This window comes from Pristiophorus japonicus, chromosome 18 (genome assembly GCF_044704955.1).
Source record: "Pristiophorus japonicus isolate sPriJap1 chromosome 18, sPriJap1.hap1, whole genome shotgun sequence".
Taxonomy (NCBI): Eukaryota; Metazoa; Chordata; class Chondrichthyes; family Pristiophoridae; genus Pristiophorus; species Pristiophorus japonicus.
Window position 1 is genome coordinate 90772471 of NC_091994.1, and position 144179 is coordinate 90916649.

The 144179-nt window shown below is 45.9% G+C and overlaps 1 protein-coding gene and 1 pseudogene across 4 annotated transcripts; both read left to right on the top strand.

Moving 5' to 3' along the window:
* The first annotated feature begins 1317 nt into the window (after nt 1-1317).
* On the top strand, nt 1318-1556 carry LOC139229454 (U2 spliceosomal RNA; annotated as a pseudogene).
* Nucleotides 1557-8563: 7007 nt separating this feature from the next.
* Nucleotides 8564-95845, top strand: c1qtnf12 (C1q and TNF related 12). 4 transcript variants are annotated; one of them, XM_070860330.1, is made up of 10 exons: nt 8564-9531; nt 30768-30905; nt 35757-35873; nt 36678-36789; nt 42215-42396; nt 56900-57008; nt 77507-77597; nt 88327-88405; nt 89710-89837; nt 95304-95380. In XM_070860330.1, the coding sequence occupies exons 1-9, from the start codon at nt 9391-9393 to the stop codon at nt 89800-89802; spliced, it is 1062 nt and encodes a 353-aa protein (XP_070716431.1). In that variant the 5' UTR covers nt 8564-9390; the 3' UTR covers nt 89803-89837; nt 95304-95380. The 4 variants fall into 4 exon arrangements, with proteins under 4 accessions (XP_070716431.1, XP_070716429.1, XP_070716430.1 ...); XM_070860328.1 differs by lacking the exon at nt 89710-89837 and having other exon boundaries at nt 8570-8832; nt 8930-9531; nt 95304-95845; XM_070860329.1 differs by lacking the exon at nt 89710-89837 and having other exon boundaries at nt 8570-9531; nt 35757-35867; nt 95304-95845.
* The last annotated feature ends 48334 nt before the right edge of the window (nt 95846-144179 follow it).

The following is a 144179-nucleotide window of genomic DNA, read 5'->3' on the forward strand; positions in this document are numbered from 1 at the left end:
TTGTACTGTTGCTCTCACTTGTAATGGTCAGCACATTTTCATTGTAAGCATCAGATTACAAATAATTTTCTTCAATACATCACAGGCAGCAAGCAACTCCACACTTTGCTGTGCATCTCTCAGCTACACAGTAACATGGTAATGTTTTGGGCATAAGGTCATTGTCTACCGATCTAGCCTAGCCTTCCAAACCTCCCATCAGATGTCTTGCTGTGATTCTATCACTGATTACACCGAATCCTAATAGCTAACAGGAATTCATCCAGTTCCTTTCAGAACCTGCCGTTTTCTGTTCAACTCTGCTGATGATCTTGTCCACATTTCCACCACCCTCCTACTAAAAAGTAATGTTGCCTAATTTCTTAATTTCTTTTGATACCCTTAACTTTAAATTGTGTTCCTTGATCCTTAAATTCTGTAGCTGACAGAAGTTGTTTCTGGATCTAATTTCTTCGTATTCCTGAAAATGTTAAGGACCTTATCAAGTCCTCGCTCATTCTCCTCTTCGCAAGAGACGAAAGTCCCTGGTAGACAATCTTTCTTCATAAATCAGCTCTCTCAGTTCAGGAATCAGCCTTGTGCCACCCCCACCCACTCTCTGGATTTTCTCTAATAACTCTCTATCTTTTCTGTGATGTGGGGACCAAAGTTGAATAAAGTACTTCCGATGAAATTTCACCAAGGACTGATAAAGCACCCCTGCACTATCCCAGCATTTTATTTGCTTTCTTAACTGCCTACAAACACTGAACTGGCAATTTTAATGAACTAAATGAAAGCATTAACTTGTATTTATATAGCGCCTTTCATGTCCTTGGGACATCCCAAAGTCTTTCTCTGCCGGTGAAGTATTTCGATGTGTAGCAACTGTTAGAATGCAAGCACTAATCCACCAAAACTCCCAGATCTGCTGGTTTCCTGCTCTTATTACCTCAAACACGTTAGCATTAAGTATGTAGTCCACACTCTTGACTTTTCTACATAGTCATGACTTTACACTTGTCTTTGTTGAAATCCATTTGCCACCTCTTCTGTCCATTGATCCAACTTGTCCAGCTCCCGTTTATTATCAAACATTGCTTTGCATCACAGTTCAGTGTTGTTTGCAACCATCGACACCTTGAGCAATGTTGTCTGTTCTAAATCACTTAAATAGAAGTTATAAACAACTGTGACCCCCAACACCGATCCCTCTGAAAATCCAAAGACATACCTCCCTACACACCACCACTTTACTGTCCACCTTCCAGCGAGGCACCAATCCAACCTAATGATTTGCCAGGTAACCCATAGGCTTGCACCTTGTCTGTTATGTGCAACACTGTCCAATACGCCTTTTGGCTAAGATCAAGTGTAGTACCGTTTCTGACCAGCCACCATGACCTCCGGGTGGTTTCTCCCTGGTCAGGAAGGTATATGCTTGCATTTTTGGAAACAGGAGGTGGGTGGGGAGGTTTGACCCATCCACCTCCACGGAGGTATGTGGGGGACCTGACCCATCCACCTCCATGGCACGAACCTGGTATTGCAGTACTTCCAGGAACGGTGCAGTGGCTCTAGGCCTTTTGGCTAAGAGCATTGGCGCAGAGTGATCCTTGGCATGTGCAAGGTGACCTCTGGCGTTTGTGATTTGACAAAGAATTGGAACGATTGGCTACGAATTTAATTTAAAAAAAAAACTGTCCAATAGCTGCTAGTGGGAATGTGAGTTAGAATGGGAATGTGAATGTGAATGTGAATTCACCTGCTGTAGCAATACAACCTTATGTGGTGCGTCTTTCTTTTCTCCTGAACACCACATTTAGCAGAGTGTTCTTTGCTGATTTAAATGCTTGATGGCACCCCTCTGTGTTACCCTTGCAAAGCAAAGTGGAGATATCGCAGGATGTTGAGACAATGCTGCAAATTAGTCTGGTGAAACATTTTAAAATCCCACAGTCCACATTGCCCAACCTGATAAACAATATGGTCTAGAATTATGAATGACTGCCTGACCAACCAGAACCCAGGCTCGATGGTGAAGATGTTGATTTCACGCTGCTCCACTGGACACAGAATGCTACTTCAGACATGTTGGATATTTAGCACTGCTGTCTCATTCTCCAATGCATTTATGTCATCTGTAGTGTTTGTAGCACTGTACTGATTTATGTCTTTAAATAAAATTAATTAAAACTTGTGATCAACTGGATGTAACGATCAAACTGAGGGCTGCCCAAATCAATCATTGCAACTGCATTGTATTAAGCAGTGGTATTACAACAATTAATGGGAGTTAAAGATAATGGCCCAGAAAACATGTGGACCTGTGATCTTGGCCATTATGTTTAGACTGCGCCAAGCAGTGACCTCCGCTGTTGACCCAACACACACGGTCAGGAGATGGTGACCTAATTGAAATGTTCTCAGCAGGCACTCAGGCCATTATGGGCATCTGCCTCCCCCGAGGCTGGAAACTGTGGCATATAGTAAGGGGACTGATAGAAAAAAATCTCAACTATTTATCTGAAGGCCCAGGCCACAGTCCTCTGCTTGGACCGCCAAGGTGGGCCCCAAAAAGGCCATTAGCAAGTTCTTCTCACTGTGAGTACTGCATGCCACAACTGCCCTAATCTCCTTGGCCTGGCATACAGGAAGTCACAGTGCAGGAAATCCCTGCCCTGGGCTCAATCACCTTTGATACCACTGGCCTTGTATAGGTTGGACAGAGGCTTTGCCCTATGGGAACTCTGAAATTAGGCTGGTAGCCAGCTTACCTGGTCATAGTCTAATTTCTGGCCCTCCTGGTGCCGATAGATTAGAAGTCTGGGATGAGCTACACCCCAAAATATTGAGGGAGATTAGTAATGAAATGGCAGAGCAGCTAACCATTGTTAACCATTTTATTTTTTTAGAAATATTAATTGTACCAACTGGAATGTACTGCATGATGACCAGCTATTCACAAAAGGAGAAAGTGGTAAGACCAGTTAGGCTCAAGCTAATTGTCGGAAACCTGCTGGAGACCAAATAAGGAAAATATTAGCGAACACCTTATAAAGACATACAATAATGAGGGTCAGCTTGACTAAGTTAATCGAATTATTTGAGGAACTCACCAGATGTATCAGCAAAGGGAACATAGTGGATGTGGTAACTTTGAATTATCAAAACATATTCGATAAAGTGGCACAGAAGAAATTTCAAAAATGATTAAGGCCCATGGAATTAAAGGTAAAGTGGCAGAAGAGACATGACCTTTTCAGCCTGGAAAGGAGAGACCTTATAGAGGTGTGTAAGAGAGTTAAATTAAATTCCAAGAGTAGAACAAGGGGACACAGGTTCAAACAAGTAAACGGTAATTTTAGGAAAGGTATTGGGAAATCCTTCACATAAAGCGGGGTCAACATGTGAAATAGTATGTCAGATAGAGTAGTGGAAACAAAAAGCCTGAAAGCTTTTGAAACAATTGGATGCTGCAATGGGTGACTTTAGGATCTTCATTTAGTCAAACCAAATTACTTTCCACATCTCTAACTACATTATGATCTTGTGAGCAGAGAGAGATCAAGGCTGTGTCTTGGCTCAGAGGTGGAAGCCCATTGCCGGGGATGGAAGCCGGCAGGCCTGTGTTGGTGCTGGAAAATGAGCTGTAGCTCTGGGACAGCCAGGTGGGTCTTGTTGGAGATGGTGACCAAAAGATAGCTTGTTGGAATGAATCGGTGAGGCCTGGACAGAGTTAACACCCTAACGTTACTACTCCTGTTGCTGGAGGCTCCCTGGATCCCAAGTGGTTCAAACCCTGACCTGCCACATAGGTCACCTGTAGGCCAGGACAGTAACCAAGCAAGAGGGAATCTCCTCAGTACTGCCTTGGTTCCCATTGTCTACATGGCGCCAACAACCTGTGACACTGGAACCATGAGCCAGAAGAGCCCTAGCATCTGGAGCACTGGAACCCAGGGGCAGGAGAGCACATTAACATCTGGAGCACTGGCATCTGGAGCACTGGAACCCAGGGGCAGGAGTGCACTTACGTTCCCTGGATCACTGGAACCCAGGGGCAGGAGTGCACTGACATCTGGAGCACCGGAACCCAGGGGCAGGAGAGCACTGACATCTGGATCACTGGAACCCAGGGGCAGGAGTGCACTGATGTTCCCTGGAGCACTGGATACCAGGGGGAGGAGAGCACTGACATCTGGAGCACTGGATACCATGGGTAGGAGACCACTGACATCTGAAGCACTGGATACCAGGGGGGGGGGGGAGGGGGAGAGCATTAACGTCTGGAGCACTGGATCACTGGGGGGGGGAGGGGAGCACGAACGTTGCCCTCAGAGTTGTAATCAATCTCTGCTAATACATTAATAGTGACTGATTTCACAGACCAACCAGATCTCAGACAATGGCCAGACATGGTGGGACTGTTTTTCACATCGACAGATTAGTCCAACGATTAAAGAAGGATTTTGAACATTCTGATCTGTTACATTCCTGGGTTATGCATAGAATCAGACAGCACAGAAGGGGACCATTCGGCCTATCGTGCCTGTGCGGGCTCTTGAATTAGACGGTTTTTCCCTTTTCAGGTATATATCTAATTCCCTTTTGAAAGTTGCAATTAAATCTGCTTCCACCTTTCAGGCAATGCATTCCAGATCAGAACAATTCAGTCAAAGAAATTCTCATCTTTCCCTGGTTCTTTTGCCAATTTGGTTAGCGAACCTCCTGCTAGTGGGAACAGTTTCTCGTTATTTTCTTGCATTTCGAGATTTGATTAGCATAAATCCAATACAGATTGTAAATACTTTTTCCCTTAATGAATTACTTTCTGGTGTCATAATGTAGATGGCTGCACGCTTACTTGTATGCGCCCTGTGCATTTAGATGTATTTACATTTCAGTCAGTAGATGGCACTGGTTGTTACAAATTCTCTCTTCCCACCTCGTGGTTGCCTGTTGGGTTTTAGTTTCAGTTGCAATGCCTGCACTTTCCTGCACACACAGAATAAAGCCACCTTTCTTCGCAATGATAAAGCGGAGGGTTAAATCGATAAACCACCCTTCAGCACCCAAGCAATGAAAAATGCAGAAACCGTGTTCGTTTCCAAATCTTGCAATATTTAACTGCAGATAATAGTTGTATAAATTGGCAAGTGCCAATGATGGGAAACGTGCTGTCTGCAGCTGTCTGAGGACGGTGGAAATGAACGTAAGGCTGTTCATCGTTACAGAATGGCTTTTATCATCTGTTTTATAAATAGGCTGCAGTAACTCGACCCCTCGAGAATCGCCATCCATACCAAACACACACACACATCAGTGCCGCGAATTTCAGTTCTGCCAACTTTTCACTGCCTGTAAAAGGGAGCGCTGGATTCTGGCGCGATTCATAACACGTCATGTAAAAATTCTTCCAGGATTTAGGAAAAATAAGTATATTCCAAAGTTGTACCCCCGGAACAGTGCCACTGATTTCGATTTCAATGGCGAGAGTGTCAATTGTGAAATAGTTGAGGGGTGTCAAATGCACTGATGCCCATTCAGTGTTTTATATGTTTTGAATCTTGTAAAATGTGCTCATCGCAAACGTTCTCACAGATACAGGCAATTTAATATTTCCATCCTGCAGAGTTAATAGTTTCCTTGTTAGGGGATTTGTATCTTTTAGTGTTCGACAGCACAACAACACGCTGCATTTATATAACGCCTGTGGTGCAGTCAAGCCTCCAAATGGGCTATTATCTGGATTAATGAGGACTTATTTAGAGGACTGGCTGTTCTCAAATAACTTTCAGCCAGAAAACAACACTCTCAGCTCTCTACCTTCTCCACCCACTGCATCAAATCAAGTCAAGGAACAGACACACACAGTCCAACCTAATGCAACCATTCTTGGCCGGATTTTTTTTGTTGCCTAAAATCTATTTATTTGGGCGCCTTCAGGAGCAATGGCTGCGGTTTGGTGTTGGGCACTGTTAAGAATATCGCGACGCATGCATTTTAAGATTTGATTCACACGATTAATACGTCTCCCCTTATGTAATTGCTTTATACTGTGATGAACTAGATGGCTACACGCTTAGCTGTTTGTACCCTATACATTTAGCTGTATTACCCTGTATACTTAGCCGTATGCACCCTATGCACCTAGCTGTATGCACCCTATACATTTAGCTGTATGCACCTTATACACTTAGCTTTTTGTACCCTATACAGTTAGCTGTATGCACCCTATACATTTAGCTGTATTACCCTGTACAGTTACCTGTATGCACCCTATACACTTAGCCGTATGCACCCAATACACTTAGCTGTATGCACCCTATACATTTAGCTGTATTATCTATACACTTAGCTGTATGCACCCTATGCAATTAGCTGTATTACCCTATATACTTAGCGGTATTACCCTATACACTTAGCTGTATGTTCCCTATACAGTTAGCTGTATGCATCCTATACATTTAGCTGTATTATCCTATATACTTCGATGTATGCACCCTATACACTTAGATGTATGCACCTTATACAGTTAGCTGTATGCACCCTATGCACTTAGCTGTATTACCCTATACACAACTGTATTACCCAATACACTTAGTTGTATTTGCCCTATACACAGCTGTATGGACCCTTTCCAGTTAGCTATATGGACCCTATACACAGCTGTATTACCCTATACACTTAGCTGTATTACATAACATAAGAAATAGGAACAGGAGTAGGCCATTTGGCCCCTCAAGCCTGCTCCGCCATTCAATAAGATCATGGCCGATCTGATCTTGGCCTCAACTCCACTTCCCTGCCTGCTCCCCGTAACCCTTTACTCCCTTATCGTTCAAAAATCTGTCTATCTCCACCTTAAATATATTCAATGGCCCATCCTCCACCGCTCTCTGGGGTAAAGAATTCCAAGGATTCACCACCCTCTGAGAAATTCCTCCTCATTTCCGTTTTAAATGGGCGAATCCTTATTCTGAAACTATGCCCCCTAGTTCTAGATTCCCCCACGAGGGGAAACATCCTCTCTGCATCTACTCTGTCAAGCCATCTCAGAATCTTATACGTTTCAATAAGATCACCTCTAAGTCTTCTAAACTTCAATGAGTATAGGCTCAACCTTTCTTCATAAGTCAACCCCTTCATCTCAGGAATCAACCTCGTGAACCTTCTTTGAACTGCCTCCAATGCAAGTATATCCCTCCTTAACTAATGAGACCAAAACTGTACGCAGTACTCCAGGTGTGGTCTTACCCTATACAGTTAGCTTATATGTACCCTATACAGTTAGCTATATGGACTCTATACCCTTTGCTGTATTACCCTATACACTTAGCTGTACGTACCCTATACACTTAGCTATATGTACTCTTATATAGTTAGTTAGAATTACCCTATACACTTAGGTGTATTTACCCCATGCACTTAGCTGTATATACTTTACACATTTGGTTTCAGGTACTCTATACTTTTGGCTGTTGTATCCTACATAATTCGTTTTGCTTACCATGTACACTTGAATTAATTTGCCATACACACTTGGTTGCATGTACTCTATACAGTTACGATACGCACTTGGTTGTGTGTACCCTACATAATTGCCCCCTATAGACTTGATCTCATGTAGCCTACACATTTGGTTGTACGCTCGCTGTCCATGTGGTTTCATTTCCCCTCTACATTCGATTTCCTGTCGGCGAGACTCTGGGTTGTGCTCCCTCAATCTTTGCAGACTAATTCCTGTTGTTTGTGGGATTACCTTTCAGGGTGTCAATTTTTAGTATTGCAGCGTTAAAGCCACGTTACAGTAAATACATCGAGTTCCAGCGCATGTGAAGTCTTTGTGAAAAGATTGTGCCCAATTTCCAACAATTTACACTCGTCGTTTTCACATCTTTTATTTTGAATGTAATATAATCGCGTTCTATTTTTGAATAGGTTACACGGTTTACCATATCTTCACACTCCACCAAGAATCCAAATGAGCCCCGGATTAAATGCGGACTCGGCCTCACAAAATTAGTCGAATCATCGACATAGCAGCACAATCAATACTTACAGAAATGACCAAGAATAACCTGTGATCAGTCATTTTAAAAATCAATTTGGTTCTACATAAATGTTGAGGATTGAAGCACGAAATTGAGTCGCTTGTCACATTTTAAAGCTTTTTTATTGAAATGACGCCGGAAAATATTAAACAGCATTTTATGCAACCGAGGTCTTGCGTTTAAAAAGAATGATTTATAATTTGAAAATCTCGAGCTGATGTTGTAAGAGGATAAATCTGCTCTCAAAGTCGGTTTCGTGATCAACGTTATCGAAAATAGAGAACTTTGCAAAAAGTTTGGGGGGGTTAGGAAATGTGTGTGTTTAAAAAGTTAGAGAACCATCATAATATTTATCGGGCACGGTAAAGGAGAGGGGCGAGGAGTGATTTGCCAATTCGGTGATGGTCAGGAGAGATAGAGGGGAAAAAAAAATCGCACTCCATTTAAAAAAAAAGCAACCCCCTAGAGGATGGCTGAGGGACTGTCACAAGCTCACAGCTCGGGCTTTGCAGAGCAGCGCAGGGAGGGAGGGAGGGGGTTTGCATCTTGTCACCGCGGCGGCCCATTAACACAGAGCGAGACTCCGAGGGGATGGGACTGTTAATGCATTAAACAGGCTGCAGACTCGGTGGGAGTCAGCTCGCTTCGCCCGCCCCCCTCCTCCTCCTCCAAGAAGCGAGCGATCGCGGCATGTGAGAAATTCCTAACCACCCTGTTAGGGGGTTGACGTGTAAAAGTGATTCTCAGCGTCGCTGTCACCCGGACCGTCAGTTTGTGTGGCTCCAATCCGTGACATGTAATGATCAATTTCCTTTGAAAGGAGGATTAATGTTCGGAGGCAGATTATTATTTTAAACATCTCCCTCCCTCCCCCCCCTCTTTTTTCCCCTAAGGTCGTGGACCAGGACTGAAAGGTGCAAGGGAATTAAAGGCAGTCGCTGCTTGCAGCCAGCGGGCCCGGCAGAAGCGCGGAGAGTGAGCGGGTGGAAGCGATGCTCGGAACGGGTTAAGTGGCCGCGGACAGCCAGCAGAAAGAGGGACACTACTCTCTCACTGGCGGGAGCCGGACCATCTCACACAGCAATGCTGCCGCTCACCGTGTGGACACGGCACATCTAACCGGGGCTTAAAGCTGCTCACTTTATTATATATCTATCTTTTAAAACTCCAACATTTTTTTTACAAGTTTTCTCAAAGACGCCTTATTTTATTATTTTTTTTGATCGTTGGTTTGATAAGGTGGTGTTTCCCAGCGAGTCCGTCTGATGCCTTGTCACCCACGTGTAAGGACGGCTCGCCGCTGAAGATTTTCCGTCGCGTTGTTGAAGTGTTTGTTTTCAAAAGCGGACTGACGATGAGAGGCTGGAGAGTGGCGATTGTGACCACCATCCTGTGGCACCAGCTAGCCCTCTACAGGCAGGCGGCGGCCAAGAGGTCCCTGAGGATTAACCAGCACACCGAGCCCTATAACACCACCCTGACCAACAGCGAGGAGGTGAGTGCGAGTGCTCACTCTGACTGCTTGTGATACATATATTGTTTCAGCCTGTCTCTTTCCGAGGTGCACCGCTGCTTTCATCGACCAGTTTCTTTAAACGTTAATATCTAGCCCGGTATTCCGGGCTCTCAATCAGTTCCCGCAAATGGAGAGTGTCCAGATTACTGTTTTCTTTTAAATCGTCTGTATATGTCAAGCGTTAAGTGACAGACGGGCTCAATTTAGGAACACATCCGCCCCCTGAGTCAGAAGGTGGAGGAATCGACTTTGAGAAAGTGCAGTGCACATATCCCAGGGTGATTCCGGAGATGAGGGGTTCTGGTGAACAGTTAGAGCTGTGTCCTCTCCAACTGAGGGGCGATTTGAATCGAGCAGTTCCAATAACATCCGGAATAAATAAGGTGTACCTTGCTTATTTCCGTTGGTAGGTAAGTTGAAGATCTCAAGAGAAGGACTGGATATATAAAAGGGGGCGATTAGAATGAGCAGTTCTCGGAATGTAGATGCCATTGCACAGGAGCTGATGGATGGTAAATTAATGCACAGCATTCCGAAAGGTACTGCAGAATGGCTTCAAGACTATAATAGGGTATGGGAAGATCGCAGGGGAATGGGACGGTGCAAAGCCAGCCTCTGAGAGCGGTGTAACGTCAGTAAAGGCAAGAATGGCGTCCTCCTGGTGAACATCTCTATGTTACATAATTGAATGTAGGCGTGTCCTGATTTGCAGGGCTCCAGAGGATTAACACCGCGCTCAGAATTTAGTTATTGTCAAAGGATTCTAAAATGTGTTGATTTAACAAAAATATACTAATTTTACACATTTGTTTAAGATTTTACTTTAGAAAAAGTCTCAATCTGTAGGGAGCAAGCGTCTGTGTGTGACAGCAGTGATCCCCAGCTACAGCTGTGCTGCAGGAGCACGTTTGTCCATTGGGAATAAAGGGGCTGAATTTCTGCTAGTTATATCAGCGTAATCCGGGCGTAATCCGCCAAACTAGTGCGTAAGATTGGGGAATTTCAAACGTGAGTTATGCCCCAAACCACTTACGTCGTGTTTTCCGTGATCTTTTACGCTGGTTCAAGATTCAATTCGCCGGTACCAGGCCCCGCCCACAAAACTGGTCCCGCCCCCAGGTCAAAATTGCGCTGGTTCAGGAAGGCACTTCAAATTACGCGCATTTTCTCAGGCGCTCAGGCACTCGTCGGCACGGTTTAAACGTTTTTTCATGTCAACAATTATTTAATTTACTGAGAAACTGACTAGTGTACACCAATGGTTCAGTATAGTTCTTTTACGCACAGGTGGTGGACTGGATATCTTTATTAAAAATGCTTATTTGTTGTGATAACCCATTTTCAGCCGCATTAATGAAACGGCACCAAGTTACCATATTTAAATACATCAAGGAATATTTTATAATGAAAAAAATCTATGTTCTATTGGTTCATGAAAAAAATTACATTTGTGACTGCAAATTAATTTTAGCGGAAACTTGAAGTGTAACTTAACCAATGCAATTTCAGATGCATTGCGCATTGGGAAATTGCACCTAAAGCAGAACCCCCAAAGATTCCAAGTTTCTGACACTGGAAATAGTTTGCCAAAGTTATTGGAGAAATACAAATTAAGGGTGTTTTTTTTAATTCCTTCATGGAACGTGGGCGTCGCTGGCAAGGCCAGCATTTAGTGTCCACCCCTAATTGCCCTCGAGAAGGTGGTGGTGAGCCACCTTCTTGAACCACTGCAGTCCGTGAATATATTTCTTTGCAGCAGTTTGTTACAATTGAGTGGCTTGCTGGGCCATTTCAGAGTCAACCACATTGCTGTGGGTCTGGAGTCACATATTGGCCAGACCAGGTAAGGACGGCAAATTTTCTCCCTTAAAAGGACATTAGTGAACCAGAATGGGCTTTTACAACAATCCAGTACTGACATGAGCTATTTTAAATTCCAGATTTATTTAATTAACTGAATTTAAATTCCCCAGCTGCCATGGTGCAAGTTGAACTCACATCTCTGAATCATTCATCCAGGCCTCTGAATTATCAGTCCAATAACATAACCACTATGCCACCAGGGGTTGATTTGAGGGTGACATTGAGGGGCCTGTAGACTTGTCATCAATACATCCAGGTCAGAGATGCCAGTGAGAGGACAAAGCCTTTATCAAACCCAATAAAAGCAGAACATCATGAATTGTCCTCTTGCACTGCCTTCCTTGTCCTCTCAGTTGAAGATCAAGATAAACTGAGAGAGCACACAAATGCATGACTCTCGGAAGAAGACAATCTCCCGTGGAGAGGAGCTACAGGATAGAATGTTTTATTAGTTACTGGATCGTTTTAGTTTCTGGAGGCTTTAGCATTTCCACGGAGATGCAGAGCAACAGGTGCAGAGGTACTGATAATCAAATGTAATTTTAGGTCATGTGCGTCATTGACTGTAAAGGCTTTCGTTTCATCAACATGGAGGTGATCTGTGATACAAAGAAAAATATCCAATACACTATTCCCAGGATCAACAGATGACTCCTTCACCCTCAACAACCCTTGAATGGCTGCAGCCCTGATTGCAAGCCATCTTGTGTCCTGTGTTGCTCCGTTCCTGGGGTAACAAGGTAACAAGGTTTCTATTGCAGCTACCTTCAGTAAAGATGCTCCCCTTATCCTGGCTCCATGCTCATTTAGCATATTATGGATGTCATTCATCTGTTATTCATCTGGGAGGTGGATCTATTTATATCTGTGATAGATGTCTTCATCCTACTCAACATGTCATCCATTTAAAGAAAGAAAAGAAAGACTTGCATTTATGTAATGCCTTTCACGACCACTCGATGTCTCAAAGTGCTTTACAGCCAATGAAGTACATTTGGAGTGTAGTCACTGTTGTAATTGAAGCAAATTCATTTACGTAATCAGGTATAGTTATAGGGACTGATTTTTCTGATCATTGTCCCAAGGAATGTTCATTCCCTGAGTATCAAAGTCAGGAAAAAGGGGGCCATGGACCAGTTCCACTGGGTTGATTCACCCAGGAATCTGTGGAATTTGACCCCTGTGGTGCAGAGCCAATATATTCATGGAAATCAGGCTGTAGGAGGCTTCCTTTTCAGTGTCCTGCTTGTGCAAGCCAGGATCATCCATCCGCAGTAGGGGGGGCTTGTGCTCGGGTCTCCTCAGATCAGAGGGTCCAATGGGCCATGGCAGCAAGCTGAAAACAGAACTAAAAGTAATTTGGCCTTTTTTTCTTAACTTGAAGATCAATTCTTGAGTCTGGAGGCCTTCTGGTTTCGTTTTTCAATAGCAGCCAGCAGGCCTTCTGGGATCTCCTACTCCTCTCTCTCTCTGACTTCAATTCCTGGTGCAAGGGACGCACTAAAGATTGGTGCAGTTTCCGCAAAGGCACGATGGGGAAGAGCCACAGTTTAAGGCCCTTTTGCCACGGTAAACCCAAGGGATGGAATCAGGCCCCCCTCAGGCTGCACTTGTTTAATCTGCTTGTATATATAGAGCACCTTCCAGGCATTGGGCCTTTTTTACTTTTTCTTCTTCCAGGCATTGGGCCTACATGTTGTGAACTGGGCCATGCTGATGGCACTGTCCACCAAAATTGGATGGAGCTTGGCCTAGAGTGCGTGCAGTGCACTTCTGGGTGTGCAGTGCCTCTCCAGTGTCGGGGCAAAGAGTTGTCAAGAAAACTGTCCCCATGAAATAAAGCAAATCAAAGTAATACTGATGGGCAGGACAACTGGGATTGATAACATGCAGTTCATTAGAACTCCCGGCAGCCCTCTCCACAGTCCGACTGGTCTCTTGGAATTAAATCAATCTCTTGGCGGGGAGTGGTGGAGGGATGACAAAGTAGTGTGAACTGGCACTGTGAACGTTAATAGTCCAGTCTTCTCATGTCCTTCAGTTACAGAATGTTGTTTCAAACTGTATCATTAAGCAAGGAGTTCACATGAAATATGAATCACATGCTCCGGAGCTCTTGTGTGAATGACCTTCGCAGTCCAGCAAGGACCGAGGAATCCATGGGTTGATCCTATTTTTATCTACTTACTTTTTTTGATCGAGGGAAGCTGACATTTTAAAGATGTATTGCCAAACAAAAATGCAATCAAATAAAACTCATGACTTTCGGACCATCCAGAGCAACATTCATGCACCCTAGCCATTTTCAACACACAACCACACTTGGAGTCTGGCATTGCATAATGATAATTCATATAAACAATTGCTGATTATGAATTGAGTGGCCATGAGCAATATACACTGGACACCTGTAAATGCAAGACCGAGCTTTTATATCTGGCATTTTAGATTAACTAAACTAGTTTCCTAGGAATGAACGCACTCCATTTGTTTTTAGCTTTGGGTCTAAAATGTCTGACTACTACTTATTAGCCTTTTGGAAATCCTCTGCCACTATTAGAGCTTCTCCATCTCCTCTGTTTAGGGAATGAGTTGGTTCTGCTGTCTCAGTAACTCACCTGTGTGGATCTGTACTGGGCTGGTGCCTGGTGGTAGAGCATCTTTTGGTTTGGCAAGTTATGTTAGTTATGGCTTGACCTCGATTGCTCAATGGGTGGACAAGGCACTTTGGTAAATATCTCTTCCAAGAGAGCCTCCCTTTTGTTTCTAGCTATTTACAAAAATAGTCCAGTAAGATTATTCGTCTGGTTCCTTATTTTCCTCTTGCCCGGTATATTAGTTGAGTGTGGATGCTTCCTTCTCCATCGACTTCATCGACTTTGGACGTCACACTTCTGAATCTGGGAGACCTTGGTGTGAGTCTATGTTGCAGATCTGTCTGGGTATCTGCAGTGCTGCCTCACGATGCCCAGTGTAAATTCAATGATTATCCTGATGGTTGCATGCACTCTGTCGATGTTCTTGGCTGTTGGAGGTGTCATGAGCCACAGCTCAAGGGAGTGGCCTTGGCCTCCTAGGTGCTAACCTTACACTCTTCTTTCCAGCTTGAATAATCCTGGCAGTGTGAACTGTCTTGTAATGAAGGTGTCATGATTGGAAAGCAAGAATTTATGTGGCTTTGATAAGGTAAATCAGGAGAAACTATTTGCACCAATTGATGAGTCAGTATCTACAGGGCATAAATTTAAGATCATCAGCAAAATGTTGGTAACTGGCCAATAGTTGAGCTCTTTACTCTTTGCTGGAAACATCCTCTGATCCCTGAAATACACTTTGTTTGTTTCATGTGTTAATGTCACTTTAAAGGAGGGTCAATCACTTCAGTTTAGGTGGACCACCTAATCTGTGTTCATTGCCAAGTCCGCATGGATGACCAACACACCCAATGACATGGCTGTGAGAACAAGACCGGGATAATCATTTTTGATTGCTAGTCTATTGAGGGCCAATCAAACCTTGTTCTGTGTGAAAGTTGCTTTGACTCGCAGGTGTAAACATTGTTCCAGCAATCCTGTCAGGTGAACTTGTTGCCGTTAAATCCTATTTTGATTGACGACATTTTCTACTGTATCTTTTTTGGTCTTTGTCCCATTTCGGCCTTTAAAGCCCCTGAGCGGGGTCCTTGATACAGGTTTCTTGGTTAATATCTGCTTCACCAGACAGTTTTCGAGCTGTAGTTAGCTTTTCCTCACAGATCTATATTCTATGTTAAGGGAATTATCAGTGCTTAGTGATATTTATTGCTTTTAAAGTCAGTTTAAAGAACTAGTGAGCAATCAAATAATCTTTATTGGAAATTGTGAAACCTGTGTTTTCTGTTCCTTCTGTTTAATTTTACGGAATAAATGGGCGCATCAGTACGGGATGGGTGTGTCAATGCAGGGTGAGTGTGTCAGTGAGATGGGTGTGTCAGTATGAGATGGGTGTGTTAGTGAGATGGGTGTGTCAGTACGGGATGGGTGTGTCAATACAGGGTGAGTGTGTTAGTGAGATGGGTGTGTCAGTATGAGATGGGTGTGTTAGTGAGATGGGTGTGTCAGTACGGGATGGGTGTGTCAGTAGAGGGTGGGTGTGTCAGTACGAGATGAGTGTGTCAATACAGGGTGAGTGTGTCAATGAGATGGGTGTGTCAGTACGAGATAAGTGTGTCAGTACTTGGTTGTGAAATAAGTCGTTTGCATTGGTCAGGAGAAAGTGCCGAGGATGATGATACTCGCCACCCTTACGCTTATTATCAAATCTCTCCGTATTCTCTTGAAGTCTGGAGCTTTAAAGTAACTTTTTTTTTCATAAGCATTTCAGTTTTTATTTAAAAAGAGGCAAAGTTACATCATTTTAAAAAGAGGGAAAACTTATCTTAATATATATTTCAGAAGGATCTTATCAATAATTTGTGAGCATAGTATGAAATTTTCATGAGATCAACAGGAGGATGGGTGTGTCAGTATGTGATGGGTGTGTCAGTACGTGATGGGTGTGTCAGCACGGGATGGGTGTGCCAGTACGTGATGGGCGTGTCAGTATGTGATAGGTGTGTCAGTATGTGATAGGCGTGTCAGTATGTGATAGGCGTGTCAGTATGTGATGGGTGTGTCAGTACGTGATGGGTGTGTCAGTATGTGATAGGTGTGTCAGTATGTGATAGGCGTGTCAGTATGTGATGGGTGTGTCAGTATGTGATGGGCGTGTCAGTATGTGATGGGTGTGTCAGTATGTGATAGGTGCGTCAGTATGTGATAGGCGTGTCAGTATGTGATGGGTGTGTCAGTATGAGATGGGTGTGTCAGTATGTGATAGGCGTGTCAGTACATGATGGGCGTGTCAGTATGTGATGGGTGTGTCAGTACGAAATGGGTGTGTCAGTATGTGATAGGCGTGTCAGTATGTGATAGGCGTGTCAGTATGTGATAGGCGTGTCAGTATGTGATAGGCGTGTCAGTATGTGATGGGTGTGTCAGTACGTGATGGGTGTGTCAGTATGTGATAGGCGTGTCAGTATGTGATGGGTGTGTCAGTATGTGATAGGTGCGTCAGTATGTGATAGGCTTGTCAGTATGTGATGGGTGTGTCAGTACGAGATGGGTGTGTCAGTATGTGATAGGCGTGTCAGTACATGATGGGCGTGTCAGTATGTGATGGGTGTGTCAGTAAGAAATGGGTGTGTCAGTATGTGATAGGCGTGTCAGTATGTGATGGGTGTGTCAGTACGTGATGGGTGTGTCAGTATGTGATAGGTGCGTCAGTATGTGATAGGCGTGTCAGTATGTGATGGGTGTGTCAGTACGAGATGGGTGTGTCAGTATGTGATAGGCGTGTCAGTACGTGATGGGCGTGTCAGTACGTGATGGGTGTGTCAGTACGAGATGGGTGTGTCAGTATGTGATAGGCGTGTCAGTATGTGATGGGTGTGTCAGTATGTGATGGGTGTGTCAGTATGTGATGGGTGTGCCAGTACGTGATGGGCGTGTCAGTATGTGATGGGTGTGTCAGTATGTGATAGGCGTGTCAGTACGTGATGGGCGTGTCAGTATGTGATGGGTGTATCAGCACAGGATGGGTGTGTCAGTATGTGATGGGCGTGTCAGTATGTGATGGGTGTGTCAGTATGTGATGGGCGTGTCAGTATGTGATGGGTGTGTCAGTACGAGATGGGTGTGTCAGTACGAGATGGGTGTGTCAGCACGGGATGGGTGCGTCAGTATGTGATGGGTGTGTCAGCACGGGATGGGTGCATCAATATGGGATGGGTGTGTCAGTACGAGATGGGTGTGTCAGCACGGGATGGGTGTGTCAGTACGAGATGGGTGTGTCAGCACGGGATGGGTGTATCAGCACGTGATGGGTGTATCAGCACATGATGGGTGTATCAGCATGGGATGGGTGCATCAATATGGGATGGGTGTGTCAGTACGAGATGGGTGTGTCAGTACGAGATGGGTGTGTCAGTACATGATGGGTGTGTCAGTACGAGATGGGTGTGTCAGTACGAGATGGGTGTGTCAGTACGGGATGGGTGTGTCAGTACGAGATGGGTGTGTCAGTACGAGATGGGTGTGTCAGTACGGGATGGGTGCAACAATATGGGATGGGTGCGTCACTACGAGATGGGTGTGTCAATACAGGATGACTGTGACAGTGAGATGGGTGTATCAGTACGAGATGGGTGTGTCAATACAATGTGAGTGTGTCAGTGAGATGGGTGTATCACTACGAGATGGGTGTGTCAATACAGAATGACTGTGACAGTGAGATGGGTGTATCAGTACGAGATGGGTGTGTCAATACAATGTGAGTGTGTCAGTGAGATGGGTGTATCACTACGAGATGGGTGTGTCAATACAATGTGAGTGTGTCAGTGAGATGGGTGTATCACTACGAGATGGGTGTGTCAATACAATGTGAGTGTGTCAGTGAGATGGGTGTATCACTACGAGATGGGTGTGTCAATACAATGTGAGTGTGTCAGTGAGATGGGTGTATCAGTACGAGATGGGTGTGTCAATACAGGATGACTGTGACAGTACCTGGTTGTGAAATAAGTCTTTTGATTTGGTCAGAAGAAAGTGCCGAGGATCATGATACTCGCCACCCTTAACCTTTTTATCAAATCTCTTCCGTATTCCCTTGACGTCTGGAACTTTAAAGTAACTTTTTTTTTTCATAAGCATTTCAGTTTTTATTTAAAAGGAGGCAAAGTTACATCATTTTAAAAAGAGGGAAAACATATCTTAATACATGTTCTTATCAATCATTTGTGAGAACTATGAAATTTTCATGAGATTAACAGGAGGATGTAGGATCTTTACTTTTTTGGCACAGTTATCTGTGATGAGATTCATGTCTGCTTGATAGTCAGGTCAGTTTGAGTGTGTTGTCTGGGTTCAGGTGGGCTGGAGGTTGCAAGTCTTGCTTATACCATTGGTGACTATGTTGGCTTGGATGTTGTTCTGGGTTTGGCTTTGGTAAGAGTGAGTTAGGGGACTTGTGTCCTGTAACTGTGTGTCTGTGCTGTTCTAATAAGGTCCAGGAAGCTGCCCCAGACTGCCTGATTTGGCCCCAAATATACCAGAGGCCATACATTAGACATTTGGACTGGCAAGGGGAGCTTCCATCTGCTGAAGTGCCAGGTAATGACCATCTCCAACAGATGGACCGGTTGAGGAGATTCCTCATTCTGATGCCTTTTTTTGGAACCAAACAATTAAGAAGTACAAATATCGACAGATGAACAGCGATAACAAAAACTCAATTGAAATACAGGACATAACCAGCATCTCAGCATGTTGACAACACAAGTGTATTATGAAGCAAACCCCTGCTAAAAGTGGAATCATCGGGCACAGACAATGTAAAGTAATTCAGTAAGATAGGGAATTCTAAGGTGTGACTCTGTGATCCAGCACTCTTAAGTAGAGAACGGTGTTCTTAGGGAGCAAGTCTCAGGAAATTCTGGGCATACAGCCGGTGATTTTCCATGCATTGAAACGAATGGATTGAAATTCCCACGGTACTCTCATTGTGAGCACTGGCAGCGCCAGATCACGGAATCGCCCTTATAATACAGAGCCAAAATGGTACGTCACTCAGTGGCTACTGTCTGTCGCCACAGGTGTTGCCACATCTAGCAGGGAAATACAGCTCATCAATCTGACAGGTAAGTAATTGCAGACTGAAGGAAAACAAGGTGAAAGGGAGGTTATAAAGCCTACAGAAAGGAGAAGATGCCAGAGTACAGCATCCAAGGTGCTGGGAGGGGTTGCTCCAAGCAGAGTGAGAGAAAGAGGGTGTTACTTGTAAAATGAGATTGTGTCACAATGTAAATACAGGAATGGACCTCTTTAAACATTTGAATATCAACTGTCCTGGATCTGCTGCTGTTCAGCTATTTATGACATTTCCAAAAGGAGTGCAATTTCAACAGTGTTCAGTTTGTTGACACTGGCCACAGACAGTACAATATCATTAAAAAATGTATTCTTAGGCTGGGGGCACCACAGGCATAGTCAATGTAGTGTATTTGCTTCATGGGTTCTTTGCTTAAGAATTCACAGCTACACATTTGCTGTAAAGAACCAGCTGGTTTATCAGCAAAGGTTTAACAATCAAACTGAACCCTACCAGTTCATCTACCAGGCTCACAACTGCACGTCTCATCGTGGAGAACCTAAACTCAACTGACTGGGGTTTTATTGAGTCTTGTGAACATCACATGACTGGCTAAGCCACAATGCAACAGCTCCACAACTATTTTAATTCTAACTTTAAATCAAGTGCCCCCTTTTGGCAAGGGCACTAGAACCCTCAAATTTCCAAATAAAACTTTAACGGATACTTAGATCAAATTTAAAATTTGGTTGCTGGGGGTGATGATGCACTACAACTATTTTAAGTTGAAACCTTAAATCAAGTGGCCCCTTATTAAAGGGGCACTAAAACCGACAAATTAAACAAATTAACTTTTTACCGTAAGCTTAAATCAAATTAAAATTTGTTTGCCGGGGGTGATGATGCACTCCAGTCCCTCCAGCGCTTACCTCTCGCGGGAGGCCGTGAGCGTACCGGTGGACACCACGTGCTCCATCTCCAGGGACACCCTGGCTCGAAACCGCGGAAGAGAGGCAGGCAGTCGGGCTGAACGACCCCCTTGACCGCCAGCTGCCAGGACCGGTTAATGACCACCTTGGCCATGTCCAGGAGCAGTCCTACGAGGAGGCCTTCTGACCTGCCTGCTCCCATCCACAGGGTGCCCAAAGCAACAAACCTGTGAGCATGCTCACAGGTGCATACATTACAGTCAGCATTTATTACCCATTCATAGTTGTTCTTCAGATGGGTTTCTTTTTCTTGATTCAGCGACCATGAATAATGGCGATATATGTCCATCGAGATGGTGTGTGACATGGAGGGGAACTTGAAGGTGATGGTGTTCCTATGCAGTTGCTGCTCTGGTTCTTCTAGATGGTGCAGGTTGTGGATTTGGGAGGTGCTGTTGAAGAAGCCTTGGCGAGTTGCTGCAGGGCATCCTGTAGATAGTACACACTGCAGCCACAGGTGGTGGAGGGAGTGAATGTTTAAGGTGGTGGATGGGGTCTCAATCAAACGGGCTGCTTTGTCCTGGATGGTTTCGAGCGTCTTTTGTGTTGTTGGAACTGCACTCATCCAGGCAAGTGGCGAGTATTCCATTACACTCGTGACTTGTGCCTTGTAGATGGTGGAAAGGCTTTTGGGAGTCAGCAGGTGAGACACTCACCACAGAATACCCAGCCTCTGACCTACTCTTGTGACCACAGTATTTATGTGGCTGGTCCAGTTGAAGTTCTGGTCGGGGTGACCCTCGAGGATCTTGATGGGGGAATTAGCGATGGTAATGCCGTTGAATGTGAAGGGGAGGTGATTAAACTCTCTCTTGTTGGAGATGGTCATTGCCTGGCACTTGTGAGCCGCAAATGTTACTTGCCACTTATCAGCCCACCTTGGATGTTGTCCAGGTCTTGCTGCATGCGGGCCTGGACTGCTTCATTGTCCGAGGAATTGCAAATGGAGCTGAACACTGCAGTCATCAGTGAACATCCCCACTTCTGGCCTTATGATGGAGGGAAGGTTGTAGAATCATAGAAATATATCACACAGAAGGAGGCCATTCAGCCCGTCGTGCCTGTGCTGGCTCTTTGAACGAGCAGTCATGCTTAGTCCCACACCCCCGCTTCATGTCCATAACCCTAAAAGTTGCTCATCCTCCAGTACCTGTCCCATTCCCTTTTAAAATTATTTTATGGAATCAGCTTCCATCACCGTTTCAGGTCGAGCGTTCCATTCTCTGAGTAAAAAGAAATGCTCCTCATCTCCCCTCTAGATCTGTTGCCAATGATTTTGAATCTCTGACCTCTGATTATTGACCACTCACCAGAGGGAATCGTTTTTCTCGATCTACCCTATCAAAACCTCTCATCCTCCTGGAAACCTCGATTAGGTCACCTCTCAACCTTCTCTGTTCCAAGGAGAACAGGCCTAACTTTTCCAACCTCTCCTCATAACTGCAGTCCATCATCCCTGGTACCATCCTGGTAAACCTCCTCTGTACCCTTTCAAGGCCTTTACATCTTTCCTGAAGTGTGGTGCCCAGAATTGTCCACAATACACCAGCTGAGGCCTAACTAGTGATTTATAAAGTTCCAGCATGATCTCTTTGTATTTATATTCTATTCCTTTATTTATAACCCCAAGTAACCCATATGCTTTTTTAACCACCTTATCAACTTGTCGTGCCATCTTTAAGGATTTGTGAAGCTCATTGATGAAGCTGCTGAAGATAGTTGGCATAGAATGCTCCCCTGAGGAACTCCTGCAGCAGTGACCTGGGGATAAGATGATTGGCCTCAAACACGCACAACCATCTTCCTTTGTGCCGGGTATAACTCTAACCACTGGAGAGTTTTCCCCCCTGATTCCCATTAACTTCAGTTTTACTAGGGCTCTTTAGTAACACACTTGGTCACATGCTGCCTTGATGTCAAGGGCAGTCACTCTCACCTCATCTCTGGAGTTTGGCTCTTTTGTCCATATTTGGACCAAGGCTGTAATGAGGTCTAGAGCCAAGTGATCCCCACGGAACTCAAACTGAACATAAATGAGCAGGTTAATGGTGAGTAAGTGCCGCTTGATAGCACTGTCGATGACACCTTCTATCACTTTGCTGATGATTAACAGCAGGTGATAGAACGGTTATTGGCTGGGTTGGATTTGTCCCGTATTTTGTGGACCCGACATACCTGGCCAATTTCCCACATTGTCGGGTAGATGCCAGTGTTGTAGCTGTACTAGAACAGCTTGGCTAGAGGCACGGCTTGTTCTGGAGCACAAATCTTCAGCACTACAGCCGGCGTGTTGTCGGGGCCCATAGCCGTTGCTGTGCCCAGTGCGCTCAGCCGTTTCTTGATACCACGTGGAGTGAATTGAATTGTCTGATCATTGGCATCTGCGGTGGCAGGGACCTCAGGAGGAGGCCGAGAAGAATCAACCACTGGCACTTCTGGCTGAAGATAGCTGTGAACGCTTCAGAACAGTGCCCAATGTTCCAGCCAATCTTTTACACCATCCTAAAGCCATGTCACATAAAATGTTTTAAGTTTTTCACTTTACGCTAATACAGGTTGAATCCCCCTTATCTGGAACCACTGGGACCTGGCCTGTGCCAGATAAGGGATTTTTCCGGACGAGGGGTGGTCACGTTAAATTGGATGGTACAGGTACTGAGCAAGGGGATAGCGGGACTGGCTGGCTTGGGGCTGGGAGTGCGGCAGAGAGATCATGGGGGGGGGGGGGGTGGGGGTTGTGGGGGGGTGGATCGCGGGGTCAGGCCAGCAATTGCGGGAGTCGGCAGTGAGGAAGGACTTCAATTTGTTCATGTCGGAGTTCTGCGCATGCGCCACCCGGTGGCCGGGAACGGTTCTGGACGAGGGGTGGTTCCGGATAAGGGAGTTCTGGATAAGGGAGGTTCAACCTGTAGCAGTATCCATTTCCTCTTCAGTTGTCATCCCCTTCAATCTTTCACAATCTTCATCTCAATGTGCTACACCCCTTGTTTATACATTACAACAGTGACTACGCTCCAAAAATATTTCATTGGCTGTAAAGCGCTTTGGGACGTCCAGTGGTCATGAAAGGTGCCAACGATGTCTCATCGCCGAGAGCATGCAGAAATCAAGCGCAGGCAACGGAAAGAGCATACAGCAAACCCACCCCTTCCCTCAACGACTATCTGCCCCACTTGTGACAGGGACTGTGGTTCTCGTATTGGACTGTTCAGCCACCAAATAACTCATTTTAAGAGCGGAAGCAAGACTTCCTTGATTCCGAGGGACTACCTATGATGATGATGATATAAATGTCTTTCTGTATTGGAACCATATGTATATATATATATATATATATATATTTAGATTTGGGCATAGGGGTAAAATGTCACATTTTGCTGATACTGTACTACAAAAATTGGGGGCATGGCTCACTCTGAAGAGGACTGCAGTTGAGTCCAGGAGGACATAGACAAGCTAGTAGATTGGGCAAATAAATACCAGATGAAATTTAACGTGGAGAAATGTGAAGTGATACATTTTTGGAGGAAGAATAAGGAGAGGATTAATACCATATACGGCAAAGCTTTAAGGGGAGCAGAGAGACTGAGGGGCTCAGATACATGGAGCATTAAAAGTGGAAGGAACAGTTAAGAAAGATGCTTGCAACTATAATTCCTCTGATATCCAGATTCAAATGGACAATAGCTCTAGAGCCAAGATGAAGAGCAAAGGGGACAAGCGGACTTGGAACAGTTCGAATGAAGAAGAAGCAACTCCATTAGTGATTGTAAAAGAAAGAGGCTGTGAGTAGTGCATGGATACCCACCTGGCTGGTTTCCAATACCGTGATAAGAAAAGGCTGCTCAACTTTTATCAATAGCCATTTGGGAGAGAACCACATTGAATTTAACAAAATGAATAGGCGTGATATATATTATCACTCAAAATCATTCAACTAATCACCTGATCAAGTTATCACCTTGAGGATCCGGCCTACGATTCTGGGTTTATCCAGCACAGTGCTCTCTTTGTGTGATCCAGACTGGATTGTGGCAGACCATTGAGATACTTGCACAACGATTTCAGGAGAGGCCATTATCTCAGCCGTATAGAGGTTCAAGTAAAACTGGCAGAACTCCCTGTAGATTACAGTTTAACCAAATCTGGCTTTGAAAGATAAAATAGTCCAACCGCTCTACTGCTTATTCAAAGCATAAGCCAATGGACAACCTGACCTGCCACCACACTGAGAAAAATGAGCACCGGTCAAATTATTTTATCGAATGGTATTTATTACTTTAAAACAACAACAGAAGTAGAAGTTGGGTCACAAATGGCAGATTTTTTCACATTCACAGTTCCCATGCTATTTGTTTAAGGGCTAGAACCTCCACTTTTTTTTGCCTGCTTAACGCCCATTTTACCCCTGAAATTACATATAATGCCCAGATAATGCCCATTTTGGCACAAAATGGAAACTGACAGGCTTTTTTAGGAGACTTATCGCCGAGCGTTATTTTCCCAATGGGCTTAATGCCGAGAAAAAAGTATTACCGCCCGGCCACTTTTTTGGGGCGGTATCAGCAGAATGGGCGAATTCAACGCCCATATTATCACCCAGCGTTACTTTCCTCATGGAATTAACACCGAGATTCATTATTAACGCCCGGTGACTGTTTTTTGTTGTAAAGAGCATATTTACCCAAACTAGCGGCCATGGAGATCGGCCACTGTCAATTTCACCACCTCGCACACATGTCGCCCACAATATCGCTTGCTCAAAAAACCGCCCACAAAAAGTGGAACTAACCGGGACAAATCACAGCGTTATGGACGCCATGTTGTAGATCACATGTCACGTCCTTTAAAAGGCTGCTGTGCTTCAACCTCGGCGGAGTTCGGATGTACTCTGCAGGTCGTTGGAGTTGATGTGAACATCTCTGAAAACATCTTGACCACACTGTGACCGATTGGAATTGAAGAGGTGTGCTCGTCGGGACATTCCTTGTTTGTGTGCATTCGGAGGCACAGACGCTACTGCAATGGGGCCTGTCCTTTCTCACCGTCTTTTGGTGAGCAAATACATGCAGCAGACTCCACATCACCGAAGGAATGCTGTACTGCATTATGTGCACAATGAACAAAGTGACAGACAGATGAGGAGAACCAGACATTATACCCCCCGCAAGTACAAGGAGAAACATTCTTACCTCGACTTGCCCGACACCACCTGCTTTCGGAGACTGCGCTTCCACAAAGAGGTTATCACTGAGGTATGGCAGCTGATAAGGGCACTTCTGCAGCCTGCCAGCACCATCAGAACTGCACTGTCTGTCGAGGTCAATGCCACACATTGCTGCATTAGACAGGTCATTGAAGCCCTGTACGCACGCAGGAGGGACTTGATCAGCTTCCATATGTCCAGGCACAGAGTGAGAGGGCTCTAGGTTTCTCCAGAATTGCAAACTTCCCCAAGGTGCAGGGAGCAATAGACTATATGAACATCGCGATGCGGGCACCTTTTCAGGATGCAGAGGTTTTCAGGAACCACAAGGGATTCCACTTCCTGAATATCCAGCTGGTTGTCGACCACTAGCAAATTATACTGGTAGTGAATGCTCAATTTCCGGGCAGCATCCATGATGCGCACATCCTGCGTGAGAGCACTGAATCTGACTTGTTTAACAGTGAGCCACAAGGTCAATGCTGGATGCTTGGGGAAAAAGGATAGGGCCTCGCCACCTGGCTGATGACCCCCCTGCGTGACACCCACACCGAGACTGAGAGGCGATACAATGAGAGCCACAGAGCAATTCGCAATATCATGGAGAAAAACATTGGAGTGCTGAAGCAGCGCTTCAGATGCCTGGACCAGTCAAGAGGCGAGATCCAATACCACCCTGAGCAGGTAGCTCAATTCGTTGTGGTCTGCTCCTTGCTACACAACTTGGCTATCAGGAGGGGACAAGAATTGCCTGATGAGTCTGGCAGTCCACCTCACTAGAGAAAGAGGCGGACGAGGAGGAGGACGCTGACATCGGGCCAGACAATCAGGCTGATGCTGAAGCCATGCCCCTGCCCCCCCGTAGACCGCATGAAAGGGCCCACGGTGGCATGATAGCTGCAAGAGCCTTATGTCAGGAGCTGATCAATGATCGCTTTGCCTGAAAGAACGTTGGTGTTATTTCCAAGGCTGACACACTGCTGGGTGTGCAGGTTATACATCAATGGTGGGCATCACCTTTGTGACAGTGAAAGCTTACGTTGATTGAAGTTAAGTGTGATTATACCCTTTGATGTTAAGAAATCACCAGCGTGTAATGGTACAGTTATCTGAGCCAATGTGCTGCAAGGTTTGGTTAAATAAAAAACATTTAAACCGAACATTTGTCTGAAATCATCAGTATTTCTGTACAAACCCAACCCTCCCGCCAGTCCCCCCCCCCCCACTCCCCGCTTCTATCTTTTCCCCTTACCCTCCTAACTCCAAGCCGCCTGGCCGAGGAGGTCCTCAAGTGATGCTTCATTGAGGGGGGGGGGGGGTGACGGCCGAAGCATTGCTTGGATGGATACGGGAGAGGATGGTCCCGAGGTGGGAACGTGCTCCAAGCCGGAAGCAAGATGTTGCTGCTGGCTCTTGTGTGGTTGGCAATGGGGGGTGTGTCACCCTGGGGTGCAGTGTGGCAATCTGGGACCACTGGGAGTCTTCTGCCACCAGTGTTCCTGGCTACCAGCTCCAGGGCCTCCTTCACCCTTCCATTTTCCATGTTATTTGTCGGACAAAAACTCGGTGCCGACTATGTTCTTGGTGCTTAGTAGGCTTTTTGCTGCTGGTGAATCTCTCTCGTGCCTCCCACGACACCACACCCACACACGCCTTCAATGCCTCTGAGCTCCCTCTCTCTCTGTCTCCTCTTCTGCGCATGTCATGGACAACCCTTGACCTCCAGAATCGCAGGAATCGAGTGTTGTCATGCCGTTACTAAGGATGGCCACATTTTACGGCAGGAGGTCAGAAAAATTTAACGCTACCGCCCATTTGATATCACTCGCGATGGCGCCCATTTTCAAAAATGTAAACGAGGTGTTTTGAGAATGGGCGAGAAGCCGGTGATCTGAAAACCTTTTTTTAACGCCCACACCGGAAATAATGCCCATTTTTGGGCGCTAAGCTCAAAAGTGGAGGTTCTAGCCCTAAATGTTTACATTACAGAATGATGCTTCAGTGGCACATATTGTACAGGATTTGCTCATGGCCTCTTTCGATGTAGATATCTGCCAGTGATGTGATTTATCAGCTGCTTATTTAATGCTAGTCCCACGGAATAAAATTTTCATATGGTAATACACCAAAATAATATTGTAATAAGTCTTTCAGCAGTGTGCAGACTGCCTCGAGCGCGATAATTCTGTTTCTGTGGTGACAGACTCTAAACCACAACGCCAACATGATTGGAATGCATGTTGCACCTTTTCTGTACAGGAAGCAACATGTGCTGTGAGGTTTGAGCCATGCTGTTTTCCTGCTTACAGTGGAACATGGATAGCTTACATTAAAGTTCTGTAATAAAGGGGATTATGTAAAATGTTCACACGGCATGTGTTTTCTTTTCAGCTGTGAGACTACAATCATCCTAGCGTGAATGGCCCACATACTGTCTGAGTTCATAAATAAGAGTGTGTGTGTGTGTGTGTGTGTGTGTGTGTGTGTGGAGGGTGATATTAGTTGTCTTGTGGATTGTGATCATTTAGTTCCATCCTTATGACAGTATAATTGGAGGTGGCGGGGGGAACGATACAAGGATTACATAAAAACGCTGGCAGGAACAGAGGCAGGAAAGGTTTTTGCTTCTATTGAATATTCTTTCCAGTTTATTTTTTTTTATTACTAGTCCTTCATTCAGTTTATATTGTAACAACTTAGTAAAGCAAATTGTTAATAGGAATAATATTGTATAATCTGTAAATTAATACAAAATAAAAAACATCTCGCCACATTGTGAATAGTGTATTAGGAATAAGTGTTCAAAACTTTACTAAGCTCCAGAATTCCCTCCCTAAATCCCTCCGCCTTTCCACTTCTCTTTCCTCCTTTAAGACGCGCCTCTTTGACCCCGCTTTTGGTCATATGCCCTAACATCTGCTTATATGGCTCGATGTCAATTTATTTTTGATAATGCTCCTGTGGTGTGCCTTGGGATGTTTTATTATATTGCATTTATATAGCGCCTTTCATGACTACTGGACATCTCAAAGCGCTTTACAGCCAATGAAGTACTTTTTGGAGTGTAGTCACTGTTGTAATGTGGGAAACGCAGCAGCCAATTTGCACACAGCAAGCTCCCACAAACAGCTCTGTGACAATGATCAGATAATCTGTTTTAGTGATGTTGATTGAGGGATAAATATTGGCCAGGACTCCGGGGATAACTCCCCTGCTCTTCTTCGAAATAGTGCCATGGGATCTTTTACATCCATCTGAGAGAGCAGACGGGGGCCTCGGTTTAACGTCTCATCCGAAAGACGGCACCTCCGACAGTGCAGCACTCCTTCAGCACTGCACTGGAGTGTTAGACTAGATTTTTTACATGCTCAGTTCCTATATAAATAAGGCACTATCTAAATATAAGTTGTTGCTCTTTCTTTCTTTCTTTCTTTCTTTCTTTCTTTCTTTCTTTCTTTCTTTCTTTCTTTCTTTCTTTCTTTCTTTCTTTCATTTTATGTCTCAAACGATTTGATTCACTGCAATATCTGCAACTGGTGGTTCTTCAGGGCACTGAGTCCCAAATATGCTAACCCTTCAGTTGAGACATTATTGTTTGAGTTCTGGCAATGGAGGACCTAGCTCTTTGGCCAGGAGACAAGGAAGCCCATCAAGGAGACTCCGGCCCAGTGGGAGGATGTGGCCTTGGCAGTGAGTTCCAAATCCAGCAACCTCACATGGCTACTCAATGCCAGAAGAAGATCGCTGTCCTTTCCAGAGCAGCCAAGGTTACAGGTCATAGTTTGTAACCGTGCACTGTAATAAGCACATTTCCCATTCCGCGCCACCTTGCCCTCACTGCATTGTTAACCATCTGCAACTTACCAGTAATGTGCAGAGGGTACAGTACCACAATACCCCTCACAATCCCTTCCTTCCCCTGTACTGGGCCTTCAACCGCAGAGGAACATGCAAAGGAAAGCAGTGTAAACCTTGTATGATAGGTAATACCTTGTTCCCTTCACATCTGTGGTCACCCCCATTAGGAATGCTTTCTCAGCCCTGGGTTATATCCAAACGATGGCCCATCTTTTTCAAAGGACAGCTACCCGCAGGAAAAGGCAAGGAGCCACTACCTGCGACTGGGAATGTCCCTGCAGCAGCCAGCCACCTCAGAACCTCCTGCCACTGAAGAGAAGCAGGAGCTTGGGATCAAAAGGGATGCGCAGTTTGTAGGCACCGAGGGGAGTTACGGTGGTTTAAAAACCAAACACAGCATCAAGGCACACACACACACATTTGGTTTCCTTCCTAGCACTGATTGTGGCAAGGTGGGGAAACACCTGTGGAAGAGTGTAGTAATACTTTCCAGATGGCATCCTTGGCAGTTGTGGAGGAGAGCAACATGCCAGCAAATGGAATTGCCAAAGGAGACCATGTTGGCAGGGCTAATATTTAAAACATAAGAACGTAATAAATAGGAGCAGGAGTAGGCCATTTGGCCCCTCGAGCCTGCTCCGCCATTCAATAAGATCATAGCTGATCTGATTTGCGGGAGACACAGAAGCTCACTTCGGTCAGGAAAGACAATCTAGCACTTTGGACAGGAGTTTGAGGGAGGGACCTTTCCATTCAACTCATTACAAGTGTCTTTTGGGTTTTAATTGATTAGCTAGCAGCTCTGTTGAGTTTGAGCTGTATTAGAATTTTCTTTGTTTCTGTCAAATTTTCACAAGTATTTCTGAGCCTGTCTGGTTCAAGTTGGCTGAAGCCATCAGCAAGAGGTTACTAGGCCAGAGGCAGTCCATGGACAATCAGCAACAAAGCTAATATTCAAGGACCTTAAATCCGGAGCAGTTAACATTGCAGCTGAGCACAGCAGCTGGGACTGTTATTTTTTTTACGATATTCCCAGGAAGGATAACTAAGTCAGTAACTACCGTAAGTCTACAGTGTTTCAGTACATCTGGTCATCATACACATGTTTGGCATTCTATAGCCTAAGTCTTTCAACATACCGTTGGTTCCACTTCCACTAGAGCTCCTGGAATATTATACACACCTGCTTCATAACGAGCGTGGGACTGGCGGGAATTCTGGCAGACAATGTAGTCCTGACTCTTTCAGTGACGCCAGGGCCGAAGGGGGTGGGCACAAGAGGCACTGCCCCCACTGTTGGCAGTAATACCAGCACAAGGCACGCAGAGCAGAGGCCCAGCGGATTATGGGCCCCTCCACATTTTTTTGGAACCCTCACACCCTTTGTCCATCCCGAATAATGTGTCATTGCACTGCCTTGCCTGCAGATTTTCAGGGTCCTTAACGTCCCACCCTAAAACGAGACCTTTTATTGGACTGGAATGGTGGTCGTTTTGAGGAGTTTCAAATGTATATGAAATGAATGTTGGTTCTGAAAATGAAATCGGCCCTCTATACTGGCAGTTGACATTTTTCTTCTTTCATTTTTCAATTTGTTCCTTTTTTATTTATTTTCTCCCTTTTTCCATCTCAAGGGTTCTTCCCTCCAGACCCCCTCCTCCAGCCCAGAGGGTGGAAGAACGGGGCATAGACTTCTTCATGACTTCCGACGCCGGTGCCAATCCATGGTCAGCCAACAGGTGGCACCCTTGTTGCAGGGTGAGACGACCCATGTGAGTTTTTCCTCTTCACCAGGTGCATGAGGTGCCATCACTCCCCGCCCCTTCCTCTCCATGGGGGCCTGGCAACAACATTGCTGGTGCACCTGAGCTGCATGCTCCTAGAAAGAACAAGCTTGGGATTGTACATAAATCAGAATTTGGATTTTTCTGCCTGTATTCCAGTCACATTTTTTTTACCTTACTGGGGCTAAATTCCACAGCATATCTGTGATTTTTAAAAATCATTTTTCATTCCAATTTTGTTAAATTATTTTGCAACAATATTCTTTAACTCTTTGCCCCTGCAAATGAAAACAATCTCTTGCACTTGACAACAATCTCATGCACTTGAAAATAACCTTTAGGAGATGGTAGTTTTCCAACAAGGATAGTTTGACTCATTTATCAGTGTCTTGCTAAAAGTCTTGTAGCTGCATACACTTCCTGTCTACAAAGGCTTACTCCTTGTTGTCTTCCCCATGTCAACGTTTTTCAATGATAAATTCCTATCTCCACATTTACACGGGTTCATTGAAGTTCAAACAGTCCCTCTCAAGTCTGCGATCTAGCCAGTCAATTTACTCAGCAGATTCCAACTGCAAGTAATGGAGAATATAATCAGATTGAATATAATGAACCAGTCTCTGGCTCACAAGATTTTTGCGAATGTATAAAATACCGCTGCACCATCAACTTGTGAATCTCAACGTGCTGTTCACTCCTGATGTGGTGGAACTCAACATTGAAAAGAAGATTTGGTTTTAAAAGGGTTCCGTCTCTTTGGAGCCCGTACAGTGAAATCATTCTTGGGGCCTGAAGGAAACTAGTTGTTTAAGGCATTTGGCTACCAGGTCGAGATGAAATATTAGGTACCAAGTTGAACTATAGTGGCAACAATAGGGCAAGGATTAAGCCTGTTTAAATCTGGCTCACAAATTGAGTTGTAGGTTTAATTTAGATACATTGTTAGAGTTATAATCTGGGCTGACACCTCATCGCAGTGCCGAGGGAGTGAAGTACTGAGAGAGTGATGTACTGAGGGAGTGACATACTGAGGGAGTGATGTACCAAGGGAGTGAAGTACTAAGGGAGTGACATACTGAGGGAGTGACGTACTGAGGGAGTGATGTACTGAGGGAGTGAAGTACTGAGGGAGTGATGTCCCGAGGGAGTGATGTCCCGAGGGAGTGAAGTACTGAGGGAATGAAGTATTGAGGGAGTGAAGTACTGAGGGAATGAAGTACTGAAGGAGTGAAGTATTGAGCGAGTGCTGCACTGTCAGATGCGACATTAAACTGCCCTCTCAGTGGGCGTAAAAGATCCCATTGCATTATTTAAAGAAGTGCAGGGGACTTTCGCTTGGTGTCTTGGTCTATATTTATCCCTCAACAAACTTCACTAAAACAGATAATCTGGCCATTATACCTTTGCTATTAGTGGGACCTTGCTGTGCTTAAATTGTCTGCCGCATTTCCCTACATTAGAACAGTGATTACATTTTAAAAGTACTTCTTTTAACGCTGTAAAGCGCTTTGGGACATTCTGAGGTGGTGAAGGTCACTATATAAATGCAAGTTCTTTCTTTTACCCATAACTGCCATTAGCTTGGCGGGTGGTTGATCCATTCTATGATATTAAAAATCTTATGTCTATGTACACTTGCTGCTCAGAAAACCTTATTTATTTTTGTCACAGTGTGTTTTTGTCACACTTCTGTGTCAACTTTCCCATTAAGGAAACTACCTATGTAAACTTGTCATGCTGTAATTACACCATCCAGCCAGTGGTGGCACTGTAGCACCTCCGTTTTGCAACCTCAGCTTGTGCTGCAGTGATACTCCTCGGCTCCAACTGACTCTGTCCCAGACAATCATAAGCTTTGTTGTCTAAGTATAAATAATATACTTCAGTTTAATATAAAATAAGGACAAATTGTACTACTTTAAAACGGGATAGAATATCTATTTTATTAGAAATCTTACGTATTAATGCCTGATATAATTATCCCCAACCCCACCTCACCTGAAGATTACACTTGGACTCCTTGTATACAGCACCACAGAATGTTTACTAGTCAGCGATAAACATATTCTCAAATAAAAGTTATGGCAGTTAAAACCTGTGACTTTTGGTGAAAGAAACCACAATATGTAATCCTTTAAAGTGTTACATATTTTGCTTGTGGCAAAAAAATTAATTTGTTGCAACAAAGAGTTTTAATGGATGGGTAATAGGACCCAAATTCGCTCCCAGCATTCGCTAATCCAGGCCTTAAGCGTTAACCTTTCAATCCGCACGATGGAGTTTTTGACTTGCAAGACACACTTATACGAACATTCGGGCCTTTAACAACAATAAAGGAGAGCGTCTTTTGCTTTAGATGGGGAAATAAAAGGTGGCAAGCTTTCCTTAAATTCCATGATATTTTTTGACACTGGGGCTCCGTGAATGCTTCATGGGTAAAAGGATGCTGTGATGCAGAGTTCGAAAGGCCAAGAAGGTCATTAATCTGTGCTGAGTTGTGTAAGGAGCACTACAATCGGCCTCAGACCCTGGATCAGGGGGAGTTGCTGGTCCTGATCGCCACCCAGTGACCCATGCTGAAAAATGTATCTGCAATATTGGGTGAGGACAATAATGGACTTGTGGTCAGTAGCTTGTTGACTCTTGCTGTTTCAGCTCTCTCATTAAGAATGACCAGTTGGTTAAGGTAGCGAAAGGCTGCCAGTGACTGTGGAACGTAATCCTTTAAAGTGTTACATATTTACACATCACTCAGATGGTTGTAAATCTGTGGACCTGGGGGTACTTGTGCATGAAACACAAACGTTTAGTATGCAGGTACAGCAAATGATCAGGAAGGCCAATGGTATCTTGGCCTTTATTGCAAAGGGGATGGAGTATAAAAGCAGAGAAGTCTTACTACAGTTATACAGGGTATTGGTGAGGCCACACCTGGAATACTGCGTGCACGGGATTGGGGGTAATATATTAGCATGGATAGAGGATTGGCTGACTAACAGAGAACAAAGAGTCGGGATAAATGATTCATTCTCTGGTTGACAATCAGTAACTATGGGATGCCGCAGGGATCAGTGCTGGGACCCCAACTATTTACAATTTATATTAACGACTTGGAGGAAGAGACTGAGTGTAACGTAGCCAAGTTTGCTGATGATACAAAGATGGGAGGAAAAGCAATGTGTGAGGGCACAAAAAATCTGCAAAAGGACATAGACAGGCTAAGTGAGTGGGAAAAAATTTGGCAGATGGAGTATAATGTTGGAAAGTGTGAAGTCATGCAGTTTGGCAGAAAAAAATCAAAGAGCAAGTTATTATTTAAATGGAGAAAGATTGCAAAGTGCTGCAGTACAGCGGGACCTGGGGGTACTTGCGCATGAAACACAAAAGATTAGTTTGCAGGTACAGCAAGTGATCAGGAAGGCTAATGCTATCTTAGCCTTTATTGCAAAGGGATGGAGTATAAAAGCAGGAAAGTCTTACTACAGCTATATAAGGTATCAGTGAGGCCACACCTGGAATACTGCGTGCAGTTTTGGTTTCCATATTTACAAAAGGATATACTTGCTTTGGAGGCAGTTCAGAGAAGGTTCACTAGGTTGATTCCGCGGATGAGGGGGTTGACTCATGAGGAAAGGTTGAGTAGATTGGGCCTCTACTCATTGGAATTCAGAAGAATGAGAGGTCTTCTTATCAAAACATATAAGATTATGAGGGGGCTTGACAAGGTGGATGCAGAGAGGATGTTTCCACTGATGGGGGAGACTAGAACTAGAGGGCACGATCTTAGAATAAGGGGCCACCCATTTAAAACAGAGATGAGGAGAAGTTTCTTCTCTCAGAGGGTTGTAAATCTGTGGAATTCGCTGCCTCAGAGAGCTGTGGAAGCTGGGACATTGAATACATTTAAGACAGAAATAGACAGTTTCTTAAATGATAAGGGGATAAGAGGTTATGGGGAGCAGGTGGGGAAGTGGAGCTGAGTCCATGATCAGATCAGCCATGATCTTATTGAATGGCGGAGCAGGCTCATGGGGCCGTATGGCCTACTCCTGTTCCTATTTGTTATGTTCTTATATTCTAATTCGCTGCCTCAGAGAGCTGTGGAAGCCGGGACATTGAATAAATTTAAGACAGAGATAGACAGTTTCTTAACCGATAAGGGATTAAGGGGTTATGGGGAGCGGGCGGGGAAGTGGAGCTGAGTCCATGATCAGATCAGCCATGATCTTATTGAATGGCGGAGCAGGCTCAAGGGGCAGTATGGCCTACTCCTGTTCCTATTTCTTATGTTCCTATGTAATAATTCGCTGCCTCAGAGAGCTGTGCAAGCCGGGACATTGAATAAATTTAAGACAGAGATAGACAGTTTCTTAACCGATAAGGGATTAAGGGGTTATGGGGAATGGGCGGGGAAGTGGACCTGAGTCCGTGATCGGATCAGCCATGATCGTATTAAATGGCGGAGCAGGCTCAAGGGGCCGTATGGCCTACTCCTGCTCCTATTTTTTATGTTCTTATTTTCTTGTGGAATCATACCTCAGTAACGTTGCCTTCATTGGGGGAATGGGGAAACAATGCACTCGATGACGAGTGAGCCTAAAAGTGCAGCAAACTCTATATATACACTGCATCTATGAACAGTATCTTGCAAGATTAAGTGGAATTGTTAACACGTATGGGTCAACGACTTGCAGCTCCCTCTTTTAATGACTTCACAATGTTTTTAGCAAACAGCAAAGTTTTCTAGTTTGGCAACAGCTGATAAAATAGCAGACAGGGCACGGTAACAGATAGGCTACGCTACACGCCTGGAGAAATCATTTGTTTGCTTATTCCTAGCTCCCGGAGAATCGAGAGCACCATCCAGTGGATCCACATTCATCCTGGATAAAATTTGTGCAACGAGATGGAGTTAAGAAAAACAAGAAGTGCAAGTCAAACCGCAAGAAAGTATTGGTATTTTTCATGCTTTTTTTTTTCTTGACACCCGTTTCTTCCATCTCTCCCTCTCCTCCCTGCCCCCTCCCACCCCCATCACTCAGACAGTGACTCCCTGCCGGGATATGGCTCTGTGGGCACCATTCACCCAACATGTATGAGCGATGACAGTAAATGTTGGCACACAGTACCACGGCTTAACCCAGTCCTGGCCTTGTCCATGTCCACATGCACCAACGTTCAGCACTTGGGAGTGGGAAGCCTGGCTGATTTTCTTTCTTCTCCCCCCCCTTCCCCCCCATCTTCATCCCTCCGTAATCCAGAGGCGCAGTGACCAATTATAAGACCTCTAGCTGTGAGAGATGAGCTAACTCAGCACGGATCAAATTTAGGATCGTTTAGACTCTTGCATGCAGCCTTTATCAAATAAGCAACCAAGAGAGCTTATGGTTATGTTGAAAGATGCATCTATCTTCCTAGTTTCCTAATATAAATCACAGTGTATGAAGATTAATATAAGTGATTATCATTTTTGAATTGGTTCCGGGACAATTTGAACTTAATTCGGGTTGGGGAGCAAGGCTGGATTTACACTCCGCCTGATCATACTCTCTCTTGCAGTCAGTATTGGGCAGGGTGTGAAACCAGTGTACCACCCGATCCCGTGGGTTTGCCGCGTTTGGTTAAAATGACCCCATAACCAGTATTGCAGTTACATTCGCGTTTGCTGATGCTCGCTTCCTGTTGACTTAATGAGAAAGGTTTTCTGTGCACTGAGTCGGCGTTATTGTACGATGACGGTTTCTGCTTGTCTTTCCCAAGCCCAGCCTTTCCGGCCCTCCGGGACCTCCCGGGCCCCCAGGACCCCCTGGTCCCGCCGGAGCTGAGGTCACTCAAGAAATCCTGCTGCGTGAATTTAAAGATATGATCAGAGGTAAGCAGTGAAAGGTGTGCATTCTGGGGACTTGGAACAGAGGGATTGCTGAATAAAACAAAATAAATAAAGCGGTGGGGGTTGAAATTTATCTCGGGCGGTATTGACAAACAGGCGGTATGGCACGGGCTGCCCAATATACATCCCGCCCCGCTATTCAGTTCTGTTCAAGTCAGCGGAGCTTGAATATCAGGCTGGGCGTATAGCGGGTGGCCAAGCCCAGGCCATGGGGCATTTCTACCTCTGACATGACACACTGAGGATGCAAGATATAAACTTACAACATGGGCTGGAACATAGGAGCAGGAGTAGGCCACTCAGCCCCTCGAGCCTGCTCTGCCATTCAATGAGATCATGGCTGATCATAGAACCAGAGAAATTTACAGCACATAAGGAGGCCATTCGGCCCATTGTGTCCGTGCCAGCCAACAAGAGGCTATCCAGCCTAATCCCACTTTCTAGCTCTTGGTCCGTAACCTTGTAGGTTATGTCGCTTCAAGTGCATATCCAAGTACTTTTTAAATGTGGTGAGGATTTCTGCCTCTACCACTCTTTCAGGCAGTGAGTTCCAGACACCCACCATCCTCTGGGTGAAAAAACTTCTCCTCAAATCCCCTCTAAACCTACTACCACTTACTTTAAATCTATCCCCCCTAGTTATTGACCCCTCTGCTAAGGGAAATAGGTCCTTCCTATCCACTTTATCTAGGCCCTTCATAATTTTATACACCTCAATGAGGTCTCCCCTCAGTCTCTTCTGTTCCAATGAAAACAACCCCAGCCTATTGTTGAGGCCAATTCACTAAATATATTCAAAAAGGAGTTAGATGAAGTCCTTACTACTAGGGGGATCAATGGGTATGGCGAGAAAGCAGGAATGGGGTACTGAAGTTGCATGTTCAGCCATGAACTCATTGAATGGCGGTACAGGCTAGAAGGGCCAAATGGCCTACTCCTGCACCTATTTTCTATGTTTCCATCCAATCTCTCCTCATAGCTAAAATTCTCCAGTCCAGGCAACATCCTCGTAAATCTCCTCTGTACTCTCTCTAGTGCAATCACATCTTTCCTGTAATGTGATGACCAGAACTGCACGCAGTACTCTAGCTGTGACCTAACCAGTGTTTTATACAGTTCAAGCATAACCTCCCTGCTCTTATATTCTATGCCTCAGCTCATAAAGGCAAGTATCCCGTATGCATTCGTATGATCTGCGACCTAATTCCATATACCCGCCTTTGTCCCATATCCCTTAATACCTTAGGTTAAGAATCTGCATTATTTTGTGATCCTTTAGTAGCAATTGTGGAATTGTGTAGGAACTGTGGGCTACTTCATAAGAGTTCCCTGTTTGTTGAAACGAAAGGGTGACTCTACGATTTCTGTGCCCCCTCCCCAGTGGAGCATGGTTCAGAGAATGAGGCTTAAATCTCCACTTCTATGATGCAACACATCAATGTAATTATAATAAATCCATCTGCTTATTCAAGATTGTTCATCATAGAAAATCCTACACAAATGAGACGGTAAAGTTATTTCACCGAGTGGATTTTTAAGCTCGGATTGTATTTCCAGCGGGAAACAGGACCGACAAGTGAGTTTCTCGCCTGTCAGAGGCCAGGCCTCATTGAAATGCTCCCCGCCTGTTGTGGGTGGGAAGAGGGGGCAGAGTGGCTGTTGGCAATGGAAGATCCAGTGGCTCTTAGCCATCAGCCGGATTCCAGGTAAATGGTGAGGAGGGGGTTTCGGTAGCGTCCCGCAGGAGGGAAGGAGGCTTCCGCCGCACCCCATTTTAGACAGATGTCTCATCAGTTTGCAGAACCCGGCAGGTTACTATCGGAGATGGCGGGAAAGGGTTGAGGTCAGAGCCAATAAGTAGCCTCCGCTTTACTGCCACCCGCCCAGTTTCCACCAGGTGGGTGGGGCTAAAACTGACCCCATATGCCTCTGCTTTAAAGTGTTGCCATGATTTTTGCTTTGAAAACCAGAAACCCTTAACGTGGCATCAGTGACAGCAGCTTATCATTGATTGCCATTGTTGGTTCAGTATATGAATAGTTGTGGATTATCTGATGCATTGTTTATTGTAACAATTTTGGAACAATTCAAAATGTGCCATTCAGATAAAAGCTTTTGTATGGATGGTAAGCTTTTGAAGCTGTATCTGCACTCACCCGATAGGAGTCACTGGACAATAATACTCACTGCAACCATCCAATTAACAACATAGATGAGGGTCAATCCTGGGCCCCTTCTGACCTCGATTGCTCAGTAACATGTATCATTTCAGTACACAAATCCACTGACCTGTCAGAGAAACTCCAGTCTTAATAATTATACTGTTTCCTTAACCCACATGGGTTGAGCTGGTGTCTTTTAATAATTGTGACATCACCTGAATATTAGGTGAACATGTTTTCCATTCCAGTTATAAGGAGAATCTATATATAATAACATGTTACAGTATATTGTGCTGTTTTCTACTATGAGCGCAATGTTCTCCCAGCTGGAGTGACTCACTCTCCCCATCTGAAAGAAAGCCACAAGTTTCATACTTGGCAACACTACAATTGAAATCAGAACTTGGCCACAAGGAATTATAGGTTTGAACCCACGTCCCACTAAAGTGGCCTGGTCTGCCTAATACTCAAGGGCAACATTCAAATTCAAGTCATGGTCTCAACCAATGTTCAAATGCTTATCCTCAGTTGAGCCATTAGATGGGGAATTTCACACTGACGAAGCTCTTGGTGTTATGAAGGGAAGGAAGAGAGAAACTGAACCGTCACTCAGACAGGTCATAAAGTGGAACTGGTGGCAGCTATATAGAAATTCTTAAGACCCTACCTTCCCGAATGGATAAGAACGGGTGAAGAAGCTCGGAGGTTAATGGGTCCAAAAGTAGAAAAGTCTCTGGGCCCAATGCAGGAGACCGAAGAAGGTTCGGGAGGCGATACTGGAGACAATAACTTTTCAGAAAGCTTTGGAAGCAGGAGTTGTGCCAAAGCTCAGGAGGGTGGCAAATATTAAACGTGTTCAACAAAAGGAATGGGGATAAGCCAGGCAATTATCAGAGAGTTTGTCTTGCCTTGATTGGAGATAAGCTTTGAGCCCATATATATGGGATGTGTAACCACGGGGCATAGTTTTAGAATAAAGGGGCGCCCATTTAGAACTGAGATGAGGAGGAATTTCTTCTCTCAAAGAGTTGTAAATCTGTGGAATTCTCTGCCCCAGAGAGCTGTGGAGGCTGGGTCATTGAACATATTTAAGGTGGAGATAGGCAGATTTCTGATTGATAAGGGAGTGAAGGGTTATGGGGTGCGGGCAGGGAAGTGGAGCTGAGACCATGATCAGATCAGCCATGATCTTATTGAATGGCGGAACATAAGAACATAAGAATTAGAAACAGGAGTAGGCCATCTAGCCCCTCGAGCCTTCTCCGCCATTCAACAAGATCATGGCTGATCTGGCCGTGGACTCGGCTCCACTTACCCGTCCGCTCCCCATAACCCTTAATTCCCTTATTGGTTAAAAATCTATCTATCTGTGATTTGAATACATCCAATGAGCTAGCCTCAACTGCTTCCTTGGGCAGAGAATGCCACAGATTCACAACCCTCTGGGAGAAGAAATTCCTTCTCAACTCGGTTTTAAATTGGCTCCCCCGTATTTTGAGGCTGTGCCCCCTAGTTCTAGTCTCCCCGACCAGTGGAAACAACCTCTCTGCCTCTATCTTGTCTATCCCTTTCATTATTTTAAATGTTTCTATAATATCACCCCTCATCCTTCTGAACTCCAAAGAGTAAAGACCCAGTCTACTCAATCTATCATCATAAGGTAACCCCATCATCTCCGGACCAAATGGCCAAATGGCCTACTCCTGCTCCAAATTCTTATGTTCTTATGTAATGTTTTTACTTAAGAATTCATAGCAACACATTGCTATTAAGAACTAGTTGGTTTATTAGCAAAGGTTTAACAATCACACTACACATTATCAGTTCATCCACCAGGCTGACAACCACCTGCCTCATCGTGGATCCCCTGAACCCAACTGGCTGGGGTTTTATTGAGTCTTGTGAAGATCACGTGACTGGCTAAGCCAGTCCCAACTCAACAGCTCTACAACTAAAAATAGTTGTATCAGTAATCAAGTGCCCTCCTGATTAAAGGTGGGGGGGAGGCACTCCAAAAACTTTTCAAGTGCCCCCTTGTTTTTTTTTGAGGGCATTAAAAACACAAATTATACAAATGCCCCCTGGCTAAAAGGTGGTGGGGGGAGGGAGGCAGCACTAAAACCGACAACTTAAAGAAATTAAACTTCAGACATTAAGTACGCTCGTGGCCTTCCGCGAGAGGTGGGCGCCGGAGGGACTGGAGGGCATCATCACCCTCGGCAACCAGATTTTAATTTGATATCAACAGCTCTACAACTCCTGTTGAGCATACCCACAGGTGCATACATTGCAGGATGAAATTAGTGAGTACTTTAAAGACATGGGAAATTCGGAGACAGTCAGCATGGATTTGTAAAGGGCTAGACAAATTGAACTGAAGATAAAGGGAATGTAGTGGACGTGTGTGTGTATGGATTTTCAGGAGGTATTTGATTTGTGTATGTAAGATAATCATTGGGCCCGAAATTCCGACTGGGGCCTGGGTGTATCTGGGATGGAAAGATCCCAGTGGGACCCCCTCCCATCCCGCTCCTGGAACTCCAGTTTCCACAATTACCCGAGTTCCTTGGCCGCCCGATTTTCTCCAGGCCAACAGCTGCTTTCCACCCACTTAAAAGGAATAGGGAAAAATTGAAAAACAGAACAATTCGATGAACAAAATGCAACAAAAGCAACCCACCAATTCTCAAATAAACCCACAATTAATCAGTCTCCCAAAACAAGTCAACATACCTTTAAGAAAACTCACTCCAAGAGGGCAGGAAGTAAGGTTTTACTTGGATACAGCAATGCTGTTACCTCTCTGGGCCTTATGAAATGAAGGGTAAGGAAGCCCCACCCATATCAGAATTCTGGAGCGTTGAATGAGCTTGTGCTGTGATTGGAGGCCTCCAGTGGTGGCAATGTAACCCGATCGCAAAAAGCCAGCCTGCATGGTCCCAAGGATGAGGAGGTGTAAGATCTAACCCTGCCATTTTACCCAGGCTGGTCGTATAAATTCGCAATTGGCTGATTGCCTTGCTAAATTTCCCTTTGTGACCCCAATATAGATTATGAGCAAAACCTAATAACATCAGAAGTCACTTTATAACACTAGCATGCTCATGATGGATCCCATGTCTTCAGCTACAATAATGGATCCTGTAGATAGGATCACATAATGCTTTAGCCACAACTCGTTTCTGTTCTTTTGAGGTGATCTGATCGGGCGTTCATGTTTCGGTATTTTACCTTGCCTTTTTCAGAAGCAGCAGAGAGACGGGCAGCTGCGCTGACAGAGGTCCATGCAAGTTTGAGTCCACCACCTTCTCTCTCATTTGATGACATCCGTCCATACAAAAGAGTCGAGGAAGCTTTTCACTGCAAGCTGAAGGGGATGGTTACTGTGGACAAAAGGACTCTCCTGGAGCTTCAGAACTTCCAGACGGTAAGAAAGTCTAAAGCTCTTTGTTTAGATATCGCCCACATGGAATCAAAGGGCTGAATGACAAGAAAGTGCAAATAAAATCCTAAGGGGTCGAAATCCGGTCCTGCCGTTTTTGAGGCGGTGACACCGGCCGAGGGCTGATTTTAACACCGGGCAGTAGGTGCCACCACAAACTGCAAAATTCAGTTTTGCCGTCCAAAGATGAGAGAACAGCGCTAAAAGTGGCATTGCACACTCCTCCTCGGGCGCCAACAGAGCTGCATCTCAGTAGGCCGACCGAATTTCCCGACCGTAGGCTGCCGACATGCGAGTTAAAAAGAAATGAAAAGATAAAGTTTCTGATGCATTTCCTCACCTACACTTCTCCACTGATCCCATTAATACCTAAATGCTAAAAAAAACAAACATAAACACTTACCTTGATCCCTAGACGCTCCCGCCCTAGGATCCCCGATGTCCCACCTTTCCCAGGCGGTACAGATACCTGCCCGTAAAGCCACTCGCTGCACTCACCCAATTTCGGAGCCTCAGCTTGTGATGGTAAACTGAACTCTGGCCGTTTGGGCCAGATTAGGTTCTTTAGCTTGTTCCCAGCTGGAAGTGGGACACTTCTGGAGTCGCCAGGCAACTGAGACAAAAGGATTACCCGCCCAGCTCACGGGTGCAGTTTCACACCCCATAATAATAATGGGGAGAGATGTAAAACGGCCACCGACTCACTATCAGCCGCTTCACACGTTCGTACAAGTTGAGATCTGCACCGATCAACGTTCCCGCTAAGCTGTGCAGCCGCACGGCGGTCTGGAGGTCCCACGCAGGCCGCTCACCGACTTTTCAATGGCAATAATCGCAAAGGCGCAAAAAGTTGAATGGGCCGTGCAGCCAGTTAAAGGGCCCACGCATCAAAAATAAATGACAGGGAACATTGAGCCCAATAATTGTTTTTTTTCTGTCATGGACTGGAATAAAAATACAAAAAAACCCGATATAAAGCTAAGTTTTATCCTGTTGAATTTGCCAGCTGCATTATCTTAACTCGGGTTGTAAAAACACTGGGGCAAGAGTGGAAACGGAATTCGAAGCAGATAGATTTCCTGGAGAGATAACGTAAGGAAATCAGAGAGACGTCTCGAAATTGCACAGAAGATATAGGTGGGATGAAATTAAGGGATTAAGCCAATAGTTTGAGCTATTCCCATGGCAATGAATGAAATTAATGACGGGACATTCACCTCACTACATGGGAAAGGATTTAGCTGTGTTTGTATAATCAAGTTTGTTGTCTGGCTAACTTGTCACTTGGAGAAGTCACCACGTTAAAGAGGAACTTTTGCGATGTAAATCAAGGTGCATTCTAAAACATACGATGAATATTAAATGGTTTCATGTTTTGAAGTTGTTACTGAGCGGATTATGAAATAAAATGGTATGATAATCATTGGGTTTCACTTTATCGTATTGCACTTTATTGTGAAAGGAAACGCAAGATAATTACACTGCGATGGTCAAGGTAATGAGATCTGCTGGAAGTCTGGTACAAACCTGCCTTCTATTGTCCCCAAAAGCTGACAGGATGATCTCCAGCAGTTAGTAAATAGTGCAGAAATGTGTCAAAGCAATTACGATGGCTAGAAAATTATACCATTCCGATACCATACACATGTAATGTAATACGATTTTTGTAGTGTGTAATTTTCTTCCCACACTCCAATTGGATGCTTAGAAAGACACTGCGGGCTTGACCAAACAAGAATAAACGCATTTATAAGCAGCTTACTTTCACTGGTCAATGATGATTCAGGAAAACATTACTTGAACTGTACATTTTTAGAGTTAGGCCAATAAGGCAGATCTGTTGAAAGGTTTCTGTTCCTTTCATCCAGTGACTCCGCAAAGACGTGTAGGAGAGGTGTAGGAGAACAGCCAGCCACAGATTGTAGCATCTAGGCTGCTGCCAGGGCAGTCTGACCCAGCTGGCTTTCGGGCACCGTGGCAGGCATTGGTTGAGGGACCAGATGTACTGTTACCCTGAGGGCAACATTTGCCACTCCCATCGTGCTATTGCCACCACCGTAGGGAGGCAGCTCAGGACTTCCTCTGATCTAAGGAGATCTGTGATGTACTGAAGCCCCAGTCTATGTGGTTTCCCCCCAGCCTGTCCAAGGTGGAGGAAATGGCGGAGTCCAGAGCATTCGTGGCGCCAGTATGAGCATCCATTAGAGATGCTTCTGTTGGTGCCAGAGACGACTGCAAGGAGGGCCCAGATGCAGCTTTCCATTGAGGGGACCACACTTGATGTTGACGTCAGGGTGTTGATGTCATGTGCAAGGAATTGTTCATGGACTCCTTCACATCCACCAACATGTTGTAGAAGCTCCCTGGCAGACAGTCCCACGCATTCAGCAATTGCTGGCGCACAAAAGGCAATTTCCCATTAAAGGCTGGACTAAAGTCTGTACCTGTGACCTCTTCAGCAGAGCTCGGAAGTGAGCTCCTCCTCCGGTGGCACCCTTTCCTGGGCTGTCTTGTACACCTGCATCCTCTCCTGCTCACTGGTGATCAGTGCATCGCTCAGTGCACTCTCCTCTAACCCATTATCTACGCCACGTGGAGTGAGATTAATGTCTTGGTACTTGGAAGTGCGGGAGTGGGTGATGGTGTATCTTCGAGCTGTTTCTCCCCCTTTAGCCTATGTGCCTTTCGGGCCTGAGTTGTCTAATGGACCTCGAAGATGGACAATTGTCAGCACATAAGGATAAGGATAGGAAGCAGCAGATGAGTGGCAGTGCAATGCTGCACCAGGTTGCCATGATGTCTGTATGTGATAGTTTGAGGAGAGAGAACAGGTAATGGAAATAGCCAAACATCTTTCTACACGTGGCCTCCTGCGTCGCCATCGTCACTGCTGTGTGTGTTCCTCTGCATCTTGTGTCTGTGGCGGCTTCTCCCACTGGAGCGGTGGCTTGGGTGATAGCCGGACCCGGTCCTCTCACGCAGGACAAGCTCCGAGCAACACCGGGAAGAGAGGGAACAAATTAGGGTGTAGCCCTTGAAAGAGTTGTGCAGATGTGTGAGGCAGTTTCAGATAATGTGTGTGCTGGGAGGGGAAGCAGCACGTTGTGAGCAAGAGGCAGTCGTGTATAAGTAAAAGCGTCCAGTGTGGAAGCAGTTAGCACACACTGTGAAATGCATTCCAGTTGTAACCAGGTCACAGCAGAGTGCAGTTTGTGCCATTGCTGAGGGCAGTAGCAGGTGGTGAGTGTGTGATTGTAAGCAGAAGGAGGCATGGTGCATTGTTGCAAGCGCAATAGATGGATAAAGAAAAACGTTTGGGATTTTTTTGTGGCAACTTTTATAGATTAGTAGGATTCCCCCAGGTACAGGGCGTCATTGGTTGCTGTGTCAGCTGTGGCTCAGTGGGCAGCACTCTTGTCTCTGAGTCAGAAAGTTGTGAGTTCAAGTCCCACTCCAGAAACTTGAGCACAAAAATCTAGGCTGACACTCCAGTGCAATACTGCGGGAGTGCTGCATTGTCGGAGGTGCCGTCTTTCGGATGAGATGTTAAACTAAGGTCCTGTCTGCCCCCTCAGGTGGATGTTTAAGATCCCATGGCATTATTTCGAAGAAGAGCAGGGGAGTTATCCATGGTGTCCTGGCCAATATTTATCCCTCAATCAACATCGCTAAAACAGATTATCTGGCCATTATCACATTGCTGTTTTTGGGAGCTTGCTGTGTGCAAATTGGCTGCCGCGTTTTCCATATTACAGCAGTGACTACACTCTAAAAGTACTTCATTGGCTGTAAAGTGCTTTGGGATGTCTGGTGTTTGAAAGGCGCTATATAAATGCAAGTATATTTTTCTTTCTTTCTCATGGCATTGAAGGCAGCATGTCAGAACCCTCACCTCCTCAATTTAATTAATAGGAAGGGGATTTGTTCTATTAATGTGCAGCCAGTGCGTAAAGTAAATCATACACTTTTGTGTGTGAGTGCTTGCTACCAGGAAGCTGCACGACTCCTTCCTTCTTCAAGAATCAACCATACTGAGATTGCAGTCAATTAAAAAAAACACAGGAATTAAAATACTTTGTTAAGTCTAAAAAAGTGTATTAAAAATAAAATCTCCACAATTTACTTATAGCTCAAAGCCTTTTCTGAAAGCTGAATAGATCTTAATATAAGGCTCACACAGCTTCTTTCACTGCAGTTATTGTCTCGGACTTTTTCTTCATTTTCTGACCTGTCTCAAAGAGAGCATCTCCCTATTGTTCCTAAAGTTTACAATTTTACTGTGATCTGGTTATAGTTGCTCTGACAATGATTATAGGCACTGATCTATTTGCGTTTTGGCCAGTATGCACACATGCCCACAAATGCTACATTACTTGACCTTACTGTACTTGGTTGATTGATGAACATGGATACCTTCTGCTGCTCAGGCTGGTGATGCCCCACCAGAATCCAGGTCCAGCTGTGCAGATTGGGTAGAATGAGACCCTTGGAACATCTCGAATTGTTACGGAGCAGATAATCAGAATGTTGAAGTCTCAGTTGGGCATCAAGGAACAGGTCCTTCATAACCCATCATGGGGGAAAGGGCGGGGGAGTGGGACTAGCTGAAGTGCTCTTGCAGAGAGCCAGGTGGCCTCTTTCTGTACTATAACCATTCTATGATTCTATTTTATGATTCTGTGATTGTGGAGTAGTTGGCCATGACAGAAATGAAGTGATTCAGAGAATGTGCTACCAGCAGCTTGAGAGCCAAACCAACAAATGAACAACTGTTTTCAATAAATTTTACTCACAGTGTACATCCAAGACCTTCATCTCCCCAGCTGGGCACTATTGATTGGTTAATACTGAGTCTTCCCCGATTCCAAGGTACTGCCAATGATGATGGGGAACGGGGAGAGAGAAGAAAGATCTTTTAATTTATGTTGCCCTATCTCTCACACTGTTGATAACACTGTTGTGAACACGTTTGTGGCGGAGGAGCGGTGAGAGATCGTGGCAGAGGTGCGGCAAATGAGGGTACGGGGCCCAGAAGAGCCGAGGGCCCAGGGGCAGCACGGGCCAGCCCACACTGCGATATGTGTGTGCACTAGGTCCGTGCAGCAGAGCTGGTCTCCAGTCGTCCTCGTTAACCCTTGCCACTGGACCAAGACCTAGCTCCGTCAAGCCCGTGTGGTGGGCTGGTGTGCAACGGTCACCACACGTTAAAAAATCCACGCACAGGCATCTTCCAGGCCTGGAGTTCAGGACTGGAACTTTGGGTCCTTCATTGAAACATCTATGAACTCATCCCTTTTGGTGTGGAAGGAAGCCATCCTCGTTCGAGGGACCGCCTATGATGATGATGATTGAGTACTATTCTCTAGAGCTCAAAATTGTTTCACTATGGTGGATGGACTTTTCCCTGAAAGAGTCAGTCATGAAGATCAGAGATCCACATACTCAAACAGATCATACCAGGTAGCACATTCTCCTGAATCTATTTCCTTCATAGCCAACCACTCCACAATTGGGTGACGAAGGACCTGTTCCTTCATGCCAACTGAGACTTCAAAATTCTGATTAAAAACAGAAAATACTGGAAATTTCAGCAGGTCAGGCAGCATCTGTGGAGAGGAAGCAGAGTTAATATTTCGGGTTGATGACCCTTCTGATTATCTGCTCCGAAACAATTTGAGATGTTCCAAGGGTCTCCACTGCTGCACCTGGATTCCACCAAGGTGGCACCAGCATGGGACAACCTGTGGTGGACAATAGTCCATTTCACTGGTAACAGAATTTCAGAACTACCTACTTCTATTTACTGCTGTCTCTACCTAGAACCTTCCGTACTCATGCTCCTAACCTTCATCCTGGTGCACCCTGACTGTCACAACGTTGAGTGGTGGGTGGCTGGGTCTTTTTTCCGCTGGAGCTTTAGAACACTGAGATGATGCTCCTCTCAGTGAACCTGACTTCCTTGAAGGAGCTGCTCTCAGCTTCTCTCCTGGTGGATAACTTTGCTCACTGGCAGTGGATGTTGAAAATTAAGGTGTGGGTAATTTTGAACTACTAATTTAAATAGTTGGCAAATACCCTTCAGCGTGTGTTTGTATATTCAATGTGCGCACCCAGGTGGTGCGATTCTCTGCCATGAGTACAAGGTCGGGAAATTACCCCCGTTATGTTTTAAGAACATAAGAAATAGGAGCAGGAGTAGGCCATTCGGCCCCGCAAGCCTGTTCCACCATTCAATACGATCATGGCTGATCTGATCTTGGCCTCAACTCCACTTTCCTGCCTGTTCCCCATAACCCGTTACTCTCCTATAGTTCAAGAGCCTGTCTATCTCCACCTTGAATACATTCAATGACCCAGCCTCCACAGCTCTCTGGGGTAGAGAATTCCAAAGATTCACGACCCTCTGAGAGAAGAAATTCCTTCTCATCGCTGTCTTAAATGGGCCTTCTCCTAAAACTATGCTCCCTAGTTCTAGATTCCCCCACGAGGGGAAACATCCTCTCAGCATCTACCCTGTCAAGCCCCCTCAGAATCGTGTATGTTTCAATAAGATCACCTCTCATTCTTCTAAACTCCTGCTCAACCTTTCCTCATAAGACAACCCCTTCATCCCAGGAATTAACCTAGTGAACCTTCTCTGAATTGCCTCCAATGCAAGTATATCCCTCCTTAAATAAGGAGACCAAAACTACGCAGTACTCTAGTGTTTCCTGCAGATATGCAAAGCTTAGGTCGGGTTAATTTTCACGTGGCTGACTGCAACTGGTTCATCTGGTTGTCAGATGTTTATAAAGCTGGTTCAGTTGTTAAGTGAGCCAGGAAGACCACATTTTGGAGGTGTAAACAACTGTTCATTCTATGAATCATTCACATTGGAACCAAGACACAATTAACCCATCCAGATAGGGAAGAAATTATGGTGTTTTCTGGCTGCATTAACTTCATTGTGAGCTGCGAGCAAATCAAAGGCATTTAAAGAACCTTGCAAAGAGAGAGGGGGCAGATGAATTACATAGAAGTGAGATAAAAACAGTAAATGCTGGAAATACTCAGCAGGTCAGGCAGCATTGTGGAGAGAGGAACAGAGTTAACGTTTCAGGTTGGTGACCTTTCATCAGAACTGGAAAAAATTGGAGATGTGACAGGTTTTAAACAAGTAGAGAGGCAGGGAAAGGGCAGAGGGGAGGAATGAACAAAAGGGAAGGGCTGTGATATGGCGGAAGGCAGAAGAGATTAAGTGACAAAAAGGATGAAGGTGCAAGACAAAAGAGGATGTTAATCGAACAAGTAAATAAACAAAAGATGAGTGTAGAGTAAATGGGAATAGCAGAATCATCAACAACTGCCATCTGGAAAAATGGGGGCAGAGGTTCTGATCTGAAATTGTTGTCCATGAGGGTCCTGAACTTCCTTTTGAGGAGTGAAAAATGCCTGTGCGTGAGTTCTTTTAACACCGGCAACCACACGGGCTTAGCAGAGTGAGGTCTTGGCCCAGTGGCAAAGGGGTCCAGGACGACTGCAATGTTGAGTCCAGAAGGCTGTAAAGTGCCTAATCTAGACTGCGTTCTCCCAGGAAGGGGACTGACAGCTAACGCTGGCATGAGAGGTAGAATGTGGTGTAAAGAGATTTTCTACATCCACAGCTCAAGGAGCAGAGTGTAGCTTCAGAAGGCCTGGCACTTTAGTGCAGCTGGTTTATAGAATTGTACTGTTCTGTGTGCGATTTACCTGTTAATATCACTGTAAATATATATAATAACTCGTGTTGGAGACTAAAATGAACTGAAGAGAGGTGTATCAAGATTTCCAGCTTCTGGAGTGATGTGGAGCAAAGTAAAGGTGCAGCGAGCACTGGCAAATGAGGACCGGTAGGGGCAGAAATCCAAGAGATTGCTACTTCTGGATCATTAATAGGGTATTGATAAAGGAAATGCAGTGGATGTTGTGTATGGGAAAAGCATTTGATTAGGTGCTGTATATTCGATTTTTCATCAAATGAAGGCACGCAGTATCCACAGCGTGGATAGGACATTGGTTAAAGTACAGAAAACAGAGGGTCGTTGTTCATGGATGCTTTTTGGACTGGGGTTGCAAACAGTGATGTATTTCAAGACCCAGTGTTGGGACCATTGCTCTTCTGAACATATATAAATGACATGGACTTGGGTATGGGGCCAAAATATCAACATTGGCAAAATACTTAAAAATAGCAAAAGTGGTTAATTGTACAGGAAGACATAGACGGGTTACTGATTTCTGCAAATGGATGTCAGAGAAAGATAATGTAGAAAAATGTGAGATGATACATTTTGCGAGGAAGAATAAGGAGAGGATATTTACACTAAATGATAAAAGTTTTAAAGGAGTTGAGTAAACTTAGGAGTTTAGATACACACAGATTTAAAAAAAAATAGAATAGAGTACAAAAGGAAAGAGTGGAATGAAATAAAATTCAGTAACAGCGTTGTACTAAAATTCAATATGAAGCTCAAATTGAGACCCCATTGGGTAGGAGTAGTAGCAATAATGGTTTTTTCGGGCAAGAAGTTAAACCTTCACGGAACCCAGTGTTGTGACTGCTTTGTAAAATTGGAACTTATCTCAGAATCTATTGAGGGGCATTTCATCACAGGAAAAAATATCATCTCACACTGTTTTGATGCCAGCATTAAGTATTCACTCCCATGCCTAGGAGAAAGCAGTCTAGACTCACTTCGATGTAATTCATACTCCCTCTCCCTCGCAGTCTCTATGTAAGGTGCTTTAAATGTCTTTGATTTGTTCGCAGCTCACAGTGCAGCCAGAAAATGCAGTCATTTCTTCCGCATCACTACCAGGATTGCTTAATTGTCTGAAAATGTCTCCTTTTCTAGTATATATCTAATTCCCTTTTGAAAGTTTCTGTTGATTCTGCTTCACAGAAGTGAATTATGCTACATCACACACTGAACCTATAGGGGGAGAAATTCGGGTGTTTAGTGCCAGAGAGGGGTGTTAAGGGGCCGCGAAACACCCACCGCCCGAGCACGCAGACAGCCTGCCGTGAACGTCACTGGTGGTTTAGCAGTGGCGCTGTCATTTAGCACTGCACACTCCAGTGCCGTCCACTTAGTGATGTCAATAGTGTGCAAGGACCCCTTTGCGACGTGTTTCCAAAATTGACTGCTTTCGCCTGCTGTAGCTCTGGGTGCTACTCCCGACAGGGGGAAGCAGACAGTGCACAGAGGATCCTGGGGCGATAGCGCAGGGAATGCACAGGTAAGTGTTGAGAGTCAAATTTTTAACAATTGCTTACCTCTCTTACCTGTCGTCATCATCACAGGTAGTCCCTCGAAATCGAGGAAGACTTGCTTCCACTCTAAAAGTGAGTTCTCAGGTGGCTGAACAGTCCAATACGGGAATTACAGTCTCTGTCACAGGTGGGACAGACAGTGGTTGAAGGAAAGGGTGGGTGGGGAGCCTGGTTTGCCGCACGCTCCTTCCGCTGCCTGCGCTTGTCTTCTGCATGCTCTCGGCGACGAGACTCGAGGTGCTCAGCGCCCTCCCGGATGCTCTTCCTCCACTTAGGGCGGTCTTTGGCCAGGGACTCCCAGGTGTCGGTGGGGCTGTTACATTTTATCAAGGAGGCTTTTAGGGTGTTCTTGAAACCTTTTGTTTGCCCACCTGGGCCTCACTTGCTGTGTAGCAGTTCCAAGTAGAGTGCTTGCTTTGGGAGTCTCGTGTCGGGCATGCGGACAATGTGGCCCGCCCAACGGAGCTGGTCGAATGTGGTCAGTGCTTCGATGCTGGGGATGTTGGCCTGGTCGAGAACACTGACATTGGTTGTTGGTCGCCTCCCTTCCAAGTTTTTGCAGGTTTCACATGGTTGACCTCACCTCCTCTTTAGACGCCAGGATGCCAGTATCCTCGCGCCTCGAGTTGAGAAGCGCTCCCGCGCTATCACCCCGCAATGGGCCGTTAGCACCCTAAGAGGGTTGTGCAACGCTTCTCCCCCTGGGGCGATACAACTGAATATTGCACTTTGAGACGGTAGACATCGCCCGGAGCTAAAGTTAGCGCCCCGACGACATCACCGCCTCGAAGCGAGCGATACCGAATTTCTAGCCCACACTGCTGCAGCTTCATTGTTACTGGAATTCCTGTCCTAACGTCATTGTGAAAAGACCAGACGCACACAGGCACTGCGGCGATTCAATGCATCGGCTCACCACAACCTCCTCACGGCAGCTAGTGATGAAAATGCAGCCTTGCCACATCCCAAGGAAAAGACATCTTTTGTGTCTTTTTCATACCTCGATACGAAATTTTCCTTTCAAATCTTCAGCTGCAGCCTGTTCCAAAAGCTTGGGTTCTGACTGGATATTTTCGCCTCACAACAGTCGCTCACAGCCTTCGATCACACCTGAGCAACCTGAGCACGTGCAATGTGCTGAATTTCCCAGCATGCAATCAGTGCGTTGGCAGGACTGGACAGTTAGACGGGACCTGTCCCCATGTCCTGTGAAGAACTGAGAATTTCTCCGCTTCATCCCAAAAAACTTGGAGTGAACCTGGAGATTACATTTTTGAAGCTTTATTTCAGTCAAGTCTGGCATTTATTAACAAATGTGGGTTTTTCTCCTATTATGGACTGTTCAGAGACAGGAAGTGCCTGTGATCAGCAGCATCTGTGATTGTTAGTAGTTAGAAACGGAAATAGAGGTTGTTTATAGAGAATGGATTTTTTTAGTCACTTACCTATTTATTACCATTGAAAATGTTTTAGAAATCTTTCTTCAGAAACATTTTTTGAGGCTCAAGACAATTATATCTTATATAAAAAAACTTAAAACTGCATAAATGATGAACTTTTGAATGTTTTATGAGGCAATTATTGTTTATAAACAATTATTATTTATTAAAGATTGGCAATCTGACTGCACTAAAGGGCATATGGTTCATTCTACGTTCCTGGCACATGCCAGAAATACATATTCGGAAAATGTGCACCACTCAGTCCACGGTTCTCGATCTATTTAATTTTAAGAAGCAGAAAATTTACCCCTAAATGCCTTAAGGTAGGAACGTGATGACAGATTCGTATCTGGGGTGAAGGGAATCTGAGGGCACAGAAAGGGCTATGAATGGGTTGGTAAGGAAATTGATGGGTGGGAATATGTTGGGGTTGGGGGAAGGGGGATAGGATTTGATGGTTTGAAAGTGGCTACGGCAGTTTGCGCCCCATTCTTCTGGCCCCCTCGCCCACGAGGCTCCTGAACCCCCTCAATACTTCCAAAACCCAGCATTCCCCATTACTGCCGGACTCTGCCACCATAATAGCCCAGAATCTCCTCCTCAGTCCTGATGGATGCCACAACCATGCTCTCTAGACATCACTCTTCATCCACAAGAGTGCGTACAAATCCCTAGACAGCATGCCCAATACTCCCAACTCCTCGGAACCATCTCCCCATGACTCCAAATCTAAGATCCAGCTCCATTGTTCACAGAACCCTCTCGCCAGTCTCCCTGGAACCCCAGGATTTCCCTCCTAGTGCTCTCAGACTCTGGTACTCTCTTCAAATCATGATTGATCCTGATATTCCACCCCAGTACCACCTCAAATGCTGAAAAGTGGTGTTGGTGCTTATCCTCTACCTAAGCAGCACTTAATCTCATTTGCCCGCCCTGTTTCCATATTCTTTTTATCCCGCTTTCCTTCAACCACCTATCTAATCTATTCTTAAATGGTGACATGGTCTTTGCTTCAATCACTAATGCTAGTAGTGCTCATTCTGTTTCTATCTACCCTGTTCCATCCCTTCATAACTTGAAACACCTCTATCAAATCACCCAGTAATCTCCTATGTTCTAATGAAAACAGCCCCAATTTTCAAGTCTTTCTTCATATTTGTATTCCCTCATATAAAGGACCTTTCTACTGAATCTGTGCTGTGCCTTCTGTATTACCTCAACACCCTTACTATAGTATGGAGCCCAGAACTGCTCACAGTGCTCAGCAGTGCAACCTAGTGGTGGGAGGACCAAAAGGTAAGTTACAGTTAACATTAATACCTAAACTTTGCACTTCGACATGTCACTCGGGGTGACAACATTATGACATAGGAATCGAGTGTGATAAGCAGGAAGTGCACACCAGACGCAAGGGCCTGGAGTTTCCGCTCCAGTGCACTGTTTTTTCGGCACAATTCCCCTGATATTGACGTAACCCGCGCAAATAATCACGGAATTTTAAGCGCAAATTGCATTCAGCATGACTCGAGTCGCCGTGATCTTTTGCGCTAGTTTTAAAAACATCGCAAGAGAAGCTGGCCCCGCCCACAAAACTGGCCACACCCCCAGGTGAATTAATCACCGTTGGGAGTTTGAGCTAATTGTGCTCGTTTACGGGCCTTCGAGGAGGCTCCAAAAATTAAGCTGGAACCTTTGGGCGCAAGGACACTAATAGGCACATTTTGAAAGGTTGCAGATTCAATTTTTTAAAATTTACTAAGGAACTGACTACTGAACCCCAATACAACTAGAACATAGCTTTGTCTATTTATTTAGTCATTTTCAGTCATTTAAAATCGGGTTACTCACAGGTAGTGGATTGACACTGTGATTTTTTTTTGTGATAAACCCATTGTCAGTGGTATTAATCAAACTTTTCTAAAAAATATCAAGGAATAATTTTTAAATCAATATTTTTTAAAAAAATGGTATTTTAAAGCACTGCCCGATTGCGCTGGTTCATGGCCGATTTTGCGATATGCAAATGAGTTTGAGCTGAATTTTGGGCGCAATTTGTGCCGGAATTGCTAACTGCATCCAAAGCGGAAACTCCATCCCAACATTTTTAATATAGACAGACAGATAGTCTTTCTATGCAGCTCACCTGGGCTCCCAGTGAGCACAGCAGATGTAGGTTTAGTAATTAGATTTACTGATGATGTTCCGTAATAAGAAACAGGTTATGAGTGCTTTTTTTGAGTGAGTTTGGTAACCCTGGCTGACAGCTAAAGAAGTCAGGAGCAGGACCCTTTCAGTCCTGCTCTTAAAGCAGTTATATATTTTGAGACTATTTACATAGGGCTAGACTTTCGGCACATCATCGACCATTTAGCGCCCATATAAGCGCCGAGATTCAGGCTATCGCCCATATTTGCTGAAAAATGGAAACTAGCTCATTTATCGCCGGCGCAACTTTCGGCATACAGGAATGAGCTGCATCGCCCAGCCTATTTTAAAAAAAATATACCGGCAAGGCCGAGAATATTGTTTATAATGGAAACTTGCGCCCGATTATGGCCCAGATTATCGCTAAGCGCTACTTTTGGCATTTCGTCCACAATTTGCCCAAATGATCGCTGGCCCTAAAAGACGCTGAAGAAGAGCTGCAATAACTCGGCACTATGGGGAGGATCTGTAGTAAAAGGTTTTCAGGAGAATCAACTTGTGAGTGATTTTAAGGGCCTTTTTGACTCTTGACTCTAATCACATATGTATTTGTTGAGGACAAATTAAGGGCATTTATAGCGATTTCTAGCGATGGGGCCTGTATTTTCTCAACCAGTATTGATCACTAATCACATGCTGCGGAATAGAAATGGGAGAATAAAATGAGAAAAGTTACATACAAGTACATTGCTGTAATGTCAGGGTTAATATTAATCATGGATTTCCCCCCCTCTGGTCCACAGTACAAGTAGAAGCAGAACTAGGGTATGTCATCCCATGAGGAAGGAAATGAAGTTTACCTCAGTTGGCCGATAGATTTTATTTTATAAAGCAACAGGGGCTAGAATAAAAGAAAGGTTCTATAATGTTATTGATGGCGACCAGGTCCACTGTTCTCTCTGTCAACCATGATGGGAAAAGTTCTTTGCCTGAAAAAAACGTGCATGCGCAGAACGGCTGTTGCTATGGATGCCAGCCTTGCATGTCTGAATACATTGCTAAGGCCCATTTCACATCGTTAAGGCTATCGACCAAATTAAAAAGGCAAAACTAGCGGTTTTTTAAATGGGCAATATTCCAGCGATCCTGAAAAATAAAAAAAGCACTAAGGCCGGAAATATCGCTCATTTTTGGGCAACAGCGACCATAGTGGAAAGTCTAGCCAGTGTTTATGCTTATCTAAAACGATGAAAATATTAAGTGTACAGGAATGATGAAATAATTTTCTATCTTGATTCTGTTACAAATTGATGAAAGATGTATTTGTGCATCGCTGCAAATGAAATACAGTATCAAATAAAGTAAAGCAAAGCTTAGAAATTACTGCTTAATAATTTTTTAGGACATTCTTTTGCCTGCTACAATAGAGCCACTAACCTACTTTCAAATAAATCTGTTGACACCTCATTAAAATACCAGACAGAGGAACTTCATACGAAGGTGCCAAGTATTTGTTGCTAGCCTCACCTACAGTCATTTATAGGCAATGCTTTTTTACATCGCTTTCACTGAACGTCTAACAAATCCACGTTGCTTTGCTTTTCCACAGCCACTTGCAAAAGGTGCATTCCTGAGAGGATCCGGTATGAATCTGTCGACTGGGCGATTTACAGCACCAATAACTGGCATCTACCAGTTTTCTGCCAATGTACACATTGGTAAGTGCCCATCCAGAGCTCAACATTTTTAAAATAGATGTTTATTTTTAACAGGGAACTAATAATCTTTGTCCCGTAATTTATGGATGCGTCCGTGTAATAACAGTGACGCTGAGAACAGTAGCACAGCGACTGCGTTACTGGACTGGTAATCCAGGGGCCTGGACTAATGATCCGGAGACAAGCTGGTGAAATTTAAATTCAGTTAATTCAATAAATTTGGAATAAAAAGCTAGTATCATGGTGACCGTAAAACTACTGGGCTGTCGTTAAAAACCCATCTGGTTCACCAATCTTCGAGGGAAGGAAATCTGCCGTCCTTACCCGGTCTGGCCTACATGTGACTCCAGACCCACAACCATGAGGTTGACTCTTAACTGCTACAAAGCACCATACGGACTGCAGCAGTGCAAGACGGTGGCTCACCACCACCTTCTCAAGAGCAATTAGGGATGGGCAATAAATGCTGGCCTTCCCAGCGACACCCACTTCCCAGGAACGAATATGTATGAAAAAAACTTTGAGTAGTTCATTTGGTTGTGAAGTGCTTCGGGAAATTCTGAAGCCACAGCATGATGCTAAATAAATGCAAATTAGTTCTTTACTGATTGTGTATGTGGCGTTATGAAAGGAGCTTTAGACATGTGCGAGTCATGATAAAGAATGAATGCCTGATATTACTGCTGACTGACAGAATTCTGTCAATTTAGTGTGTAGAATATATGTTAAAGAACCATGCACATTTAATCCTGATAAGTGGGTAAATACTTTGCTGGGAAATGTAATGCTTCGATCAGAATTTTCAGGTCTGATATTCCTCTCCTAGCGCTGTATGGGAGCAATCTGAAGACAGTGTACCTGAAAGGGGCTGTGTTCTCAGCACCTGATCTTCCTGTTGGGCATACATTGCATTAGGGGCACTCTATTGGCCACAGGAAGGCAGCTAAGAGGGAGTTGGGGTGTTGCCTGGGCAACAGCAATCTTAAAGGGGACTATCAAATTAAAGCTGCATGAGAGAGCCACAAGGTCTTTGAATTATAAAGGTAACAGGAGCAGAATTTTCCTGTGGGCAGCTTCTGAGGACTTGATGGTAAGTTTTGAAATCGATTTATGCCTGCTGGAAGTCTGGTGGTATTAATGCTCATTTAAAGGCACCATCTCCCGAGAATGAACACGTGCTGCTGTGCTGGGAGGACAACAGCCCCCTAAGCAGGAGTATGGGCATCCTTGGGGGAAGTTGGTAAAAGGGCAACTCCGTGGTGCCAAGTAGTAGGTGGAGGTGGAGGAAGAGGGAAAGCCAGTGTGGGTATGAAGGTGGGTGGTTCGACCGTGAGGCTTCTCTTTTTATTTCGTTTGGGATGGGGTAGTTGTATGGTCGAGGCAGGGGATGTCTTGCGCTGTGATAGGTCGCAGTTATGAGGGGCTCGAGAGCAAGTCAGGTGAATAGCTGTCAGAGGGGTTTCTTGTTGTTTCCCCTCACCTGCCATATTGCAAAAGGGTGTGGGCTGGTGTTGCACTAAATGCCTCCATTACTAAGTGTAAAAAACTAGGGGCTAGAACCTCCACTTTTTTTGCATGCTTAACGCCCATTTTACTGCTGAAATGACATATAACGCCCAGATAGCACCCATTTAGCCATAAAATGGAAACTGACGTGCATTTTTCGGAAACTTATCGCCGAGCGTTACTTTCCCCACGTGCATAGCGCCGGGAAAAAATAATACCACTCGCCCACTTTTTTTGTGCGGAATCATCAGAATGGGCGAAATCAGCGCCCATATCAGCCAGTGTTAGTTTCCACACTGATTTAACGCCGAGATTCAGTAATACCGCCCGCCCACTTTTTTTGTCGTAAAGAGCATATTTACCGAAACTAGCGGCCATGAGATCGGCCAGCGTCACTTTCACCACCTCGCACACATATCGCCCACAATATCGCTCGCCCCAAAAAAACGCCCAGAAAAAGTGCAACTAACCGGAACTAATCACAGCGTTATGGACGCCATGTTCTACATCACATGTTGCATCTTTTAAAAGGCTGCTGGGCTTCAACCTCGGCGGAGTTTAGATGTACTCTGGAGGTCGTTGGAGTTGATGTGAATATCTGTACAAACATCTTGACCATACTGTGACCGATTGGAATTGAATAGGTGTCTTCGTCAGGACATTCATTGTTTGTGGCCAATCGGTGGAAAATGGAGAGCCACTGCAATGGGGCCTGTCCTTTCTCACCCTCTCTTGATGACCAATTACATGCAGCAGACTCGAGATCGCCGAAGGTACGCTCCACAGCATTATGTGCCCAATGTAAGACGTACCAGACTGATGAGGACGACCAGACGTTACACCCCCCACAAGTACAGGGAGAAGCATTCTTACCTCGACTTGCCCGACACCACCTGCCTTTGGAGACTGTGCTTCCACAAAGAGGTTATCACTGAGGTATGCCAGCTGATAAGGAGAGAACTACAGCCTGCCAGCACCATCAGTACTGCACTGTCTGTCGAGGTCAAAGTCACCGTGGCACTGTCGTTCTACGCCTCGGGTTCTTTTCAGGCCACAGCTGGCGACATTTGCGGACTTTCTCAGCATGCCACACATTGCTGCATTAGACAGGTCACTGAAGCCCTGTATGCACGCAGGAGGGACTTGATCAGCATCCCAAGGAGGCACAGAGTTAGCGGGCTCTAGGATTCTCCAGAATTGCAAACTTCACCAAGGTGCAGGGAGCAATAGACTGTATGCATATCATGATGTGGCACCTTTTCAGGATGCAGAGGTTTTCAGGAACTGCGATGGATTCCACTCCCTGAATGTCCAACTCGTTGTCGACCACCAGCAAATTATACTGGCAGTGAATGCTCAATTTCCGGGCAGCATCCATGATGCTCACATCCTGCATGAGAGCACTGAATCTGACTTGTTTAACAATCAGCCACAAGGTCAATGCTGGATGCTTGGTGACAAAGGATATGGCCTCGCCACTAGGCTGATGACCCTCCTGTGTGACACCCACACCGAAGCCGAGAGGCGATACAACGAGAGCCACAGAGCCACTTGCAATATTGTGGAGAAAACCATTGGAGTACTTAAGCAGTGCTTTAGATGCCTGGACCACTCAGAAGGCGACCTCCAATACCACCCTGAGCAGGTAGCTCAATTTGTGGTGGTGTGCTCCATGCTGCACAACTTGGCTATCAGGAGGGGATAAGAATTGCCTGATGAGTCTGACAGTCCACCTCACCAGAGAGAGGAAGAGGAGGACAAGGAGGCGGATGCTGACATCGGCCCAGACAATCAGGCTGACACTGAAGCCATGCCTCTGCCCCCCTGTAGACCGCTTGAAAGGGCCAGTGGTGGCTCAGATGAATACGTGGCTTGAGCAGTGGTGCAGCAGGGAGGGATTCAAATTCCTGGGACATTGGAACCGGTTCTGGGGGAGGTGGGACCAGTATAAACCGGACGGTCTGCACCTAGGCAGGACCGGAACCAATGTCCTAGGGGGAGTGTTTGCTAGTGCTGTTTGGGAGGAGTTAAACTAATATGGCAGGGGGATGGGAACCAATGCAGGGAGACAGAGGGAAACAAAAAGGAGACAAAAGCAAAAGACAGAAAGGAGATGAGTAAAAGTGGAGGGCAGAGAAACCCAAGGCAAAAAACAAAAAGGGCCACTGAATATAAAGGGGCTGCAGGAGGGGTCAAAACTAAAAATCATGGTTTGAAAACTAGTATTAAAACACTCTACCTAAACGCACGCAGCATTCAAAATAAAGTAAATGAGTTGACGGCACAAATCATTACAAATGGGTATGATTTGGTGGCCATTACAGAAACGTGGTTGCAGAGTGGCCAAGACTGGCAATTAAACATACAGGGGTATCTGACGATTTGGAAAGATAGACAAGAAGGGAAAGGAGGTGGGGTAGCTCTGTTAATAAAGGATGATATCAGAGCAGTTGTGAGAGACGATATTGGCTCTAATGAACAAATTGTTGAATCATTGTGGGTGGAGGAACTCAACATCCAGGGGTATTCAACATTCAGGAAGGATAGAATAAAAGGAAAAGGAGGTGGGGTAGCATTGCTGGTTAAGGAGGAGATTAAGGCAATAGTTAGGAAGGACATTAGCTTGGATGATGTGGAATCTATATGGGTAGAGCTGCAGAACACCAAAGGGCAAAAAACGTTAGTGGGAGTTGTGTACAGACCTCCAAACAGTAGTAGTGATGTTGGGGAGGGCATCAAACAGGAAATTAGGGGTGCGTGCAATAAAGGTGCAGCAGTTATAATGGGTGACTTTAATATGCACATAGATTGGGCTAACCAAACTGGAAGCAATACGGTGGAGGAGGATTTTCTGGAGTGCATAAGGGATGGTTTTTTAGACCAATATGTCGAGGAACCAACTAGGGGGGAGGCCATCTTAGACTGGGTGTTATGTAATGAGAAAGGATTAATTAGCAATCTCGTTGTGCGAGGCCCCTTGGGGAAGAGTGACCATAATATGGTGGAATTCTGCATTAGGATGGAGAATGAAACAGTTAATTCAGAGACCATGGTCCAGAACTTAAAGAAGGCTAACTTTGAAGGTATGAGGCGTGAATTGGCTGAGATGGATTGGCGAATGATACTTAAGGGGTTGACTGTGGATGGGCAATGGCAGACATTTAGAGACCGCATGGATGAACTACAACAATTGTACATTCCTGTCTGGCATAGAAATAAAAAAGGGAAGGTGGCTCAACCGTGGCTATCAAGGGAAATCAGGGATAGTATTAAAGCCAAGGAAGTGGCATACAAATTGGCCAGAAATAGCAGCGAACCTGGGGACTGGGAGAAATTTAGAACTCAGCAGAGGAGGACAAAGGGTTTGATTAGGGCAGGGAAAATGGAGTATGAGAAGAAGCTTGCAGGGAACATTAAGACGGATTGCAAAAGTTTCTATAGATATGTAAAGAGAAAAAGGTTAGTAAAGACAAATGTAGGTCCCCTGCAGTCAGAATCAGGGGAAGTCATAACGGGGAACAAAGAAATGGCGGACCAATTGAACAAGTACTTTGGTTCGGTATTCACGAAGGAGGACACGAACAACCTTCCGGTTATAAAAGGGGTCGGGGGGTCTAGTAAGGAGGAGGAACTGAGGGAAATCCTTATTAGCCGGGAAATTGTGTTGGGGAAATTGATGGGATTGAAGGCCGATAAATCCCCAGGGCCTGATGGACTGCATCCCAGAGTACTTAAGGAGGTGGCCTTGGAAATAGTGGATGCGTTGACAGTCATTTTCCAACATTCCATTGACTCTGGATCAGTTCCTATGGAGTGGAGGGTAGCCAATGTAACCCCACTTTTTAAAAAAGGAGGGAGAGAGAAAACAGGGAATTATAGACCGGTCAGCCTGACATCGGTAGTGGGTAAAATGATGGAATCAATTATTAAGGATGTCATAGCAGTGCATTTGGAAAGAGGTGACATGATAGGTCCAAGTCAGCATGGATTTGTGAAAGGGAAATCATGCTTGACAAATCTTCTGGAATTTTTTGAGGATGTTTCCAGTAGAGTGGATAAGGGAGAACCAGTTGATGTGGTATATTTGGACTTTCAGAAGGCGTTCGACAAGGTCCCACACAAGAGATTGATGTGCAAAGTTAGAGCACATGGGATTGGGGGTAGTGTACTGACATGGATTGAGAACTGGTTGTCAGACAGGAAGCAAAGAGTAGGAGTAAATGGGTACTTTTCAGAATGGCAGGCAGTGACTAGTGGGGTACCGCAAGGTTCTGTGCTGGGGCCCCAGCTGTTTACACTGTACATTAATGATTTAGATGAGGGGATTAAATGTAGTATCTCCAAATTTGTGGATGACACTAAGTTGGGTGGCAGTGTGAGCTGCGAGGAGGATGCTGTGAGGCTGCAGAGCGACTTGGATAGGTTAGGTGAGTGGGCAAATGCATGGCAGATGAAGTATAATGTGGATAAATGTGAGGTTATCCACTTTGGTGGTAAAAACAGAGAGACAGACTATTATCTGAATGGTGACAGATTAGGAAAAGGGGAGGTGCAAAGAGACCTGGGTGTCATGGTACATCAGTCATTGAAGGTTGGCATGCAGGTGCAGCAGGCGGTTAAGAAAGCAAATGGCATGTTGGCCTTCATAGCAAGGGGATTTGAGTACAGGGGCAGGGAGGTGTTGCTACAGTTGTACAGGGCATTGGTGAGGCCACACCTGGAGTATTGTGTACAGTTTTGGTCTCCTAACCTGAGGAAGGACATTCTTGCTATTGAGGGAGTGCAGCGAAGGTTCACCAGACTGATTCCCGGGATGGCGGGACTGACCTATCAAGAAAGACTGGATCAACTGGGCTTGTATTCACTGGAGTTCAGAAGAATGAGAGGGGACCTCATAGAAACATATAAAATTCTGACGGGGTTAGACAGGTTAGATGCAGGAAGAATGTTCCCAATGTTGGGGAAGTCCAGAACCAGGGGTCACAGTCTAAGGATAAGGGGTAAGCCATTTAGGACCGAGATGCGGAGGAACTTCTTCACCCAGAGAGTGGTGAACCTGTGGAATTCTCTACCACAGAAAGTTGTTGAGGCCAATTCACTAAATATATTCAAAAAGGAGTTAGATGAGGTCCTTACTGCTAGGGGGATCAAGGGGTATGGCGAGAAAGCAGGAATGGGGTACTGAAGTTGAATGTTCAGCCATGAACTCATTGAATGGCGGTGCAGGCTAGAAGGGCCGAATGGCCTACTCCTGCACCTATTTTCTATGTTTCTATGTTTCTATGTTTCTATAGTAAGGGGAAAAAGTCACTGGTGGGCGTAGTTTATAGGCCCCCAAATAATAACTTCACAGTGGGGCGGGCAATAATCAAGGGAATAATGGAAGCATGTGAAAAAGGAACGGCAGTAATCATGGGAGATTTTAACCTACAGATTGGTCAAATCAAATCTCACGGGGTAGCCTGGAGGAGGAATTCATAGACTGCATACGGGATTGTTTCTTCGAACAGTATGTTACAGAACCTACAAAGGAGCAAGCTATCTTAGATCTGGTCCTGTGTAATGATACAGGAATAATAAACGATCTTCTAGTAAAAGATCCTCTCGGAATGAGTGATCACAGTATGGTTGAATTTGTAATACAGATTGAGGGTGAGGAAGTAGTATCTCAAACGAGCATACTATGCTTAAACAAAGGGGACTACAGTGGGATGAGGGCAGAGTTGGCTAAAGTAGACTGGGAACACAGACTAAATAGTGGCACAATTGAGGAACAGTGGAGGACTTTTAAGGAGCTCTTTCATAGTGCTCAACAAAAATATATTCCAGTGAAAAAGAAGGGCGGTAAGAGAAGGGATAACCAGCCGTGGATAACCAAGGAAATAAAGGAGAGTATCAAATTAAAAACCAATGCGTATAAGGTGGCCAAGGTTAGTGGGAAAATAGAAGATTGGGAAAATTTTAAACGACAGCAAAGAATGACTAAGAAAGCAATAAAGAAAAGAAAGATAGATTACGAAGGTAAACTTGCGCAAAACATAAAAACGGATAGTAAAAGCTTTTACAGATATATAAAACGGAAAAGAGTGACTAAAGTGAATGTTGGTCCCTTACAAGATGAGAAGGGGGATTTAATAATGGGAAATGTGGAAATGGCTGAGACCTTAAACAATTATTTTGCTTCGGTCTTCACAGTGGAAGACACAAAAACCATGCCAAAAATTGCTGGTCACAGGAATGTGGGAAGGGAGGACCTTGAGACAATCACTATCACTAGGGGGGTAGTGCTGGACAGGCTAATAGGACTCAAGGTAGACAAGTCCCCTGGTCCTGATGAAATGCATCCCAGGGTATTAAAAGAGATGGCGGAAGTTATAGCAGATGCATTCGTTATAATCTACCAAAATTCTCTGGACTCTGGGGAGGTACCAGCAGATTGGAAAGCAGCTAATGTAACGCCTCTGTTTAAAAAAGGGGGAAGACAAAAGGCAGGTAACTATAGGCCGGTTAGTTTAACATCTGTAGTGGGGAAAATGCTTGAAGCTATCATTAAGGAAGAAATAGCGGGACATCTAGATAGCAATAGTGCAATCAAGCAGACGCAGCATGGATTCATGAAGGGGAAATCATGTTTAACTAATTTACTGGAATTCTTTGAGGATATAACAAGCATGGTGGATAGAGGTGTACCGATGGATGTGGTGTATTTAGATTTTCAAAAGGCATTCGATAAGGTGCCACACAAAAGGTTACTGCAGAAGATAAAGGTACGCGGAGTCAGAGGAAATGTATTAGCATGGATAGAGAATTGGCTGGCTAACAGAAAGCAGAGAGTCGGGATAAATGGGTCCTTTTCGGGTTAGAAATCGGTGGTTAGTGGTGTGCCATAGGGATCGGTGCTGTTTACAATATACATAGATGACCTGGAAGAGGGGACAGATTGTAGTGTATCAGAATTTGCAGATGACACAAAGATTAGTGGGAAAGCAGGTTGTGTAGAGGACACAGAGAGGCTGCAAAGAGATTTAGATAGGTTAAGCGAATGGGCTAAGGTTTGGCAGATGGTATACAATGTCGGAAAGTGTGAGGTCATCCACCTTGGGGAAAAAAACAGTAAAAGGGAATATTATTTGAATGGGGAGAAATTACAACGTGCTGCGGTGCAGAGGGACCTTGTGCATGAAATTCTTTTTGGGAAAATAGTGCCATGGGATCTGTTATGCCCACTTGAGAGGACACTTGGTTTAACATCTCATCCGAGAGACAACACCTCCGACAGTGCAGCACTCCACTGGAGTCTCAGCCTAGATTTTTTGCATTCGAGTCCTGGGGTGGGACTTGAACCCACAACCTCCTGACTCGGAGGTGACTGTGCTACCCACTGAGCCACTGATTGACCCTCAAAATGCTGGAAATCTCGGCAGGTCAGGCAGCATTTGCCAGGAGACTAAACTCGGGATCGAACCAGGGACCTTTCCCGTGTAAAGCAAATGTGATAACCACTACACTACAGAAACCTCTTCCTTGTGCATGAATCCCAAAAAGTTAGTTTACAGGTGCAGCAGGTAATCAGGAAGGCAAATGGAATGTTGGCCTTCATTGCGAGAGGGATGGAGTACAAAAGCAGGGAGGTCCTGCTGCAACTGTATAGGGTATTGGTGAGCCCGCACCTGGAGTACTGCGTGCAGTTTTGGTCACCTTACTTAAGGAAGGATATACTAGCTTTGGAGGGGGTACAGAGACGATTCACTAGGCTGATTCCGGAGATGAGAGGGTTACCTTATGATGATAGATTGAGTAGACTGGGTCTTTACTCGTTGGAGTTCAGAAGGATGGGGGGGTGATCTTATAGAAACATTTAAAATAATGAAAGGGATAGACAAGCTAGAGGCAGAGAGGTTGTTTCCACTGGTCGGGGAGACTAGAACTAGGGGGCACAGCCTCAAAATACGGGGGAGCCAATTTAAAACCGAGTTGAGAAGAAATTTCTTCTCCCAGAGGGTTGTGAATCTGTGGAATTCTCTGCCCAAGGAAGCAGTTGAGGCTAGCTCATTGAATGTGTTCAAGTCACAGATAGATAGATTTTTAACCAATTAAGGGTTATGGGGAGCGGGCGGGTGAGTGGAGCTGAGTCCACGGCCAGATCAGCCATGATCTTATTGAATGGCGGAGTAGGTTCGAGGGGCTAGATAGCCTACTACTGTTCCTAATTCTTATGTTCTTATGTTCTTATGTCATGGTAGCTGCATGAGCCTTACGTCAGGAGCTCATCAATGATCGCTTTGCCTGAAAGAATGTTGATGTTATTTACAAGGCTCACACACTGCTGGGTATGCAAGTGATACATCAATGGTGGCCATCAGCTTGGTGACAATTAAAGTTTAAGCTGATTGAAGTTAAGTGTCATTATACCCTTTGATGTTAAGGAATCGCCAGCATGTAATGGTGCAGCTATCTGAGCCAGTGCGCAACAAGGAACAAGGTTTTGTTAAATAAAAAACATTTAAACCGAACATTTGTCTGAAATCATCAGTATTTCTGTAAAAAACAACTCTCCCTGCCCCCCTCCCCCCCCCCCCCCTCGCTTCTCCTCCCCACCTTCCCCTTCCCCTCCTGATTCCAAGCCGCTTGTCCGAGGAGCTCCTCAGGAGATGCTTCATTGGGAAGGTGGGGGTGGGGGGGGGTGACGACCGAAACTCTGCTTGGATGGATACGGGAGAGGACGGTCCCGAGATAGGAACATGCTCCGAGGCAGAAGCAAGATGTTGCTGCTGGCTCTCGTGTGGTTGGCAATGGGGGTGTGGCAACTTGGGGTGCAGTGCCGTGCTCCGGGACCACTGGGAGCCCTCTGCCACCAGTGTTCCTGGCTACCAGCTCCAGGGCCTCCACCATCCCTTCCATGGTATATCTTATTTGTTTGATAAAAACTCGGTGCCAACTATGTTCTTCGTGCTTAGTAGGCTTTTTGCTGCTGGTGAATCTCCTTCGTGCCTCCCACAACAGCCAAACAAGCACACACCACAGCCACACACGCTTTCAGTCCCTCTCAGCTCCTTCCCTCTCTGTCTCCTCTTCTGCGCATGTCATGATGACCCTTGACCTCCTGAATCACGGGAATCAAGTGTCACCATGCTGTTGCTAAGGATGGTGACACTTTACGGCAGAAGATCAGCGAGATTTAACACTACCGCCCATTTCATATTGCTCGCGGTAACGCCCATTTTAAAAAATGGAGACAAGTGCTTTGAGAATGGGCGAGAAGCCGGCGATCTGAAAACCCTTTTTTGCCGCCCACGCCGGAAATAACGGCCATTTTTGGGCGATAAGCACAAAAGTGGAAAAGCTAGCCCTAGCAGCCTTGTGCAGCAAGTCATCATCATGGTCGGTCCCTCGAATGAGGATGACTTGCTTCCACATGAGTTCACAGATATTTCAATGAAGAGCCCGATAGTCGAGTCCTGAACTCCAATTGAAGGGGGTGGAAGATGCCTGTGTGTGGATTTTTTTAACGTGTGGTGACCGTTGCACATCAGCCACCACACGGGCTTGACAGAGCTAGGTCTTTATCCAGCGGCAAGGGTTAACCAGGACGACTGGAGACCTACTCTGCTGCACGGACCTAGTGCGCGCACATATCGCAGTGTGGGCAGGTCCGTGCTGCCCCTGGGCCCTCGGCTCTTCTGGGCCCCATACCCTCATTTGCTGCTCCTCTGCCACAATCACTGCAACAAGTACTGAAGCAACAAAACCATTTTTAAAGGAAGGCATGTCACCAGCTGTGTGTGGACTTTATGCAAGGGGACTTAAAGAAGCGGCTGCCAAATACTGGTCACACGTTATGTTTCTCTGTTCTGTTGCTAGACAGTCTTCTTGGGTCAACATCATCACGTCCTCCCTTAAGTCAACCTCACATCCTCCACAAAGGTAAAGTGAACCTTTACCTGTCCTGTCAAAGCAACAAAGACACTTCTCCTGCACTAAACCTGAACATAAGCTTGATCCTTGAACACTCTTGTTCATTTCTTACATGGTGAAACACTACCACAGACCTTGTACATAGCCCTGGATCTCTGCTGGCTGCAGACTGACTGAGAGAAAATCAGCCACAGATATCTGATTCAAAATCCTTTGAACTCCCATAACTACCTTAAGTGCTCAGCCAGTGGCAGTTTGAAAAGGACTGATAGTTTGAAATTCCTGGAAGGAACTGGAAACAGTGTGTATTTAAAAGTCATTTACAGTTCTTTACAGTTTTCTTTTTATTATTTAATCTACTTGAGATGACTTCTGATAAGCTCATTATAAAGGACGAAACTGAGTACTGTGTACAATGAGCAAGTGTGACCTTAGCTCCTTTAATGAGACTCCAGAGTGCAGGTACCTCGTTGGTGGCCTGCTTATATACCATGCTCCCAAGGGATGCTGGGATCCCTTGGGACTCCAACAGGTAGGCCCTCTGGTGGTAGTGTAGTACAGGTTGCAAGGGGTTAAATACATAACATTACTCCCCCGTGAAGTCAATAGTACAAGGTGAGACGATCTGGGGCTTTTCGCCCTCTTGTCGATTGTCTCGGTACAAATGCGGGTGTGGGTGAGTTGGTTAGTCTTCACTGGGCTGCTGGGCAGCCGGCCTTGCTGGGCTGCTGGGGATATTGAGTTCGGCTTATTGGTCAACCATGATGTCAGTTGCCACTTGTGTGTGTGTTGGAGGGTCAAAGTTGGTGGTGTCTTCTTCAGGTTGTTCGTAGCTGTTGGTGAACAGTAATTTGATTTGGTCCAAATGTTTTCTGTACGTTAGGCCATTGGCCAATTTGACCTGATACACCCTATTCCCCTCTTTGGCTGTGACCGTGCCAGTGAGCCATTTGGGACCATTTCTATAATTGAGTACAAACACAAGGTCATTGATCTCAATATCACGTGACAAATTTGCGCGGTCATGGTACGCACTTTGTTGATGCCGCCTGCCCTCCACGTGATCATGGAGATCAGGGTGGACAAGAGAGAGCCTTGTTTTGAGCGCCCTTTTCATGAGCAGCTCGGCTGTGGGAACTCCGGTGAGTGAGTGGGGTCTGGTGCGGTAGCTGAGCAGCACTCGGTACAGCCAGGTCTGCAGGGAGCCTTCCGACACACGGTTCAAGCTTTGCTTGATGGTCTGAACTGCCCGTTCTGCCTGGCCGTTGGATGCGGGCTTGAACGGGGCAGATGTGACGTGCTTGATCCCATTGCGGGTCATGAATTCCTTGAATTCAGCACTGGTGAAACACGGCCCATTGTTGCTGACCAGGACATCGGGCAGGCCGTGCGAAGCAAACATGGCTCGTAGGGTCTCAATAGTGGCCGTGGACGTGCTTACAGACATTATCGCACATTCAATCCATTTTGAGTAAATGTCCATGACAACCAAAAACATTTTGCCAAGAAATGGGCCCGCATAGTCCACATGGATCCTCAACCGCAGTTTGGAGGGCCACGACCACAAACTTAGCATTGCCTCTCTGGGTGCATTGCTCAGCTGAGAGCAAGTGTTACACTGGCGCACGCATGACTCTAAATCTGAATCGATGCCGGGCCACCATACATGGGATCTGGCTATGGCTTTCATCATTACAATGCCTGGGTGGGTGCTTTGCAGTTCACAAATGAATGTATCTCTGCCTTTCTTGGGCAAGACCATGCGATTGCCCCACAACAGACAGTCCGCCTGCAGGGATATTTCGTCTGTGCGCCTGTGGAACGGCTTAATCACCTCCTGCATCTCCGCTGGGACACTGGACCAGCTCCCATAGAGGACACAGTTTTTTACCAAGGACAGTAAAGGATTCTGGCTGGTCCAGGTCCTGATCTGGCGGGCTGTGACGAGGGACTTTTCATTCGCGAATGCATCCATTACCATGAGCAAGTCCGCTGGCTGTGCCATTTCCACCCTGGTGGTGGGCAATGGCAGCCGACTGAGAGCATCTGCGCAGTTCTCTGTGCCCGGTCTGTGGTGGATTGCATAGTTGTATGCCGCCAGCATGAGCGCCCATCTTTGGATGCGGGCAGAGGCATTGGTTGTTAATCCCTTTGCTCTCAGAGAACAGCGATGAGCGGCATGTGATCAGTTTCAAGCTCAAACTTGAGGCCAAATAAGTATTGGTGCATTTTTGTTACCCCGTAAACATATGCCAGAGCTTCTTTTTCAATCATGCTAAAGGCCCTTTCGGCCTTGGACAAACTCCTGGGCGCATAAGCGACCGGTTGCAAAATCCCCGATTTGTTAGCCTGTTGTAACATACCGTATGACGACGCATTGCAAGCCAGCATTAATCTTTTACAAAGGTTATACAGGACAAGCAGTTTGTTTGAACACAACAGATTTCTGGCTTTCTTAAAGGCAGCCTCTTTTGAATTCCCCCATACCAGTCGTCTCCCTTGCGCAGTAGCACATGTAGGGGTTGTAGCAGGGTGCTTAATCCAGGTCGGAAATTACCGAATAGTTAAGGAGTCCCAGGAATGACCGCAGCTCCGTCACGTTCTGTGGTCTCGGCGCATTCTTGATGGCCTCCGTCTTGGTGTCGGTGGGTCTGATGCCGTCTGCTGCGATTCTTCTTCCCAAGAACTCGACCTCCTGCACCAGGAAAACACACTTCGAGCGTTTCAACCTGAGCCCCACGCGATCCAACCGACTAAGAACCTCTTCCAGGTTCTGCAAGTGTTCGATGGTGTCCTGACCTGTAACCAGTATGTCGTCCTGGAAAATCACGGTACGAGGAACCAACTTTATCAGGCTCTCCATGTTCCATTGGAAGATTGCCACGGCCGACCAAATCCCGAACGGGCATCTGTTATAGATGAACAGACCTTTGTGCGTGTTGATGCAGGTGAGGCCTTTCGAAGACTCCTCCAGCTCCTGCGTCATGTAGGCCGAGATCAGGTCCAGCTTGGTGAACATCTTCCCTCCAGCCAAGGTGACGGGTACGGGTACTGGTCCTGTAGCAAAAAACGGTTAATCGTTACTTTATAGTCCCCACAAATTCTGACCGTGCTGTCCTCTTTAAGTAGCGGGACAATCGGACTAGTCCATTCGTTGAATTCCACCGGCTCGATGATGCCTTCTCGCTGCAGCCTGTCCAGCTCAATTTCCACTTTCTCACGCATCATGTACGGTACCACCCATGCCTTGTGGTAGATGGATTGCGTACCGGGAACCAAATGGATCTGCACTTTCGCCCCCGAAAAGCTCCCAATGTCTGGTTCGAATAACGATGGAACCTTGCTCAGAACCTGGGCACATGAGGCGTCGTCGATGGACGAAAGCGCTCGGATGTAGTCCCAGTTCCAGCGGATTTCTCCCAGCCAGCTTCTGCCAAACAATGTGGGGCCATCCCCTGGCACAATCCACAACGGGAGTTCGTGTACTGCTCCATCATAGGAGACTTTGACTTCTGCACTGCCAATTGCAGGGATTAGTTCCTTGGTGTAAGTCCTTAGTTTGATGTGAATGGGGCTGAGCTTGGGTCTGTGTGCCTTGTTGCACCACAGCCTGTCGAAGGCCTTTTTACTCATTATGGACTGACTCGCACCCGTGTCCAGTTCCATCGATACTGGAATTCCGTTCAGTTCAACTTTCAACATTATTGGTGGACATTTCGTAGTGAATGTGTGTACCCCGTACACTTCTGCCTCCCTGGCTGTCCATTCCACGTCTTCATCATCTCTGTGTAAAGTAGTTAAATCTAAACTGGGCTGCATCTTCCCTCTTCCAAGGTTTGAGCCATTGTTTCCCTTGTTCTAGGATTTGAAACAATCCCACACACATTAACCAGGCGTCAATTTCTTTGTTCTCTTAAGAATCTGGAATATTTGAATAAAGGGGCCGAATTTCCTTGACCCTCTTTGCAGGGTGGCGACACTTGCATGCATCGAGTGGATGCCTGTGCCTTTAACTGTGTAACTGGGGCACCCAGTTCAGCAAATCTGCAGCAGGATGGCAGTGCCAACAGTGCCAGCTTGAAGAAATAACTGGCAGAGCAATGGGTTGCACTATGAAAACTGGCCTCTCAGAGATAAAACAACTGGTGGTGGCTGTTTTAATTGACTGTTTCTGTAGTGCAATCGATGGCTCTGCCTCCCTGAATAGACCATTCCACCTGTTCACCACCCTCGACATAAAGTAGTTGAACTGAAACTGTCTGTGTACCTCTCTTCACATGATGCAATTCCAACATTTGCACGTTCCTCCCAACCAAGCGGGCTGGACAATCAGGAAAGCAGGAAATGGAAGCCAATCCCTCCTATTCTGAATACAGCAAAAAGGCTGAGAAAATTCATCCTAGTAACTCTGATGAGCCTTTTCTTTTCCAGAGTAAACAATCTCAAGCTCGACAACCTCTCCACGTAGCTCAGATATCTTCAGTGAGGCTTCAATTTTGTTGCCCTTCTCTGCACTGCTTCCAGTCCTGGATATCCTTGCTGCAGTACATGCTCTAGAATTCTATACAATACTCCACATGTGACCATACAAATGCCTATACACACTCATCATCATAGGCAGTCCCTCGAAATCAAGGAAGGCTTGTTTCCACTCTAAAAGTGAGTTCTCAGGTGGCTGTACAGTCCAATATAGGAATTACAGTCTCTGTCACAGGTGGGACAGACATTGAAGGAAAGGGTTGGAGGGGAGACTGGTTTGTCGCAAGCTCCTTCCGCTGCCTGCGCTTGTTTTCTGCATGCTCTCGGCGACGAGACTCGAGGTGCTCAGCGCCCTCCCGGATGCTCTTCCTCCACTTAGGGCGGTCTTTGGCCAGGGACTCCCAGGTGTCGATGGGGATGTTGCACTTTATCAAGGAGGCTTTGAGGGTGTCCTTGAAACATTTCCTCTGCCCACCTGGGGCACGCTTGCCGTGTAGGAGTTCCGAGTAGAGCGCTTGCTTTGGGAGTCTTGTGTCGGGCATGCGAACAATGTGGCCTGCCCAATGGAGCTGGTGAAGTGTGGTCAGTGCTTCGATGCTGGGGATGTTGGCCTGATCGAGAACACTGACGTTGGTGCATATGTCCTCCCAGGGGATTTGCAGGATCTTGCGGAGACATCGTTGGTGGTATTTCTCCAGCGATTTGAGGCGTCTACTGTATATGGTCCACGTCTCTGAGCCATACAGGAGGGCGAGTATCTCTACAGCCCTGTAGACCATAAGCTTGGTGCCAGATTTGAGGTCCTGATCTTCAAACACTCTCTTCCTCAGGCGACCGAAGGCTGCACTGGCGCACTGGAGGCGGTGTTGGACCTCGACGTCTATGTCTGCCCTGTGCCGAGGTATGGAAATTGGTCTACATTGTCCAGGGCCGCGCCGTAGATCTTGATGACACACAATCACCTCCGAGGGTGTATGCGTTATCCCTCTAACTATAAAACCCAAGTTCTGGTTAGCATTCCGCACTGCTGCCTGACATTGTGCTGTTGGCTTCAACCAGCTATCCACCAGTCTGCGGGGGCGGGGGGCTTTCCTCAAGATAGCTGTTGAGCTATTTAATTTAGATTGCTACTCTTTTATTTTCCTTCCCTAGTCTAATTATCTGCAACTGTCCACATTAAATGCCACCTACCCTTCAGCAGCCCAATGGCCCAAGATCCGTTTGCAATTGCTTTGCGGGTTCCCAATTGTTTGGCCACACCCCATTTCATGTCAACGGCAATCTCAGCTCTGCTTTTGTCCCCAGCTCCAAACCACGTTGTGACCCAGTAAACAATACCGACCCCAGAACTGATTCTCATAGTATCCTCCTTCGTATGAATGCAACTCCATTCATGACCACCTTTTGCTTTCTGTAGTTTAACCAATTTTCAACCCAATTCAGTAGCTTGCCACACCTTCCTCCTGTGTCGACTAATCACTTGTGCAACACGGCGTCAAAATCCTTGCCAAAATCCAAATCTTAGATGCATAGAATTTGTTTTCAACGAGGCCCATCGTCCTCAGAGAATTCCAGTAAATTGTTTGGCAAGACCTAAATTTTTTGGGGATGTTTCCTAACCTTCTTATGCTCAATTACTACAACTCGTCATATCTTAAATCACTCTCATAGGTGAGTCCCAACTTTAAACTTTTGAGTGTGTCTATCCTTGCCTTGTGATCTAGGTACGTTTTCAATAGCACACTCAGGTAAATGGACAGTAAGTAATGTTTGGTAATTATTTTCAGGTAGTGAGCTATCGTATTCTCTGTCAGTCTTTGCAAGCAATGGTGAAGCATGTTAGAGTTAAAAATATTAAGCAACTTATTACACAAATAACAAACAAGTGTACAATCCAATAGTGATATGATGCAGTTCTATATTTAAAATATGAAGTCATCTCCTCAAGTGGATTAAAGAATAAAAAGACAACTGTAAAGAACTGTAAATGACTTTTAAAATACACACTGTTTCCAGTTCCTTCCAGGAATTTCAAACTATCAGTCCTTTTCAAACTGCCACTGGCTGAGCACTTAAGGTAGTTATGGGAGTTCAAAGGATTTTGAATCAGATATCTGTGGTTGATTTTCTCCCAGTCAGTCTGCAGCCAGCAGAGATCCAGGGCTATGTACAAGGTCTGTGGTAGTGTTTCGCCATGTAAGAAATGAACAAGAGTGTTCGAGGATCAAGCTTATGTTCGGGTTTAGTGCAGGAGAAGTGTCTTTGTTGCTTTGACAGGACAGGTAAAGGTTCACTTTACCTTTGTGGAGGATGTGAGGTTGACTTGAGGGAGGACGTGATGATGTTGACCCAAGAAGACTGTCTAGCAACAGAACAGAGAAACGTAACGTGTGACCAGTATTTGGCAGCCACTTCTTTAAGTCCCCTTGCATAAAGTCCACACACAGCTGGTGACATGCCTTCCTTTAAAAATGGTTTTGTTGCTTCAGTACTTGTTGCAGTGATTGTGTCAGAGGAGCAGCAAATGAGGGTATGGGGCCCAGAAGAGCCGAGGGCCCAGGGGCAGCTCGGACCAGCCCACACTGCGATATGTGCGTGCACTAGGTCCGTGCAGCAGAGCAGGTCTCCAGTCGTCCTGGTTAACCCTTGCCACTGGATAAAGGCCTAGCTCTGTCAAGCCCGTGTGATGGCTGATGTGCAACGGTCACCACACGTTAAAAAAATCTACGCACAGGCATCTTCCACCCCCTCAACTGGAGTTCAGGACTGGAACATCGGGTCCTTCATTGAAACATCTGTGAACTCATGTGGAAGCAAGTCATCCTCATTCGAGGGACCGACTAGGATGATGACTTGTTGCACAAGGCTGCTAGGGCTAGATTTTCCACTTTTGTGCTTATCGGCCAAAAATGGGCGTTATTTCCGGAGTGGGCGGTAAAAAAGGGTTTTCAAATCACCGCTTCTCGCCCATTGTTATGTATTTAAACCCTTGCAACCTGTATTACACTACCACCAAAGGGCCTACCTGTTGGAGTCCCAAGGGATTCCAGCATCCCTTGGGAGCACAGTATATAAGCAGGCCACCCACAAGGTACCTGCACTTGGAGTCTCATTAAAAGAGCTAAGGTCATACTCGCTCTTTGTACACAGTACTCAGTTTCATCCTTTATTATGAGCTTATCAATTGGTGACGAGGTAACAAACAACCGTGCGAAAATGCAAAGAACAGTCGGTATCCTGGAGAAGTTCTCAGAAGGGGACGATTGGGAGGCCTTCGTGGAGAGACTCGACCAATACTTCGTGGCCAACGAGCTGGAAGGGGACGAGAATGCTGCCAAACGAAGGGCGATCCTCCTAACTGTCTGTGGGGCAACAACCTATGGTCTCATGAAGAATCTCCTAGCTCCGGCAAAACCAACAACTAAATCCTATGAAGAATTGTGTATGCTGGTCCGGGAGCACCTAAATCCTAAGGAAAGCGTTTTGATGGCGTGATATCGGTTCTACACGTGTCAACGGTTGGAGGGCCAGGAGGTGGCGAGCTATGTCGCCGAACTAAGGTGTCTTGCAGGACATTGCGAATTTGAGGGATTCCTAGAACAAATGCTCAGAGACTTTTTTGTACTGGGCATTGGCCATGAGGCAATACTTCGCAAACTGTTAAGCATTGAATCTCCGAATCTAAGTAAAGCCATAACGATAGCCCAGGCATTTATGTCCACCAGCGACAACACCAAGCAGATTTTGCAGAGTAAAGAAGTTTCAGCCAGTACTGTGAATAAAGTAACGTCGTTTTCGAGCAGAAATATACATGGCAGAACGTAGACACCGGCTGCTGCTGCACGACCTCAGATGACCCAGAGTCCACCAGCAATCGATAATGCAAGGCAGTTAACACCTTGTTGGCACTGTGGAAGTGATCATCGGCCCCATCAATGCCACTTCAAGCACTATGCGTGCAACGATTGCAGAACAATGGGACACCTCCAGCGAATGTGCAGGCGAGTCGCAAACCCTGCAAACCACCATGTCGCAGTGTCGGAAAATATAAGGGCGAATGAGATAGATATTTGAGAGAGTGGGCGATTGAGGGCTATTTGTTTCTGGGACTAGGACGGGTTAAGATGATGCACAAATAGGTTTCTTTAGGGCTGTAGCTGTCTGGCTCTGGGGAACAGGTACCAGGCAAAGACGAGGCACATTCCTCCAAGGAAAGAAAATCAGAGGGCGAGTCCCTCCCCCACATTGCTTTCATTATCCCCTAACATTGAGGAACATTGATAGAGATCTTGGAGCAGACTGTGAGTCTACATTATGGAGACACTGTCTTATAGAATCTCGTAGACAATGTTAATGAAAGATAATTGTGGCAGACTCACCGTCTCCCTCCATGAGTTTAGATCAAGCGGGGGATTTTGTTTACATCGCGATTTCTTGCTTGCATATCGAAAAAAGTACAAGAACTCAGCTCCTGAGCTGATGGTTCCATTTTCATTAAAAGAAATCGAGATATGTCTTTTTTTTTAAACAATGGCACAGTGTATCGAATTCGAAATGATCTTTATCATATGATGGATTTTTCATTCCCTCCACCCTAGATCATAGTGAAATGAAGAGCAAAGGACCACTTCGTCCGAGAGATAATGTGCGAGTTCTCATTTGTATCGAGTCCCTCTGCCAACGGAATACGTAAGCGCTCAAACTCTCTTCGAATTTACTCTGCTGATTATTGGCTTGCACGTCTCCTCAATTCTTGGGAAGGTACAGACAGACTAACCAAATGAATGAAGTTCATTCTCACAAAGGCCATTGTTGTTCAGTGATGTGATGTGGCTTGAAACTTAGAAAACAGGCTGAGGGGGATATACAAACCAAAGTAAGAACGTTCTCTTTATACCAGCGGGGTTTGCAATGCCCTTTGTGACACTGAGGTTCCATTTGCTCTGATAACTTTTTAGTTCATGTGTCCACAGAAAATTCCATTGTGCACTTTTTAATGCAGTGGTTGACCTGCTCGTTTTATAATCTTTTTTAAAAAAGGATTTAATTGGTGTATACATTAAATAAATAGATTCTCTTACTTTGTAATTTGAGTCTTTTCTACTCTTGTTACTCCCAAGTTTTTTTTTCAACTTTTGTGCTTTGAAGCGGGGCCTTCTTAACCCAGGGTCTACGGCCCCCTAAGATTGCTGGGGTTCCGCAAGTTGGTTTGTCCCATCCGTCAATATACAGAGGGGACATTTATGGCATAAACGTCAGTCGTCTCCCCTGTATATTGAGACGAGTGGAATAGTCTCTGCGATACAAAGAGTACGCATGCGCAGTCTGTTCAGGGTCTTGCTGTTGGACAGTGTGTGTGAGGTTAGACAAGTCTCTTGGTGTGTCACTGACTTTTACGGGGTACTTATCGTATTTATCGGGGTACGTTTTTTTTTTGGATCCAGCCCTAATCGCTTCCGCGTTCATAAGCCACTCGCCGCTTTTCCACAATAGTGGCTGTTATAAGTTCTCTTCCGGGGGGATTCAAAGCCGAGTTGGGGGTGAGGAAATGCCCGAGGGAGTCGGTCGTTGCGAGGGCCGAGGTAGCACGAGCCTTCCTTCCGACCCTCTGCTTTCCGCTGGCACGCAGCCGCCCTGGGCCGCTTGGAACCGCTCTCGCCGTTTGAAAAGAGACCGTTTTTCTCCTGGTGCTCGAGACAGGGCAGAGGCGCCAAAAGTGGAGAGTGGGGGGGAAGGGAAAGGAAGAGGGAAGGGCTGACTCTCCCTTTCAGCTGTGGCTCAGTGGGTAGCACCTTCCCCTCTGAGTCAGAAGGTTGAGGGTTCAAGTCCTAGGCTGACACTCCGCTGCAGTACTGAGGGAGTGCTGCACTGTCTGAGGTGCCTTCTTTCAGATAAGACGTTAATCCGAGGCCCTGTCTGTTCTCAGGTGGATGTAAAAGATCCCATGGCACTATTTGAAAAAAAGAGCAGGAGAGTTTCCCCTGTGTCCTGGCCAATATTTATCCCTCAATCAACATAACAAAAACACATTATCTGGTCATTATCACATTGCTGTTTGTGGGAGCTTGCTGTGCACAAATTGGATGCTGCGTTCCCCATATTACAACAGTGACTACACTCCAATTGGCTGCAAAGCATTTTGAGACATCCAGTGGCCGTGAATGGCACTATATAAATGCAGGTCTTTCAATGTCTTCAGTCTGAGTTAATAAAATAGCTGAAGGCATTATCACAATTGTTAGTTCTCACCAGCAACAAATTTCACATTGAGTAAGTAAAACAAAAATCATAGTAAGTATATTTGCTTAGTTGCATAACTAATTTTTGTACAGAAAAAATACTTGTGTTCTAAGAACATAAGAAATAGAAGCAGGAGTAGGCCATTCTGCCCCACGCCCCATTCAATAAGATCATGGCTGATCTTCTACCTCAACTCCACTTTCCTGCACTGCCCCTTGATTCCCTTAATATCTAAAAATCTGTCGACCTCTGTCTTGAATATACTCATCGACTTAGTATCCACAGCCCTCTGGGGTAGAGAATTCCAAAGATTCACCACCCTCTGAGTGAAGAAATTTCTCCTCATCTCAGTCCTAAATGGCTGACCCCTTATTCTGAGATTGGCCCCTGGTTGTAGACTTCCAGCCAGGGGAAACATCCTCCCTGCATCAACCCTGTCAAGCCCTGTAAGAATGTTGTATGTTTCAATGAGATCACCTCGTTCTTCTAAACTCTAGAGAATATAGGCCTAGCCTGCTCAATCTCTCTTCATAGGACAATCCCCCCATCTCAGGAATCAGTCTGCTGAACTTTTGTTGCACTCCCTCTTTGGCAAGTATATCCTTCCTTAGGTAAGGAGACCAAAACTGTATACAATACTCCAGGTGTGGTCTCACCAGGGCCCTATATAATTGCAGTAAGACATCTTTACTCTTATACTCAAATCCTCTTGTAATAAAGGCTAACATACCATTTGCTTTCTTAATTGCTTGCTGTGCCTGCATGTTAACTTTCAGTGATTCATTTACAAGGTCCCTCTGAACACCAACATTTCCCAATCTCTCACTATTTAAAAAATACTCCGCTTTTCTATTTTTCCTACCAAAGTAGATAACTTCATATTTCTCCACATTATATTCTATTTGCCATGTCCTTGCCCACTCACTTAGCCTGTCTATATCCCCTTGAAGCCTCTTTGCATCCTCCTCACAACTTAAATTCCCACCTAGCTTTGTATCTTCAGCAAACTTGGATATATTACATTTGGTCCCCTCATCCAAATCATTGATATCGATTGCGAATAGCTGGGGCCCAAGCACCGATCCTTGCACTAGTTACAGCCTGCCAACTCGAAAATGTCCTGTTTATTCCTACTCTCTGTTTTCTGTCCGTTAACCAATCCTCAATCAATGCTAGTATATTAGCCCCAATCCCATGAGCCCTAATTTTGTTTAATAACCTCTTATGTGGCACCTTATCGAATGCCTTCTGAAAATTCAAATACACCACATCCCGAATAGATAAGGTTCCCCCTTATCTATTCTGCTAGTTACAACCTCAAAAAACTTAACAGATTTGTCAAACATGATTTCCCTTTCATAAATCCGTGTTGACTGCCCAATCCTATTATTATTTTCTAAGTTATCACGTCCTTAATAATAGATTCTAGCATTTTCCCTATTACTGATGTCAGGCTAACTGGTCTGCAGTTCCCCGTTTTCTCTCCCTCCTTTCTTAAATAGTGGGAATTACATTTGCTACCTTCCAATCCGCGGGAACCATTCTAGAATCTATAGAATTTTGGAAGATGACAACCAATGCATCCACTCTTTCTATAGCCACCACTTCAAAACCCTAGGATGTAGGCCAGCAGGTCCAGGGGATTTATTGGCTTTCAGTCCCACTAATTTGTCCAGTACATTTTTTTACTAATACTAATTTCTGTCAGTTCCTCATTCTTACTAGACGCTTGGTTCTCCACTATTTCCGGGAGTTTTTTTGTGAAGATAGACACAAAGTATTTGTTTAATTTCTGTGCCATTTCCTTATTCCTCATTATAATTTCTTCTGTGTTTTGCAGGGGGTCTGTGGAATTTTGATACTATGGGGGGGAGGGCGGGCTTCGGAAGCAAAAAGGTTGAGAACCCCTGATTTAGAGCTCTGTTTTAGCGGAGTCTCAACTCCTGCCTTTGAGTATCTTCACTTGCTTTGATATTTCGGTTAAACTATCAGTAACCTGCCCAGGATAAGGAACTGTTCCATCAATTCCTGAATATCTCCCACTTTTGATAAACGTCATAACTTCTGATCTCTTTTTAGGTTTAAATCATTAAGCAAATTTATTTTACAAAAGATAAAAAAAGGGCATAAATAAATTGCGCAGCAGAATCCTTCTATATAGCTCCTTTAATAGTAAAAACAATAAAAGGTTGACTTCTAATGTTAAACCAACCTTTTGGTGTTTCTTTTCTTGGATTTCGTACCATTATGCAAGCTCATTCTGGCTTAAGCTGCTCTCTCGGAAATTCCAAGGCAACCAGGGCTGAACCGGTTCCCCTGAAAGAACATGTGATTCTGATGGAAAACCAGCGCGATGGGCCACACGGGAAATTTCCTGATTTGCCGTATGGCCAATCTGCCCCTGAACTAACTTCCAAGATTCAAAGACTTGAGTAGCAGGCACATTCCACAATAACAGGCCGGCTTACATTTAATCGGACAAATCATACATTTTGTTTAACTGTAGCTTGGCTTCTCCCTGCTGCTCAAATAACCGACCGAAAGCTGAAACATTTGTGTTGTGCTAAGCGTGGTATGACAGTCCGACTTAGGCCAGCTTTTCAAAATCCTTGTGCATTGTGACTGGATTTAAAGGTACAGCCATCACATAGAAACATAGAAAATAGGTGCAGGAGTAGGCCATTCGGCCTTCGATCCTGCACCACCATTCAATAAGATCATGGCTGATCATTCACCTCAGTACCCCTTTCCTGCTTTCTCTCCATACCCCTTGATCCCTTTAGACATAAGGACCATATCTAACTCCCTCTTGAATATATCTAACGAATTGGCATCAACAACTCTTCTGCGGTAGAGAATTCCACAGGTTCACAACTCCCTGAGTGAAGAAGTTTCTCCTCATCTCGGTCCTAAATGGCTTACCCCTTAAAGAGGTGACATGATAGGTCCAAGTCAGCATGGATTTGTGAAAGGGAAATCATGCTTGACAAATCTTCTGGAATTTTTTGAGGATGTTTCCAGTAGAGTGGACAAGGGAGAACCAGTTGATGTGGTATATTTGGACTTTCAGAAGGCTTTCGACAAGGTCCCACACAAGAGATTAATGTGCAAAGTTAAAGCACATGGGATTGGGGGTAGTGTGCTGACGTGGATTGAGAACTGGTTGTCAGACAGGAAGCAAAGAGTAGGAGTAAATAGGTACTTTTCAGAATGGCAGGCAGTGACTAGTGGGGTACCGCAAGGTTCTGTGCTGGGGCCCCAGCTGTTTACATTGTACATTAATGATTTAGACGAGGGGATTAAATGTAGTATCTCCAAATTTGCGGATGACACTAAGTTGGGTGGCAGTGTGAGCTGCGAGGAGAATGCTATGAGGCTGCAGAGCGACTTGGATAGGTTAGGTGAGTGGGCAAATGCATGGCAGATGAAGTATAATGTGGATAAATGTGAGGTTATCCACTTTGGTGGTAAAAACAGAGAGACGGACTATTATCTAAATGGTGACAGATTAGGAAAAGAGGAGGTGCAACGAGACCTGGGTGTCATGGTACATCAGTCATTGAAGGTTGGCATGCAGGTACAGCAGGCGGTTAAGAAAGCAAATGGCATGTTGGCCTTCATAGCGAGGGGATTTGAGTACAGGGGCAGGGAGGTGTTGCTACAGTTGTACAGGGCCTTGATGAGGCCACACCTGGAGTATTGTGTACAGTTTTGGTCTCCTAACCTGAGGAAGGACATTCTTGCTATTGAGGGAGTGCAGCGAAGGTTCACCAGACTGATTCCCGGGATGGCGGGACTGACCTATCAAGAAAGACTGGATCAACTGGGCTTATATTCACTGGAGTTCAGAAGTATGAGAGGGGACCTCATAGAAACGTTTAAAATTCTGATGGGTTTAGACAGGTTAGATGCAGGAAGAATGTTCCCAATGTTGGGGAAGTCCAGAACCAGGGGTCACAGTATAAGGATAAGGGGTAAGCCATTTAGGACCGAGATGAGGAGAAACTTCTTCACCCAGAGAGTGGTGAACCTGTGGAATTCTCTACCACAGAAAGTTGTTGAGGCCAATTCACTAAATATATTCAAAAAGGAGTTAGATGAAGTCCTTACTACTAGGGGGATCAAGGGGTATGGCGAGAAAGCAGGAATGGGGTACTGAAGTTGCATGTTCAGCCATGAACTCATTGAATGGCGGTGCAGGCTAGAAGGGCCGAATGGCCTACTCCTGCACCTATTTTCTATGTTTCTATCCTTAGACTGTGAACCCTGGTTCTGGACTTCCCTAACATCAGGAACATTCTTCCTGCATCTAACCTGTTCAGTCCCGTCAGAATTTTATATGTTTCTATGAGATCCCCTCTCATTCTTCTAAACTCCAGTGAATACAGGCCCAATCGATCCAGTCTCTCCTCATATGTCAGTCCTGCCATCTCAGGAATCAGTCTGGTGAACCTTCGCTGCACTCCTTCAATAGCAAGAACGTCCTTCCTCAGATTAGGAGACCAAAACTGAACACAATATTTCAGGTGAGGCCTCACCAAGGCCCTGTAAAACTGCAGTAAGACCTCCCTGCTCCTATACTCAAATCCCCTAGCTATGAAGGCCAACATACCATTTCCCTTCTTCACCGCCTGCTGTACCTGCATGCCAACTTTCAATGACTGATGTACCATGACACCCAGGTCTCGTTGCACCTCCCCTTTTCCTAATCTGCCGCCATTCAGATAATATTCTGCCTTCACGTTTTTGCCACTAAAGTGGACAACCTCACATTTATCCACATTATACTGCATCTGCCATGCATTTGCCCACTCACCTAACCTGTCCAAGTCACCCTGCAGCCTCTTAGCATCCTCCTCAGAGCTAACACCGCCATCCAGCTTAGTGTCATCTGCAAACTTGGAGATATTACACTCAATTCCTTCATCCAAATCATTAATGTATACTGTAAGGAGCTGGGGTTCCAGCACTGAGCCCTGCGGCTCCCCACTAGTCACTGCCTGTCTTTCTGAAAAAGACCCGTTTATCCCAACTCTCTGCTTCCTGTCTGCGAACTACTTCTCTATCCACGTCAGTACATTACCCCCAATACCATGTGCTTTAATGTTGCACAACAATCTCTTGTGTGGAACCTTGTCAAAAGCTTTTTGAAAGTCCAAATACACCACATCTATTGGTTCTCCCTTGTCCACTTGTTACATCCTCAAAAAATTCTAGAAGATTTGTCAAGCATGATATCCCTTTCATAAATCCATGCTGACTTGGACCGATCCTATTATTGCTTTCCAAATGCGCTGTTAGTACATCTTTTAATAATTGATTCCAACATTTTCCCCACTACCGATGTCAGGCTAACCGGTCTATAATTCCCTGTTTTCTCTCTCCCTCCTTTTTTTAAAAAGTGGTGTTACATTAGCTACCCTCCAGTCCATAGGAACTGATCCAGAGTCGATAGACTGTTGGAAAATGATCACCAATGCATCCACTATTTCTAGGGCCACTTCCTTAAGTACTCTGGGATGCAGACTATCAGGCCCTGGGGATTTATCGGCCTTCAATCCCATCAATTTCCCGAACACAATTTCCTGACTAATAAGGACTTCCTTCAGTTCTTCCTTCTCGCTAGATGCTCTGTCTCCTAGTATTTCCGGAAGGTTATTCTTATCTTCCTTCGTGAAGACAGAACCAAATTATTTGTTCAATTGGTCTGCCATTTCTCTGTTCCCCATTATAAATTCACCTGATTCTGACTGCATGGGACCTATGTTTGTCTTCACTAATCTCTTTCTTTTCACATATCTATAGAAGCTTTTGCAGTCAGTTTTTATGTTCCCAGCAAGCTTTCTCTCGTACTCTATTTTCCCCGTCAAAATTAGACCAAAAAAATCCTTTTAGTTATTGGAAGCAACCAACTTACTTATTGTGGTTTCCCGTCAACTAGCTCAGTCAGTAGCCATCTCACTTCTGAACCAGCCAATTGTGGGTCTGCGCCCCACTCCAAGGCCGGAATTTTCACCTAAAGAAACGGGGTGGGTTTGGAGCGTGGGTCAGTTAAATTGTTAAAGTGGAATTCCCGACTTGATCCCGCCCACTTCCGGTTTTGACAGGGGCGGGACAGGAGCAGCAGCCAACCTGCTCCTCGGGGGCAGAATTTCAATTTAAATATTATAATGAGGCTGAAAGCCTCTTTTCTAACCTCCATTTTGAACTTCTCTATATATGGACGGGTTGCACACAATTCGTGAAACCCAGCAGTTAAAGCAAGTCGGGGACTGTTAGATCCAGGAGGTAAGTAGCTTTATACCTACATCCAGGGTCCCAACTATACCCACCCACCACGATCGGAGACCCCCCCATGAGGCCTCCCTCACCCCACCGATGATGCAGAGGCCAGCCACAATCCTCCGGTGGCCGGCCCCGATCCTCTCTTCCCCCCGCCCCCCCCCATGTCATTCTCCCAGCCGATCCCCAAACCCCCATCCCAGATCTTCCCCTTCTGTGATCCCCGACCAAGCCAGCCGATCCCCGACACCAGCCCTCTGAACCCTCCCCTGGACCGACCCCTCGCTCACTTTCCGCATCTGCAGGCCTACCTGCCCGCAGTCAGTCAGCCTCTCAATCTGGCTGGCTACAGGTGGGACACCAAGGCCTCAGATCTAAATCAGGCCCTGCCGTTAAAGTCAGCAGGGCCTGCGGGAAGTCTGGCCTCCCGGATTTTCCCGCCCACCTTGGAGGCCCCGCCCCAACCCGCCTCCCTGGAGAAAATTCCAGTCCAAGACGTTAGTTAATAATCTAGGCTGATGCCCCTGGAGTAGTGAGGGAGTGTTATATTATTAGGCGAGCTGTCCTTTGGCTGAGATGTTAAACATAGTTGCTTTGTTGGACATTAAAACTTTCAGTATCTGCAGCTCAGCAGGGAGTGTTCCAGCCAACATTCCACCCTCGACCTTCATCTCCAGAAATGCGCATTGTTTTTTGTGGCATCATGTTATCTACAAAATGGTGGCTTAGTTTGTCTTCATAACAAGCACTTCAAGGTAATTCACTGACAAAAACTTTTCAGAATATCAAAGCCGCTATGTCTCCTGTTCCTTCTGCCCTTCCAAAGTGGCTAGACTTGATGGTATACCCATCAACATCATAGGCAGTCCCTTGAAATCGAGGAAGACTTGCTTCCACTCTAAAAGTGAGTTCTCAGGTGGCTGTACAGTCCAATGCGGGAATTACAGTCGCTGTCACAGGTGGGGCAGACACTGGTTGAAGGAAAGGGTGGGTGGGGAGTCTGGTTTGCCGCACGCTCCTTCCGCTGTCTGTGCTTGGTTTCTGCATGCTCTCGGTGACGAGACTCGAGGTGCTCAGCGCCCTCCCGGATGCTCTTCATGCACTTTGGGCGGTCCCAGGACAGGGACTCCCAGGTGCCGGTGTCTTCTCCCTGTGGCTGAAGAACTCCTCCCAGAGTCACAATGCGGATTCCCTCCACTAAGGGGTACAATGGACATGATCTTCACCGCGCGACAACTGCAAGAGAAATGCAGGGAACAGTACCAACCCTTGTACATGCTATACCCAGACTATCGTGGGCAATACAAAATTAACAATTTGTGTAAGCTATCTCTTTTAATTCATCCCTCAAACCCTGCCAGCTCTGTCTGGCACTTTCAAAGAAAGATAAAGGAAGAACTTGCATTCATATGGCCCCTTTCATGGACCTTAGGACGTCCCAAAACACTTCACAGCCAATGAAGTACTTTTGAACTGTGGTCACTGTTATAATGTAGGGAACTGCAACAGCCATTTTGCACACAACAAGATCCAACAAACACCAATGAGATAAATCCTCACTGCAATGCCACTTGCCACGCACTCTTTAACTGCCAGCCTTGCCCTCATTTACTAATCTGTGTGTACTTCTCACTGTGCTCCCAGTGACTGGAATATATCACGTGCTGCCACGTGATCTCCTCATCCTCAGTGGCCAGAAGAATACACTTTCTATGAGTGTGCAGCTCAAGCTATGAAACACTGGACAAATTGATTGAACATTAAACAGGAAATGAACAGGAGCAAATACATGCAGATTTATTAATAATCATTACAAACTTCACTGCTCTCAAATAGTCAAGAACACCAAAGTCATTTTTCTCGCGCTAACCCTCAACATCAATCTGACCTCACGTCTTACATGGCAATGCACTACCCCACAGCTCTCTGACTTGCTAGTGTGCCCTTGATTGCCCCAGACTGACTGCTGTTTGGTAGCAACACAGCCAAGATATAGCTCCAGGTTTCTTTTGAGATGTCCCGGAACAAAAGGAGTTTACAAACTTGTCTTTCTCTGAAGTATGTTTGATAATCAGCCGTTCACAGGACCCAAAATGGCGTTTGCCCCCAAAATACAGCTGCCAAACAAAGAGGGACTGTAGGAAACCCCACAAGATGCTTTTATTGCAATTGCATAGTTTCAATTCATGGATCTGTTCCTAACTTTGAATGACCTGTTAGATGGGCCTCCATCCAAGTGCTACAATAGCAGCAGTCAACCTACGCATATCAACCAATCTAGGAGGTCTATTTTTTGCCGCCTTCAGAAATAGCTCGCAGTAACTTTTTCGCCCTAAGCGGCTGTGACCAACAATGTGATAGAATCCAAAATAATCGATCATGGACCAAAATGCTTCATTTTTGCCATACTTACCTATGGGCCAATCATATAAAACACCTGGCTCTAGGTTTTGTATTTTATAAGGAATGATTCTGAAGCCAGCCATGCCGATTATAAATGTGAATTGATCTTTTATTTTTTTTATGCTGAACATCAAAAGTTTAACATAATTATACAGGAATCTGACCTTTACTATGCCTGTAGACACTGGCATTTTGTATTAAGTGCTAGGGATAATATTTGAACAGTGAAGTTCGTTTACACAGTCGCTTTCCCTCTTTTTTCTCTCACAATCCTCATTTTTATTCCCAGTATATTACTCCCTTCCCAGATTTTCCTTCATTCTTTAGATTTCCCTACATATGGGAAATATTTTATTCTCCAGTAACAATACATTTGTTTATTTTTTTAAGCCAATTTGTGTTATAATTGCAAGTCTACTGATTGCTTCATTCTATTTTAATTTACTTTTAATGGCATAATGAGGTGAACTTTTACCTTTTTGTTTCACCTCAGCTCCCTCGAAGTTATAGTTGGACTGGAGAGCAACAGCAAAGTATTCACAGTCTATGTGCACGGGCTGCTTCAGTTACAGGTCAGTACACACCGGTAATATAGGATTACCTGTACAAACTTCACCGAGTCGACTACTTGCGCGACAATCCAGTAATTCCATTCCTGTAAGCTTGGTTCAAATCCACACAGGCAAACGGAACACAATATTTGTACCTTTCGCAATTGTTGCGAGTCTCAAGACAAAAAAAAAATGATTATTAAAGCACGACATGCAAGTTACTTCAGCCACGAGAGATTGGACTGGAAATACTATGGCCGAGAGCACTGGACCATTGGTAACATCCATTCTGACATGAAAAATCAGGCACTGCAGGGGTTTCCAAACCAGCATTCCCTCTGAGTGTCACTCCTCATTGGGAACATCCTGGTGCGGACCAAAGTGGTCCTCATTATTGACACAGTTGCAACTTGTATTCCAGCCCCTTGAGATAAAGGCCAACATTCCATTTGACTTTTTGATTACTGTTTGTACCTGTGCACTACCTTTTAGTGATTTGTGTACATGGACACCCAAAGCCCTTTGCGCCTCCGCAGTTTCTAGTCTCACTGTTAATAAAATATTCCGATTTGTCTTTTTTGGATCCAAGATTATTATTTTTTGTAGGACTGAGTTGAAATTACACAAACAAAGTGCCTTCATAAATTTGATTTTGTATAGCTCAATGACGGTTATGTTAGTATTTAAGTCCTGGCCAATATTTATTTCTCAATCAACATAACAAAAACAGGTTATCTGGTCATTATCACATTGCTGTTTGTGGGAGCTTGCTGTGCGCAATTGGCTGCCGCGTTTCCTACATTACAACAGTGACTACTCTTCAAAAAGTACTTCATTGGCTGTAAATCGCTTTGGGATGCCCTGAGGTTGTGAAAGGTGCTATATAAATGCAAGTCTTTTCAATATTATGTGAATGGGTTAATCATTTTTTTTTAAATGGCTGGCCCAACCAGACTGATATCTCAGCAGACCCATACTAGGAAACATTAAAGCAAGTGGACAGAGTTATTTAAAAACAAAAATCAACAACAAAAAAATTACGGTAGAGGAAAGTTTGCAACAATGATAAATCTTGCAATTGGAGACTGCAAGGGCAGGCAATGTTGAGTGCACAAAGGAGGCCACATTAGATAAATCCCAAAGTTAATTTGCCTCAGATATGTGTTGTTGAAAGATATATATTGATGTGTCTGAATTAAAAAATCAGTTAAATCGTATTGTTCATATCGTATCATTCGTAAGAAGATTTGAAGCCCTACAGATGAAACCGTTTGAGGCTGCAACAGCAAATCCACCTTTAATCTGCTTTGCTGCGGATCCTTTAGCAGATACACAGCATTGGATTCGTTCTGCATGAGGAGTCTGCGAATCAAGCATCAACAAATCAAATATCAACACCATATTATTTTGAAAGATGACAATATGAACTGAATACCCCATAGAACGCTGATGAGTAAGTAAATACACATTGTCTGGGTCAGATTTCTGTGTCCTCTCACCCATATGGCGATCGAGGTACAACGTGTCAGTTCATCGCCAATGTTATGGTTTTGGCTTTGACTGTAAACCAGCCTCTGTCGAGGTGGAAGCCTTAAGAAATGATAAGGAATACTAGGGACTGGATTTTCCCTATGTTGCTGCCTCTGTTCGCACCCCGGAGGGGCGGTAATGGAGGCAAGGATGATTTCCGGGCAGAGATGAAATGGCCAATGCACTTTCATCCTGAGGGGCTTGCCCTGAAACACGGGCAACCTTGAGTGAATGGAGTTGGGCTTCGTTGCTTAACGGGATTTGCCAATTATCTTGGGTGAGATCAAGAGTCATAAGTTACTTATAAGGGCTGGATTTTCGGGTTCTGGTCATTTCGGGACGGTAATGGCGGCGGGGCGGTAAAGTTTGTGCCGGGAAATTATTTGTGTCCGCAGTCACAAAATTAGCCATCTTGGTCCTGAGAGTGGGGCGGGGCGCTAAGGGAGGCATTGCATACCTTTTAGGGCGCAAGGCCGGCTGAGCAACTGAAAATCCGTTGCTAAAGAGTAGGCCTCGGAACGCCCTAAGAGAGACTTCCATGGGGGGAAAAAAACACATAAAAAACATTCCCAATGCCTTGCCTATCCCACATTAGGATAAATCGCAAAGATAAAAATAAACAAAACAATCAAACTTACCTCATTCATTACTTACTTCACTCACCACCGCCGGGACAGCTCTGACTGCCTGGTTTTCCAGGCGGTCCCACTACGGGATGCTAGAGGGTCAACGTCAATCAAAAATCGGTGCGCTGTCGAAACCAGTGACTATCCACACCGGCTCGACGCTCCTGGGCGGTGCTACTTAACACCACCATAAAACCGGCAACTCATTTCCTGGCTGGGAGCTGGCCACCCTCCCTGAAATCATCCCTGTCTCCATTACCATCCCTCCAGGGCACGAACAGAGGCGCCAACATAGGGAAAATACAGCCCCAGGTATTCCTTGCCTTTTCTTAAGGATCGCTTCTATTCAACGTATCAGATGTGCAGTAGCTGTGGGAATCCACACAGAACCATGCTTTTCCAGTCAGCCAGTAATTTGTTTTGCGTCGCCTGCAATAGGCCTGTCGAGTACTTCCAGGGTATAGTGTTGGACCCACACCAGGATTTCTGTTCATTTTGCATAATCCCAAGAACTTGCAAACTTGGTTAAGGCATCCCTCAACTTCAACACATATTCTACTGCATTTTTTATTTCCATCACTTAAAGGTAAGTGGTTTTATACGGGGATAAAAATGTTAGGAGAGACTACAAAGGCTGCTATTATTTTCAATGTATATTTTGACCTTTGAAAAAGTTGTTTGGGTAGCAAAAAATGTCAGACAAAAGCAGCCTATCACAGCCACTGGCAGTGCGGGCCGATGGTGCACGTTAGCTCATGTGTCCTTGCAGCAGAGGCCACAGCTCTGCTTCTGTCTGTTTGGTGACCCAAACTCTTTGATTCCAGTTCCATACCAGCCGTTGCCAGGTAGGTGAGCCTCTGCCTGTAAATGTGGGTGCAAGGGTAGTGGCTAATGGGTGCAGTCTGATCTGTTTGGCACCTGCAAACCCCCCCCCCCCTGCTTATTACTTGTCCTCTTTCTCCAAAGAGAAACATATGTACAAGTGGATTCCCATTGGGAAACTCAACATCTCAATATTCCAATGACCCCAGCCATGTCCCTCAAAAAAAGTATATATATTCTCCTTCAGTGGTGCGGGCCACTTCCAATGGGGCCCAATTTCAGCTGTCTGGAAGCCAGGATTCCTGAACTCACTTAATGTCGTGGCCTTTAGATGTGCTGGGTCCTAATTGAGCCTAGCAAGCAGAAACTTCCGTTGACATTTGCATTGTCCTTTCCCTGGCATGTCGGAAACTCCCGGAAACCAGGCCAACATCCCCAGCATCGAAGCACTGACCACACTCGACCAACTCCGTTGGACGGGCCACATTGTCCGCATGTCTGACACGAGACTCCCTAAGCAGGCATTCTACTCGGAACTGCTACACAACAGGTGAGCCCCAGGTGGGCAGAGGAAACGTTTCAAGGACACCCTCAAAGCCTCCTTGATAAAATGCAACATCCCCACCGACACCTGGGAGTCCCTGGCCAAAGACCGCCCTAAGTGGAAGAAGAGCATCCGGGAGGGCGCTGAGCACCTCGAGTCTCATCGCCGAGAGCATGCAGAAACCAAGCGCAGGCAGCAGAAGGAGCGTGCGGCAAACCAGACTCCCCGCCCACCCTTTCCTTCAATGACTGTCTGTCCCACCTACGACAGAGACTGTCATTCCCGTATTGGACTGTTCAGTCACCTAAGAACTCACTTTTAGAGTGGAAGCAAGTCTTCCTCGATTTCGAGGGACTGCCCATGATGATGATGACGATGGGAAACCGGTGGGAATCCCCCCCGCTCCCCCCCTCTCCACTACATGGATTTTCAAGGCCACGAGTTTACATCCCCAAAGCGCTGGTAAAAGTCTCAAAATAGCAAGTAATGAAAATTACTTGAGCCTAGCAAGCATAAACTTCCCACATTACAACTGGTGGTCGTGAAAGGCACTATAAAAATGCAAGTCTTCCTCTCTTTTTTTTTTAGAGAGAAACAGAAGTGGATGAATCGAGAAATTATAGACATTCCAATGCAGAAGGAGGGTATTCAGCCCACGGAGCCTGCATGGTGCTATCTCTTCAACTGGAACCATCTATTTGAAACCAGTTTCCTTGCTCTTTCCCATTATCTTCTGTTCATTTTCAAATATGTATCCAATGATATTTTCATTTCTGCCGCAATAGTCATTTGTGGCAAAGCATTCCGTGTTTTCATAACCTTCTATGTGAAAACAGCGGAGGAGGTTTCAAGGCTTCCTACCCAGTGGAATCACCCCCCCCATCCCTCCTAATGTTCTCGGAATAGGTGGCTGAAGCCAGAGCACGGCTAATTTAGGTATTTAAATTGGGGTCCTATGATGTCAATAGGATCACAATACCACTTAAGGACTGAATTGGTGGTCCAGCCAAAGAGGAGCCCAAAGGTAAGTACATTTGGTTCCCCGCCCCCCCCCCCCCCACCTTTATCCGGGCCTGGAGGTTGGATGGACTGCCCGATATCGACAGGTTGCCATAGGCACATGTTTTGGCTCGCAGCCCGCCAGCACTGTGTTCATGCAGTCCAGTTTTCCAAATGGACCGGATCTCCAATCGCCACCATTGTGCATCCTGCCAGCTACCCGAATACTGCAGAGGGGAAAATCTACCTCAGTTCTTCCACCTTCCCTCTTTGCTGTACATCTTGTTCCCAATTCACCAACCAGCGGAAACAAGCTTTCACTATTCATTCTCTCAAAAACTTTCAGAATTTTGAAAACCTTGATTTGATCCCCCATAAATTTCCCTGTTCCAGTGAAACCTTTTTCAGAAACTTAGCCTCTCATTTTGATAACATTATCATGATTTTCCCTGGATGATTTCCACAGCTCTAAGATATTTTCTATAATGGGATGCCCAGGAGTCCAGCTGTGGCCTAATTAATGTCTTGTATAAATTCAATATCACTTTCTTGTCTTATTTTCAATGCCAGTATGCACAAAGCCCAGAATCTCATTTGCATTTTTATTGGTCTTTTCTTGCCCTTTCCTTTAAAACATATGATTCTGCACCCCTTGAGCTCCCTGTTTCTTTACTCTATTAAGAATCTTACTTTTTAAGGCTTACTTTGCTTCACTATTCTTTGTCGCCCACAATTAACTGCTTCACATTTCTCTGCATTGAACTGCATCAGCCACCTAGCTGCCCACCCCACTGAACTGTTTAAGTCTTTCTGCAACTTCTTGTATTCTTCTCTACAGTTTGCTAGTCGCACTAATTTGGTATCGTCAACACACTTTGATCCCATTCCTCTTGTGCCTATGTTCAAATTATCTATCAAGAGAAAATAAAAAAAGTTCCAGAACACATCGATGAGGAATCCCCACAATCCGAATAATATTCATTTACTTTTAGGGTCATGGAGACAGGAGTGTAGCTGTACTTGTGGCTACTGGTATCCGTCTCTGGCTGCTGGTATCGGGGCCTCTGGCTGCTGGGCTCAGTCTGTGGCTATTTGTTCATGGGATGTGGGCGTCGCTGGCAAGGCCAGCATTTATTGCCCATCCCTAGCTGACATTTAGAAGATGATGGTGAGCCGCCTTCTTGAACTGCTGCAGTCCGTGTGGTGAAGGTGCTCCCACAGTACTGTTAGGGAGGGCAATTGTCGGGAGACCGGGCGCTTCAGGAAGATGCTAAAATGGTGAGGTAACCGAGGTAAGTTTGGAAAAAAAATTTGAATCTCTCTGATTTTTTCCCCCTTTGTTTTCCCACTTTTTCCCCCTTGAGATCGATCAGCCCGGCACTCTGCTGCAGTGTATCGGGCTGGATCGCGGCTGCCACCGAGAAGGTAAGTCTTTGCAGAGCCTGCAGCGATGGCCCTTCCCTTTAAGGAAGGGAAGGAATATTCCGACACGACAGCTCTGCACGGCCCATTGTGCAATGCTGCACAAGTACCGCCCCACCTGCTGCTTCTTGCGCTTGATTTAGTGCGCCACTTCCTTCCTGGATCACAGGCGCGATTTTTTTTTAAGTTTGGAAACATTAGCACTTTGCGCTAATTTTTAGAACTTTTAAAAGTTGGCGTCCCAAACAGGGCACCCTCGAATTTCTGCCCCTTGCAGTTTTAACCAATTGTCCGCATACAGCTCCACAAGGTGATGCCTGATGCCTTATTCTGCAACTTGATTTAGTTTTCAGTGTTCCAAGCATCACTAGGAAAGGTCTACTGGCTTTACAAAAGCTTAGCAATTCACTGACTGCTTGCATGCTGCAATGCCCTACATGAACTGCAAGGGCTTTCACTACATCAATGTGCAGCGGCTTTGAGAATGTTGATGCATAAATATAACCTTAAATGCCTGCTTCCTGGAAGCTCGTATAATGTCTTCGAGGCAATTTTCTGGTCCACCATTATGTTAAAGAGAAAGAAGATTGATTGCTGGGAGACTAAGAGTACCATTTTCAGCCATGGTCCCTGTGTGCCAATCACCAACAGAGGTTGAGGGCAAATCCACTCCTGCAACTACCAAGGTAATTATTGAATTGAGGTCCTTAAACATCACCTCAGGGCCTAGAATTCCCTCCATGGCTGGTGAACTGCTGAAATGTGCTGTGACTGTACTTCTGCCTGCTGGTCTGACACCGTTCAAATCAACTTCATTTTAATTGGAAATTTCCCTTAACTGAGGTTTGAATAATTTAATCTGTGATTCGGATATCAATGGTATAAAGAGGTTTTTGTTTTGTTCAGTAAAGGCTACTTGCACCTGGCAGAAACTGTACCACATCTCAGCTGAAGGTGTTTTTTCTGTGTTTTCCAGGCTGGACAATATACCTCCATATTCGTGGACAACAGTGCAGGAGCATCAATATCCATCCAGAGTGGATCAGACTTTATGGGCATTCTCGTTGGTGTATAGCAAGTCGTATTCTGTTAAGAAGAAACCAACTCTAACTTTATTAGAATCTCAATCCTTTTTTTTAAAAAAAAAAATCAGAGATGGAATTATTCATATAACTGTTGATGTGAAGAAAAACTGGTGGGATTTTACTGTCAACAGTTGCTACCTTTGTACCCTAGCCATCTATTCTTTTCATCAGCTTTAAGAAATCCATATTTCATTAGAACTGTTTTACTTCAAAAGCATACACAATGCCGCCCTTAATGGCAAGTTTTCATCTGCACCACTGGACTGCAATGTGCTAAGGTGATTGTGCCTAACTTTCATTCAGACATTACAGCAGAAAGGCTAAACGAGAGCTGCACGGTCAAGCTGTCATTACCTTGCTTTTGGTATTAAAAAGTTCCTCACAGCAACAAAAACATTAATTTTATTGATTAAATATCATTGTAATATTGGAATGTTGATTCTGTGTTATTGTATACTGAACGATGTAGTATCTTGTGGCTCAGAGCTGCCCCACAATTTTGAGATGCTTAAGTCGACACACAGTTCTCGGATGTCGTTGGTATGGCCTTTGGACTTACTAGCACACCTAGGAACTGCACAGGAACGCGAAACAGAAGAAAACTTGCACCTGGGAGTACAGGAGAAAAAACGTATATTACACACAGGAGCTTGAACTAAACGTACATTACATGTTGGTGACAAATTGTAGTTTGCAAAGCAAATGTCTAGTTTAAAGAGCTCTTAAGTAACTACAGAGATTGAGATTTAGTTGTGAGGGATGCAACCATGTATAAAGAGTTGAGGGAACACAAGGGGCAGTTCCTGGAGTTGGAAGTGGAGCTGCAAGTAAGCTTTATTCTCGATGGGGATCTAGGATATTTCCCTCCAAAATTTAGATTTGTGTCATTTTGGTGTAATTTCAAATGTTTTTGAAGCTATCTTTTGACATATTACATCTACCTATCCATATATATAAGATATTTTAAATCTTGCGTATTGTGTATACCCCATTGGAACCTTGCTATGTAAACAATTGCAATGGGAACGCCAATGTTACATTTACCGATAACTATTACCTGTAATGCCACAAGTTGGTACTCAAATGGAAATTCCACTGTTAAAAGAGACTATATTACCTGTCACACCATTAGGTGACACTATTATCTGTTCCCCACAAATCACTCAAAATGCTTTCTGAAAAAATATCCTCTACCATTTTTCCTTAATAATTGAAATTACTAATGTCCATAATAAGATTGCAAACAATTTTTTTTAAAATGAAAGATGACATATTTCACTATTTGCCCACTGAATTGTGTTTTTAATACCTGCATTAAAGTTTTTTTACCTCAAGGCGTTAGCAACTGGATAATTTTACCTCACAACGGTTAGAGATTTGAATCACAGCTATGTATTTAGGCTTGTGTGGAGCAGAAACACCAGCATAGACCATTTGGGTCGAATGGCCTATTTCTGTGCTGTAAACTTGATATAATTCTTATCATGTATATCTTGCAGTTTCGCAGCATGTAATCTGTGCATCAACGAGAGTTGAAAGATAGAAGGGGTGTGGTCCCCTCACCATTAGAAGATTTGAGAGTTTTCTTTTTTCAAAAAAATCTTTGAAACCAATAATTGAATTCTCGGGCAAATAAGAACATAAGAAATAGCAGGCGTAGGCCCTATGGCCCCTTGAGCCTGCTCTGCCATTCAATAAGATCATGGCTGATCATCACCTCAACTTCACTTTCCCGCCCGATCTCCATATCCCTTAATTCCCCTAGACTCCAACAATCTTATCTATCTCAGCCTTGAATATACTCAGAGACTCAGCATCCACAGCCCTCTGGGATAGAGAATTCCAAAGATTCACAACCCTCTGAATGAAGAAATTCCTCCTCATCTCTGTCTTAAATGGCTGGTGTTTTTTTTAATCTCCATGGATTAACAATTGCAATAAATAATATTCCCCTAAATGTTTACCTTAGAGATAAGGTTGCTGCTGCCACTCCAATAAATTTAAATTGTCACCCGCTTCCCTCAACTTGCTGAAATAGCTGCCAGTTACCCTATGAATAACAAAAGGGGGCAATCCATTGCTCCATTCTCATTTGGAAAGCTAATAACTGTAAAGCAGCATGGCCTCCAGCTCACTGTGAGAAACATAGACATCGACAGCACAGAAGGAGGCCATTTCGGCCCTTCGTGTCCACACCAGCTGACAAAGAGCCACACGGCCCTCGGTCAGCAGCCCTCAAGGTTACGTATAAACGTATGAACAATGACGGAAAGGTAAAGAGCATCTGGCCCAACCAGTCCACCCCACACAACTGCGACACCCCTTACACTGAAACATTCTACACTCCACCCCAACCGGAGCCATGTGATCTCCTGGGAGAGGCAAAAACCAGATAAAAACCCAGGCCAATTGGGGAAAAATAAAGCGGGTAAAATTCCTCTACAACCCATCCAGACGATTGAAACTAGTCCAGGAGATCACCCTGGGCGTATTCGATTCCCTGCAGTACTTACCATCGTAACTGCGCCCCAGGACATTTGCTAGCAATATGTCAAAAGTGTGTCGTGTGCACAACCTCCTATTGTCACACTTACTGAGTCACAATCTTGTCACGGAGTCATGCTTCTGCTTTGAGACACTTGAACCTGGATTTTAGCCTAATCCATCCAGCGGGAATGGAAGGTAAAATCAGGCGGGCTGTAGAATGGGCATCTGACCCAAACCCGTTCCCATTGGGCAGATGAGGGTAAAATCGAGCTTTATTTTCAAGCTCACTGCTTCTACTTAGCTGTGATTGGCTAGTTCTTCTCATGGTGACCTCTCAGCTCCATTCTGTCTCCCAACTCTGGTGCAAGATTTAAGTCTAACTTTCAGCATTTTAATTCTTTCTTCAGCCTTCCGATGGCCTGCAAGTTCTGGGTCGGATGCAATGTTTAAAATATCTTTCTTCAGCTGAGCTGGTCTGGGCCTACAAGGATTTCCAGCGGCCTGCTGGGAAAAGCGGTTCATTTATTTTCTTTGGCCAAGGCAGCCGGCAGCCTTGTGCCCCAGGCCGTCGGCCCTGGGCACAGAAAGTTGTTGAGGCCAATTCGTTAGATATATTCAAAAGGGAGTTAGATGTGGCCTTCGTGGCTAAAGGGATCAAGGGGTATGGAGAGAAAGCAGGAATGGGGTACTGAAATGCATGATTAGCCATGATCATATTGAATGGTGGTGCAGGCACGAAGGGCCGAATAGCCTACTCCTGCACCTATTTTCTATGGGCTGGAAACAGCATTTACATTTTTGTTTTCTGAGACGGCTTTGGCCTCAGGTTTCCAGCCATGGTGTTTGACGGTGCACAAACATTCCATCAACAAGTTTAATGTTGGTGCAAAGCTGAGAGCTTGCAGAATGTCAATTGGGTGTGAAGTAAGTCTGAAGTGAAGCAGAATGAGACTGGCTCCTCCAGTGAATCTCACTCTGCTCCGTCACAGTGTCAGGTTGGACTCTGACGCCAGATTCAAGCTGCGTTATAAATGCAGCATCGATATGTAAGGAACCTGCTTTGCACGAATGCTGCAGTTGCATTGTAAGCAAGACGACTTTGTGCTGATACTGCAGTTGTAAATGCTTCTTAAATTTCATTGTCAGCTTTGTGCCGACCTTGTCCCTAAGTACAGTGGTTTCAATTTTATCTTCAGTCATGAGACAGTCTGCCTGCAAATTCCCAGTTAGGAACACAGGTTCGGGTTTTTTTCCTGGACGTGAGCTGGCCTCGTGCCCAGGGTCTCAGCCAGGAGTGAGCCAAGCTGGGAACAGCGTTTAAAAATTGTTCTTCAGCCCTGAGCCAGCCTTGCCCCAAGTCTCCGACTGTACAGAGTCCTTTCAAAGAAGGTCGTCGAACAAATTTCTGTTTTTCTACTTTTGTAACTGGGAATTGCAAACATCCATTGTCTGAAGTGTTATTGAAGCAGGGAATGGAAAGAGAAATTCTGTTTGTGTTTAAGACCCCTGTTTTTTAAGGTCGCCTCTATTATTTACATTTTTAGATCCTGCTCTAGTGTTTGTTTCTAAGTCGCTCTCTGTTTGTTTCTAAGTCTGCCTGTTTGTTTCTAAGTCTCTCTGATTGTTTCTAAGTCTCTGCTTGTTTCTAAGTTCTTCTCTGCTGCTGGTGTTTCAGTCTACCTCTGGGTTTTAAGTCCTGTTAAATCCTGCTCTCAACTCTCTCAAACTCCACGACTCCCTGCCTGCCACCGCGCTCCATTTCATTGACCCCATTTACCGGCCCTCTATTCTGGTGCCCCCTCCCCACAAACCCCTCTCCCCAAACTCCCACATTCCAAGACAAGCTCTAAGATCCCATAACCACACTGCACTTCTCCCAGTTCCAGCGTCGGCCTCCAACAACTCCCACACAATCACACGTTACTCCCACATCCTGTTTCTTTCAAAGTGTTTTCGGAAAAAAAAGAAACTCTTAGATTCTTACAGGATGAGGGCACAGCTTCTGTTGACCCACTAATTACATGCTGCGAAACTCTGCAACCAACACAGAAAGCTCTTAAATACCCAGGATTCTGAGACCGGATGAGGCCTTAAAGCTCAAAACTTTAATGGAAGTATTTATAAGGCACACAAGAAAATGCAGTGGGTAATTTTAATAATAAAATACATAATTTTAAAATTTAGTTTTAAACTTCAGTCTGGACATTATAAATTTCAGCTCCTGTGAAAAAAGTGACGGCTGAAAGTTCTTTAGAAAAGCATTTTTGGGAGATTCAATTGGTTCACCAACAAAGAGTTCAAGGCAACTGTTTACACACAGGAATTCAATTATATATGTTTACATCTCAAATATCAATGTTAAATGTCGACATAAAATTGTGATAAAATCATGACCAGCAGAAAGTGAAGTTGGGGACAGGAAGTCTATGTAAAGAGTGCGGCATATAACACGACTAGGGTGTGCAGACATAATTCAGTTTTGATTTAAAAATCATACATTCTATCCTTTTAAAAAAAATAATACTTTCGATTTTATTTAGATCATTGGCCCAACTATTTGCGGGCTGCATTCCTAGTGGTTGGGGTAGCATCACTCCTACCAGTGCCCACCAACCCTGACCCTGCTCGGTTTTGGGTGTCAGCAGCCGGGCCTTGGATGAGGCCAGCAGCGAGTGTGCTAATATGGACGCAACTGTGGCCACTGCCTGCTCACTGCTCCTTGAATTTCCAACCCACCCCCCACCAAGACCACATCCAGCTCCCCTTGACCCCCTAAGAGGACCAAATATATTTATCTATCTTTGGGAGTTCAGGCCACTTCCCTCAAGACGTTAAACCCAAGCCCTGCCTGCTCTCTCAGGTGGACATAAAAGATCCCATGGCACTATTTTGAAGATGAGCAGTGGAGTTTTCCCTGGTGTCCTGGCCAATATTTATCCCTCAACCAACATCACTAAAACCGATTGTCTAGACATTATCGCGTTGCTGTTTTTGGGAGCTTGCTGTGCGCAAATTGGCCGCCACTTTTCATACATTACAACAGTGACTACATTTTTAAAGTATTTCATTGGCTGTAAAGCATTTTGGGACATCTTGAAGTCATGAAAGGTGCTATATAAATGCAATTTAAAAAAATATAAATGCAAGTTCTTTCTTTTCGCTCACCTGGACTCCACATCTGGGGAGCCCCAATCATGCCGCTTTGACAGCCAGTACTCCTTATCTATCCTGCAAATCCACTGGGAGAATAGACGCACCAACATCAATGTTCTCGATCAGGCCAACATCCCCAGCATCGAAGCACTGACCACACTCGACCAGCTCCGCTGGGCCACATCGTCCGAATGCCTGACACAAGACTCCCAAAGCAAGTGCTCTACTCGGAAATCCTACACGGCAAGCTAGCCCCAGGTGGGCAGAGAAAACATTTCAAAGACACCCTCAAAGCCTCCTTGACAAAGTGCAACATCCCCACCGACACCTGGGAATTCCTGGCCCAAGACCGCCCGAAGTGGAGGAAGAGCATCCGGGAGGGCGCTGAGCACCTCGAGTCTCGGCGCCGAGAGCATGCAGAAAGCAAGCGCAGACAACGGAAAGAGCGTGCGGCAAACCAGACTCTCCACCCAGCCTTTCCTTCAACCACTGTCTGTCCCACCTGTGACAGAGACTGTAATTCCTGTATTGGACTGTACAGCCACCTAAGAACTCACTTTTAGAGTGGAAGCAAGTCTTCCTCGATTTAGAGGGACTGGCTATGATGATGATAATGATACCTTATCTGTCTATAGTGTCCAGTATTAGACCAGGTCCCGTCTGAGTCAGGGCAGCAAGAACTCCCAGCAAAGCGAGTCCTAGTTTCACCCTGTTGACATCATTGTCCTTTACGGGCTGGATTGAGTTTCCATTTTGTACAAGGGCCACCGAGTACTCCTGGAGTTGGCCAGTAGCTGGCATAACATGAACGCTGCCTTTGCCAATGGGTTGTGCCAGACCCATGCCAGAGTTACAGTGAGAGTCTGCCAGAACCCTTGAGGAAATTTAGAGCAATTATTAAACCTATGGCAATTTAGAATGTAGAGTAGAATTGGTTGGAGAATAAGGAGTTTCTCTGCGATACAGGCTGACAAGCTGGGAGAGACAAAACTAAGACACTACCACAGATGAGCATAATTACTGCAAGTTTATATAAACATTTTTCATTATAAATGTGGACATTGGAGTTTATAATGGACAAGTATGCAGACATAAGATTACTAATGTATTATAGATAGATATATTTATTCTGCATATATGTATATGCACTATACATACACATATGAATTCAGTTGAATATACTTATATATATATCACAATTTTTTTAACTTCCATTTGCTTTATTCATGAATTATAATTGTATAAAATGCCCCAATTATATAATTTTGTCTTATTTTTCATTTATCCGCTTCTATTTCGACATAACTTCTCTCTGCAGTTCAACCGATTTTACATTTTTAACCATTATTTCAATTATTCCCATTATACCACCACAGTAATGCATTTTCCATCCCATCATAAAACTGAAAGTTCTGTCACGTGTTCCATTGAAAAACCCTATGTAAACATTCAAGCTGATGTTCTCATGATTAAAAGGTCTACACTTACCTGGTACACTTATGTGTAACCATTATTTTTGGTTCCTGTAGGTGGCACTATAACCAGAATTCCAATGATCACTGAGCTGAGACACTTGGGGGGAGGGGGGTGGTGTGAAATTGCTTTGTGGCCAGTCGCACAAAACCAGTTCCCAGCGAATTGGCAGCCATTCCATTGACTCCAATGGAAAAGAAAATTGAGCATGGTGTAAAATGGGTGCTGATTGGTTTTGAGCCCGTTTTGTGTGACTGGCATAGATTAATTTTACGTTTCAATCTTTACCGCCGTTCAAATCATTCAAACTTGTCATCGTGTAGTTGCAGGCCCCAGCCATTAGGTGGCACTTAAAAAAATCATTTTGCAATGAGTCATTCAAATTTATTCTGAAAAATAGTCAACTGCAACTTTTTCTCAGTAACTGACATTTCTTATGTCCAAAATAAGGGTTTAATTTAAAAAATACATATTTCACAATAACGTGATTAAATGTATCCATTGACGTGTATTTTTGTGTTGTTTAAAGTCTCATTAAAGTTGAGGCCTCAATCTCTACCAAACGCCTGGGCTTGTACTTCATATTTTTGCTCAGAGCTGTGACACTTAGCTGAATTTAGATTGTGCATTCTGAGCATGTAGAGTGTACCAATTTCCCAGGATGTATCATTAGCGGCTGTAGCGGAATTGCTGGAATATTTTTCATTGGATTTGCTACTCAAATGTTTTCCAAATTGAAGAAAAGATTATATTGAGTGGGGTTACGAAGGACAGGTTGGAATGGAAGAGAAAGGTGCCTGTGGGGCATTGGAGGGGGACAATGTGTCTCTGGGAATTGTGTCGAGAGGAGCCAGTATTCTCGTCTGTGACCTTACAAGACTGCTAGGATTCTGTTGATGGGCTCCACTTGCTGTGCAAACCCCCACCAGGAACCAACCTTGCATACAGGATGAACTCCAACTGTCTTTCAGCGGTGACAGAACGCCGGGCAGAAGTCATGCCACATCAGAACACCACCGCTGGGGGAACAATCTCGACCTCTCTATGTCTAGGGGTGGGTGCCATGCAGAGGCCAAGGTGTCACACAGGACTTTTCTTCCAATGTCTCATGCCTCTAATATCAGCATTGCGTTTGTGAGATTTCATTCTCCATCGCACAGCAGTGGGTCCTGCAGTGTTCGAAGATCTGCCAGTTATTACCATGTCACAGCACAATCTCTGCTTACTTGATAATAAAGAAAACACACAAAACACCATTTTGAAACAGTTTGCTTCCAAGAGCAAATGGACCTGGAAGTGGAGCTGTAAGTGAAGGAGAATCAGTGCTTGTGTTGGGTTCAGGTTGACAACATCAGTCAAATTTGCACCTATGTGGACCTCTGGGCATGTACGAAATGTTCTTCTGGAGGTTGAAAGATGAATCATGAAAAACCAACGGGTCACTAATGTCCTTCAGGGAAGAATCGTCTAAGGGGCTCGAGGAGAAATTTTACAATTATTTTCCCTCTTATTGGCCCTTGTTTTTTTTCTCTGCTTTATTTGCCTCTGCCAAGAGATTGGAATGAGCTGGAGTGGGGGTGGGGGTTGGGGGGGGCGTGGGGTGGGGGGGGCGTGGGGTGGGGGGAGGGTGCTGGTGAGGCACTGCAAGGGGCGTGTGCAGTCATGATGCTCCGGTCATCTTAGGTGAGGGCCAGGCTTGATGGACCAGCCAGCTGGTCTTTACCTGCCCATCAATTTTGTAAATTTGCATTGCACCTGCTGCCCTTGTGTATGGAGAAAGAGTCAGACTGAACACTGTGAGCTCAAAGTAAAGTGTGACCTTAGTCTTTTATTGCAGGTCTCCAGAGTGCCTCTCCAACCTGTGAAGCATCCTTAACTTCCTGTGCTCCCAAGGGATTATGGGATTCCTTGGGACTCCAGAGAATGAGCCCTCTGGTGGCTGTACAGAGTAAATACAAGTTCACATATATAACAGCCCTTACCTGGTCTGGTTAACCGCAAGGGACGATGGAGCTGCCCCAAAAGTTTGTTGCCATCCTCCGCCTGCTCCACGATGACATGCAGGCCGTGGTCCTAACCAATGGATCCACCACAGACCCAATCCACGTCCGGACCGGGGTCAAGCAGGGCTGTGTTATTGCGCCAACCTTCTTCTCGATCTTCCTCGCTGAAATGCTCCAACTCACACTCAACAAGCTCCCCGCTGGAGTGGAACTAAACTACAGAACCAGTGGGAACCTGTTCAACCTTCATCGTCTCCAGGCCAGATCCAAGACCGTCCCTTCCTCTGTCATCAAGCTACAATACGCAGACGACGCTTGCGTCTATGCACATTCAGAGACTGAACTCTAAGTCATACTCAACATCTTCACTGAAGCGAACGAAAGCATGGGCCTTACACTAAACATCCGTAAGGCAAAGGTCCTCCACCAACCTGACCCCGCCACACAGCACTGCCCCCCAGTCATCAAGATCCACGGCGTGGCCCTGGAAAACGTGGACCACTTTCCATACCTCGGGAGCCTATTATCAGCAAGGGCAGACCTCGATGACGAGGTTCAACACCGCCTTCAATGGGCCAGCACAGCCTTCGGCCGCCTGAGGAAGAGAGCAAAGATCAGGCCCTCAAATCTAGCACAAAGCTCATGGTTTACAGGGCTGTAGTGATACCCGCCCAGAGACATGGACCATAACAGTAGACACCTCAAATCGCTGGAGAAATACCACCAACGATGCCTCCGCAAGATCCTGCAAATCCCCTGGGACGACATACGTACCAACGTTGGTGTCCTTGATCAGACCAACATCCCCAGCATCGACCACACTCAACCAGCTCCGTTGGGCGGGCCACATTGTTTGCATGCCTGACACAAGACTCCCAAAGCAAGCACTCCTACACGGCAAGCGAGCCCCAGGTGGGCAGAGGAAACGTTTCAAGGACTCCCTCAAAGCCTCCTTGATAAAGTGCAACATCTCCACCGACACCTGGGAGTCCCTGGCCAAAGACCGCCCTAAGTGGAGGAAGAGCATCCGGGAGGGCGCTGAACACCTCGAGTCTCGTCGCTGAGAGCATGCAGAAAGCAAAGACAGGCAGTGGAAGGAGCGTGCGGCAAACCAGTCCCACCCACCCTCCCTTTCCTTCAACAACTGTCTGTCCCACCTGTGACAGAGACTGTAATTCCTGTATTGGACTGTACAGTCACCTGAGAACTCACTTTTAGAGTGGAAGCAAGTCTTCCTCAATTTTGAGGGACTGCCTATGATAATGATGATGGCCTATATGTGACTCCAGTCCCACACCAATATACTTAACTGCTCTCTGAATTGGCCGAGCAAGCCACTCAGTCGTAGCAGTGATTCACAAAGTCGGGCCACCACCACCTTCTCAGGGCAACTAGTAATGGGCAACAAATGCAGAGACAGCAATATGCCGAGAATGAATAAAAAACATTGGAAAGGTGACTGCATTTGCTGACCTTTGGTTGTAGTGCTTTTTCGAAGGTAAAACAGTGCATGACATATGAGTCAATCCTATCAGGGAAGTCTTTAATTATTTACTATGAAATGTCTATCAGGAACTCTTCCATGTTTCAGTCCCTTCATGGCCTCGCTCCCCCCACCCCCCCCTCCCTATCTATGTAACATTCTCCAGCTCGACAACACCTTCCTTCAACTCTGGCCTATTTGCCTGTCCATCTTCGGCCTACCATTGGCGGCCGTGCCTTCAGCCACCTCGGCTCTATTCTCTGGAATTCCCTCCCTAAACCTCTCTGACTCTCCACCTCCGTCTCCTCCTTTAAGAAGACCCTCCTTAACACTTCAGTCTTTGCCCAAGTCTTTGGGCACCCATCCTAATATCTTCTTCTTTGGTTTGACGTCCATTTTCTTTTATTATGCTTCTGGAAGTGCTTTGGAACATTTTTCTATATTTAAAGGTACCAAATAAATGCAAGTTGTTGTTTTTGTTGTTGTAGTTTATGCTGAATCATTTAGGTTGCCTCTTCTGCCCCAGTGAGTGCAGAAAAAAGAAAGACTTACATTTATATAGCGCCTTTCTCGACCACCAGACTTCCCAAAGCGCTTTACTGCCAATGAAGTAGTTTTGAAGTGTAGTCGCTGATGTAATGTAGGAAACGAATATGCCGAATGGGCCTCTCCTTCCCTGCTGGTGACCTGGCCTCTTCTCCCCCAGCACGTGGTGAGTACCATGGCTGTGACCACCCTGACCCTCCCCACTGAACTCCAGGGGACCACTCACCCTCCCAATGCCTGCCCCCAGCAGGCCACCTATCATCAAGGGCGCTAATCAGCACCGAGCCTGCGGCCAATATCTCGCCGTGGGCAACTAGGCTCAAACAGCAGTGCCTGGTCTCCAGTCGTCTCAGACCCCCTTGCCACTGGGCCAAGACCTTGCTCAGCTAAGCCCGTGTGGTGGTCGGTGTGTAATGACCACCCCACGTTAAAAGAACTCACGCACAGGCATCTTCCACTCATTTAATATGAAGTTCGGGGCCTGGAACATCAGGTCCTAATGGACAACTCCAACAGCGAAAGGCCGGAAAGCCGCACCGCCATAATTGCCCGGGAGCTTAGACTCTTTGACATCGACATCGCCGCCCTAAGCGAGACCCGGCGGGCAGGCCAAGGCCAGCATGGTGGAGGTTATACCTTTTTCTGGAAAGGAAAACCAGAGGAAGAACGCCGCCTTCATGGCGTCGGCCTCGTCGGCAAAAGTGAACTGGTCGGCCGCCTCAAAGACTCCCCCTGTGGGATTAACGAACGCCTGATGACCCTTCGCCTTACTCTATCCCGGAACCAATGCGCCACAGTCATCAGTGCGTACGCCCCAACACTCGATGCAACGGATGAGGCTAAAGAGGGTTTTTATTTCAACCTCGAGACATCCCTGTCCCGCGTCCCCAAGGATGACAAATTGATCCTCCTAGGAGACTTTAATGCCAGGGTCGGCAAAGACACAGCCCTCTGGGGAGGCGTGATTGGCAGAGAGGTGATAGGGAAATCCAACTCCAGCGGCACCCAACTCCTGACAAAATGTCTAGAACATGAACTCCTCATCACCAACACCCTGTTCCGCCAGGGAGACAAATACAAGGCATCGTGGCAACACCCTTGCTCCAAACACTGCTGAACTATGTCATCGTCCGAGCCAAGGATTGCAAGGATGTGTGCATCACCCGCGCCATGACGGGAGCTGGACAGACCATCGCCTAATCCGATCTGTCATCAATATTAACATTAAGTCAAAGCAGAGGGGACAGTAGAAGCAGTGCCGCAAAAAAAAATCATGCCGGGGCACTTAAAGACCCAGCTAAGAGAGCCCTATATAGCCAGCGCCTCACAGCCATTCTGGTGTGCCTTGATGACCCTGAGATGCTCAATGCCCACAGCGCTTGGTCTGCCCTCCAGGCCTCCATAACCAGTGCCTGTGAAGAGACACTTGGTTACTCAACCAGAAAACACCAGGACTGGTTTGATGAAAACAATCAGGAGATCCAAGAACTAATACATCGTAAGCGCAGAGCAATTTTGAGCCTCAAGCAACAACCAAACTCAGGAGCTACAAAGCAACATTACAGACAGCTCAAGGCTGAGGTCCAACAAAAAGCAGGGACCTAAAGGACAGGTGGTGGATGGAGAAAGCGCAGGTGATGCAACAACTGGCCGACAGCCACGACCTACAAGGATTCTCCACTGCAGTCAAGGTCACCTACGGTCCAAACTCCCAAGGCCCCCCCCCACTCCTGGCCAAGAACAGGGAAACACTCATCAAGGACACCGAGGCTGTCAGGACCCGCTGGAAGGAGAACTTTGAAGATCTCCTCAATCGCGACCCTGCCTTTGACTCGAGTGTTCTCAACTCCATCCCGCAGCATGCGACCCGCCACCAGCTCAGTGAAACCCCAACACTGTACGAGGTAGGCAAAGCCATAAAACAGCTCAAGAATCACAAGGCTACGGGTGCGGATGGAATTCCTGCTGAGGCGCTAAAGTATGGCGGGGAGGCACTGTTGGCGCTGATACATGACCTCATCTCTCTCATTTGGAGGGAGGAGAGCATGCCGGGAGATCTGAGATGCAGTGATCGTGTCCATTTTTAAAAAGGGGGACAAGTCCGACTGTGGCAACTACAGGGGAATCTTCCTGCTATCAGCCACTGGGAAGGTTGTCGCTAGAGTTCTCCTCAACCGCCTTCTCCCTGTGGTCGAGGAGCTCCTCCCGGAGTCATAGTGTGGATTTCATCCCTTGTGGGAACAATGGACATGAGCTTTGCAGTACGACAACTGCAGGAAAAATGCAGGGAGCAGCGCCAGCCCTTATACATGGCCTTTTTCGATCTTACAAAGGCCTTTGACACTGTCGACCGTGAGGGCTTATGGAGCGTTCTCCTCCGTTTTTGATGCCCCCAAAATTTTGTCAATATCCTTCGCCTGCTCCATGACGACATGTTACAGACCCAATCCACGTCCGAAACGGGGTCAAACAGGGCTGCGTCATCACTCCAACCCTCTTCTCAATCTTCCTCGCCACCATGCTCTACTTCACTGTCAACAAGCTCCCCGCCAGAGTGGAACTAAACTACAGAACCAGTGGGAAGCTGTTTAATCTATGCCACCTCCAGACCAAGTCCAAGATCACCCAAACCTCAGTCGTTGAACTGCAGTACGCGGATGATGCCATGCGTCTGCGTACATTTGGAGACTGAACTCCAGGATATAGTCGATGTATTCACCAAGACATATGAAAGCATGGGCCTTACGCTTAACATCTGTAAGACAAAAGTCCTCCACCAGCCTGTCCTCACCGCACAGCACTGCCCCCCAGTCATCAAGATTCATGGTGCGGCCCTCGACAACGTGGACCATTTCCCATACCTCGGGAGCTTTTTGTCAACAAAGGCAGACACTGATGCGGAGATTCAACATCGCCTCCAGTGCGCCAGTGCAGCATTTGGCCGCCTGAGGAAAAGAGTGTTCGAAAACCAAGCCCTCAAACCTACCACCAAGCTCATGGTCTACAGGGCTGCAGTAATACCCGCCCTCCGATATAGATCAGAGGTATGGATGACATACAGAAGACACATCAAGTCGCCGGAGATATATCACCAATGATGGCTCCGCAAAATCCTGCAAGTCCCCTGGGAGGACAGATGCGCCAACATCAGTGTCCTCGCCCAGGCTAACATCCCCAGCATTGAAGCACTAACCACTCTCAATCAGCTTCGCTGGGCAGGCCACTTAGTTTGCATGCCTGACACGAGACTCCATAAGCAACTGCTAAATGCGGAGCTCCTTCATGGCAAACGAGCCAAAGGTGGGCAGCAGAAATGTTACAAGGACACTCTCAAAGCCTCCCTGGTGAAGTGCGACATCACCACTGACACCTGGGAGACCCTGGCCGAAGACCGCCCTAGGTGGAGAAAATGCATTCGGGAGGGCGTTGAGCTCTTCGAATCTCAACGCCGCGAGCGTGAAGAGGTCAGGCGCAGGCAGCGGAAGGAGCGCGCGGTAAATCAGTGCCACCCCTCCCACTTCACCCGACAAATATCTGTCCCACCTGTGACAGAGTCTGTGGCTCTCGTGTTGGACTCTTCAGCCATCAAAGTACTCACTTTAGGAGTGGAAGCAAATCTTCCTCGATTTTGAGGGACTGCCTATGATGATGTAGGAAACGAAGCAGCCAATTTGTGCACAGCAAGCTCCCACAAACAGTGAGTGGGGAGACCAAATGCCATGTTAAGATACAAGACCCAGTGAGCTTGCTATTTTCATTCAGATGCACTGACAAGCTAACCAGGTGCAAATGGATCTTTTGGAAAGAATAGGGTTTGAAATCTCTATCTCCATACTTGGCTGAGTTCCCGATGCAATGAATACTTCAGCTCGCACTTTATCAATTTCGGCCTCGAGGAAAGGTTGAGTCCTGACTGAGATTTCACTCAGAGAGGATCTGATGGCATTTGCTTACAATTGACATAAGTGCCTCAACCGCCAGCGGCTCATTGCAGTTCTCCTTGTTTCGCATCAGAGCAATCATTGTACAAGAAGAATTGTATTTACACAGATTGGAATATTTTTTTAAATTGTAGGTGGGATGTTAGCCCCTCCCGCATCAAGCCATGTGGCAGGCCGTTAAGATCATCTGGAATCTGACCTGTTGACATCCCCCACAATTCCCACAGGCAGCAATTTTAACCTTCTCTTCGGAGCAGGCGCGAAGGACACGCACCAGAAACCAACGGGGCTTCTTTACATAAAAAACAGATAATGCTGGAAACCTCAGCGGGTCAGGCAGCATCTGTGGAGAGAGAAACAGAGTTACCGTTTCGGGTCAACGATCCTTCGTCAGAGCTGGCGAAAAGAAATGTTTGAACATTCGCCAGTTCTGACGAAGGGTCGTCGACCCGAAACGTTAACTCTGTTTCTCTCTCCACAGATGCTGCCTGACCTGCTGAGATTTCCAGCATTTTCTGATTTTATTTCAGATTCCAGCATCCGCAGTATTTTGCTTTACTATTAGGGGCTCCTTTAAGTATGCAGATTACGCTCCCATGGCCCGACTGCCATTTTAACCAAGGGCCCGAGCAGTTGTGGTTTTTTGCTGCAGGTCAACCTGGCGGGATTAGGAACCAGGGTCAGGAGAGATCCACACAGGTGAGCCTTTTTACTTGCCTTGGGCGAAAAATTGAATGGATGGCCCCACCCATTAGCACCCGAGAGCAGCGCTAATGGGGCGCTGAACGCTTACCACTCGAGCGCTGCGCTGTTATTGCCTGCCGTGAACTTCAGTGGTGGTTAGCACTGCGCACTCTCGCGCCACCCATTTGGTGACGTCAAGCGTGTGCAACGCCCGCTTAGCGCCACGTTTGCCAACATGATTGTTTTCGCCCACCGTAGCGTCTGCCGCGACTTCCGACAGGGAAAGCAGGCATTCCGAAGAAGTTCCCGGGCCGATAAAGCAACGAATGAGCAGGTGAGTGTTCAGAATCGACTTTATTTATATTAATTTACCTCTCTTACCCTGTTGAGCAGTGTTGCTAACCTCCCTTCCATTTTTCTACAGTTTCCAGGTGGGCCAGCTGGCCTCTTTAGGCGCTAGGATGCTGGCTTCCTAGCGCCTGAACTTCGGTAGCGCTACCGCCCCGCGATTCAACTTTAGCGCTGTAAGAGGAGAGTGGAACACTTCCTTTAGCGCTCCACTCCCCTCTAGGGCGCCAAAAATCAAGATCCTGGTTGGAGGAGATAAACATCGCCTGCCGCTAAAGTTAGTGACCAAGTGGTGTTACCACCTCAAACCGGGAGATAATGAATTTTCTCCCCCTTGTGGCAGTACAATCATTCTCCCACTCCAAACACACCCAAGTTCCCCATCCCCTTGAAGCTCCCTCCACATTACAGTTTAAACCTGCCTTCGCCAAGACCCAGCGGATCTCCGTATGCCTAGGGATAGACAATAACTATGACCTTGCCAACGTCACCACCCAAAACAAAAAAAATGTGTCCAGAATTTCCGTGCAGTTGTTCCTGATGTTCCGCCATAACATCGGTAGAAAATCAGCGGAATCCCCCCGAGACATGGCGCAAATGGTTAAAAACTGCCGTTTCTCGTAAATTCGTAGAATGATACAGCACCGAAGGCTCCCATTCAGCCCATCGTGCCTGTGCTGGTTCTCTAGACGATCTCGCCGATTTTTGGTTGAAGTTAGGGTGGGCAATTGGGAGAATCCACCATGGAAATGCTCGCCCATTGTCGTTCAGTTTGCAATTTGTTGAACAATCAGATAGCTTTGCCTCCCGAGTGCTATTCCGGGAGCTTCACGGGCTCATCTCTGCAGCTCGTAGTTAGTTCAGGATTTCATACTGCTCCCTTCTCATTGTCTGGCCCACTGTGTTGGAGAATACTCTTAACAGTTTTATCTCCAGACTGAAAACAGCAATATCGTGGGTGAACCAGAAGGAATAAATTTCCCCAGAAACCTTGAGTAACCCACAGTGAACCCACAAACAGCAATTTCCAGGCTCTAAATAATATTTTTATAATGAGCAGATATGGGACTGAATGGAACTCATGCTGTCAAATAAAAACATTTTGTAACATGATACAGTGGTGGCCTTCCACACTCGGTTGATACTAGACAGGACTAAGCCTGTTTTAGGAGGTGTAAAGCTATGCAAAGACATCAATCTTTTGTTGCTGGCTGAATATTAATAGAGCGTCAGAGATTCAATTCCCCAGAATCAAGTTAAAACATGAAATTAAATCCAAATGTTGGATTTGTCATGGCATTGTTACTTTAGTTAATTCAAAATATTTCATTAAATATTAAACATTGAGGCAAATACATTTTCTCATAAAGTGGTTAGGTAGTACCAGACCTGGTTAGGTAGTAACACACCTGGTTGGATAGTACCAGACCTGGTTAGATAGTACCAGACCTGGTTAGGTAGTACCAGACCTGGTTGGATAGTACCAGACCTGGTTAGGTAGTACCAAACCTGGTTAGATAGTACCAAACCTGGTTGGATAGTACCAGACCTGGTTGGATAGTACCAAACCTGGTTAGATAGTACCAGACCTCACTAGGTAGCACCAGATAGGTAGTACTGGACCTCGTTAGGCATTACTGGACCTTGTTACGTAGTACCAGCCCTGGTTAAGTATCACCAGACCGAGTAAGGAAGTACCAGACCTAGTTAGGTAGTAGTGGACCTGGTTAGGTAGTAGTGGACCTGGTTAGGTAGTACCAGACCTGGTTAAGTAGCACCAGACCTTGTGAGGTATTAGTGGACCTGGTTAGATAGTACCAGATCTGGTTAGATGGCACCGAACTTGTCATTGATATTTTGAATGTCAATGATTGAGTCGTTCAACTAAATTTGTCTTATTTTGGAAGATTTTTGTGCTTCACAAGGTATTAACCCCCTGAGTGTCACAAACAAAACGTTATTGGCACTAAACAAAAATTGATCCGATCACAGCCAACAACTTTTATCATCTTTTCATCTCGAAAGCCATTACTTAAAAAAAAGGTTCAGTAATAAGATGCAGGAAAAAGAGCTGAGTAAAAGATTTCAAACTTTAAACAATAGACCAAATTTTAGGATAGCTAGAATGGAGTTAGAACAAGTAGCATCAAACTAAATCACTGATTAACATAATAAACAACTTTGGGAGAGAGGGGAAGAGGCAATGGGAGAGAAAAGGGTCTTTGACAAAAAGGCAGCAATTTTCACTTGGTATGTTATTTTTTAATTCTATCACAGCACAAAAGGAGTTAAAAACCAGTTTCATTCATCGAAAAATGATCCAGCTCATTCTGATTCAGTTATCGCAAATTTTAGTGGATGGGGTCAGGTGGATGCCTGAAGGAGAACCAGACCATTCAATTCAAATACAAACATCCTGACATTGATTTCCCTAAACTTTGCAGAGGAAAAATGCTTATTCCTCAGGTACAAAGTACAGAGAAAAAAGGACAGAAACCCATGAACTTGGGAGCCCCCACTCTCTTTGCGTTGTCATGGTATTTCCAGGCTTTCCTGGTGTGGGTGCCTGGGAGTACAATAGACGCAAGCAAAGGGCAACCTCCTGGTAAAGAGACGGAAGGAGCAGTTTCTGGCCTTGCCACATTTTTCCAATGTCAGAAGGCTTAAAATTCTTTCGATGGCAATCTTAAGAACATAAGAATTAGGAGCAGGAGTCGGCCATTCAACTCCTCGAGCCTGCTCCTCCATTCCGTGAGATCATGGCTGATCTTCTACCTTAACTTCACTTTCCTGCACTATCCCCATATCCCTTGATTCCCTTAATATCCAAAATTCTAGCGATCTCTGTCTTGAATATACTCATCCACTGAGCTTCCACAGCCCTCTGGGGTAGAAAATTCCAAAGACTCACCACCCTCTGAGTGAAGAAATTTCTCCTCATCTCAGTCCTAAATGGCCGACCTCTTATTCTGAGACTGTGACCCCTGATTCTAGACTCCCCAGCCAGGGGAGACATCATCCCTGCATCTACCCTGTCAAACCCTGTAAGATCACCTCCCATTCTTCTAAACTTTAGATAATATAGGTCTAGTCCACTCAATCGCTCCCCATAGGACAATCCCCCCATCCCAGGAATCAGTCTGGTGAACCTTCATTGCACTCCCTCTATGGCAAGTATATCTTTCCTGAGGAAACGGGAGACCAAAATTGTACGCAATACTCCAGGTGTGGTCTCACCAGGGCCGTATATAATTTCAGTAAGGCATTTTTACTCTTGTGCTCAAATCCTCTTGTAATAAAGGCCAACATACCATTTGCTTTCTTAATTGCTTGCTGTGCCTGCATGTTAACTTTCAGTGTTTCATGTACAAGGTCCCTCTGAACACCAACATTTCCCAATCATCACCATTTAAAAAATACTCTGCTTTTCTATTTTTCCTACCAAAGTGGATAACTTCACAATTCTCCACATTATATTTCAGTTGCAATGTTCTTGCCCACTCACTTAGCCTGTCTATATCCCCTTGCATCCTCCTCACCACTTACATTCCCACCTAGCTTTGCATCATCAGCAAACTTGGATATATTACACTCGGTCCCCTCATCTACGTCATTGATGTAGATTGTGAATAACTGAGGTCCAAGCACTGATCCTTGTGGTACCCCACTAGTTACAGTCTGCCAACCCGAAAATGACCCGTTTATTCCTACTCTCTGTTTACTGTCCGTTGGCCAATCCTCAATCCATGCTAGTATATTAAGTATATTTATGTATATATCTCTCAAGCCTGCAGTAGTGGCGGCTGCATTCCCCGGTTTCAGGTGCAACACTCTTCCAGAGGCTGGGCCTGCGGCAGGGATGTGCCGCGATAGGCCCGTGTCCTGAACACAGAAGTACAGACAAGCTTGGGTTACTACTTCAGGTGTGCTTTGCCTGCCTGGCCCTGGCATCAGGGAGCGGGGGTGGAGGGGGCATGGAAGTGAGACAGGATAAATTGGCCGCCTTCTTGTGTTTTTTTTTCAAATATAGATTTGTTGATCCTCTCCTTTTAAATTTAACTGTTATTTAAACATCTTTGAAGGTAGTTATCAGCCCATAATTACTGAGGAGCTCGCTAAGCTTAAGAAGCACTGTTAGAACATATACAGTATTACTGCTCTAATTTGCATGTTCTATTATTGATTAGCAATTTTCTTTTGGCAGTTAGGGCTTACGTCAGTGTTGTATTATTTTATTTACTTTCGCAGACAAGGGGCATCATATGGAATCCCAGGGTAAAGGTAGCAGCTGAAATTAACTGAAGAGGCTTCTCTCCCTAATACTTGAGCACACTACAAATTCACTTAGGAACATAGGAACAGGAGTAGGCCATTCAGCCCCTCGAGCCTGTTCCGCCATTCAATGGCTGACCTAACTCCATATATCCTTTGGCCCATATCCCTCAATACTTTTGGTTAAAAAAAATATAAATCTCAGATTTAAAATTAACAATTGATCTCGCATCAATTGCTGTTTGCAGAAAGAAAGAAGAAAGACTTGCATTTATATAGCGCCTTTCACGACCACCGGACATCTCAAAGCGCTTTACAGCCAATGAAGTAATTTTGGAGTGTAGTCTCTGTTGTAATGTGGGAAACGCGGCAGTTTGCATTCCAAACTTCTACCACCCTTTGTGTTTAGAAGCATTTCCTAATTTCACTTTTGAAAGGTCTGGCTCTAATTTTTAGACTGTGCCCCCTAGTCCTAGAAACCCCAACCAGTGGAAATAGATTCTCTCTATCTACCCTCTCTGTTCCCCTTATTATCCTGAAAACTTCGATCAAATCACCCCTTAACCTTCTAAATTCCAGGGAATACAACCCAAGTTATAACCTTAGGCATCTGGGCAGGTGAAATACACTCTTCAAATCTTCGAATCTTCAAAGGGGGGCAGTGGTTCAGCAATGTGAGTCCCTCCATGTTTCAGCACTCTACGCCTCCTCTAGAAAAAGACCAGTTTCTCTACTTTGTCCACAGAAAGTTTGTGAGTTTAAGAACTGAGTCTCAGTGACATGTGCGAAGGATTAAAGTCAGTCTTCAATCTGTTACAACAGCATTACTCTAGGCTGACTAGGTATCTGGCAGTTACATTTACTGAAGCTCAGTCTCATTTCTCACATTGGCACTTTTCTTCATTCCCCCAGTGGTCCTACTCTTTGTTCTCTTTCTGAGCGTCATCAATTACATGACATTGGCCTGCGGTTCAGAGAAGGACACTAATTGATCATACAGCTATAAATAGCTTGGCAGGTTCTTAGCTTTCCAATTGCATTGGTTGACATCTTTGAATGGATGTTAGTCAGTTACCTTCTTCACCGAGGGGAAACTAACAAAAATGTTGATGTTTGCAAATACTAAACATAGTGAAAAGATTCATATAGCTTAGTATTGCTTGATTTATTTTCCATTTACAACTGTTACCAGCTTGAATGAGATTTGCCCCAAACCTTCAGAGCATTAGGCTGACAAATGTGTCACAGTCCTTGGATAGATCAGGTTAATAACATAAAGTGAACCCGGAACACGTATTGAACTTAGCGACCTGTCTTTCTTATTAAGATTTAGTCGCTAACAAAGTGAAAAGGAGCATAAAATGGAATTGGAGACCTGTATTTTGTCAAAGTAATTACAATCTAGCAATTATAGTTGCTGACATAGTGGCTGTTCAGTTGAATGACAGCTTGGAAAAGGATGCAAGTGATTAAAGTTATCATTGTGCTTGGTCACTGATGGTCATGTCCCCTTAAGTGGGATTTCCTGGATAATGTGGAAGATATTTAAGGTCCCGTCTTGCCCACCCAAAGGTTCGTGCATGGGTTAGAAGGTTAAAGGAAGTTATGAAGAGCCTTTGACTCACATCTTTAGCAACTAAGAAAATGTTAACAGTGAAAGAGGGAAAGTTAAGAAAAGTGAAGTATTTGATCGAACAGTAGTAAAAACTACAAACTGTATCACAATTGTTAGTTCGTCGTTTAAGTTTCTGAGTACAGAGGGGAAAATGCAGTGAAAGGACAGAGAACTATGCCCACGGTTAGTGAAGATAGGACGGGAAGAAAATGACTGAAGAGAAAAGACAACTGTAACTTATCACAGGCACCATCAGAGACCACGTTTGAGCATTTGGGGGATGGAGGGGGGGGGGTTCTTCTAAACTCCCATCAGAGGCATCTAAGGGAGATTGGGTGAATTCCCACTGAAATTGAGGGCTTGTTTTATCCCGTTACCACCAACCAGCCAAGAACGTTTCACTGTAATGTGTAACAAACCTGCCTGAAAGGATGCCTTTCAAGAGTTTCTTGTCCTCTGCAGGCCAGGGAGGATCTCCAGAGAATGGATCAGATGGTGTTCTGCCTGGACCTGATGTGAACATAAGAACATAAGAACATAAGAATTAGGAACAGGAGTAGGCCATCTAGCCCCTCGAGCCTGCTCCGCCATTCAACAAGATCATGGCTGATCTGGCCGTGGACTCAGCTCCACTTACCCGCCCGCTCCCCATAACCCTTAATTCCCTTATTGGTTAAAAATCTATCCATCTGTGATTTGAATATATTCATTGAGCTAGCCTCAACTGCTTCCTTGAGCAGAGAATTCCACAGATTCACAACCCTCTGGGAGAAGAAATTCCTTCTCAACTCGGTTTTAAATTGGCTCCCCCGTATTTTGAGGCTGTGCCCCCTAGTTCTAGTCTCCCCGACCAGTGGAAATAACCTCTCTGCCTCTATTTTGTCTATCCCTTTCATTATTTAAATGTTTCTATAAGTTCACCCCTCATCCTTCTGAACTCCAACGAGTAAAGACCCAGTCTACTCAATCTATCATCATAAGGTAACCCCCTCATCTCCGGAATCAGCCTAGTGAATAATCTCTGCACCCCCTCCAAAGCTAGTATATCCTTCCTTAAGTAAGGTGACCAAAACTGCACGCAGTACTCCAGGTGCGGCCTCACCAATACCCTGTACAGTTGCAGCAGAACCTCCCTGCTTTTGTACTCCATCCCTCTCGCAATGAAGGCCAACATTCTATTTGCCTTCCTGATAACTTTTTGGGATTCATGCACAAGGACCCCCAGGTCCCTCTGCACCGCAGCATGTTGTAATTTCTCCCCATTCAAATAATATTCCCTTTTACTGTTTTTTTTTCCAAGGTGGATGACCTCACATTTTCCGACATTGTATTTCATCTGCCAAACCTTAGCCCATTCGCTTAACCTATCTAAATCTCTTTGCAGCCTCTCTGTGTCCTCTACACAACCCGCTTTCCCACTAATCTTTGTATCATCTGCAAATTTTGTTACACTACACTCTGTCCCCTCTTCCAGGTCATCTATGTATATTGTAAACAGTTGTGGTCCCAGCACCGATCCCTGTGGCACAACACTAACCATCGATTTCCAACCAGAAAAGGACCCATTTATCCCGACTCTCTGCTTTCTGTTAGCCAGCCAATTCTCTATCCATGCTAATACATTTTCTCTCACTCCGCGTACCTTTATCTTCTGCAGTAACCTTTTGTGTGGCACCTTATCGAATGCCTTTTGGAAATCTAATGCACCACATCCATCGGTACACCTCTATCCACCATGCTCGTTATATCCTCAAAGAATTCCAGTAAATTAGTTAAACATGATTTCCCTTTCATGAATCCATGTTGCGTCTGCTTGATTGCACTATTGCTATCTAGATGTCCCGCTATTTCTTCCTTAATGATAGCTTCAAGCATTTTCCCCACTACAGATGTTAAACTAACCAGCCTATAGTTACCTGCCTTTTGTCTGTCCCCTTTTTTAAACAGAGGCGTTAAATTAGCTGCTTTCCAATCCGCTGGTACCTCCCCAGAGTCCAGAGAATTTTGGTAGATTATAACGAATGCATCTGCTATAACTTCCACCATCTCTTTTAATACCCTGGGATGCATTTCATCAGGACCAGGGGACTTGTCTACCTTGAGTCCCATTAGCCTGTCAGCACTACCCCCATAGTGATAGTGATTGTCTCAAGGTCCTCCCTTCCCACATTCCCGTGACCAGCAATTTTTGGCATGGTTTTTGTGTCTTCCACTGTGAAGACTGAAGCAAAATAATTGTTTAAGGTCTCAGCCATTTCCACATTTCCCATTATTAAATCCCCCTTCTCATCTTCTAAGGGACCAACATTTACTTTAGTTACTCTTTTCCATTTTATATATCTGTAAAAGCTTTTACTATCTGTTTTTATGTTTTGCGCAAGTTTACTTTCGTAATCTATCTTTCCTTTCTTTATTGCTTTCTTAGTCATTCTTTGCTGTCGTTTAAAATTTTCCCAATCTTCTAGTTTCCCACTAACCTTGGCCACCTTATACGCATTGGTTTTTAATTTGATACTCTCCTTTATTTCCTTGGTTATCCACGGCTGCTTATCCCTTCTCTTACCGCCCTTCTTTTTCACTGGAATATATTTTTGTTGAGCACTATGAAAGAGCTCCTTAAAAGTCCTCCACTGTTTAGTCTGTGTTGCCAGTCTACTTTAGCCAACTCTGCCCTCATCCCACTGTAGTCCCCTTTGTTTAAGCATAGTATGCTCATTTGAGACACTACTTCCTCACTCTCAATCTGTATTACGAATTCAACCATACTGTGATCACTCATTCCGAGAGGATCTTTTACTAGGAGATCGTTTATTATTCCTGTCTCATTGCACAGGACCAGATCTAAGATCGCTTGCTCCCTTGTAGGTTCTGTAACATACTGTTCTAAGATGTGGGTGGTGAGATCCATCGTTACCCAGGTAGGCTGGTCCACAGAACCCATCACAGGTCCTTGGGCACATCACACAGCCGTTCTCCAGGTTGAGATTGAGCCCGCACTGCGCCACCTGATTGTAACAGTAGAAAACTCCTCTTGAGAGGTTGGAACAGTGATAGAAATGTGGCCAACCTGCATTGTCCACCTGGGTGGCAGTAAGTGACTGTGCCCCGTGCAACTTAGGCTGCTCTAAAATGACTTCATATTTCATGGATATTTTATGTATCTAACGAGGGGTCATTGATCTGAAACGCTAACTCTGTTTCTCTCCCCACTGATGCTGCCTGACCTGTTGAGTATTTCCAGCATTTTTTGTTTTTATTTGATATTTTATGGACTTCAAAGATGTGAGTGTGGCAAAATTTCTGATTCTACATTGCATCTAGAACTGTGCCATCCTGTAGCGTGGGTATTTATGAAACGCAAAGAGCAAGCTGTAAGTTTGTGTGAGGGCTTGGCACGGGTGAGGAGGAATAGGTAACACTTTGACACAAGCCATCCATGAGATGCGTGGTATCATTGGATACTATTTCCTTGTCAGATTCCTTTGCTTGCTGTCTTCAATCTTCACCTGACCTCAGGTCCTGCAGGTAATGTGAACAGTGGTTGATCCTGTTTACTAGCTGCTGCCCTAAATGCTACCCTGTTGTCCTCTGGGGAGGGAACCCTGAAGTGTCAAAGTAGACACCCCTAGATAGACAGAAACTAGTTCCTCTGGGAGGGGAGTCCAGAAAAAGGGGGCGTATCCTTAAAATTTGAGCGAGGCTGTTCGGGGCAATGCCCGGAAACATTTCTTTGCACAAAGGGTAGTGGAAATCTGGAACTCTCTTCCTCCAAAAAGCTGCTGAAGCTCGGGGCTAATTGAAAATGTCAAAACTGAGATTGATAGATTTTAGTTCGGCAAGGGTATCAAGGGTTACAGAACCACGGTGGGTAGATGGTACAACAGGAGCGGCAAGGTCGGGGCGAAGGAGCGGCAAGAGATTACAGAGCGACTTGATCGGGGCCCAGGAGAGGCGAGGGCCCAGGGGCAGCACGGGCCTGCCCACACTGCAATATGTGCGCGCACTAGGTCCGTGCAGCAGAGCTGGTCCCCAGTCATCTTGGTTAACCCTTGCCACTGGACCAAGACCTAGCTCTGTCAAGCCCGTGTGGTGGCTGGTGTGCAACGGCCACCACACGTTAACAAAATCCATGCACAGGCATCCTCCACCCTTCAAGATGCAGTTCTGGATCTGGAATATCAGGTCCCTCATTGAAACACCTGTGAACTCATCCCTTTTTGGTGTGGAAGCAAGTCATTCCTCGATTCGCGGGACCACCTAAGAAGAAGAAGGGTAGATGGAGTTGAGTTACAGAACAGCCATGATCTAATCGAATAGCGGAACAGGCCCGAAGGACTGAATGGCCTCCTCCTGTACCTATGTTCCCTCCTGGAACCCATCGCATGTCCATTTAACATCCACCAAATGGGAGGTCAGGTCTTGTACTGCCCATTCACTTGCTCGCAGGATGCTTCCACATTGACGGCACTATTTCAAAAGCCAAATCAACAGCATTCTCCCAACTACTAGCAGGCCAAAACAGCAACAAGATAAGGAAGTCATTGCTAAAGAGTCGACGAAACACTTCTCAGATTTCGAAGGGGATCGAGAACAAGAGGCTGGTTGTAATTCCACACTTTGAGAAGTGAGGCTTCAGCTGCGTTGTCAGCTATCAATGAATCACCAATTAGCAATCCTTGACATAACAAGAAACTCAATGGTTCGACATGAAAGAAGCCCGGAGCAACAGCATGCTGCCTGTACAAAGTCAGGCCTGTACCTCCAGCCATACTTCGTTAACTAAAGAAAACATTCATTAGTCCCCAACTGAAAAAAATACAAATTAATGATTGGTCAGGGCAAGATCATTGACTTTGACAAGATGAAGACCCATCAGCGCCTTCCAGCTAGTCCTCCTCCCCAGAGATCGGCAGAAGAAGCAATTCATTGCACAGAAGCAGCTAATCAGTGTCGATGCAGAGCTGCTGCCAATAAGGGCTATCTCATAACCCAGTAAAAACAGGGCGTTCACCTCAGGTCAGTCACAGGGTCATAAGAACATAAGAATTAGGAGCAGGACTAGGCCATTTGGCCCCTCGAGCCTGCTCCGCCATTCAATATCATGGCTGATCTCTTTTTTTTTACTTCTTGGGACAGTCAGAGGAGCTGTTTGGAGCACGAGGCTGGAGCTGTGGGCAAATCGAAAAAAGCTAGCCATCGCAGCAGCAGAATCAACAGAGGTCGGAAGCGGCAAGGAGCGGAGGGAGGGACCGACGAGGAGCGGAGGGAGGGACCAGCGAGGAGCGGAGGGAGGGACTGATGAGGAGCGGATGTCTGAACCGGCGAGGAGCAGAGGGAGGGACCGACGAGGAGCGGAGGTCGGAACCGGCGAGGAGTGGAGGGAGGGACCGACGAGGAGCGGATGTCTGAACCGGCGAGGAGCAGAGGGAGGGACCGACGAGGAGCGGATGTCTGAACCGGCGAGGAGCAGAGGGAGGGACCGACGAGGAGCGGAGGTCGGAACCGGCGAGGAGTGGAGGGAGGGACCGACGAGGAATGGAGGGAGGGACCAGCGAGGAGCGGAGGGAGGGACTGATGAGGAGCGGATGTCTGAACCGGCGAGGAGCAGAGGGAGGGACCGACGAGGAGCGGAGGTCGGAACCGGCGAGGAGTGGAGGGAGGGACCGACGAGGAATGGAGGGAGGGACCAGCGAGGAGCATAGGTCGGAACCGGCGAGGAATGGAGGGAGGGACCGACGAGGAATGGAGGGAGGGACCAGCGAGGAGCGGAGGTCTGAACCGGCGAGGAGTGGAGGGAGGGACCGACGAGGAGCGGAGGTCGGAACCGGCGAGGAGTGGAGGGAGGGACCGACGAGGAATGGAGGGAGGGACCAGCGAGGAGCGGAGGGAGGGACTGATGAGGAGCGGAGGTCGGAACCGGCGAGGAGCAGAGGGAGGGACCGACGAGGAGCGGAGGTCGGAACCGGCGAGGAGCAGAGGGAGGGACCGACGAGGAGCGGAGGTCGGAACCGGCGAGGAGTGGAGGGAGGGACCGACGAGGAATGGAGGGAGGGACCAGCGAGGAATGGAGGGAGGGACCGACGAGGAGCGGAGGTCGGAACCAGCGAGGAGTGGAGGGAGGGACCGACGAGGGTCGGAGATCGTAAGCGGAGAGGAGAGGACGGACGAGGCACGGAGGAGCGGAGAGGTCGGAGCACAGAGGTGGAGCAGCATGGACAAGACCAAGGGAAGGCTAACATTGCGTACTATGTAATATGTCCTTACTCTACAGTATAAATGCACACGAGGCCCATACTTGAGAGAAGGTCACTCTGTGACAAGTTACCTTTATTACCAAGACCACAAGAGCCTGAAGGTGGGTGGAGCTTCCTCTTTTATACTGGAGAGTCCAGGTTAGGAGTGTCTCCCACAAGTTCGCCCCTTGTGGTCAGTGTTCTCAAAGTGTACAACTTAGGTCAGCTTATACATGGGTTACAATGATAGTTGAATACATGACATCACCTCCCCGCAAAAGTCTTATTGGGATCACAGGTTAAGTCTCTCTGGTGGTTTACGCTCCATTGTAGTGCACCTGAGTTGGGGCTCCGGTTGTTGGGCGCTGGCCTGAGTGTCTGCTGTTTGCGGTGCCTCAGGCCTGTCCGGACTGCCCACAGTGACTGGGCTCTCCTCCATTTGGTTCCGGTGTTCAGTCATCTGTGGTAGAGTAAACTCTATGTCGTGTTCTTCCTCGGTTTCTTCTATGGGGTTGCTGAACCTCCTTTTAGTTTGATCCACGTGTTGCGGCAGATTTATCCATTGGTAAGTTTAACTACCAAAACCCTATTCCCCTCTTTGGCAATCACAGTGCCTGCAAGCCATTTGGGCCCTGCAGCGTAATAATGGACAAAAACAGGGTCATTGACATCAATACATCACGCCCTTGAATTCCTGTCATGGTAGTCACATTGTGACTGATGCCTCTCTCAACAATTTATTTCATAGTAAGGTGTATAAGGGATAACCTGGTTTTGAGCGTCCTTTTCATCAGCAGCTCTGCGGGTGGAACCCCTGTGAGCGAGTGTGGTCGGGATCTATTGGCCAACAGGAGGCGTGATAAGCGGCTTTGTAGGGAACCCCCTTGGATTCTGAGCATCCCCTGTTTGATTATCTGCACTGCTCGTTCTGCCTGGCCGTTTGAGGCCGGCTTGAACAGTGCCGTTCTGACATGGTTGATTCCATTGCCTGCCATGAAGTCCTGGAATTCAGTGCTTGTGAAGCACGGGCCATTGTCGCTGACCAAGACGTCCAATAGACCATGGGCGGTGAACATTGCCCGTAGATTTTCTACCGTGGCAGAGGATGTGCTTGAATTTAAAATGGCACACTCAATCCATTTAGAGTAGGCGTCTACTACAACCAAAAACATTTTTCCCATGAAAGGACCTGCGTAGTCCACGTGGATGCGTGACCATGGCTTGGCGGGCCAGGACCAAGGGCTAAGGGGAGCTTCCCTGGGTGCGTTGCCCAGCTGAGCACACGTGTTGCACCTGCGAACACAAAGTTCCAGGTCTGCATCTATCCCTGGCTACCAAACGTGTGACCTGGCAATTGCCTTCATCATTACAATGCCGGGTGCTCATTGTGAAGTTCTCTGATAAACACCTCTCTGCCCTTCTGGGGCATGACTACTCAGTTTCCCCACAGCAGGCAATCAGCCTGAATCGAGAGTTCATCCTTGCGCCTATGAAACGGTTTAAATTCCTCAGGGCATGCCCCGTACGTGGCTGCCCAGTCCCCATTCAGGACACATTTCTTAACTAAAGATAGTGGCGGGTCTTTATTTGTCCAGACTTTAATCTGACGGGCTGTCACAGGTGAGCCTTCGCTTTCGAAAGCTTCAACAGCCATGACCATCTCAGCATCATGCTCAATTGCCCACTCAGTGGTGACTAGCGGGAGCCTGCTGAGTGCATCGGCGCAGCTTTCAATGCCCGGTCTGTGCCGAATTGTGTAGACATAGACGGCTAACGTAAGTGCCCACCTCTGTATGCGGGCCGATGCATTTGCATTTATGGCCTTGTTGTCGGCCAAAAGGGACGTTAGGGGTTTGTGATCTGTCTCCAGCTCAAATTTCCTGCCAAACAGGTACTGGTGCATTTTCTTCAACTGCATATACACATGCTAGCGCCTCCTTTTCTACCATCCCGTAGCCCCTTTCTGCCTGGGACAGACTTCTGGAGGCATAAGCTACCGACTGTAACTGACCATTTGCATTCACATGCTGCAACACACACCCGACCCCATAGGACGACGCATTGCATATTAGAACTAGTGTTTTACACGGGTCATATAACGTTAACAGTTTGTTGGAGCATAACAAATTGTGTGCTCTGTCAAAAGTCCTTTCCTGGCTGTCCCCCCAGACCCAATCGCGACCTTTGCGTAGGAGCACGTGTAGCGGCTCTAACAGCGTGCTCAATTTTGGAAGAAAGTTGCCAAAATAGTTCAGGAGCCCCGGGAACGAATGCAGCTCCGTCGTGTTATGGGGTCTGGGTGCTCTCTGGATCGCTTCCGTTTTGGACGCAGTCGGTCTGATCCCGTCTGCTGCTACCCTCCTCCCCAGAATTCTACCTCTGGAGCTAAGAAGACGCACTTCGCCTTTTTCAGTCGCAGCCCTACCCGGTCCAGTCTGCGAAGCACCTCCTCCAGGTTGTGGAGGTGTTCTTCAGTATTGCGACCCATGATTATGATGTCGTCTTGAAAAACCACCGTCCTTGGAATCGACGTGAGGAGGCTTTCCATGTTTTGCTGAAAGATCGCGGCGGCCGAACAAATCCCGAGCGGACATCTGTTATACTCAAACAACCCCTTGTGTGTCGTGATGGGGGTCAGCTTCTTCAACTCACTCGCCAGCTCCTGGGTCATGTAAGCTGAGGTCAGGTCCAATTTTGAAAAAAGTTTGCCAGTGGATAGGTCCTCCGCTCTCGGTAGCGGGTACTGGTCTTGGAGTGACACCCGATTGATGGTGGCCTTGTAATCGCCACATATCCTGACCCATCCATCCGCCTTGAGCACCGGCACGATTGGGTTCGCCCAGTCACGGAATTTGACTGGCGAGATTATGCCTTCCCTCAGCAGGCGGTCCAATTCACATTCTATCTTTTCCCGCATCACGTACGGCACCGCTCTGACCTTGTGCTGTACTGGCCTGGCGTCTGGCTTTATGTGAATCACTACTTTGGTCCCCTTGAAAGTGCCGATGTCGGGTTGAAATAATGAGTCAAATTTGTCCAGGACCTGTGAGCATGATATTCGCTCCACAGAAGAAATTGCATTGACATCGCCCCATTTCCAGTTCATGACAGCAAGCCAACTCCTCCCCACTAGTGCGGGACCGTCCCCCGGGACAATCCAGAGTGGCAACCTGTTCTCCAAATCTTTGTCGGTCACGACTACCGTGGCGTTGCCTAGCACTGGAATGATCTCCTTTGTATATGTCCGTAGCAGTGTGTCAATCGGTAATAATTTTGGCCTCCTGGCCTTGGACACCCACAACCTTTCGAACTGTTTGATACTCATCAGGGACTGGCTGGCCCCCATGTCCATCTCCATTAATACTGGGATGCCATTGAGGAGCACTTTTATTATTATCGGTGGCGTCCTGGTATATGAACTGTATATGTGCTCCACATGAACTCGCTGAACTTCAGCTTCCTGCGATTTCCCCCAGTATTCATTTGGCCTCGTAGGGCTTACATCTGGCCCGTCCTCCTCGTACATCAACCTGGCTGCAGGCTTCCAGCACATACGCGCCAAGTGACTGCTGACGTTGCAGTTTCTGCAGGTATATTGTTGATACCTGCAAACTCTGGCTGCGTGTTTGCCTCCACATCTCCAGCATGGGCTAGAGGCCCCATTGTTGGAAACAAAAGGTCCATTACTAGTTGATCGTCTCTGACTGTCTCTGTAACTGTCCTTGAGCGCACCATTAACAGGTGTTGATGGCCCCATTACTGGCCGCATTGTCCATTGGGATGGCATGAATCACCACTCAGCTAGCCACTGTCTCTGTTGAATTCCCCCTTTGGGTTCAACTACATGCTGGGGCATGTCCGATTGCCCTTGTCTGCCTAAAGAACTGTGTGCCGCATTAACAATGTTGACTCCCTGGTCGTTTGCCGCATTTGAGCTAAGATCTTTGGCATAAATCATTCTGGTCTCTTCCTCTCCTGAGATAATTGTCTGAGCTATCAGAGCCGCCGTTTCCAAGGTCAAGTCTTTGGTCTCAATCAGTTTCCTGAAAACCCCAGCATGCCCGATGCCCTCAATAAAAAAGTCTCGCAACATCTCTGCTCTGCATGCATCTGGGAACTTACATAGGCTCGCCAGTCGCCGGAGGTCTGCCATGAAGTCTGGAACGCTTTGTCCTTCTCGCCGCCGGTGCGTGTAAAACCGGTGTCTCGCCATGTGCATGCTGCTCACCGGTTTAAGGTGTTCCCCGATCAACTTACTGAGCTCTTCGAACGTCTTGTCTGCCGGCTTCGCTAGTGCTAGAAGGTCCTTCATCAGGGAGTACGTTCTGGATCCACAAACCGTCAGGAGATGAGCCCTGCGTTTGTCGGCTGAATCCTGTCCCAACCATTCCTTAGTGACAAAGCTTTGCTGTAGTCTCTCAATAAAGTCATCCCAATCATCACCAACACAGTACCTCTCTTCTGTGCTGTTAGTGGCCATGCTTGCATGGTTTAAATCCCAGTTTCTCGTCGCCAATAATATGTCCTTACTATACAGTATAAATGCACACGAGGCCCATGCTTGAGAGAAGGTCACTCTGTGACCAGTTACCTTTATTACCAAGACCACAAGAGCCTGAAGGTGGGTGGAGCTTCCTCTTTTATGCTGGAGAGTCCAGGTTAGGAGTGTCTCCCACAAGTTCGCCCCCTTGTGGTCAACTTAGGTCAGCTTATACATGGGTTACAATGATAGTTGAATACATGACACTATGAATTCCATGTAGAGAGAGGTCCTGTGGGAAGGAGGAAGGAAGGAGGACAGTAGGAGTATGGTTGAGTTTGTGTGTATGTATTGGCACATGCGGCAGAGCCTGGTCTCCAGTCATCTTGGGTCCCCTTGCCACTGGACCAAGACCTTGCTCTGTCAAGCCCGTGTGGTGGCTGGTGTGCAACGGCCACCCCACGTTAAAAGAATTCACGCACAGGCATCTTCCACTGTTTAAAATGAGTTCATCCTTCAACTGAGTACTCATTTTTAGTGGAAGCAAGTCATCCTCGACCCCGAGGGACTGCCTGTGATGATGATGGTGATGGCTGATCTTCTACCTCAACTCCACTTTCCTGCACTGTCCCCATATCCCTTGATTCCCTTCATATCCAAAAATATGACGATCTCTCTCTTGAATATACTCAAAGACTGAGCCTCCGTGGCCCTCTGGGGTAGAGAATTCCAAAGATTCACCACCCTCTGAAAGAAGAAATTTCTCCTCATCTCAGTCCTAAATGGCCGACCCCTTATTTTAAGACTGAGGAGCAGCAGCGCGACACTGTTCGAGGGCTTCCCACTGAGGTGCTACTTTTCGGAGCAAGGGGCTTGGAACTGGACACCTCACCCTACACCGTCCCCCAGGGCAAGCACCGGAAACAAGGAAACAGGGACACGCAAGTGGAAGAGAAAAAGAAAGTGATTGCAGCGTCCTTGGAATGTTTGGGGATAATTTGTTGCCGAAATAAAACCTACCACTGTTAGTGTTGGGGGACAAACATGTAGGGACGGTAATGGTGACGGGGGGACAGAGTATGGGCCAAATGGCCTCCAGAATTATTCACTGTGAAGCAGAAGGTTTGTTTTTATCACAACTCTGGCCAATATGTCCTTTCTGCTCCAGTCAGCGTGATTGTGCATCAGCTGCTATCACTTCACCTCCTTCCTCTTACTCATCCTCCTCTTCTTCCTCCTCTGCGGGCATGAATGCAAGCTCATCTTCCCAGTCTTCTGCCTGCACAGCTTCCCCTCTTCTAATAGCAAAGCTGTGCAGAATGCAGCAGACCCAAATGATTCTGAAGACTCTTGGGGCTGCAGGGTAGGACCCACCTGATCTGTCCAGACATCCCGATTTCATGATCTGCGAGAATCTGGCGGAGGCAGAGCCTCATTCTTTCAGCCTTGTTGTTGGTGTTTCAGACTCGTGTATGAGGCAGAAAACCAAGCAATGTTCCCATCCTGGGCACTTCGACTGTTGTAAGGTGAAAGATTCACGGGGTATCTTGCAGACACTTGCATTATGCGGCTGTGGTGGTCGGAGATAACCTGCAAATTGATCAACTCAAATCCTTTTTAAATTCGTATCTGAAAAGGAAAGAAAGACTTGAATTTCTATAGCGCCTTTCATAACCACCGTATGTCTCACAGCCAATGAAGTAATCTTATCCACCCGGCGGGTACGGGGCGGGTGAATGGTTAAAATCACAGGCGTCGATTTACAGACCCTTATCGTCATAAACTCGCCGATCACAATTTTAACTGTGCCACTGACTTGGAAAATGCACAGCCAATGTGGGTGCCTGATGAATATATTCAAACCATAATGTCATTGGGAAAGAAAGAAAGACTTGTATTTATATAGCACCTTTCACGACCACGGGATGCCTCAAAGCGCTTTACAGCCGATGAAGCACTTTTGGAGTGTAGTCACTGTTGTAATTTGGGAAACGCGGCAGCCAATTTTCACACAGAAAGCTCCCATAAACAGCAATGAGATAATGATCAGATAATCTGTTTTTTTTAATGATGATTGAGGGATAAATATTGGCCAGGACACTGGGGATAACTCCCCTGCTCTTCTTCGAAATGATGCCATGGGATCTTGTACATCCACCTGAGAGAGCAGACGGGGCCTTGGTTTAACGTCTCATCTGAAAGATGGCACCTCCGACAGTGCAGCACTCCTTCAGCATTGCACTGGAGTTTCAGCCTAGATATTTGTGCTCAAGTCCCTGGAGTGGGACTTGAACCCACAACCTTCTGACTCAGAGGCGAGAGTGCTACTTACTGAGCCACAACTGACACTAAACCATGATGCTATTTTGAATGAGCGGGATGGAAGTCAAACCTCACATGATTGGCCTCAGAAACTGGAAGAATTATTGAAAGGAGTACTCACCAGCAGGCATTTAGATCATTAAGTGCATTTGTGATTAGTAGGTTTACCAAGGCATTTTAGAGCTGAGAGACTTTTCCTCTTTGATGCATTTGTCTTACTCACCTAGACCAGGCATTGTCAGCTCATCATGGATGGCATCTTTGCTTCTTTATTCTGGATGGACGATGGTGTGAAGGGAGCTAGCAAGAGGTGTTTGGAATGAGAGTGAGAGGTGGTCTAGTGTGCCCTTGTGCTGGGTGGTGAAGCAAGTGATAGGGGGCAGGGAATTGGTGAGAGGGCTGGACCTCTGTCATTTGATCTCGCGAGAGAGAGAGAGGGATAAATGAAAAGCAGTGCATACCCATACTATCCTAGTCAGGTCATTGAAGCACTTCCTGCACTGTATCCAGTTCCTAAAATTCTGCCCTGAAATGGGGCAGTTTTTTCATTGTGTCAGTCAATGCGATGGGAAACCTAAAGCAGTGCGATTATAATGAGGTTCCACAGTTAAAATATCCTGGGACTGCTTTTGGCTGCAGCAGGTGAATTTTAAACTGTAACCAAATCGCGCCGCAAACTGACCCAGGGTAAAATCAGGGCCCATTTGAAACAGCTGACATAAAATATTTATTTCATAGACGTTTCCAACAGAACAAAGTCATTCTCTCTCTCCACCACCGGCGTACTGTGGCTGCACTGAGTACCATCTCCAAGCAGCACCTCCCAAACCCCCGACCTCTACCACCTAGAAGGATAAGGGCAGCAGGCGCATTAGAACACCATTCACCTGCAAGTTCCCCTCCAAGTTACAAACCAACCTGACTTGAAAATATATCACCGTTTCTTCCATCGTCGCTGGGTCAAAATCCCTCCCGAACAACACAGGGACAACAGCGGTTCAAGAAGGCGGCTCACCACCACCTTCTCAAGGGCAATTAGGGATGGGCAATAAATGCTGGCCTTGCCGGCGACGCCCACATCCCGTGAACGAATCAAAAACGTTTCAGCCCTTTGTGTCCATGCCAGTTCTTGGCTGGAGCAATCAAACGCTAATCCCACTGCACTGCACTCACCCCATAACCCGGTACCTTCCTCTGCATCAAATACTGAATCAATATTCCTGGTGCCAGGGCAGAACAATCTTAGCACCTTTTAATAGAAAAACAGCTTAGATTCAGCAAACGTGTGTTGAAGCTCTATGATGGAAAGTGAAAAACCGTATGGAAGGATAATCCCTGTAAATGTTTGTGAGTTTAATGGATTTTCCTCCTAATCTTCCTGTTGATAGACAAGTTGGTGCCTCCTGAGAAAGTTACAGGATTTGATTTTTTTTTTTTGCAGAAGCTCAGAAAACCAGCAGTTGTGCCCTTTTAACAAAACACATCTGTCTTTCTCTTTATGACATGATTGCAGTTAATCCCCCTCCATCTAACCGAACGAACTAATGCCAGCATTCATTACATTCTTAAACATTATCACAGAAAGATGCACTCCTTTGTCTGGTGCTAGGCTGTCAAGACGCACTAATGGAAAAACATAGCTACAGAAAATCTTCAACAGTAACTACGCGCCTAATCGGGAAAAAAAACTTAAGTCTACTTAATACTTTTTCATACTAGGAAGATTTCAAGGGCTGATTTTGCTCACGCCCCTCCGGCCATGTGCTCGACATACACAGCATGACCAAAGTGTGCTGCCCCTGGCTGGGCCAAGCTGTGCCCAAATTTGGTGGATCAGCCCATTAACATAACAGGGCCTTGCGCCAGGAAATTAGGGCAGTTCTCCATGGCCTGGCCGCTGGTCTTAGGGCTGCTGTTGGAGTGGCCTTGAAAATCCATCTAGTCCTTTCAAAAAAACTCTACTTCATAGAATCATAGAACGGTTACATCACGGAAGAAGGCCATTCGGCCCATCGAGCCCATGCCGGCTCTCTGCAAGAGCACTTCAGATAGTCCCACTCCCCCGCCCTTTCCCCGTAGCCCTGCAATTTTTTTTCCTTCATGGACTTACCCAACTTCCTTTTGAAAGCCGTGATTGAGTCTGCCTCCACCACCCTTACAGGCATTGCATTCCAGATCCTAACCACTCGCTGTGTAAAAAAGTTTTTTCATATGTCGCCTTTGGTTCTTCTGCCAATCACCATAAACCTGTGTCCTCTGGTTCTCGACCCTTCCGCCAATGGGAACAGTTTCTCTCCATCGACTCGGTCCAGACCCCTCATGATTTTGAACACCCCTATCAAATCTCCTCTCAACCTTCTCTGCTCTAAGGAGAACAACCCCAGCTTCTCCAGTCTATCCACGTAACTGAAGTCCCCCATCCCTGGAATTATTCTTGTAAATCTTTTCTGCACCCTCTCTAAAGTGTGGTGGCCAGAATTGGACACAATACTCCAGTTGAGGCCGAACTAGTGTTTTATACAGGTTCATCATGATTTCCACGCTTTTGTATTCTATACCTCAATTCATGAAGCCCAGGATCCCATAAACTTTTTTAACTGCTTTCTCAACCTGCCCTGCCACCTTCAACGATTTATGCACACATACCCCCAGGTCTCTCGGTTCATGCATCCCCTTTAGGATTGTACTCTTTAGTTTATATGTCCTCTCCTCATTCTTTCTACCAAAATGCATCACTTCACATTTTTCTGCGTTAAATTTCATCTGCCACGTGTCTGTCCATTTCACCAGCCTGTCTATGTCCTCTTGAAGTCTATCACTATCCTCCTCACTGTTCACTATACTTCTAAGTTTTGTGTCGTCTGCAAATTTTAAAATTGTGCCCTGTACACCCACATCCAAGTTATTAATATATATCAAAGAAAGCAGTGGTCCCATTACCGACCCCTGGGGAACACCACTGTATACTTTCCTCCAGTCTGAAAAACAACCGTTCACCACCACTCTCTGTTTCCTGTCACTTAGCCAATTATGTATCCATGCTGCCACTGTCCCTTTTATTCCATGGGTTTCAACTTTGCTGGCAAGCCTATTATGTGGCACTTTATCGAACACCTTTTTGAACTTCTTGGCCCCTCTGATTGGAGGAGTTACCGGAGGAAGGCCTTCTGCCACATTTGTCAAGATTCCTGTGTCCGTGCACCTGGCTGGCCCATCCACAGTAAAACTAGACCGTTGGATTGGGAATGACCTCATTTAAATAAGTACGTTGGGCCTACTGCATTGTGAAGGAGGAATGGATTTTCCTTGGGGGAAAAGTTGAGGAAAAGTGGCTCCACACTTTGCTATTGGTAAACAAACTCTTTACAAAAGCACCTTTGATTCATTATGAATAGTATAGTGAAGATAATCTTCCTCAAGGCTCAGCCACCTTAAAGTGATAACCCTAGATGCAAAGCCATAGCATAATTCCCAATGAGGGAGGGCATTCGTCCCATCTGAATTCATCTGCCCCGAGGGACCCCAGAGTTTCCCCACTTCACCTTCCAATTATTCGTAAAAGATTCCAGGTTTTTCGTCTCCAGTGTCAGGTGTGGGGAGCACCTGAGTTAGAAGGTTGTGGGTTCAAGTCCCACTCCAGGGACTGGAGCACATAAATCTAGGTTGACACTCCAGTGCAGTACTGAGGGAGTGCTGCACTGTCGGAGGTGCTGTCTTTCAGATGAGACGTTAAACCGAGGCTCCGTCTGCTCTCTCAGCTGGGCGTAAAAGATCCCATAGCATTATTTTGTAGAGGAGGGGAGGTATCCCAATGTCCTGGCCAATATTTATCCCTCAATCAACATCACTAAAACAGATTATCGGGTCATTATCTCATTGCTGTTTGTGGGAGCTTGCTGTGCGCAAATTGGCTGCCGCTTTTCCCACATTACAACAGTGGCTGCACTCCAAAAGTACTTCATTGGCTGTAAAGCATTTTGAGATGTTCGGTGGTCATAAAGGCTCTATATAAATGCAAGTCTTTCTTTCTTTCCACTACTGGAACTCACTGCCTGAGAGGGTGGTAGAGGCAGGAACCCTCACCACATTAAAAAAGTACTTGGACATGCACATGAAGTGCCATAACCTATAAGGCTACGGACCAAGAGCTAGAAAGTGGGATTAGGCTGTATAGCTCTTTGTCAGCCGGCACAGACACGATGGGCCGATTGGCCTCCTTCTGTGCTGCAAATTTAGATGATTCTATAATACTGCTACTGGAACACTATTCTATTCCAAGCGGAGGCACGTCCAGAAGTCAGAAAGAATGCAGGACGATGTTTTAACTGCTGGGCTTCATTTCAATATTTCATAGGCATTACGCAGCAGGACTTGTGGCAGGAGCCCAATGTACCTTGGGCCCATGGCAATGGTCCCCAGCATAACCTGAGTGCTCTCTGAGGGGGATACCTAAATATATGGTGGTGTGGGGAGATAGGGTGAAGGCAGGGACAGGGGAGGCCCAATGCTTTCTGCTGGGATCCAGAGGAGAATTCCTGATCCTCATGAGCCACAAAGGACTTTTCCTGGAATAAATAATTAAACTTACTGTGGCCTCTTCTGGCCCCACTGATGCCTCCCACTGGGTGGGCATCCCCCTGAATACTGCGGCACTGCCGATTACATCATTGGGCCGTTAAAGTTTCTGCCCATCCGAGAGGGGGGTGTTTAAGATCGACCCAAATGAATCGACAAACATGTGGTGCAGTAGCCCAGAACCCGACCCTCTCTTTGTTGGCTGCTGCTATTGAGATGGTTTCTGCATAAGAAAGGAAGGTCGCCCCCTGTGCCACTCCATGGTACCCTCTCCCTAGATCAACCTTGCAACATGTCTTTAAGTTGTTGCAGCAAAGTTTCAGGCCATGGGTGACCATCACTGCCATTAATGCCCCAGCCCTCTGCTACACGGTAACCATGGGTGACCATCACTGCCACGCGTGCCCCAATCCTCTGCTACACGGTAACCATGGGTGACCATCGCTGCCACGCGTGCCCCAATCCTCTGCTACACAGTAACCACGGGTGACCATCACTGCCATTAATGCCCCAGCCCTCAGCTACACAGTAACCATGGGTGACCATCACTGCCATTAATGCCCCAGCCCTCAGCTACACGGTAACCACGGGTGACCATCGCTGCCACGCGTGCCCCAATCCTCTGCTACACGGTAACCATGGGTGACCATCACTGCCACGCGTGCCCCAATCCTCTGCTACACGGTAACCATGGGTGACCATCACTGCCACGCGTGCCCCAATCCTCTGCTACACAGTAACCATGGGTGACCATCGCTGCCACGCGTGCCCCAATCCTCTGCTACACAGTAACCATGGGTGACCATCACTGCCATTAATGCCCCAATCCTCTGCTACACGGTAACCACGGGTGACTATCACTGCCATTAATGCCCCAATCCTCTGCTACACGGTAACCACGGGTGACCATCGCTGCCACGTGTGCCCCAATCCGCTGCTACAAGATAGCCACAGGTACCATTCAGGAAAAAAAAAACAGGTCTAAGGCAGTTTAAATATGCAAATTGGGGTCCAATGCCAGATGTAGGAACCCTGATTGCAATTTTTATTAGGAAATGAGTGGAGCATACAAAGTGAATGAGACAGTGAAAGGCCTAACCAGTGGTCTGCAAAGGAACAGCTGAAGGCCACTCTGCACGTGCAAGTTTTCCTTTTTTATATATATATATATATATATATATAAAACATACATATATAAGATTCTTGTGTAGCCAGGAGGTGCACCATGCTCTTACTGAGATTCCATCCCTCTCCCTGGCAGCTGTCTGAGGCTGAACCACACTATTCGCAACCTTGGTGTCATATTTGACTCCGAGATGATCTTCCGACCACATCTCTGTGCCATCACTGAGACCGCCTACTTCCACCTCCAAAACATCGTTGCACAACTCTGCATCTGCCGTTCTGCTGACCCTGACGCCGAGAAGACAGTTCGCCGCTGTGAGTTCCAGGTATCGGGCGAGCGTCGGCAGAAATGGTTAGTGGCAGCTTGACGGGTGCAGCCAAGCAGGCATGTTGCATCTTCGCACAGTGCCACCGGAAACGTGACAACCTGTAACCGGGATGTGTCTGAGAGGGCATCCAACAGCATGGTTAGCTGGGCTTTCACATATCTTAGTTGTGCCGCCAGGTCTGCTGTTGCTTTGGCCAAAGCGAAGTCATTTCACCTCTGTCTGCAGACGTGGACATCCAGGTGCCAGCTGGGGGCCTCAGAGCATCTCCCATGTAGCCCAACCTGCCCAGTAATGTAGAGCTAGAGGCTTATAAGTTCAATGCTGTGGCCACCCTCATTGGCACTGGCAGTGCTGGCCCTGTGGGCAATGTTGTTAGCAGGGTCGAACCTGCAAACAGCACATCGCTCACTGCCTCCCTGGTGAAGCCTCAGCTACAAGCAAAGCTGCCTCTCATCTCTCCTGTCATCTTCTTCTCCCACCTCCAAAGAACTCAACCTGTAATGTATTTGCTTCGCGGGTTCTTTGCTTAAGAATTCCTAGCAACATATTGCTATTGAGAACTAGTTGGTTTATTAGCAAAGATTTAACAATCACATTACCAGTTCATCCACCAGGCTCACAACCCCCTGCCTCATCGTGGATCCCCTGAACCCAACTGGCTGGGGTTTTATTGAGTCTTGTGAGCATCACATGACTGGCTAAACCACTCACAACTCAACAGCTCTACACTATTTTAGTGAAAACTATAAATCAAGTGCCCCCCTTAAAAGGGACATTAAAACCATCAAATTAAATCAATTAAACTTTTTACCTTATTGGATCAAATTAAAATTTGGTTGCCGGGGGTGATGATGCACCCCAGTCCCGCCAGCGCCCACCTCTCGCGGAAGGCCGCGAGCGTACCAGTGGACACCACGTGCTCCATCTCCAGGGACACCCTGGCTCGGATGTAACCACGGAAGAGAGGCAGGCAGTCTGGCTGAACGACCCCCTCAACTGCCCGCTGCCTGGACCGGTCTGATGGCCACATTGACCATGCCCAGGAGCAGCCCTACGAGGAGGCCTTCCGACCTGCCTGCTCCCCTCCGCACACGGTGCCCAAAGATCAGGAGTGTGGGGCTGAAGTGCAACCGGAATTTGAGGAGCAGCCCCTTCAAATTCAACAGCTCTACAAACCTGTGAGCATACTCACATGTGCACACATTACACAACCGTATTCCAAAATTAGATTGTAGGGCCAATGAAAAATGCAGCTTTAAGAACCTCGTCTCCTGAAAAAAACTGGAACATCACTGGCATTTATCGGCCATTTTGTACGAATGAGCAGAATATACGGCACATTCCAGCAAGAATAGCAGGAAATCCCAGAAGAAACCATTTTTGTCACATTAACTTTAAAGCTGGCATTTAAACGAAGCTCTTGCAGTTGAGGTCAGTGTAAAAGGCTGTGTGGAAACTCCTGTGCCAAGCTAGGTGAGTGGGGATATGGTGAAATGGATCCTCGCCTGATTTCCTGGGCCTAAATCGCAACAACAATCCCACTTATGCCCTTATAGGTGGTTTGGCAGATTGCCTGTGCTCTTTTGTTTAAGTTTGAAAGGTTTAGTTTCCGCACTGGTTGCAATTAAATCACAATTGATGTGAGTGCGAGATTCCTGCTCCCGGTGAACTCTCCCCCGATGTAAAATGCCAAACTAATGAAACATTAGCTGCTGTTACATTGCTCTCACCTTACTTTGCTGAAATGTGGAAAGTGCGTTGATGTGAGGCGCGGTATGCATTGGGACTTGGCGCAGAAGGTACTGATGGCACTGCTTGCCTTTGACCACAATCTAATGGCTAAATTCCGTTTGCAGTCTCTGGCTGGCTGGCTGCGCACTTGATGGTCTTGCAGCCAGACAGAATGGGGCTCGTAAGAACCTTAGAGCCTGTTGTCGAGGCGCCAACACTGACAATCCTGCGAAGACTAAGGAGAAGGATGACAGAGGATCTGTCTGATACTGACTGACAGTTCTGGCCTTCTGCCAGAGCAATCAGGTCTCCATAGAATTGTTTCTTTCTGCACGGCAGTGAGGAATTCAACAGGGAGGATTGTACCCCCTCGGTTTCAGGTTGCACCGGGGGTGGCGGGAAGAGGAAAACTAGGAAAAGTCCCACTCCCGCTGGAAATGTGCTGGGTCTGCATCCCACGGTATTTTACAGGTGGGTTGAACCAGCAGCATTAGACCTCATCATGTTTTAATATGTATTTGAGTACGTCAGGCCTGCATGTCAGTTCCCACTGTTCTGGTGTGCAGGGCACCTGGTGTTAGGAATGCCCAAGCTAAATGATTGCCAGGCAGTGGCAAACACGAGGAGGTCATGGGAAGGACACGGCAATATAAATGTATAAATGTATTTTAGCCATTTTTTCACCGATTGGTCTTTTATCCCCGGCCTTTCTTCCTCTCGTTCCTCAGCTTCTCGTGAGCCTTTGCGCCAGTTGGTGACGTTTTCCTTTTGCCGCCCATCACAAATACCGGGTTTCCCAACCAAACACGACTGGAAGAGGAGGACCACTTTACGGGGGCATCCCAGACAGGTCGGGCTATAGGAGGAAGATGCTGTGCCCATCCGCTGGTATCTGCACACCTGTGTTTATGGACAGCGGAAAACATGTCTCACATCGGCAGGCAATTGGTACAGATGGAGTATTGTCTTCCCAATGGAAGGTGGGACAGCAGACCAGATGGCGTCGCGAAGAGATGTGAATGATGATAATGTCAGCTGCCTACACCCCAATCACAATGTGCCCTTCTTTCAGTGATACTGTGTGGAAGATGGCATTCAAGAGCCAGTGTTTCCTGATGGGCGGCACCTGTTCAGAGGCCACTGCACAGTTCCACAATCCCTGGCACATCTACCCAACAGTAACCATGGGGATTAGTCTTCCCGGCGTCTGGGTCAGCAGGAAGGTAGATGTAGAGCGAGGGGATTGGCAGCCATTATGTAAGATAGGGCTGGGCTGTGCAGTGACAGCTGTGACCAGCCATGGCATGAAACTCGGCCCCACACTCTTGGCGTGCTGCAATGCTGACCTATGAGGATGGCACAGTGGAATGGGACTGAGGACCTCTTCACGGAACCCCCCCACCCCCACTCCAGGCACTGCTTCTCTGTTAGATTGAGAAAAGTCCAGCAAGGCTAATAAATCCATCCAACAGAATAACAATGATACGCACAACTTGCCTTTATTGAGTGTGCACCCTACTTCTCTTTCGATGCCTCATCTCCCTGGCTTCAATAAGTGTCTGCCATTCCTCCTCCTCCTCTCCTTCCAAAAGCACAATCTAGGTAACTTAATTAACTTCGCAGAGTGTTGACTTTCTTTATTTTAAATAGACCAATTAGCACAGCCCTCAAAACAGCCTTCAGTTGACATAAATACAGTCACCACCACCAACTCTTGCTTAGCCCAAACTTAGCCCTTGTGTTCTCTCAGCAAAACCTCATTCTCTAAACATCTTACTCAGTTGGCTCAAGTTGTACACCGGAGACATCGAGTCCTGGCCCAGTGTTCCACGGGACATAGAATCTTACAGCACAGAAGGAGGCCATTCCGCCCATCTTGCCTGGGTTGGCTCATTGGAAGAGCTATCCAATTAATCCCACTCACCCACTCTTTCCCCATAGCCCTGCACATGTTTCCTTTTCAAGTATATATCCAATACCCCTTCAAAAGTTACCTCCCTTTCAGGCAGTGCATTCCAGACCATAACAACTCGCTGTGTAAAATAATTCTCCTCATCTCACCTCTGGCTCTTTAGAGATGGAAAGTGTGGCATTTTTTTTAACTCTCAGACCAGCAGAATGGCCCTCAGTAGTCTTTTGTCCAGCCAGCACCATCACGGATTCAATGAGCCAAAAGCTCCATTTCTCTGATTCTGTGCAATGTGATGTTATCCAAACTTTGTCCAGCACTTACTTGCTTGGAAAGCAAGATGAGAACACTTAACGAACATGAGCATTTGGAATATTCGCTCAACAGGCTCGAGGGGCTGAATGGCCTGCTCCTGTTCCTATGAATGGCCTGCTCCTGTCCCTATGAATGGCCTGCTCCTGTTCCTATGAATGGCCTGCTCCTGTCCCTATGAATGGCCTGCTCCTGTTCCTATGAATGGCCTGCTCCTGTTCCTATGAATGGCCTGCTCTTGTTCCTATGAATGGCCTGCTCCTGTCCCTATGAATGGCCTGCTCCTGTTCCTATGCTAGATCCACCTATATTTAAAATAGGACACGGCTGCGGTCAATGAACCGGAAGCGGACTGCGCATGCGCGCTGACGGTTCATCATGGGAGCGGGTTCCTTAAAAAGAACATTTTTAAATGTCGGGAGGGAGCGGGCTGGTTCGAAAATGCTGGGGGAGAGTGAGAAAAATGCCGGGAGAAAGCAGGAAAAAAGCCGGGAGCAAGTGGGAAAAATGCCAGGAGAGAGCAGGAAAAATGCCGAGAGAGAGTGGGAAAAATGTTGGAAGAGAGTGGGAAAAATGTCGAGAGAGAGTGGGAAAAATGCCGGGAGAAAGCAGGAGAAATGCTGGGAGAGAGTGGGAAAAATGCCGGGAGAGAGTGGGAAAAATGCCGGGAGAAAGCAGGAAAAATGCCAGGAGAGAGTGGGGAAAATGCCGGGAGGGAGTGGGAAAAATGCCGGGAGAAAGTAGGAAAATGCCGGGAGAGAGCAGGAAAAATGCCGGGAGAGATGCAGTCTCAGGACCAATTATAGGAAATTTTTCATTGTAAGTTGTTACTCATCTGCCAAAACAGCCCACAACTCCAGGATCATCCCGGGAAGCAAAAATAATCCCCGGCTTCTTTTCTCCACTACTGACCTTTGACTTAACCCCTCTCCTATGGTAAAGGCGCTATATAAATGCAAGTTGTTATTGTTGTATTTGTTTTATTCTATTTTAAATGCTGCACATAATCCAATTCACTGATATCATGTTTGCCAGTACCAATTTGTCAGTCTTTGAAGTTGTTTTTAGCATAGAATCGTAGAATCATAGAGCACAGAAGGCAACCATTCAGCCCATTGTGCTTGTGCTGGCTCTACGAAAGATCAATCCAATTAGTCCCACTCCCCGCTCTTTCCTCATAGGGCAGACAATTTTTTCCCCTTTAAGTATAATCAAATTCCCTTTTGAAAGTTACTATTGAATCTGCTTCCAGCACCCTTTCAGGAAGTGCATTTCCAGAAACAGGCAGATGTGGAGCTGCCTGGATACTGATGACAGTTATACTATCAACACACCGCTATTTTCAATCATTTCTTTTTTTGATTATTTTGACTGGTTTCAGTTCTATCCCCAGGTATAGTTTGACGGGACTACTGTGAATCTTTTCGGTGCTGTCATGTTCATTATAAATAGCACTGGGAATGATTCACAGCATTCGACATAAACTATCCTTAAATAATAAACACTCAGCTCGGATTCTCCTGGCAGATTGTTCAATACAAAGGTATTCACAGAAATGGGGAAAATAATGACAAAATTGTCAAACCTCAAACAACGGCAAGGATTAGAAAAAATAGTTTTTCTCACAGACTTGTGGCTATGTTGAACGAAGAAAAACATAAGCAGGAATGGATTGGTGATTGGTGATCCCATCTGGTCAGTCCTACAAACTAATTGCTCACTCCTGCAAATTGCTGTACAATTCTCCCTTAATTTTTGTCCGTACTGTCTGCTTTACTGCCGCTCTGGGCAACCTGTTCCAAACCTTCACCAACCTGTGTGTAAAACAGCTAACACCAAACTGTCTGTGAAACACCCCTCATCTCAGCTTGAGCTCGTGTCCCCCCCTCATTCCCGAGTTCGTGACAATCTGCAACATATTATGGGGGCTCAATTTATTCATTTCATTGAAAATCTTGAATTAGGAACATAGAAACATAGAAAATAGGTGCAGGAGTAGGCCATTCGGCCCTTCTAGCCTGCACCGCCATTCAATGAGTTCATGGCTGAACATGCAACTTCAGTACCCCATTCCTGCTTCCTCGCCATACCCCTTGATCCCCCGAGTAGTAAGGACCTCATCTAACTCCTTTTTGAATATATTTAGTGAATTGGCCTCAACAACTTTCTGTGGTAGAGAATTCCACAGGTTCACCACTCTCTGGGTGAAGAAGTTTCTCCTCATCTCGGTCTTAAATGGCTTACCCCTTATCCTTAGACTGTGACCCCTGGTTCTGGACTTCCCCAACATTGGGAACATTCTTCCTGCATCTAACCTGTCTAAACCTGTCAGAATTTTAAACGTTTCTATGAGATTCCTTCTCATTCTTCTGAACTCCAGTGAATACAAGCCCAGTTGATCCAGTCTTTCTTGATATGCCTGTCCCGCCATCACGGGAATCAGTCTGGTGAACCTTCGCTGCACTCCCTCAATAGCAAGAATGTCCTTCCTCAAGTTAGGAGACCAAAACTGTACACAATACTCCAGGTGTGGCTCTGTACAACTGTAGGAACACCTCCCTGCCCCTGTACTCAAATCCCCTCACTATGAAGGCCAACATGCTATTTGCTTTCTTAACCGCCTGCTGTACCTGCATGCCAACCTTCAATGACTGACGTACCATGACACCCAGGTCTCGTTGCACCTCCCCTTTTCCTAATCTGTCACCATTCAGATAATAATCTGCCTCTCTGTTTTTACCACCAAAGTGAATAACCTCACATTTATCCACATTATACTTCATCTGCCATGCATTTGCCCACTCACCTAACCTATCCAAGTCACTCTGCAGCCTCATAGCATCCTCCTCGCAGCTCACACTGCCACCCAACTTAGTGTCATCCGCAAATTTGGAGATACTACATTTAATCCCCTCGTCTAAATCATTAATGCATAATGTAAACAGCTGGGGCCCCAGCACAGAACCTTGCGGTACCCCACTAGTCACTGCCTGCCATTCTGAAAAGTACCCATTTACTCCTACTCTTTGCTTCCTGTCTGCCAACCAGTTCTCAATCCACGTCAGCACACTACCCCCAATCCCATGTGCTTTAACTTTGCACATTAATCTCTTGTGTGGGACCTTGTCGAAAGCCTTCTGAAAGTCCAAATACACCACATCAACTGGTTCTCCCTTGTCCACTCTACTGGAAACATCCTCAAAAAATTCCAGAAGATTTGTCAAGCATGATTTCCCTTTTACAAATCCATGCTGACTTGGACCTATCATGTCACCTCTTTCCAAATGCGCTGCTATGACATCCTTAATAATTGATTCCATCATTTTACCCACTACCTGATGTCAGGCTGACCGGTCTATAATTCCCTGTTTTCTCTCTCCCTCCTTTTTTAAAAAGTTGGGTTACATTGTCTCCACTCCATAGGAACTGATCCAGAGTCAATGGAATGTTGGAAAATGACATAGAAACAGGAGTAGGCCATTCAGCCCCTCGAGCCTGTTCCACCATTCAATTAAATCATGGCTGATCTGTGACATAACTCCATATACCCGCCTTTGCACCATATCCCTTAATATATTTGGTTAACAGAAAGCTATCAATCACAGATTTAAAATTAACAATTGATCTAGTATCAATTGCGGTTTGCGGAAGAGAGTTCCAAACTTCTACCATCCTTTGTGTGTAGAAATGTTTCCTAATTTCACTCTTGAAAGGTCTGGCTCTAATTTTTAAACTGTGCTCCCTAG

Bases quoted from the DNA above. Each gene is read 5' to 3' on its own strand.
- c1qtnf12 (XM_070860328.1), top strand. From the start codon at position 9,391: ATGAGAGGCTGGAGAGTGGCGATTGTGACCACCATCCTGTGGCACCAG. The intron at 35,874-36,677 runs GTATTTTTCATG...GTCTTTCCCAAG, and splicing joins CAAACCGCAAGAAAGTATTG to CCCAGCCTTTCCGGCCCTCC. The intron at 42,397-56,899 runs GTAAGAAAGTCT...GCTTTTCCACAG, and splicing joins AGCTTCAGAACTTCCAGACG to CCACTTGCAAAAGGTGCATT.